The 123,396-nt window shown below is 40.8% G+C and overlaps 11 protein-coding genes and 6 long non-coding RNA genes across 23 annotated transcripts; 11 read left to right on the top strand and 6 right to left on the bottom strand.

Annotated features, from left to right (window-relative positions):
• Positions 1–1,709: 1,709 nt before the first annotated feature.
• LOC120905827 lies at positions 1,710–4,896 on the bottom strand. Its single transcript, XM_040317035.1, has 2 exons — positions 2,996–4,896; positions 1,710–2,578 (listed from the first exon to the last, which is right to left on the bottom strand). Exons 1-2 carry the CDS (start codon positions 4,695–4,697, stop codon positions 2,070–2,072), a joined length of 2,211 nt encoding a protein of 736 aa, XP_040172969.1. The 5' UTR covers positions 4,698–4,896; the 3' UTR covers positions 1,710–2,069.
• Positions 4,897–8,333: 3,437 nt separating this feature from the next.
• LOC120905910 (coiled-coil domain-containing protein 86) lies at positions 8,334–8,966 on the top strand. The gene is made up of 2 exons (XM_040317244.1): positions 8,334–8,571; positions 8,636–8,966. Exons 1-2 carry the CDS (start codon positions 8,423–8,425, stop codon positions 8,925–8,927), a joined length of 441 nt encoding a protein of 146 aa, XP_040173178.1. The 5' UTR covers positions 8,334–8,422; the 3' UTR covers positions 8,928–8,966.
• On the bottom strand, positions 8,952–13,094 carry LOC120905816 (DNA replication ATP-dependent helicase/nuclease DNA2). Of its 3 annotated transcripts, XM_040317002.1 has the most exons (9): positions 12,742–13,091; positions 12,534–12,670; positions 12,258–12,442; positions 11,321–12,185; positions 10,852–11,257; positions 10,373–10,790; positions 10,119–10,312; positions 9,380–10,025; positions 8,952–9,319 (listed from the first exon to the last, which is right to left on the bottom strand). In XM_040317002.1, the coding sequence occupies exons 2-9, from the start codon at positions 12,604–12,606 to the stop codon at positions 9,017–9,019; spliced, it is 3,090 nt and encodes a 1,029-aa protein (XP_040172936.1). In that variant the 5' UTR covers positions 12,607–12,670; positions 12,742–13,091; the 3' UTR covers positions 8,952–9,016. The 3 variants fall into 3 exon arrangements, with proteins under 3 accessions (XP_040172936.1, XP_040172946.1, XP_040172955.1); XM_040317012.1 differs by lacking the exons at positions 8,952–9,319; positions 9,380–10,025 and having other exon boundaries at positions 10,155–10,312; positions 10,393–10,790; positions 12,742–13,094; XM_040317021.1 differs by lacking the exons at positions 8,952–9,319; positions 9,380–10,025 and having other exon boundaries at positions 10,197–10,312; positions 10,369–10,790; positions 12,742–13,094.
• Positions 13,095–18,090: 4,996 nt separating this feature from the next.
• On the top strand, positions 18,091–19,731 carry LOC120905986. 3 transcript variants are annotated; one of them, XR_005739976.1, is made up of 3 exons: positions 18,112–18,207; positions 18,262–19,096; positions 19,622–19,731. It is a non-coding gene; the product is annotated as an uncharacterized LOC120905986 (long non-coding RNA). The 3 variants fall into 3 exon arrangements; XR_005739975.1 differs by lacking the exon at positions 19,622–19,731 and adding an exon at positions 19,170–19,364; XR_005739974.1 differs by lacking the exon at positions 19,622–19,731 and having other exon boundaries at positions 18,091–18,207; positions 18,262–18,720.
• LOC120906012 lies at positions 18,134–19,777 on the bottom strand. 2 transcript variants are annotated; one of them, XR_005739989.1, is made up of 3 exons: positions 19,661–19,777; positions 18,768–19,606; positions 18,134–18,246 (listed from the first exon to the last, which is right to left on the bottom strand). It is a non-coding gene; the product is annotated as an uncharacterized LOC120906012 (long non-coding RNA). The 2 variants fall into 2 exon arrangements; XR_005739985.1 differs by lacking the exon at positions 18,134–18,246 and adding an exon at positions 18,504–18,698.
• Positions 19,778–24,290: 4,513 nt separating this feature from the next.
• Positions 24,291–26,174, top strand: LOC120905896. Its single transcript, XM_040317205.1, has 2 exons — positions 24,291–24,996; positions 25,139–26,174. The coding sequence occupies exons 1-2, from the start codon at positions 24,388–24,390 to the stop codon at positions 25,142–25,144; spliced, it is 615 nt and encodes a 204-aa protein (XP_040173139.1). The 5' UTR covers positions 24,291–24,387; the 3' UTR covers positions 25,145–26,174.
• Positions 26,175–34,781: 8,607 nt separating this feature from the next.
• On the top strand, positions 34,782–36,017 carry LOC120908881. Its single transcript, XM_040320354.1, has one exon. The coding sequence runs from the start codon at positions 34,782–34,784 to the stop codon at positions 36,015–36,017; it is 1,236 nt and encodes a 411-aa protein (XP_040176288.1).
• A 1,107-nt stretch (positions 36,018–37,124) lies between these two features.
• Positions 37,125–42,048, top strand: LOC120908887. The gene is made up of 2 exons (XM_040320366.1): positions 37,125–37,172; positions 38,347–42,048. The coding sequence occupies exons 1-2, from the start codon at positions 37,125–37,127 to the stop codon at positions 40,921–40,923; spliced, it is 2,625 nt and encodes an 874-aa protein (XP_040176300.1). The 3' UTR covers positions 40,924–42,048.
• A 6,429-nt stretch (positions 42,049–48,477) lies between these two features.
• Positions 48,478–49,713, top strand: LOC120908890. Its single transcript, XM_040320381.1, has one exon. It carries the CDS (start codon positions 48,478–48,480, stop codon positions 49,711–49,713), a length of 1,236 nt encoding a protein of 411 aa, XP_040176315.1.
• LOC120908894 lies at positions 49,697–50,701 on the top strand. The gene is made up of 2 exons (XM_040320396.1): positions 49,697–50,553; positions 50,621–50,701. Exons 1-2 carry the CDS (start codon positions 49,717–49,719, stop codon positions 50,699–50,701), a joined length of 918 nt encoding a protein of 305 aa, XP_040176330.1. The 5' UTR covers positions 49,697–49,716.
• On the top strand, positions 50,464–51,826 carry LOC120908899. Its single transcript, XM_040294891.1, has 3 exons — positions 50,464–50,553; positions 50,696–51,682; positions 51,759–51,826. Exons 2-3 carry the CDS (start codon positions 50,899–50,901, stop codon positions 51,824–51,826), a joined length of 852 nt encoding a protein of 283 aa, XP_040150825.1. The 5' UTR covers positions 50,464–50,553; positions 50,696–50,898.
• A 766-nt stretch (positions 51,827–52,592) lies between these two features.
• On the bottom strand, positions 52,593–53,462 carry LOC120906079. Its single transcript, XR_005740018.1, has 2 exons — positions 52,986–53,462; positions 52,593–52,924 (listed from the first exon to the last, which is right to left on the bottom strand). It is a non-coding gene; the product is annotated as an uncharacterized LOC120906079 (long non-coding RNA).
• A 1,682-nt stretch (positions 53,463–55,144) lies between these two features.
• Positions 55,145–58,245, top strand: LOC120893181. Its single transcript, XM_040294906.1, has 3 exons — positions 55,145–55,497; positions 55,640–57,364; positions 57,701–58,245. Exons 2-3 carry the CDS (start codon positions 55,843–55,845, stop codon positions 58,243–58,245), a joined length of 2,067 nt encoding a protein of 688 aa, XP_040150840.1. The 5' UTR covers positions 55,145–55,497; positions 55,640–55,842.
• Positions 58,246–82,831: 24,586 nt separating this feature from the next.
• Positions 82,832–88,763, top strand: LOC120906062. Its single transcript, XR_005740009.1, has 2 exons — positions 82,832–83,054; positions 87,529–88,763. It is a non-coding gene; the product is annotated as an uncharacterized LOC120906062 (long non-coding RNA).
• Positions 88,764–99,277: 10,514 nt separating this feature from the next.
• Positions 99,278–100,805, top strand: LOC120906076. The gene is made up of 3 exons (XR_005740017.1): positions 99,278–99,387; positions 99,512–99,617; positions 99,767–100,805. It is a non-coding gene; the product is annotated as an uncharacterized LOC120906076 (long non-coding RNA).
• A 2,319-nt stretch (positions 100,806–103,124) lies between these two features.
• Positions 103,125–104,780, bottom strand: LOC120906071. Its single transcript, XR_005740015.1, has 3 exons — positions 104,547–104,780; positions 104,315–104,422; positions 103,125–104,163 (listed from the first exon to the last, which is right to left on the bottom strand). It is a non-coding gene; the product is annotated as an uncharacterized LOC120906071 (long non-coding RNA).
• Positions 104,781–104,929: 149 nt separating this feature from the next.
• On the bottom strand, positions 104,930–106,535 carry LOC120905924. Of its 2 annotated transcripts, XM_040317270.1 has the most exons (3): positions 106,269–106,535; positions 106,112–106,206; positions 104,930–106,030 (listed from the first exon to the last, which is right to left on the bottom strand). In XM_040317270.1, exons 2-3 carry the CDS (start codon positions 106,131–106,133, stop codon positions 105,657–105,659), a joined length of 396 nt encoding a protein of 131 aa, XP_040173204.1. In that variant the 5' UTR covers positions 106,134–106,206; positions 106,269–106,535; the 3' UTR covers positions 104,930–105,656. The 2 variants fall into 2 exon arrangements, with proteins under 2 accessions (XP_040173204.1, XP_040173211.1); XM_040317277.1 differs by lacking the exon at positions 106,269–106,535 and having other exon boundaries at positions 106,112–106,235.
• Positions 106,536–123,396: the final 16,861 nt, after the last annotated feature.

Below are 123,396 nucleotides of genomic sequence, written 5' to 3' on the forward strand. Positions count from 1 at the left end.
ATTTGGATATGATAAATGGATTGTTTTCGTTTGATAAACATTTATTTAGCACTAAAAAAATGTATTTTGCATCCACAATCCATAAATCGGCATTTTACACGTTATAATGCAGCTGCTGCCTATAAACAAATATCGACGGCTGTTGTCAAACTGAATCTCAAAATGGCAACATGCCAAACGCTAAGAAGACACCTCCTCTATATTCCACCTTGACCGGAGCCCCCGGAAGAGATGTGTCAAGTCGAGAAATGTCATTTTGCTCTGAACAACTTCACCTTGTCATTTATAACACCTTGATACACCGAGCCTGAAGGTGAGAGATGGCTGTGAGAAAATTGACAATCGGTTTCTCACGCCGGTGTGTGTAGAAGCTCTGAAAAGCGCTGACCCAAGCTCCCGACCACGCTGGTTTTCGCTGGTCTTTTCGGGGATAATTCGTTAACGAATTATCCCCGAAAAGACCAGCGAAATACAGATCATTTTCGGGGATAGTGAACACACGTGTAGGATGAACCCATGCAAAAAAGAGCTAAAAATAGAAATGAACATTCGGATTCATTCCCTTCCCTCATATTCCAATTCATGCTCATGCTTCATCCTTGATGCTACCAACCACATCGCTAATTCTACTTCGAATCACTTTGCCAGTTGCGCCACCATATTATTATTCATGATCGTGCTATTTGCTTGTTTTGTTGTATGAAGGGGTACTGATACTAAATGAATTAAAAGAAATAAATAAAACAATAAAAATAATAGATTGACTATTAAACACGCATTTCTAACAATTAGTAAAGGGGTCTGAAGTTACTGGAGCTGCATGTTTTAAAAAGAAATCAAAACTTTAAATCAACAATGAAAACAATAAAAATGGAATTGAACTCATGTCGACCATGGTGCAAACATTACACCATTACCATTTGACCATTACTAGTTCATGAACATGAATCGTTATCTATCAGTTTTAAACCCTTCAAATATAGCAATCAACAAAGAGATGTCTAAAAGTTCATCGATGCATGTGAGAGAGTAGAGCTGATGAATAGAAAGAGATGGCATGAGTTTATGTTCATTATCCCCGAAAAATTTTGCTTGGGGAGATGAGACTTTTAAAATGATGTTGATAAAACTCATTTTAATCGCTAAAATGAAGTAAAAATAGTTCCTTTTACTTTTTAATAATATTTCTACGATTATTAGACAGCAAAAATGCAAACTATAATTGATCGATCGCTATAAACTGCCAATTCAATTTTTTCTCAGCTCCATCGTTCTTTGCATGCCGAGGAGAATTCTCTCACCGAAAATGCTGTCAGTCGTTGTCAAAGCATACTGTCAGTTATTTTCTCAGCTGCATTCTCGGTGTATGTAGAAACGCTCTGAGATTTCAACTCTGATTATGGCTCCGTATGACGGAAAACATAGGAGAATATTATTCCATCAAACCTAATAAGAAGAAGAAGAAGAAGATTTCAGCTCTCGGAGCTGAAATCTTTTTGACGTAAAGTTTTCGCCTGGCCCCCCCTTTTGACCGAAAACTTTTTGAAATTTCGATTCATGTAGCAAGGCCTTGAAAGGTTAAAAACTATTATATTCAGTGAGAATCATATCAAATATTTAAATAAGTGGATAAAACCGCCCCCTACTTGCAAAATTATACGAAAATTAATGATAATTTGGCTGGAAATCACGAAATTCAATTCACGCGGTTTTTTGCGGCCGTTTAAGGTCCCCATCAACCATGTATCTCGGGGACCGCCTGTATACGCAATCTGATATTGCGCATCGTTTATTGATACGGTAAGAGATTAATAGAAGTTATTTGTTTATTACAATATCGTAATTATTTAAATGTAAATATATCAATGCATCAATTCTAATTTACAGTTGAAAATATGTTCTGTACCCTATTATTTTTTTCAATAAACGTCAATGATATGAACATATAAAAAGAAAGAATATTTACAGCACATAATACTTTATCGTCAACTAATACTATGTTGGGAAAAACTAGGTTTACTGGGCCAGCTAGTAATTTAATAAAAATGTATTACATGGAGTTTTAAAATTTACATTAGGTCAAAATCGGAAATAATTCTACAGCTGGGACGAGAAAGCTTGAAGCTGCGTACGCCCTGAGCAGTAACAGAAGTACCAGTTACATCTAAAAGTTTCAAATGTGGTGCAGCTGATTCGAGATGGTCCAACGATATGTCCGTCACAAGCTTATAATTTCGCACAGACAATCTTTCCAGTCCGGTAAAATTGTGATGTAATATTCCTCCTAAAAAACCTCCCGCAAGTTCATTGCGTGATATTCCGTACGCACATATTCCACGATCACTGATTAACGATACGTAATTTGGAGCAGGTTGCCCTGCACCTAAATTTACAAATACTTGATGCTGGTAGCCTCGGCCCGGCCCGTTAGCAATTGCAGGGAAGTTTTCTGGGAAATTTCCGGGCATAATAATTACGTGTGGCAAGACGCGTTGCGGTTGTGGATTATTTTCCTGACCATCGTGATGATTATTCTGCACTGGAGCATTATTGGCTGCATCATGGAATCGCAAGTGAACTGAAACAAAAATTATAAACAAGCAGAATAGAACACGTTAAGTTATTTTTTCTCATGATTATCATAATATTCCCGAGTTACGCGGTTTTGGCGACGAATCCGCGTAAGTCGAATTTCAAGTTTTTTGACTAAAATCCTATTGATTACTCGGAGTTTTTGATTTAATTTAGTACTTTTTTACACTTTATCATTTATTTGAAATTATTTGTGCAGTAAACTGTAATATTTTTTGCTTTTATGCGATTCCAATTTGTTAGCAAAAATGGAATTTTTACAGAACTTGAAGCAAATTGTACTGATTTGACATTTAATCTATCAAATTTAGAAAACCGCATAACTCTGGAACATACTGTACTTAGAACTCGATTCTAGGACATTAAAATAACTAGTGTTTAAGTGTATTATTTTGTTGCCTACCATTCAAAAAAGGTTGCTCGCGTTCTACTGGGCCGTTTTCATCATGAGCTTGAGCTGCAATTTCAGGTTGGAGTTCAAGCACAGGGGGCCGATGAGCATTATTTCCACGAGCATCAAAAATATGTTGATATGCAGCATTGATTTGATCACCAGCTCGACGTAAAAGTGGAGGATTTTCTAATTCGACATGCTCTCTACGTTGCAGTAGCAAATCTCTATTAATAATACGCACAATGTGTTGTCGATCCACATTGTTATGATTATTTTCGTCATTTCTTATGGGTTCTACCTGTTGATTTTGTTCGTCTGCGGGACTTACAGCACGTACTCTTCTCGCTTCTAAGTGTGGGGGCGGAGAACCTTGCACTTCGGGTCTGTCTGCTGCCGGGGCCGGTGGTTGAACTCGTTGATTATTGATCAAAACACCTGCTTGTCCCCGTACAATTCGAATTAAATTATCTTGATTTCCTTGTACCTGTCTTGGATAATCTCCGTGTACTACGCGTATCTCAAACACTCCATGTGCTGGTTGCGGATTATTGGGAGGAACACGTGCAGCTTCTATTTGTCCTTCAATCTGATGTGCAGGTGCATGATCGTTAACAACATTTTCATTTTGGCGTAGATCAGGAACGGCCAAACGATGCAATTGTTCGACACGTAAGCGTTCTGCTTCATTGTACTCATGAAGTCCATTTTCAGTTCGTAAATGATCAGGACATTCGAGCTTTAATTCCTTTAAAGAACGCACGATGTTGAAACAACTCACATCGGAATCGGATATTGGGGTATCACGTAAATCAAGAATTTCCAGGTTTTTAAAACCGAAACGAGTCGCCAAACTGGCATATGGAACACTGTCTTTAATATTTGCACATCCCTTCAAGCTTAAATATCTTAAATTTGGTAGCTTTGATAGAATCATAAAATCATGCGTGTCGAACCAAGCACAATATTCAATTGTAAGTTCCTCCAAGCGATCGAAATATTTATACATATTGGATAAAAATGAACGCATTTGTTGCGGGGGTACTATGAGATGGCTGTTAATATTTTGCACTGACAATGCGCACTTGCGAAACGCTAGCGAGCGTAAACAGTGGGGAAAAAAGATAATGCTGACATCGTTCATATCGATATATGCTTCGGTAAGCTCCAACCGTTCTAATAGACAGCATCGAGTTTCTATAGATTTTAGAATACCTGGTGTCAATGTCGGAACGTTCCATTGTTCAGCAGGATAAACACTAGTCATACCACGCAGTTTTAAACTTTTAGTTGTGCCAGGTTGTAGATATTTCACGCATCGATGTACTTCCATGGTAAGTAGCTTGACTGAAGTGAAATCAGCATCCATCCATAGAGTTTTGTCAGCAACTAACCTTTGTAGTCGGATACACACTTTAGATAATGGAATCAAACTAATACTGTCCAATTGCTTGAATACAAGAAGAAGTATTTCATCGCTAAGGTCTAGCAAATTAATGTAGGTAGACTTATGGGTACATGGTTCGATAATTTTGTTAAGAAGGCCAATTCGTTCAATGATTTGATGCTTCGCTTCTGGTTTCATTGTGCTATAATCCGGTTCGTCCGATAATTTTCTCTTCCGTCGATGCTCGAAACGTTGTTGAGGCAGCTTAGATGCAATACTAGATGATGGCATATCTTGAATATGTTCCTGCCTTCGTATCGGATCCATATTATATGGCTATCGAAGTTGATATCGTTAATTTGCCTATGCAGGTTTAACAACTAGACTTTGTATTAAAAATTATTCGAAAAAATAATATTATTCAGCAAAATGAGAAGACGTATATTAGTCCAAACTTGGCTGCTGATTCGATACTGCGTTCTTCAAAACATCCAATTAATTGGTTTTATTTGTCCTGTCTACAGACACAGAACCTATTTAAAGCTTTTAAATAAGGCGGCGCCTTGCCACCAATCAAACATGACATCCGACTCGAGCAAATCCACAAAATTATATTGAGGTGCACTGTCAGCCACTGTCGAACAAACTAAACTAACAACGCGACAACCCAGTCAGACAAACTTCTGATAATTTACCCATTCGAGCAGTTTTGTGTCTGTCATAACAGTAATTTAAGAGCAATTTAGCAGTACGAAGTGTTGTCGTTTGTTGTCAGTAAAAAGATATAAGATAGAACTAAAAGAGTATTGTTTTAATGTTCTTTTAGTGGAAGAAGAAGTCGGCGGTGTGTTTAAAACCGTAAAATGTAAAGCCGAGAAATTGCGTTTATTAGTGCTATTTGTGCAAAACCTTCTCCGGGTGAAGCGGCTGTTCAAGTCGAGTTTGCTAAAAAAATACATTGTAATCGTTTGTATAAGTTAAGGACAATGATTGAATATAACCATTCAAAGTGGGTATAGGGACTAGGTGGGCTTATAGGTTTGGCGGGAAGGCCATATTGGACGAACGAATAACAGGAGGGGATTCGATTGTGATACGTAGTTTTTCACCCATACTACGACAACCAAAACCAAAACAGCCATTGGAATTCACACGCATACATCAACAAATTATCGAATCCCCTCCTGTCATTTCGTTTTCATTTTTCTACAGCACGGCTGTCAAATTGTTCGGGATAAGCCCACATGTATAATAAACCCACTTTGATAACCATTAAACTGTAATATAATACATTTCGTGTTATTTATTAACAATTTGGCCGAAAAAATATAATAGAGGAAGCAATAGGATCTGTCAAAACTGCTCGAATGATTAAATAGACGACTGCTCTTAAATTACCGGTAATTTAACGGTAAGATAGGGGTAATTTCCCAAGTGACATTTTCGTGCAGATTGTTAGCGTTTTTCGAGTTGCTGGAAGCTTAAAGAGCAGGCTTAAACCTGGCTTAAAGAGCAAGCGATATTCCAGTGTTTAAGCTTATTATAACAGTTGAAAGTCAGAGTGAAGCGTTTTTTCTGGTGCCATTTTGAGAATTGTCATCACGTTGTGCACAAGCTACCGACCCAAAACAAAACATTCGTACTCTTCAATCCATATCATACAAAAAATTATTATAAAACACTTTTCACGTTGTTTTGTTGGTCCATGCGTTTCCCCGCTATTCTGATATTCCTAGATGGATCGTTTATTTCTACTTACTCTGTGTTTTGGTTGTTGAACAGCGAGGACAAAACTGCAAGCTTCTTGTTTGTCCGGCTTCTACCGAAGTTCTGACATAAACATCAACGCTTCAACACATCGTTGTTCACTCACAAATCCATGTATTCAAGCGTTTATATGAGGCAATGGGTTAATTCGAGCTGTTCACAAGGAGTTTAAGCTAAAAATGTAGAACAGTTGTCACCTGGGTTAAGTCCGATTTGTCTGACTGGGAAACATGTCACTTTAAGACTGCGCTCTGGCTCCAATGGAACACGCTCGAGCAGACCCAAGGATAATATATTTAGAAGGTTGATTTTTATCGATTTTGCTGGGTGACATTGTGGGGGACATCTGTCAATCTCTGCATACAAATTTCATTACCCCTCACCAGCCCTCCCCGATTTTTATACCGGAGCCCCCGGAAGAGAAATGTCAAGTCGAGAAATGTCATTTTGCTCTGAACAACTTAACCTTGTCATTTATAACACCTTGAGCAGACCTATATAGCGCGTGGCCAAAGAGGTGACAAAGTGTTGAAAAAAATTTCAACTTTGTCAAAATTCTTGTCAACTGCAAAAATGAGCTATTCTCGTGGCCGCACCAAAAACATACACAAGACGACAAAAAGCTCAAACAACCGAATATCATTGATATTACCGTATTAATACACGATGCGCAATCTCAGATTGCGCATATATATTTTTTTTATCAAAACATAAGTCATTTCGCGTAGTCAACCCTGAGTTATAAACGTCATTTCCATACATTTTCAGATTGCGCCAAGATTGTCAATCTCAGATTGTGCATATATTTATCTGCCAAACGGATCGGTTTGATATATTAATCTGTCAAAAAAAATTATATATCTCGGACATATAATCTTGAAAATTTATGCGCAATCTTGGCGCAATCTGAAATTGTATGGCAATGACGTTTATAGCTCAGGGTTGACTACGCGAAATGACATATGTTTTGATAAATGAATATATGCGCAATCTGAGATTGCACATCGTGTATTAATACGGTTAGAAACATGCATTTTAGCCAAGGTGGAATATAGAGGAGGTGTCTTCTTAGCGTTTGGCATGTTGCCATTTTGAGATTCAGTTTGACAATAGCCGTCGATATTTGTTTACAGGCAGCAGCTGCATTATAAGGCCGCAAATACACGACGCGCGTTTCCGCGGGCGCGTTCAAACGCGTATAACAGTTCCGCAGAGATATCCAGCTGAGCATCTCTGCGTTTCCGCGGTAGCGGGTTCGAATGACATTTCATTTCTATGGCTGGATTGTTATACGCGTTTCGCGGGCGCGGAAACGCGCGTCGTGTATTTGCGGCCTAACGTGTAAAATGTCGATTTATGGAGTGTGGATGCAAATACGAATTTTAAATGCTAAAAAAATGTTTATTAAACGAAAACAATTCATATATCATATCCAAATACCAGCAACATTCGTCGCATTTGACAACTGCTGTCGATCCTGGTTTTGTGCTTTTTTCTAAAGCCTCGATGCCCAATTGTTCTACATGAACACACCTCCTTTCTACCCACTTTGTTCTGACCAGCTTTCACCGTCCAAATTAAGGATAATGTATTTAGAAGGTTGATTTTTACCGCTTTTGCTGGGCGACATTGTGGGGGACATCTATCACTCTCTGCATACAAATTTCAATACCCCGCACCAGCCCTCCCCGATTTTTATACCGGAGCCCCCGGAAGAGATTTGTCAAGTCGAGAAATGTCATTTTGCTCTGAACAACTTCACCTTGTCATTTATAACACCTTGGTCCAAATAGACATACAGCGACAACGTCACGCGCGACGACGTCGCGCGCGACAAACAGTAGCTTAATTTTGCAAACAGAGCTACTCGTCGCGCGCGACAAACAGTAGCTTAATTTTGCAAACAGAGCTACTCGTCGCGCGCGACAATTTTGCTTCATCCGAAATAATCGAATTATCTAGTTTTTTTACAAGCCAGATTAATGTCAAACGCAAAAAAATAGATTTGAACACATTTTAACCTATTTTTGTGTGTTTTCAAATAAAAAACAAGTTTCTTGACTGAGTCAAATAAGCTACTTTGATCTACAGCGAGTGAAATTTTGAGCTATTTTTCGTCGCGCGCGACGTTTTCGCTCTATGTCTATTTGGACGGTCAGAAGGACTATGCAATAACCTAGCTTCTTTTATGTTCCTTGGTTGACATGTCGCATATGCCATTGCCCGGAATACGTTCCATGCTAATGATCAATTTATAATTATTCTTGTTGATACGAAACTTTAGTATGGATAAAATTGCATTTGATCATACGGATGAAGGGTCATCATTGAATTGTAATGAAGATAAAACTGAGAATGGATCGGATAGCGCATGTCCTTCCTCGGTTAGAGGGAAACCTAAATCGGGTAGGATATGGAAATCTCAAAAGTTACGGTAGGTTATAAACATGGATGTTCTACTAAGAAAGATAATACGCATACATCTGCATATCCTTTAGATTTGCTTCTATTAAGAAAAGTGTACAATGTAAGAAGTCATCACAGCAACAGGCATTTCGAGAAGAAATCAAGCATATCAAGGAACTATCACGATCTATAAAGGAAACAAGGCGACGTGAAAATGATATCAAACGTTTGAGACGCGAAGAAAACAAACGCAGAAGGATTGAAAATGAACGTAAGTCGGAAATCGTACAAGTTATCAAAAATCCTGCAAAACTCAAAAGAATGAGAAAGAAACAGCTGCGAATGATTGAAAGACGGGACATCAGTAAATTAAATGTCGTCTAATGAATTACCCAAGACAATAAACAATTGGACCGTCATGTAGCTACCGTGTCGTTTTATTAAATTACTATCCGGAAACATCGAACCTGCTTCTAGTCTGATAAGGAAATAAGAAATTCAAGAAGAGCATTCCACTCAAATCCATCCTTATTTTCACGAAGGCTGATGTTACTGATTTTGCTCGCCACATTAAACAACTTTTTGAACGGAGCATACGAATCCAGGGTCAATCGATCGCCTATAATGATAAGTTTCTCCTTGGCTCTTGTAATTGCAACAGTTAATCGGCTTTTATCGCTTAATATTTCGTAACCGTGAGAGCTCCGTTCTTTTCCTTTGTTGATCCAGATATTATCGGATAAATTTGATGATTTTGTGCACGAAAATAGTATTATCTGCGAAAAAATAAAACATTTAGACACAAGTCATGAAAAAGTGTTCTTCGTATACTGTACCTTTTTATCCTTTCCTTGAAATTGATCTATAGTGTTGACTTCAATATTGCAAGTATGATTCAATTGCTCAACATTTTCCTTCGTATATATTACGTTATGATTTGAACTTGAAGAGTGACGAGTGTATTTTTGTTTTTCAAATAATTTCTTCAAGAGTTTTCGTATTAATTCCACCTGTGCTCGAAATGGTGCAATAATACCTATTGATTCAGGTTCAACGCCAGCTTGAAGGAAAGCCCAACTAACGTATACTACAATGGCTATTTCCGAAACGTTTGTGCAGTTCATTGCGTTTTTACTTTGATCATCTGTAATGCTAGTCGATATTTCATTCAATTTTCTATAGTTTAGGTTCATTTGATATGTGTTACCAGTGTCCACTAAGACTACTGATAAGTCAATTTGATTGGATATCATTTTCAGTAGCCACCTTTCTACTTCATATATCCTACGTATATTTTCCAGATTCGGAAGGTTAATGGTGTTATTTTCCACAATATCATTTCCACAAATTAATTTACCGTTGTAAGCAAACTCGTTAGCCAATTTTGTCAAGACACGATTCATTCGATACTGTGTTGGAAGTATGTAAAAGGAACCTTCTTGGTCCAATCTGTGAAACATACTTTCACATGCGCCGAGGGAGCTGAAACAGATATAAATGCATTTTAAAATACTGTTTGTTGAACACGATGGAACATATTACAATTTTTAAAATAAAAATATTTTAAAGCATTACCGTGCTTCAGCAGATTTGATCACAGGAGGCAGTTGTTCTGGATCGCCTACTAATAGAAATCGTTTGCTACGTAACAATGGTCGAATGAGGCTAGGTTGAAAAACTTGAGTCGCTTCATCCACAATACAAAAATCAAAGAGGCGTTTATTAATCAGGGGATGGCCGGTTCCCTGGCACGTTACTCCAACAATTTTCTGTAAAAATAAACAACATTTAATTACAAAGCTAACGGGGTTTGCGTATTTCTTACATACGTATTGTTCATATACTTCACTCAGTTTTTCCGGAGAATCACAATGCTCAGTTACAATAGCTTCTGCAGATGATGCTACAGCTGGATCGATACGATCTATTGATCCTAGTCGAATAAACTTTAGATCTTGAAAAGGCAATAGGCGCTTCAGTACATTATCAACAGCAGAATGTGTGTTACTAGTCAGTAGTATAGATTGACCTAAGAGCGATAACAATCTGATCAATCCTACAATTGTTTGAGTTTTCCCAGTTCCAGGTAAACCCTTTAATAAGCAGTAGGATTTTGTAGCAGCGGCCTTAAGGGCTGCATTTTTCTGGTGACGGTTCAACTTTTTCAGGATTTCCTTGGCCTTAGGAATCATAGATTTTGAGAGAAATCCATCTGAGAATGTTGGCTTTTCACGATCAATAATAATCCTAGAATGAAATTTTAATGAAATTCATCGTAACATACGCCAAATTAGTGATAATTCTTTACCTGCGATACTGCGAGCAACGGTCATCGTTAAAGAGAAGCAATGCTAAGTTGGATAAATTAAATGTGGATTTATAGAGAGTATTTTGATCTAATACAAAGGTTTCAGCTCCATAATTAGTTGACAAGTCCCGTTCAAAAGAGACAACAATTTCGTTACTAGCATGACTAATTATGTATCCAGAAGCTACGGCAATCCGTTTAGAAGTACTACAAATAATATATTCACCAACTTGAAAAGTATCCAAAGCTTTAGGTAATGTGCTACTTGCTGCTTCTAATTTGAAAGTATGAAAATATAAGTCATCCACGATACGCACAGGAGAGACTAAAATCAGCCCACAAATGCATCTTCCCGTTTCTGCCCGTTCCTTTGGGGATGAATTCCACATGTTTTGTACGTTGCGCGCTGAGAACGGTGGAATATGGTTAATTTAATTGTCTGGTGCTGGCGCTTAAGCTCTCTACTTACATTGTACTGTCTCGTCATGAGTTTCCAAGTATATAAGACCGGACCATTGAATGAAGTAATCAACGTCTTTAGTTCTTAGATGACCACATGCTTCTTCTGCAAGTATTGACAATCCATAATTTGTACAGGTGCCTTCACGTTCGCTTTTCGATAATGTTATGCAAACTGTGTTATATGGACATTTGGTACAAGCTCGTTCGTTATTGATAGGGTCTGGTAAAGTGGGCTTCATCGCCAACGATCCCTTTTGAGTTATATTATCTTTTACCATCCATTTGCTTAGGGACCGTGCAACTTCATTTCGCAGAATGATCAAATCACGCTTCATGTTACGATTTGCAGTTACACGACTACATTTTCCCTCTTTCAAGTACAGGAGTAATCCAGCGTTTACCTCATGTCCAACAAGATTCATCATCATTTGATACAACGCCAGCTGGCCAAGATGTTCAAATGAATAACTAGCTCGACCTGTTTTCAGTTCTAAAGGCATAATTTCAAACGTTTTCTTTGTCGCATCACTTGATACGGAAACTGTTGCATCGATTCTGCCTTTAACTCCCAAATGATGGCACCAAATATTTTCCTCGATATCATTAACCTCACAGATGGCAATTGTTTCAGTATCAGTTTGTATAGACCTGTGATTAAAGTGTTTGTTTAAGAACGTCTCGATTTCTTTAAGATATGGACCCAGTAAACTGAACGCTTCCTTCGTGCTTAAGTTAACTTCATAAAGAGATGAGATAACCTTTTTAGTCTTCATAACTTTTTTTGCAATAGTTTCTACATGAGTTAGTAATTTGCAAGACTTGTCCAAAAGGCACCGTTGGAAAATATAATGCACCACGGTTCCAATAACCATCTAACGTGGAATACAGATATAAAGAAAACTACATTAAAATATGTAATTAATGATGAGTAATTTCGTACAAACCTGTGTATTCTCTGATTCCGACATACGAAACAGCTCCTGTAAGACTCCGCGCCGATGACAGAACAATGATCCCACTACAGTAGTACCTGAAACGAGTCTATCAGGATCCGTGACAAAAAATCCGAAATCTGCGTTGACTACAAAATGGCTTGATGATGGACTAACTTTCATGGCCAACACTGATACTATCAAGCCGTGAGAAATGCATTGAATCATATTCCTGTAATATAGGAGACCTTGCTGAATTCAGTTGATTATTCCATTGTGTGTAATTACCAAGGAGGAAAAAGCTGACAAATAGCTTTTTCTTCGGAATGAGAATCTTGCAATGATACTTTAATGGTTCCATTCTCAAGTTGGTCGATTGTCAAGACACTGCATCTTTTCCATGTAGATAGGTCTAAAGTGAAGTGCTATGAAAGAATATTCATACGGTAAAAAAATGGTGAAGGTTTAATATTATTTAAACAAACAAAATCGTTACCTGATGTACAGTGTTACAGTGCATATCGTGCCATTCTTCATCCCAATTTATAAGAGAATAGACATTATTATCGTTATCAGAACATTCTTTCGATGCCGTTTCGACACCGGTAACGACATTAGAAACTTTTGTTTTCCAATACTTCGCCTCTAATCCCGCATCAATTTTGGGAGATTCGTTGTTTGAGGTACATCTCCTTTTCATCCTTTCAGTGAGTTATCAGTTGATGAGATAAACAAAATGAACAATTAGAAGAATAGTATCACAATAACATAACCCGCCTTTGAACATAATAAATTGTCCGCCAAAATTAATGCGCCTGAGCCAGGGACTGTGTAGGAACCAAGGTGAATTAAAGAGATCGGGTGGTGAAATCTACCCAGTCAGACATATCGGACTTAATTTAGGGCGGTGGCAACGCTCATCGGATGCGCTTTTATCGGACAAGATTTGCCGCATGCGGCAAGAAAAGAGTTTTCTCAATTTTCTAGCTTTTCAAGGTATTATAATGATATTTTGTTGTTTCTTTATTAAGATAATCATTCATTGATATGATCTTAGGCATTTGACATCTGAAATAAAATCGCATGCGGCGATGCGGCAAAATCAAATGATTTTGATTTTGTCGCCTCGCCGCATGCGGCGGATTCGCAAGTGCTGTCATTACCGTCAAATCCCATACAAAAGCTTGCGGCAAAATCGCATGCGGCGAAGTTCTGACCGCTGCCTAAGAGAGCGGTACTTGTTCCGACGCAATGCGTTGCGATTTTGCCAAAATGTATGGGATTTGACAGACGCATGCGTTAACGACGCACGACGCAGCGTCAAAGTAGAAAATTTTCTATTTCGACGCACGTCGTGATGCGTCTGTCAAAATGGTTTAACCATATCGGGTGAAAATCGATATTTTTCCACGTTAAATTGTTTCGAGCGCAGTTTTGTGTGTAATTGGACAACTAAATAATTTTATTAACAAAACAAAATAAATGTAGAGAAAGGAATTTCGTAATTGCTGCAAAACAGGTGTGTGTGGGTCAGTATGCAATATGCAATAAAAAGCGAAAACATGCTTTGCACTGTTTTGAGCAGAACTGGAAATGATTTTACAGTTGTGATTTAACATTATAATCACATCAGAACCTATAAATAAGAAGCATTATTGCTGTTTGTTGATGTTTTTCTTAGTAAAATGTGTTGACATATCCATGCAGAACGCAGTGAACAGATACCAGCGTGCGTCACGCAATGCGTTGCGATACGCTGCGTCGAAACAAGTACCAAGCCCTAACGTCCGACGTGCGATTTCGTCGTCCGACGTTATCTGTCAAATCTCATATAAAAATTTGACAGGCCGTCCGATAAAATCGCATGCGAAAAAGCGTTGCCACCACCGTTAGGCCCGTGTCTGTGCTCCATCGGATGCGATTTTATCGGAAGGCCTGTCAAAATTTTATATGGGATTTGACAGATAACGTCGGACGTGCGATTTCGTCGTACGACGGAATCAAAAATTTTTGATTTCGTCGGACGCCGCATCCGATTTTATCTGTCAAACTAAATGTGTGGTGTTTTGTAGGAACAATCTCAACTTAATTTTTCATGATCGTTATATTATTCAAATCATCCAATTAATCGCAATATTATATGAAAAAGCGTTTGACAGCACGTGCGATAAAATCGCATGCGATGGAGCACGGACAAGGGCCTTAATACGGTAAAAGCAAGGTGGAATGTACAGGTGTCCCCCCAGATACGACTGTATTTGGGACCGAAAAAATGTCCCAAAGCAAGGCGTAAGTCGAAAAAGTCGTATGTCGAATATCTATGAACATAAAATTTATAACCGAAGTTGAAGAGTTGGATTTTATGATATCGTGTATTTTATTTAAAATAATGTTCGATAATGTAATAATTATATTTTAAAAACCGTACACAATATAGGGTCAAGATTCAAGATAGGGTAGTTGTGGAATCTTTGGAAATGTATGTATAACGGTTATCAGCCCAGAAATTAAAAAAAAAAAAACATCAATTTCTTGTCAATGACAACTTTTAACTGTCAAAATCAAAATCGTCGTATCTGCGAATCGTCGTAACTCGAGGGGGTCGTAACTCGGGGGACGCCTGTATAATGAGGTGTAGTCATAGCGGCTTTGGCGATCCCCCCCCTCCCCACCATGGGCTCCGATTTTGACAGATGGTTTTCCGCTTGTATATGTATTGATGGATTGTTTAAGTTTTGCATGGTCAATATTTGGTGGAGATCAATTTGGGTGAATATTTTAATTTATTAGAACACTGCCCGTGATTTAAAATGGAAATTTTCCTTGGAGAACTTGAAGCGTTCGCCAAACGCGGAAAACTAACTGTCAGTTTTCTTCGTCGATTCTTCTTCCACCTAGCTGTCAAAACGGGCTTATAACTGACCTGATATCTTTACGATCCGTGGGTAAAAGACTTTGAAAAAAAAAAAAACGTGGGAAAGTTTTGACAGCTGGATGAAAAGCCTCAATAATTTCATCCAAGGTGGAATATAGAGGAGGTGTCTTCTTTGCGTTTGGCATGTAGCCATTTTGAGATTCAGTTTGACAACAGCCATCGATATTTGTTTACAGGCAGCAGCTGCATTATTATGTGTAAAATGCAGATTTATAGAGTGTGGATGAAAATACAAATTTTTAGTGCTAAACAAATGTTTATTAAACGAAAACAATTCATTTATCATATCCAAATACCAGCAACATTCGTCGCATTTGACAACTGCTGTCGATCCTGGTTTTGTGCTTTTTTCTAAAGCCTCGATGCCCAATTGTTCTACATGACGACACCTCCTTTCTACCCACTTTGGTGCGCAACAACATCACCATAGCAATAGACGATGCGCAATCTCAGATTGCGCATATATTTATCTGTCAAACGGGTCGGTTTGATATATTTATCTGTCAAAAAATATATATATATATATCTCGGACATATAATCTTGAAAATTTATGCGCAATCTTGGCGCAATCTGAAAATGTATGGAAATGACGTTTATAGCTCAGGGTTGGCTACGCGAAATGACTTATGTTTTGATAAAACGAATATATGCGTGTTGATGGCGGAACTCGGGCCAGGCCACTCGAAGGAAAGGCCTTCAGTGTCCTGAGATCCAACCGAAAACAAATTTATATAAAGATGGGTTTCTGCCCGAAAGGAGTTACCGAAATAAATTGTACATTAAACCTTCGGCTAGTGTTCGCGGTTCGTGGTAACCTATGCTTCGAAAGTGGCACAATTCATTCAATAACTTTTCGGATGGGGGCAGAGGGACCCGGATGAGACCTAAAGAAAAACCTAGGAAAGGCCAAGACGTTCAAAGAAAATCGAGACGTTTTCCGTCCGTTTCTAAATTAGATCTGACGTTTATTTGACAAAATTGGTTCTTATATGCTAACATTTTTGATGGTGTTGAACGTGTCCGTACACGTTGTTTAAAATTATTGGTGCCAGTGTGTGAAAGTACCGTGGCCCTTTTTGGCAATGCATGCAACAATTTGTTTATAATCTTTATGTTTTCGTATGGTGTTTTGTTTATACTTCAAGTCCACGCCTTTTAGATTGATCCTACAAACACTTGACCGTGGCCCTTATTTTGCAATGCATGCAACAATTTGTTTTTAATCTTTATGTTTTCGTATGGTGTTTTGTTTATACTTCAAGTCCACGCCTTCTAGATTGACCCAACAAACACTTGACCGTGGCCCTTTTTTTGCAATGCATGCAACAATTTGTTTTTAATCTTTATGTTTTCGTATGGTGTTTTGTTTATACTCCAATTCCACGCATTCTAGATTGATTCTACAAACACTTGAGATTTTATTTACGTCTTCGTTTGGGTCGATAACTGAAAGAATTCGTTACATGCACATATGCATGTTTTCGTCCTTCATGCATTTTTCTCCTAATTTCTGTCTGCCTACCGGATGCACCAGCTCTAAAATATTTTTTATTGCCCTACACGTTGTTCGAGTGGCTTATGCTTATCGATGAACTCAAGAAACGGGCCGTTCCCAAATTGTATGTTTATTTAGGCCAGCGATCTCGTTCTCATACGATAAGTTACAATAGCTTCGAATTTCTATCCAAACTTAGCCGTTGCAAATGAAATATTTGTTAAACTTTTGAATCGTACCAACCTACCCGTTGCTGTCGCAACAATGCGCAATCTGAGATTGCGCATCGTGTATTAATCAAGGTGTTATAAATGACAAGGTGAAGTTGTTCAGAGCAAAATGACATTTCTCGACTTGACATTTGTCTTCCGGGGGCTCCGGTCAAGGATAATGTATTTAGAAGCAAGGTGGAATGTATAATGAGGTGTAGTTATAGCGCTTTTGGCGATCCCCCCCCTGGGCTCCTATTTTGACAGATGGTTTTCCGCTTGTATATGTATTGATGGATTATTTACGTTTTGCATGGTCAATATTTGGTGGAGATCAATTTGGGTGAATATTTTAGTTTATTAGAACACAGTCCGTGATTTAAAATGGAAATTTTTCTTCGAGAACTTGAAGCGTTCGCCAAAAGCGGAAAACTAACTGTCAGTTTTCTTCGTCGATTCTTCTTCCACCTAGCTGTCAAAACGGGCTTATAACTTGACCTGATATCTTTACGGTCCTTGATTTAGAAGGTTGATTTTTATCGCTTTTGCTGGGCGACATTGTGGGGGACATCTGTCACTCTCTGCATACAAATTTCATTACCCCGCAACAGCCCTCCCCGATTTTTATACCGGAGCCCTGGGAAGAGAAATGTCAAGTCGAGAAATGTCATTTTGCTCTGAACAACTTCACCTTGTCATTTATAAACCTTGGGAATACAGATAAACCGGTATTCCTGGTCACTCTGATTTTAATACCGGAGCCACCAGTATTGTTAAGTCACCGTATTAAGGCCCGTGTCTGTGCTCCATCGGATGCGATTTTATCGGAAGGCCTGTCAAAATTTTATATGGAATTTGACAGATAACGTCGGACGTGCGATTTCGTCGTACGACGGAATCAAAAAATTTTGATTTCGTTGGACGCCGCATCCGATTTTATCTGTCAAACTAAATGTGTGGTGTTTTGTAGGAACAATCTCAAATTAATTTTTCATAATCATTATATTATTAAAATCATCCAAATAATCGCAATATTATACGAAAAAGCGTTTGACAGCACGTGCGATAAAATCGCATGCGATGGAGCACAGACTCGGGCCTAAATAACTAAATAATACCTGCAACAGTAGGGTTACCAAGTAATAATCTTTATTAGCTTTCTAGACTCCATGACGGTTTTATGTGTTTGCAGAAAGTGAAGTAATAGAAAATGTTATTTTTTAAAGTATTGAAACATCCTTTAGCGCGCGGGATGGTTACGTATTCCGTCTTATGGCCCTCAGCCAATTTAGTGCAGCAAAGTTTGGATGGACGAAGCTATGGTAAGCCAGCACAAATGACATGGATCCGTAGGAATTAACCTGTGATTTTTACAGATGCTTTAGACTTTGTTCAGAGTTTGAAGTATGGATTATACGGTACATTTTACGTTGCCCCAACGATCTATGGATGGGTAAAGATAACCAGCATCATGTGGCCAAAAATTAATTTACGTACTGCCATGATCAAAGCTATTATCGAGCAAGCTACATATGGGCCATTTGCTGGCATTAGTTTTTTATATATTATGTCATTGACCGAAGGAAAGACAGCTGTAGAAGCAGTAAAAGAAGTAAAATTGAAATTCCCCACTACATATACAGTAGGTCTTGCATTTTGGCCTTTTATTCAAACAATCAATTTTGCTTGTATACCCGAACGGAATCGTGTGCTATTTGTTGCAACCTGCAGTTTCGTATGGACAGTTTTTCTAGCTTCTATTAAAAATAACTGTATTTCGAATCAAAACTAACATCTGACGAAATAAACAAAACTGCAACGTAGCAAACAGAAAACTTGTGAAATATAAATTAAATGTTATAGTTAGGCTGATCATACGTACCGTATTCCGGGACAGTCCCAATTTCAAAATGGAAATTAAATGTCCAGTCGTAAAAAAAACCCGGGTCCGTGGCAACACTTCCGTTCCGTAGAACAGTACTCGCCACCCTACTAGCAAAGAGAATGAAAAAGTGTGCGACTTTCTGGCGAGGAGCATGTTGAAGCAGGGAGAGACGATTGGAATTACGCGGAATTACGCGGAGGCGCGAGCGTGTTTTGGTTTCTACACAGTTTTCGCACTCACACAATGAAATATATATTGTGACCCGGGTTTTTTTTACGACTGGACATTAAATTTCCATTTTGAAATTGGGACTGTCCCGGAATACGGTACGTACGTATGATCAGCCTAACTATAACATTTAATTAATATTTCACAAGTTTTCTGTTTGCTACGTTGCAGTTTTCTTTATTTCGTCAGATGTTAGTTTTGATTCGAAATACAGTTATTTTTAATAGAAGCTAGAAAAACTGTCCATACGAAACTGCAGGTTGCAACAAATAGCACACGATTCCGTTCGGGTATACAAGCAAAATTGATTGTTTGAATAAAAGGCCAAAATGCAAGACCTACTGTATATGTAGTGGGGAATTTCAATTTTACTTCTTTTACTGCTTCTACAGCTGTCTTTCCTTCGGTCAATGACATAATATATAAAAAACTAATGCCAGCAAATGGCCCATATGTAGCTTGCTCGATAATAGCTTTGATCATGGCAGTACGTAAATTAATTTTTGGCCACATGATGCTGGTTATCTTTACCCATCCATAGATCGTTGGGGCAACGTAAAATGTACCGTATAATCCATACTTCAAACTCTGAACAAAGTCTAAAGCATCTGTAAAAATCACAGGTTAATTCCTACGGATCCATGTCATTTGTGCTGGCTTACCATAGCTTCGTCCATCCAAACTTTGCTGCACTAAATTGGCTGAGGGCCATAAGACGGAATACGTAACCATCCCGCGCGCTAAAGGATGTTTCAATACTTTAAAAAATAACATTTTCTATTACTTCACTTTCTGCAAACACATAAAACCGTCATGGAGTCTAGAAAGCTAATAAAGATTATTACTTGGTAACCCTACTGTTGCAGGTATTATTTAGTTATTTAGGCCCAAGTCTGTGCTTCATCGCATGCGATTTTATCGCACGTGCTGTCAAACGCTTTTTCGTATAATATTGCGATTATTTGGATGATTTTAATAATATAATGATTATGAAAAATTAAGTTGAGATTGTTCCTACAAAACACCACACATTTAGTTTGACAGATAAAATCGGATGCGGCGTCCGACGAAATCAAATTTTTGATTCCGTCGTACGACGAAATCGCACGTCCGACGTTATCTGTCAAATTCCATATAAAATTTTGACAGGCCTTCCGATAAAATCGCATCCGATGGAGTACAGACACGGGCCTTAAAATCAAACATTTAAAAGTAATTAAAAGTCAAGTCGGTAAATTCACATAGCGCGTGGCCACGGAGCTGAAAAAATGTTGAAAATTTTTTCAACTTTGTCAAAATTGCTTGTCAACTGCAAAAAAGAGCTTTTCTCGTGGCCGCACCCAACGTGGATTAAAAATATCAGGTGGTGGATTAGGGCCTTGGAGGGTCGCCATAGTTGAGGGACTTTACGTCATTTTAAAACCGTTAACCATTGATTTCCGCACACAAAGTTTTGCAAATAGAACAGATTTCTTTGTTATTACGTGTATTTTTGTGTGTTTATTGATTTTATCGAAAAAATGATATATATTAACAAAAGATCTGATGATTTGTTTATGAACAAAATTTAAAACCATTTGAGTAAGAGTTCTAATCTCACGTAAATTGTCCATGCGGCTCGTAGATAATGAGGAATTATTATAAAAATTGAAAAAAATAATTATTTCTTAGTTTTTATTATCAAAAATGTCGAAAATCCAATGAATTATAGAATAAATTCACGGAATAACACAAAGTAACACACTATAATCTATGTTTTAATATTGAATAAGAACTCGCAAAGTCCAAAATATATTTTTAAAGAATATTTAATCGAAAAAATCGGGTAGATAAATTATATGAACAAATTTAATAAATGTAAACAAAGTTTGAATCCTGGGGACCTTACGTCAAGTGACGAATTGTCAAAATGAACTAGAGTCCACCACCTGATATTTTTAATTTTTATCCCAAGGTGGATGGGCCGCACCAAAAACATACACAAGAGCGTCAAAAGGCTCCAACATCTGAATATCATCGATATTTTGTTTAAGAAGCACTAACTAGGTACATAAATCAATTAGAATAATGCATTTCAGCATTATTATCATAACAATGGATCACAACTGCGCCAAATAGCTGTTTGTTTACGCTTTTTCACGAACGTCAAATTTTGACAAAAGCTCAAAAAAGTGACAAAAGCTCACATTTTGAAAAATTTGTCAGCATTTTGTCACTCCCGTGGCCTTTCGCTTACATATTATCGTGAAATTATGATAGCTTGAAAAATAATGCCAAAGTCTATATAAAACAAAGGTCGATGCATAGCTCGAATTGGTCCACCATTTTGAAAACTTGGTTTTGACAGTTAAGCAGCGGTCTAACCGTATTAATACCAAGGATAATGTATTTAGAAGGTTGATTTTTATCGCTTTTGCTGGGCGACATTGTGGGGGACATCTGTCACTCTCTGCATACAAATTTCATTACCCCGCACCAGCCCTCCCCGATTTTTATACCGGAGCCCAAGGTGTTATAAATGACAAGGTGAAGTTGTTCAGAGCAAAATGACATTTCTCGACTTGACATTTCTCTTCCGGGGGCTCCGGTATAAAAATCGGGGAGGGCTGTTGCGGGGTAATGAAATTTGTATGCAGAGAGTGACAGATGTCCCCCACAATGTCGCCCAGCAAAAGCGATAAAAATCAACCTTCTAAATACATTATCCTTGACCGGAGCCCCCGGAAGAGAAATGTCAAGTCGAGAAATGTCATTTTGCTCTGAACAACTTCACCTTGTCATTTATAACACCTTGATTAATACACGATGCGCAATCTCAGATTGCGCATTGTTGCGACAGCAACGGGTAGGTTGGTACGATTCAAAAGTTTAACAAATATTTCATTTGCAACGGCTAAGTTTGGATAGAAATTCGAAGCTATTGTAACTTATCGTGTGAGAACGAGATCGCTGGCCTAAATAAACATACAATTTGGGAACGGCCCGTTTCTTAAGTTCATCGATAAGCATAAGCCACTCGAACAACGTGTAGGTGAATAAAAAATATTTTAGAGCTGGTGCATCCGGTAGGCAGACAGAAATTAGGAGAAAAATGCATGAAGGACGAAAACATGCATATGTGCATGTAACGAATTCTTTCAGTTATCGACCCAAACGAAGACGTAAATAAAATCTCAAGTGTTTGTAGAATCAATCTAGAATGCGTGGAATTGAAGTATAAACAAAACTCCATACGAAAACATAAAGATTAAAAACAAATTGTTGCATGCATTGCAAAAAAGGGCCACAGTCAAGTGTTTGTTGGATCAATCTAGAAGGCGTGGACTTGAAGTATAAACAAAACACCATACGAAAACATAAAGATTATAAACAAATTGTTGCATGCATTGCCAAATACTTTCACACACTGGCACCAATAATTTTAAACAACGTGTACGGACACGTTCAACACCATCAAAAATGTTAGCATATAAGAACCAATTTTGTCAAATAAACGTCAGATCTAATTTAGAAACGGACGGAAAACGTCTCGATTTTCTTTGAACGTCTTGGCCTTTCCTAGGTTTTTCTTTAGGTCTCATCCGGGTCCCTCTGCCCCCATCCGAAAAGTTATTGAATGAATTGTGCCACTTTCGAAGCATAGGTTCCCACGAACCGCGAACACTAGCCGAAGGTTTAATGTACAATTTATTTCGGTAACTCCTTTCGGGCAGAAACCCATCTTTATATAAATTTGTTTTCGGTTGGATCTCAGGACACTGAAGGCCTTTCCTTCGAGTGGCCTGGCCCGAGTTCCGCCATCAACACGCATATATTCGTTTTATCAAAACATAAGTCATTTCGCGTAGCCAACCCTGAGTTATAAACGTCATTTCCATACATTTTCAGATTGCGCCAAGATTGCGCATAAATTTTCAAGATTATATGTCCGAGATATATATTTTTTTTGACAGATAAATATATCAAACCGACCCGTTTGACAGATAAATATATGCGCAATCTGAGATTGCGCATCGTTTATTGCTATGGTAATGTTGTTGCGCACCAAAGTGGGTAGAAAGGAGGTGTCGTCATGTAGAACAATTGGGCATCGAGGCTTTAGAAAAGAGCACAAAACCAGGATCGACAGCAGTTGTCAAATGCGACGAATGTTGCTGGTATTTGGATATGATAAATGAATTGTTTTCGTTTAATAACATTTGTTTAGCACTAAAAATTTGTATTTTCATCCACACTCTATAAATCGACATTTTACACGTTATAATGCAGCTGCTGCCTGTAAACAAATATCGATGGCTGCTGTCAAACTGAATCTCAAAATGGCAACATGCCAAACGCTAAGAAGACACCTCCTCTATATTCCACCTTGCTTCGATCGGTTCTTTGCACGTTTCTGCTCGCTTTCTCGATCTCAGCGGAAAGCGAGCTAGAAACCGAGCTCAATAACTGCTCGATTTTGTTGTGCGGGAGCCAGCGCGCTCAGTTTGATCTGCTCGCCGCGGCATGCGGGCATGGTTGTCTCGTTTGCACTAGTGCAGCGTGTAGTGAGTGTTCCTCTGTGCGCTTTCTTTATTGCCTACACACAAAATCGTCAGTTCAGCTCGCCGTGAAAGGTTGCGCGCATATTAGCCTAACCGTATTAATACACGATGCGTAATCTCAGATTGCGCATATATTCGTTTTATCAAAATATATGTCATTTCGCGTAGCCAACCCTGAGCTATAAACGTCATTTCCATACAATTTCAGATTGCGCCAAGATTGCGCATAAATTTTCAAGATTATATGTCTGTTGGAAATTGGATAATTCTTTTCGAACATAAATTTGAGTTGCTTAAAACAAAGCGTTAGGAAACTAAGATTAGGTTATAAACTACTCGACGTTAGAAACTGCTCGATCTGCATGAACTATGAACTGCATGAATTATTATATACAAAAAAGGACAAACGAATATACAGTTGCAAACCGACCAGCGATAAAGGTGTACACTTTCCCATTCAAATTTCCTCCAAATATCACAGCCAGCCCCTTTTCGTGAATATATTTCACATTTTTGGTCCTTCGAACCGGATTGTGATACACGGAGAAGAAACCCAAATAGCCAGAATTGCTTAAGCAGCTCATTTTGGCACGCTAAAGATCGCTGCTCTAATTCGCCTTTTGCAGTAGATAAACAGCATCAAAGTTCCAGGTGGTCCTTCTAAATAGCGCCTAAGCAGCTTCCTTAAGCTCCGGTGCCGGGGATTATTTTTTTTGTGTTTTATTTTCAAGCAAGCGTCATCGATGAAATAAACAACAGGATTTGATTTGTTTGTGTACATGTGTATATTTTTAAATCTTTAATCCGCAAACATCCCTACATCATTAACGGACGTCTCTTCATGGAAAATGCCGGACGTGGCATTGGCGGACAGCACCTTTAACAGTCCGGGGCAAATCGACATCGTCATCGGAGGCGATACGTTCTGGGAGCTCCACACCGGTCGCAAGCGCTCTATCGGTAGAGGCAAACCGTGGCTGGTCGAAACCCATTTTGGTTGGGTTGTCACCGGCAACACTCATCATTCGTCCATCGGTCCGCGGCTGTGCCATCTATCTGCATACGACACTCCACTGGAGGAGACCATGCAGCGGTTCTGGGAGAGTGAAACCATAGCCGAGGATCCTGTGCTATCGGTTGAGGAGAATACTTGCGAGAAGCATTTCGTAGCAACAACTGTTCGCAACTCAAGTGGAAGGTATGTCGTTAGTTTGCCATTTAACTCCAACCCTAATATCGTTTTAGGAGAGTCGAAGGAAATAGCCGATCGCAGACTGCGTTGTATCGAACGGCGGTTGAACACCAATGCTAAAATGAAAGAAGAATATGTGGAATTTATGAAAGAATATGAGCATTTGGGGCATATGAAGCGACTTACCAGTGCTGCAAACGATTCGGTAGAGCATTACTACCTCCCACATCACGCTGTCATTAAGGAATCAAGCACAACCACGAAGGTGCGTGTCGTGTTCGATGCATCCTGTAAGACTTCGAGTGGTTACTCATTGAACGACAAACTCTTAGTGGGACCAGTCGTTCAAGAAGATCTTTTATCGATTATCCTTCAGTTTCGTTCTCGTGCCATTGCTCTCACTGCAGACGTAGAGAAGATGTATCGTCAAATTTTACATAGCCCTCATGACCGTAACTATCTGCGCATCCGGTACAGAGAACATCCTGCAGATCCTATATCGACATTTGAGCTACAGACGGTTACGTACGGCACAGCCTCTGCTCCATTTTTAGCAACCAGGACCCTAAAACAGATTGCTCTTGATCACAAGGAAGAGTATCCTTTGGCAATGAATGCGGACATGAACGATTTTTACGTAGATGATTTGCTAACGGGTACCGATGATTTGTCCGAAGCAATCGTTATACAAAGGCAAATCTCAGACATGCTAAATTCAGCTGGCTTCACGCTGAAGAAATGGGCGTCGAACCGCACCGAAGCATTGAAGAACGTTCCTTCTGAGGATGTGGCGGTACAACTCACGCACGACTGGAAGAGCTCGAAACAAGTATCCACGTTAGGCATCGTTTGGGAACCGGCAACTGATACACTACGGTTTCGTATTGAGATACCACCTACAACACCCAGCATGACGAAAAGGTTAATTTTGTCATATATCGCCAAGATATTTGATCCCCTCGGGTTACTGGGCCCAACGATCATCATCGCAAAGATGTTCATGCAGCAATTATGGGCTCTCAAGATTAATGGAAAGGCATATGACTGGGACAGCGAGCTACCATCGCACTTACAGCATGAATGGTCGAAATTTCACTCTACACTATCTTCACTACGCAATTTGACAGTCCCACGGTACATATCGCAATGCACGGCAACAAGTCTGCAAATTCATATCTTTGCCGACGCATCACAACTAGCATATGGTGCTTGTTGCTACATTCGGGCTGAAAGCATGGAAGGAGTAACCGTGCAGCTGCTAACAGCCAAGTCAAAGGTCGTTGCGTTATCCAATTCACATTCCATAGCTCGATTGGAATTATGTGCAGCACGACTAGCCACACTCCTAAACGAGAAAGTCCAGCAATCACTGAAAATTTCTGCTACCACCATCTGTTGGACCGATTCCATGACTGTTCTTCACTGGCTGAATCCAGCACCAAATCGATGGGGAGCCCTTTGTTGCAAACAGGGTTGCAAAAATTCAGCAAACGGCTGGAATACGGTGTGAGCGCTGGTGGCACGGGCCACATTGGTTAGCACGCAACTCGGAAGAATGGCCACAGAACACACCATCACCAAGCGAAGATGAGAGCGCAGAAGAAGAAAACCTATCGTCACGGGTTGCAAGCACAGCATTAATCTGCGAATTTCGAAACAGTTTGTTCTCACGATTTTCGATCTACCACAAACTGCAAAGAGTTGTTTCACATTGTTTGCGCTTTATACAAAACGCAAAGCGCCGCGTAGGAAACAAGGTCCATGCTAAGGACATCCTACCACTCACTGTAGACGAACTCAAGGCGGCAGAACTCAAGTTGTGTTATCTTTCGCAACAAGACACCTTTTCCGAGGAGATACAACACCTGCAGAAGGGCAAAGAGATTCCGAAGAACTCCAAATTAAAATGGATTTCCCCTTTCATAGATACGCAAGGTATTCTGCGCATTGGTGGCCGGCTCAGTAACGCACATCTGTCGGGACGTCGTCTTCGTGACCGACCCCCGCTCCTTATTCCTTCCCGCCAAACTCGTCATGGCCAGAATGACCCTTTCTTGCGCGCTCTTTCTGCCTTCAACGATTCATATCTCCTATTCGACTTCAACGTCCCAGTTTCCCAATTCCGCTCCCGTCTTCGTGAATCCTCATCCCTTATGTTTCCCTAGATTATAAGAACACATTTGTAAAACCCTAGAGGCCAACAAATTTAAATAAATAAATAATAATAATAATAATAATCAGAAAAACACCCGGTAATATTATCATCGAAACATCCACTGTCCGCACTACTAGCTGTTTCGATACACTTGAGTAAGCTGCATGCTGCACCACAACTGCTTTTAACAACACTACGCCAAAGCTTTTGGATAATTGGCGGTCGTAATTTGTGCAAGTCTGTGTACCACAGTTGCCACGCATGTTTTAAGGCCAAACCCACACTTGTTAAGCAAAGTATCGCCGATTTGCCAACATCATGAGTCACACCAACAAGACCATTCTCAGTATGCGGAGTAGACTATTGCGGACCAATCTATATAAAACAAACCATACGCAACAGAAGTCCGATTAAAGCATACATCGCCATATTTGTATGTTTTTCAACAAGAGCGGTACATATCGAACTGGTTGGCGATTTAACATCAACAGCATTTATCAATGCACTTCGTCGTTTGATTGCACGTCGTGGTCAAATCAGTGAACTGCATTCCGACAATGCAACCACCTTTAAGGGAGCGGCACATGAGCTGAATCGCGTATACAAGATGCTAAAGTGCAACGAACATGATCGAGCTGCTATATTTGATTGGTGCGCGATGAATCAGATGAAGTGGAAGTTTATCCCCCCCAAGAGCACCACATTTTGGAGGTTTATGGGAGCCAGCGGTGAAGGCAGCTAAAAAGCATATAGTCAGAACAATAGGAACAACAAGCATCACACAGGAGAGCATGCTTACCCTACTTGCCCAGGTAGAGCAATGTTTGAATTCGCGACCAATTACACCTCTATCCGATGAGCCGTCGGACTTGGAACCATTGACACCGGGACACTTCCTCGTCGGTGGCAATCTGCAAGCGGTACCAATCATCGATTACACCGAGACACCGAGCAACTACTTGAGGGAATACAAGCTCGAGCCAATATTGCAACGGGAAATCAGCGGTTCTGAAAGAAAATACACTGGTGATTATTAAGGAAGACAATGTACATCCTACTGTTATGGCATTATGACCAATATTGCCATGACCTGAAACCGTTGTGCACGGTTTAAGCGATAGCGATCCGTCTTGAAATACTGTCAGTTTCGAATAAAAAAAGGAATGCGCAGCTCGCGCTGCGCATGATTTAGCGTCCAAGCTCCAACTAAACACATCGTGTTTATTTAATATTTTGAAAGAACATAACATGGCGATCATGCCAGGAGCAACAGAAACATATTGGGAAAACGCTAAATATGGCATACGTATAACATTGCCATACGTGCAGAAGTGATATTTCTTGCATTGTGACATCAAAAGAGCAGCAGTAGCAAAGTGCGGTGTAATGTGTCCATATAAAAATGCGTCACATGATTGAACCAGAGCAATAGTGTTTGGCGTAAAAAAAAAAAAAAAAAAAAATAAAAAAAAACAAAATCGAAATAACTGTTACTGTCATCGCCTCACTGAGTTCATCGCCTACTGAGCGTAAAAAAAAAGAAGAGAAAAAAAAAAGTTAACGTGTGAAGAGCAACAACCGTTCCGGCCCTCTTGTGACACCAGTTCGCTGTATTAGTGTGCATGTAAAAAAAAAAAAAAAAAGAAGTTTTGGTGACAAAACAAACAACGCCCCTCATCGTGAATCATCGTGTTCGTTGTCTAGTGTGTGTGTGTCAGGCAGAAATTTTGGAAAACAATACGAGCAACACCCTCACCGTGGATCATCGAGTTCGTCGCTTTTGTGTGCATCAAGAAAAAAAAATTGGTGACAATCGCGTTCGTTGTCTATTGTGTGTGTCAGGCAGAGGTTTTGGGTAACAATACAAGTTACACCCTTACCGAGGATCATCGAGTTCGTCGCTTTTGTGTGCATCAGGCTAGAGTTGTGGTGACAAAACAAACAACGCCCCTCATCGTGGATCATCGTGTTCGTTGTCTATTGTGTGTGTGTGTCAGGCAGAAATTTTGGACGACAATACGAGCAACACCCTCACCGTCGGATCATCGAGTTCGTCGCTTTTGTGTGCAACAGGCAAAAATTTTGGTGACAATCGTGTCTTTGTTTATTGTACGTGCCAGGCAGAAATTTTGGGCGACAATACAAGCAACACCGTGGATCATCGAGTTCATCGCTTTTGTGTGCAGCAGGCTAAAACTTTGGTGACAAGACAAGCAACTCCCGCAACGTCGATCATCAAATCATCACTTTAGTGTGTGTACAGTTACGTGAAAATTCCTAAGCGAGCAGCCTATCTCGCCTTTGTCTACCGACAACCTAATGAAGAAAGCAACCCGCAGCGCTGTGGATGAGCGGAAAAGTGCGATCAGAAACAAAACAACAAAACCGAAGGTGAGTACAGAATTGGTGGCGGCTGTGGGTTTGGTAGTGTTCAGACAAAACACTTGCAACAAGCAGACAAACAAAAACGCGACAATGACGACAAAACTTGACTTGAATTTAGGATTAAAACTAATTAAACCATATGATGGTAATTCAAAAGACCTTGCGAATTATATAGAAAGTGTTGAGTTGTTTCGAGAATATTCAGAAGGTGTAGATGAGCATCACTTTTTAAAATTTTTGAGAACCACACTGACAGGCGTAGCGCATGGAGTTATCACTCCTGCTAATACAATTGAGGAGGCGCTTAAACTCCTAAAAGAAAAATTCGCTGTAAAAATGACACCTTTGGCGGTGGAACACGAGATGGGAACCAAGAGGCAAGGAAAGCGTGACATTTCCGAGTATGGGTCAGAAATTGAAGCTTTGTCTGCAAAACTAGCAGCGGCCCATGTTTCAGCTGGAAATTTTGTTCCGGAAGGTTCTGCGAAAAATATAGTGGAAACAACAGCTATACGTGCGTTTATAGGGGGACTATCCAATCCAACAACAAAATTTTTTCTGAAAGCAAGAAATCCTCCCACACTAAGCAAGGCGATTTCTGATGCTTTGGAATGTTCCTCTGAATTTGAAAACAATGATGGAAACCATGATGCATTGTGGAACCATCGACAAAACTGGTACAATCGACCACCCATGCGAGCCCGAGGTGGTTGTCGCCGACCATCTGGTTTTCGATACTTAAGAGGAAATCAAAGGGGAAACAATAATGCATTTCGTGGAAGTTCATCATTTTTGCCAAATAGGTCAAATCCAAACAACACACATCAACACGAAAACTTTTCAGCCAATGATGCACCAACGCAGGAAGAGGAAGACGTAAATTTGTTGGATTTATTTCGTTGATTTTGATATAATCAAAACCGTTAAAATTTTTGGTCACCTTTTTTCAAAAAAAATCCAATTTATTATCGATAGCGGAGCATCTTGTTGCATTATTGCACAACGATGTATTCCCAACCATGTATATATTAATCCTCATAATAAGTTTATGGTCAGAGGCCTTAATGGCAATACTCAAACTATGGGATATATCGACACGACAATAACTATTGATAATAATAAATATCCTATTCGTTTTCATGTACTAAATAATTTACCGTCAGATATTAATGGGTTAATTGGTACCAATTTCTTAAAACAATTTAATGCTATTTTTGATTTTTCTAAAATGAAAATTTCTTTTACCCCACCTAAATATTATAATAATTTTCATATACCTGCAAGAACTGAATTACTTACATATGTTGATACAGATACAACTGAAATGTCTGTAATAATGAGTGAACAATTATCGCCACATGTTTTTGTTGCCAACAGTTTAGCAACACCAATAAATGGGAAACTTCCTGTTAAGTTAGTTAATTTTTCAAACAAACCAACTTCCATTAAAAATTTCAAACCAATAATTCAACCTGCTGAAGCTTATAATATAATTGAATTTAAAAGAAACGATGAAAATACTGACAGGGCCAAACAACTTCTTAAAGAATTAAATTTAGCACATTTAACAGATGATGAAAGAAAAATGATTTCAAAATTGTGTTTAAAATTTAACGATATTTTTGTCTCAATAATGACGTTCTTAAACCTTCAAGCTGTCTTCAAGCTAATATTAAAGCAAAAACTAATGTAACACCAAGCTATTCAAAGCAATATCGGTTGCCATATTTTCAGAAAAGTGAAACAGAAAAACAGATTAATAAAATGCTGAATGAGAACATAATTGAACCCGCTCAATCCGACTGGAATAGCCCTATTTTATTGGTACCTAAAAAATCATCAAATGATACGAAAAAATGGCGGCTAGTAGTAGATTATCGGAAAGTAAATTCAGTTATACAAGATGATAAATTTCCACTTCCTAATATAGAGGAAGTAATTGATTCATTGGCTGGTGCCAAATATTTCTCGCACCTTGATTTGTCACAAGGATACTACCAAGTTCAACTTAATAAAGAGGACCGGCCAATTAAAGCATTTACCACAGCAACGGGCCAATATCAGATGACAAGATTACCTATGGGTCTTAAAATCAGCCCATCAACTTTTTCGAGGCTTATGACAATTGCTTTGTCAGGACTAAATCAAGAAAAATGTTTGGTTTATCTTGATGACATTATTGTTTTCGGGAAAAACTTACAGGAGCATAATACAAATCTTATTGCTACCTTTACTAGATTACAAAAAGTCAATTTAAAATTAAATCCTGAAAAATGTCATTTTCTAAAAAAAGAATTGGTTTATCTTGGACATTACATTTCTAATGAAGGGATAAAACCTGATCCAGCAAAAATTGAATGTATTAAGAATTGGCCTGTACCAACCAGCGCAGATCAAGTTAAACGATTCATTGCGTTTGCCAATTACTATAGGAAGCACATATAAAATTTTGCTAGCATTTGTATGCCGCTTAATATGCTCACAAGAAAAAATGTTCCTTTCAAATGGACTCCAGAATGTAATCAATCATTTGAAACACTTAAACAAAAATTTATAAATCCACCACTTTTAGACTTTCCGGATTTCAGCGAAAATAATAAATTCATATTACATACGGATGCATCGGGAACAGCCATCGGTGCAGTCTTACAAAATAAAAATGGGAAACCCATAGCTTATGCAAGCAGAGCTTTGAACAAAGCCGAATTAAACTATGGTACAATAGAAAAGGAATTGCTAGCAGTAGTGTGGGCTACATAACATTTTCGTCCCTATTTGTTTGGAAAAACATTCGAAATTTTCACTGATCATAGACCGCTGGTCTACTTATTTACAATGACTGACCCATCAAGCAGACTCACTAAATTCCGCCTTGCATTAGAGGAGTTCGATTTCGTGATCCAGTATACAAAAGGAACTGATAATGTGGTGGCAGATGCACTTTCTCGAATGTCGAGTGACGATCTCAAAACACTCAATCATGACGTAGTACTAACAACAACAAGGTCTATGATTTCTAAACAAAATGACGCTTCTTCAGACAAGAACATTCCGAACAATCCACAGCCTTCATCAAAAACTGTATTCGTAGAGCTCGTAGTTTGCCCTGAGATAAAAAATGTTGTAGCAACAAACGAAAAAATCAAAATTCCCGATACACAAAGCATAATTCATCTACGGAGAATATTGCTCGATATTTTGAAAATAAAAAAAGAAATAGGGAAAGAGGTGATACTGGTAATAAGGAAATATGATGAGAAGATCAAAAAACTTCTTGAAAACATCAAAATGATAAATATAAAAAACCTTCCAAAAATAGTAGTAATGCAAAGGGATATAAATATAATCAAAGATTGTGAAAAAGAATTAAAATTGCTCATTATGAACGATCATCATATTCTGCCTACAGCAGGACATGCAGGAGTAAATAGTATGTTGAAAACCATTAAACAACGATATACATGGAAGGGCATAGATACAGATGTACGGAACATGGTTAAAAAATGTAAAGAGTGTCAGGTGAACAAAAGATAAGTGAACCAAAAATACCATTAACAATAACGTCTACTGCTAGCGAGCCCATGGAAAAAATATATTTAGATTTGGTAGGACCACTTGTGAAAGTAGAAGGTTGTGAATATATTTTGACAACACAATGCGATCTTACTAAATTCATCACAGCAACACCTATTACAGACAAAAGAACGGAAACGGTAGCAAAGGCATTCGTAGAAAAAGTAATTCTCAAATATGGAATACCAAAAATCATTTGCACGGATAGAGGAGCAGAGTTTATGTCAAAACTATTCATCGAACTTTGCAAACAACTTAATATTGAAAAACTAAATTCCACGGCATATCACCATGAAAGCATAGGAGCCTTGGAAAATTCACATAAAATGTTAGGGAATTTCCTAAGAATCCATTGCAAAGACAACCCACTAGCTTGGAAGGATTGGATTCAATTCTATGAGTTTTCGTACAACAACATTGTACATACAGTAACAGGTTATTCCCCTTTCTTTTTATTATATGGCCGACTGCCTAATATTCCTTCGAATTGCTTAGAAAACCCTAAAAAGGAAATGCATTACGATTTAGACAACTATATAAAAACCTTACAAGCTAAATTGGTAATTTCACATCGAGAAGTCAGAGAAAAGCTCATAAATAACAAACATAAGGTAAAATTAAAGTATGACCAAACAAGTAAAATCAAGATTTTTGAGCCAGGAGATCAATGTTTGTTGAGAAATGAAACGGCTAGTAAGTTAGAGCAACCATTTTTAGGACCTTATACTATTATTAAAGAAACCGGTCCAAATGTTGAACTAAAGATAGGTGATAGAACAGAAATCGTCCATAAAAATAGGATTAAGAAATATTGTATGTAAAAAAAAAAAAAAAATTTTTTTGGTTGGGCGTGTTATGGCATTATGACCAATATTGCCATGACCTGAAACCGTTGTGCACGGTTTAAGCGATAGCGATCCGTCTTGAAATACTGTCAGTTTCGAATAAAAAGGAATGCGCAGCTCGCGCTGCGCATGATTTAGCGTCCAAGCTCCAACTAAACACATCGTGTTTATTTAATATTTTGAAAGAACATAACACTACCTCGTGGCCGATGGGGCGCATCGTTGCAGTACACCCTGGAAAGGACGATGTAGTTCGCGTCGTTACACTGCGCACTGCTTCAGGGAAGCAAATCGTCCGCGCAGCTAATCGTCTGGCGGTTTTGCCTAATCCGGACGTAATTAGCAACTTAGAGCAGAAGGAAACCACTGGCACTGAGTAACGCGCAGCTGCAAGCCACGCGACATTGTTTACATTTCGCACTCATGGCAGAACAAGATACACGCAACACACATTCACACATCTACACACACGAGCAGTATGATAGGAGATAAGCGTCAGGTTCAAGAGTCGAACTTTTTTTTGAATTCTTTTTTGAACTCATTTTTGGATTTATATTTTGCATGAAATTTAAAGAAGTTCATCTTTGGTGGCCGGAAATGTTGGAATTTGGATAATTCTTTTCGAACATAAATTTGAATTGCATAAAACAAAGCGTTAGGAAACTAAGATTAGGTTATAAACTACTCGACGTTAGAAACTGCTCGATCTGCATGAACTATGAACTGCATGAATTATTATATACAAAAAAGGACAAACGAATATACAGTTGCAAACCGACCAGCGATAAAGGTGTACACTTTCCCATTCAAATTTCCTCCAAATATCACAGCCAGCCCCTTTTCGTGAATATATTTCACATTTTTGGTCCTTCGAACCGGATTGTGATATACGGAGAAGAAATAAGTTTCATTCTGCATCAAGAGTGGAATTCGGTATTCGTCGTCAAGTGTGCAAGTCATTCCGTGACAATTCCCGCCATCGCATATCGCCCCGCATCAAGGGCAACGGTCGGTTACACGCCATCATTTTGAAATTCGCGCCATCGCTTTGTTCGTTATTTTCGTGTTATATCGCAGTATTTTCTTTGTGCAATGGATAAGAAAATTAAAGCAGTGCAACTGAAAAAGAGGATCGCCCTGGAGAACATAAAATCGCTGGAACGGTTCCAGGCGAAATATTCGAGTGATGATGCCAAGCAGATTCCAGAGGCGTTAGAAGATCTGGCGAAACATAAGGAAGAGTTTTTCACCGCAGTTTCGAAACTGGAAGAGCTTGAAGATAAAGACGAAGCGGTCGAAGCCAGCATAATGGAACGGATCGACATTGAAGAACGCTGTCGCAAGCTAAAATCATTTCTACGGGAAAGACAGCCAAAGGAAGAAGGTTCGCTCAACGATACAACGGGCTTGGCTTCCTCAACGCTTGCATTCGGTCGACCCCACGCGCCAAATTTACGTTTGCCCAAAATCGAACTTCCAACATTTGACGGAGATCACACAAAATGGCTTTCTTTCCGAGATCGCTTCATCGCAATGATCGACGCTTCAGCCGAGCTTCCATCTATCGCGAAGCTACAATACTTACTGTCATCGTTGAAGAGGGACGCGGCGGTACCCTTCGAGCATACACCTTTAACGGCGGACAACTATTCGGTTACCTGGGCGGCGCTTCTTAAACGGTACGACAATTCTCGTCTTTTGATTCGCGAATACTATCGCAAATTGCACTACCTTCCGGGAGTGCAATTGGTGTGCGTTGATAAGCTCACACACCTGGTGGATGAATTCACCCGCTTCGTCAACGGGTTGAAAAAGCTGAATGAACCGATTGACTCGTGGGATACACCCCTCTCAAACATGCTGCTGATGAAGTTGGATCGAGAGACATTGTTGGCTTGGGAGAAACATTCCGTGCACTTCACGACGGACAAATATAAGGATGTGATCGACTTCGTGCAAGATCGTATCCAAATCTTGAAATCGACCAACAACTTCGTGAAGGATCAAGCAGCTAGTGGTATCAAGGTGGCCGGTCTCATTCGTCAACCAGGGCAACGGAGATTCATCGCGAATGCAGCTACATCTCGCTCGGCTCCTGCTGCATCGACTGCGCACACCCAACAGTCAAAGTGTCCATTGGAGTGTTCCGAAGACCACACACTGCGCAATTGTCCAGTGTTCATCGCCAAGGAGGTGCAACAGCGACGGGACGTCGTCGCATCGAAGCGGCAGTCGAATGAAGACAATGTGTTTCTGGCGACGGCAAACATCCAGATCAAGGATGACTACGGGAACACCCATGAAGCAAGGGCTTTGTTGGATTCGTGATCCATGTCTAATTTCATCGCTGAGGAGTTCGCACGGAAACTGCTGACGAGTCGCAAAAGGGTCAACGTCGCTGTATCGGGCATCGGCAATGCAGTACAGCAGATCAAGAGTTCCATCGTCGCTACCGTTCAGTCCAAGACACAACCCTTCTCAACGGAGATGACTTTCTTGGTTCTGGACACGCCATCCGCAAACATCCCTACATCATTAACGGACGTCTCTTCATGGAAAATGCCGGACGTGGCATTGGCGGACAGCACCTTTAACAGTCCGGGGCAAATCGACATCGTCATCGGAGGCGATACGTTCTGGGAGCTCCACACCGGTCGCAAGCGCTCTATCTGTTGTGGGCAGCCGTGCCGACCCCTGGACTTGCCGTGGTAGTTGTGCTACCACTGGTCAATGTCCAGGGGACGACAGTGTGTCACGCACACTGTCGTACGCACACTAAGCGCGGGCCGCTTAGTGTGTGTTGTGCGCTCGGACAAGCAAGTGTTGCGAGCAGCCGGTCGAGCAGGGCTCCCGGCAGGGCACGGTACGGCTGGCGCGCGGCCGAGTATTTTAGTGTGTATTGTGCTTGTTATTATTTATGATGTGTACTGTTATATTAGTGTTTTAATAAAGTACGTGATGCAAGCCAAAGACACAACAGTGGCGACGAGGATGGGATCCTCTTGCGTAAGGAGGATCCCTAGAAGAACCCGCGGTCACCATCGCGATCGAGCGCGTCGGTTGGAGCCGGCGCCATCGCGATGGCACGGGTCCCCGCGACAGTGGGACGCCGTTCGACAAGGACCGCTGCCGCCGCCGCCGTTAAGACCGTGGCCCTGGCTGTCGTCCCGCGATGGGGACAGAAGGGACAGCCGCACACACACACTCGGCGATGTTTGATTCGCCGGGCTGCAGGCCCAGGGAGCGCCGGCAATGGAAAGGTCGAAGCCTGATTGCCGGGCCATCTGCGGCGACGCTAGGTGTCGTCGGGCTGCAGCCCAAGGAGCGCCGGCAGTGTAAGAGGCGAATTGTCTTTCTGCCTAGCTGCCGGGCCATCATTGGTGACGCGAGAGGTCACTGAGTTGCTGCCGCTGTGTTCGACGGAGAGGGGGCGAGATGCCATGCCCCGCTGCAGCCGTCGTGTTGGACGGAGAGGAGGGCGAGGTTCCATGCCGCCCCGCTGCAGCCGTCGTAGAACAGTGAGAGGGGGCGATGTCGCATGCCGCCCCGCTGCAGCAGTAGTGTCAACGGAGAGGGGGGCGATGTCCCATGCCGCCCCGCGGCTGCCGTTGTGTTTGACGGAGAGGAGGGCGATGTTTCATTCCGCCCCGACGCTGCCGTAGTGTCAACGGAGAGGGGGTGAGGTCCCATGCCGCCCCGCTGCTGCCGTTGTGTCAACGGAGAGGGGGCGAGGTCCCATGCCGCCCCGCTGCAGTAACAGTGTCAACGGAGAGGGGCGAGGTTTCATGTCGCCCCGCTGCAGCCGTCGTGTTTGACGGAGAGGAGGGCGAGGTCCAATGCCGCCCCGATGCAGCAATAGTGTCAACGGAGAGGGGGCGAGGTCCCATGCCGCCCCGCTGCTGCCGTTTTTATTCGTCGGAGAGAGGGGGAGGCCGCATTCCGTCCCCAGTTGCAGCACCGACGTGTTGTTCCCGACGTGAAGGGCGATATGTGTGCCGTCCTTGCTGCAGCAATTGTACCACCGCTACAGGATGCCATAACGGGCTGCTGGGATATGCTCTTCAGCCGGATGAGGCTTGCGGAATAAACCGGTCGCCGCCGGAGAGATCGCCAGCAGCAGCGTAGCAGCGTGCGGAACTAGTTGCTGGGTAATGCTCTCCTGCCGGATGAGGCTAGCGGGACATTACGGTCGCCGCCGGGGAGATATCCTGCAACGTCGTAGCAGCGTTGCGGTAGCCGGGTAGCGGGGTCGCAGCTTAGGAGCAGCATTTGCGCAAAAATGCCCCAGGACAAGGGTCTATGGCCGGAGGGTGTCACCACACCGATATTCCCTCAATGGAATATGCGCGTGTCGGTTCGACCCCCTCCGGATAAGTAAAAGGGGGAGATGTTGTGGGCAGCCGTGCCGACCCCTGGACTTGCCGTGGTAGTTGTGCTACCACTGGTCAATGTCCAGGGGACGACAGTGTGTCACGCACACTGTCGTACGCACACTAAGCGCGGGCCGCTTAGTGTGTGTTGTGCGCTCGGACAAGCAAGTGTTGCGAGCAGCCGGTCGAGCAGGGCTCCCGGCAGGGCACGGTACGGCTGGCGCGCGGCCGAGTATTTTAGTGTGTATTGTGCTTGTTATTATTTATGATGTGTACTGTTATATTAGTGTTTTAATAAAGTACGTGATGCAAGCCAAAGACACAACACTATCGGTAGAGGCAAACCGTGGCTGGTCGAAACCCATTTTGGTTGGGTTGTCACCGGCAACACTCATCATTCGTCCATCGGTCCGCGGCTGTGCCATCTATCTGCATACGACACTCCACTGGAGGAGACCATGCAGCGGTTCTGGGAGAGTGAAACCATAGCCGAGGATCCTGTGCTATCGGTTGAGGAGAATACTTGCGAGAAGCATTTCGTAGCAACAACTGTTCGCAACTCAAGTGGAAGGTATGTCGTTAGTTTGCCATTTAACTCCAACCCTAATATCGTTTTAGGAGAGTCGAAGGAAATAGCCGATCGCAGACTGCGTTGTATCGAACGGCGGTTGAACACCAATGCTAAAATGAAAGAAGAGTATGTGGAATTTATGAAAGAATATGAGCATTTGGGGCATATGAAGCGACTTACCAGTGCTGCAAACGATTCGGTAGAGCATTACTACCTCCCACATCACGCTGTCATTAAGGAATCAAGCACAACCACGAAGGTGCGTGTCGTGTTCGATGCATCCTGTAAGACTTCGAGTGGTTACTCATTGAACGACAAACTCTTAGTGGGACCAGTCGTTCAAGAAGATCTTTTATCGATTATCCTTCAGTTTCGTTCTCGTGCCATTGCTCTCACTGCAGACGTAGAGAAGATGTATCGTCAAATTTTACATAGCCCTCATGACCGTAACTATCTGCGCATCCGGTACAGAGAACATCCTGCAGATCCTATATCGACATTTGAGCTACAGACGGTTACGTACGGCACAGCCTCTGCTCCATTTTTAGCAACCAGGACCCTAAAACAGATTGCTCTTGATCACAAGGAAGAGTATCCTTTGGCAATGAATGCGGACATGAACGATTTTTACGTAGATGATTTGCTAACGGGTACCGATGATTTGTCCGAAGCAATCGTTATACAAAGGCAAATCTCAGACATGCTAAATTCAGCTGGCTTCACGCTGAAGAAATGGGCGTCGAACCGCACCGAAGCATTGAAGAACGTTCCTTCTGAAGATGTGGCGGTACAACTCACGCACGACTGGAAGAGCTCGAAACAAGTATCCACGTTAGGCATCGTTTGGGAACCGGCAACTGATACACTACGGTTTCGTATTGAGATACCACCTACAACACCCAGCATGACGAAAAGGTTAATTTTGTCATATATCGCCAAGATATTTGATCCCCTCGGGTTACTGGGCCCAACGATCATCATCGCAAAGATGTTCATGCAGCAACTATGGGCTCTCAAGATTAATGGAAAGGCATATGACTGGGACAGCGAGCTACCATCGCACTTACAGCATGAATGGTCGAAATTTCACTCTACACTATCTTCACTACGCAATTTGACAGCCCCACGGTACATATCGCAATGCACGGCAACAAGTCTGCAAATTCATATCTTTGCCGACGCATCACAACTAGCATATGGTGCTTGTTGCTACATTCGGGCTGAAAGCATGGAAGGAGTAACCGTGCAGCTGCTAACAGCCAAGTCAAAGGTCGTTGCGTTATCCAATTCACATTCCATAGCTCGATTGGAATTATGTGCAGCACGACTAGCCACACTCCTAAACGAGAAAGTCCAGCAATCACTGAAAATTTCTGCTACCACCATCTGTTGGACCGATTCCATGACTGTTCTTCACTGGCTGAATTCAGCACCAAATCGATGGAAGCCCTTCGTTGCAAACAGGGTTGCAAAAATTCAGCAAACGGCTGGAATACAATGCTGGATGCATGTTCCAGGCTCGGACAATCCAGCAGACGACATTTCGCGAGGTTTAACTCCGGAAAAATTGCTAGTGTGTGAGCGCTGGTGGCACGGGCCACATTGGTTAGCACGCAACTCGGAAGAATGGCCACAGAACACACCATCACCAAGCGAAGATGAGAGCGCAGAAGAAGAAAACCTATCGTCACGGGTTGCAAGCACAGCATTAATCTGCGAATTTCAAAACAGTTTGTTCTCACGATTTTCGATCTACCACAAACTGCAAAGAGTTGTTTCACATTGTTTGCGCTTTATACAAAACGCAAAGCGCCGCGTAGGAAACAAGGTCCATGCTAAGGACATCCTACCACTCACTGTAGACGAACTCAAGGCGGCAGAACTCAAGTTGTGTTATCTTTCGCAACAAGACACCTTTTCCGAGGAGATACAACACCTGCAGAAGGGCAAAGAGATTCCGAAGAACTCCAAATTAAAATGGATTTCCCCTTTCATAGATACGCAAGGTATTCTGCGCATTGGTGGCCGGCTCAGTAACGCACATCTGTCGGAATCAGAAAAACACCCGGTAATATTATCATCGAAACATCCACTGTCCGCACTACTAGCTGTTTCGATACACTTGAGTAAGCTGCATGCTGCACCACAACTGCTTTTAACAACACTACGCCAAAGCTTTTGGATAATTGGCGGTCGTAATTTGTGCAAGTCTGTGTACCACAGTTGCCACGCATGTTTTAAGGCCAAACCCACACTTGTTAAGCAAAGTATCGCCGATTTGCCAACATCATGAGTCACACCAACAAGACCATTCTCAGTATGCGGAGTAGACTATTGCGGACCAATCTATATAAAACAAACCATACGCAACAGAAGTCCGATTAAAGCATACATCGCCATATTTGTATGTTTTTCAACAAGAGCGGTACATATCGAACTGGTTGGCGATTTAACATCAACAGCATTTATCAATGCACTTCGTCGTTTGATTGCACGTCGTGGTCAAATCAGTGAACTGCATTCCGACAATGCAACCACCTTTAAGGGAGCGGCACATGAGCTGAATCGCGTATACAAGATGCTAAAGTGCAACGAACATGATCGAGCTGCTATATTTGATTGGTGCGCGATGAATCAGATGAAGTGGAAGTTTATCCCCCCAAGAGCACCACATTTTGGAGGTTTATGGGAGCCAGCGGTGAAGGCAGCTAAAAAGCATATAGTCAGAACAATAGGAACAACAAGCATCACACAGGAGAGCATGCTTACCCTACTTGCCCAGGTAGAGCAATGTTTGAATTCGCGACCAATTACACCTCTATCCGATGAGCCGTCGGACTTGGAACCATTGACACCGGGACACTTCCTCGTCGGTGGCAATCTGCAAGCGGTACCAATCATCGATTACACCGAGACACCGAGCAACTACTTGAGGGAATACAAGCTCGAGCCAATATTGCAACGGGAAATCAGCGGTTCTGAAAGAAAATACACTGGTGATTATTAAGGAAGACAATGTACATCCTACTGTTATGGCATTATGACCAATATTGCCATGACCTGAAACCGTTGTGCACGGTTTAAGCGATAGCGATCCGTCTTGAAATACTGTCAGTTTCGAATAAAAAGGAATGCGCAGCTCGCGCTGCGCATGATTTAGCGTCCAAGCTCCAACTAAACACATCGTGTTTATTTAATATTTTGAAAGAACATAACATGGCGATCATGCCAGGAGCAACAGAAACATATTGGGAAAACGCTAAATATGGCATACGTATAACATTGCCATACGTGCAGAAGTGATATTTCTTGCATTGTGACATCAAAAGAGCAGCAGTAGCAAAGTGCGGTGTAATGTGTCCATATAAAAATGCGTCACATGATTGAACCAGAGCAATAGTGTTTGGCGTAAAAAAAATAAAAAAAAAACAAAATCGAAATAACTGTTACTGTCATCGCCTCACTGAGTTCATCGCCTACTGAGCGTAAAAAAAAAGAAGAGAAAAAAAAAGTTAACGTGTGAAGAGCAACAACCGTTCCGGCCCTCTTGTGACACCAGTTCGCTGTATTAGTGTGCATGTAAAAAAAAAAAAAAAAAGAAGTTTTGGTGACAAAACAAACAACGCCCCTCATCGTGAATCATCGTGTTCGTTGTCTAGTGTGTGTGTGTCAGGCAGAAATTTTGGAAAACAATACGAGCAACACCCTCACCGTGGATCATCGAGTTCGTCGCTTTTGTGTGCATCAAGAAAAAAAAATTGGTGACAATCGCGTTCGTTGTCTATTGTGTGTGTCAGGCAGAGGTTTTGGGTAACAATACAAGTTACACCCTTACCGAGGATCATCGAGTTCGTCGCTTTTGTGTGCATCAGGCTAGAGTTGTGGTGACAAAACAAACAACGCCCCTCATCGTGGATCATCGTGTTCGTTGTCTATTGTGTGTGTGTGTCAGGCAGAAATTTTGGACGACAATACGAGCAACACCCTCACCGTCGGATCATCGAGTTCGTCGCTTTTGTGTGCAACAGGCAAAAATTTTGGTGACAATCGTGTCTTTGTTTATTGTACGTGCCAGGCAGAAATTTTGGGCGACAATACAAGCAACACCGTGGATCATCGAGTTCATCGCTTTTGTGTGCAGCAGGCTAAAACTTTGGTGACAAGACAAGCAACTCCCGCAACGTCGATCATCAAATCATCACTTTAGTGTGTGTACAGTTACGTGAAAATTCCTAAGCGAGCAGCCTATCTCGCCTTTGTCTACCGACAACCTAATGAAGAAAGCAACCCGCAGCGCTGTGGATGAGCGGAAAAGTGCGATCAGAAACAAAACAACAAAACCGAAGGTGAGTACAGAATTGGTGGCGGCTGTGGGTTTGGTAGTGTTCAGACAAAACACTTGCAACAAGCAGACAAACAAAAACGCGACAATGACGACAAAACTTGACTTGAATTTAGGATTAAAACTAATTAAACCATATGATGGTAATTCAAAAGACCTTGCGAATTATATAGAAAGTGTTGAGTTGTTTCGAGAATATTCAGAAGGTGTAGATGAGCATCACTTTTTAAAATTTTTGAGAACCACACTGACAGGCGTAGCGCATGGAGTTATCACTCCTGCTAATACAATTGAGGAGGCGCTTAAACTCCTAAAAGAAAAATTCGCTGTAAAAATGACACCTTTGGCGGTGGAACACGAGATGGGAACCAAGAGGCAAGGAAAGCGTGACATTTCCGAGTATGGGTCAGAAATTGAAGCTTTGTCTGCAAAACTAGCAGCGGCCCATGTTTCAGCTGGAAATTTTGTTCCGGAAGGTTCTGCGAAAAATATAGTGGAAACAACAGCTATACGTGCGTTTATAGGGGGACTATCCAATCCAACAACAAAATTTTTTCTGAAAGCAAGAAATCCTCCCACACTAAGCAAGGCGATTTCTGATGCTTTGGAATGTTCCTCTGAATTTGAAAACAATGATGGAAACCATGATGCATTGTGGAACCATCGACAAAACTGGTACAATCGACCACCCATGCGAGCCCGAGGTGGTTATCGCCGACCATCTGGTTTTCGATACTTAAGAGGAAATCAAAGGGGAAACAATAATGCATTTCGTGGAAGTTCATCATTTTTGCCAAATAGGTCAAATCCAAACAACACACATCAACACGAAAACTTTTCAGCCAATGATGCACCAACGCAGGAAGAGGAAGACGTAAATTTGTTGGATTTATTTCGTTGATTTTGATATAATCAAAACCGTTAAAATTTTTGGTCACCTTTTTTCAAAAAAAATCCAATTTATTATCGATAGCGGAGCATCTTGTTGCATTATTGCACAACGATGTATTCCCAACCATGTATATATTAATCCTCATAATAAGTTTATGGTCAGAGGCCTTAATGGCAATACTCAAACTATGGGATATATCGACACGACAATAACTATTGATAATAATAAATATCCTATTCGTTTTCATGTACTAAATAATTTACCGTCAGATATTAATGGGTTAATTGGTACCAATTTCTTAAAACAATTTAATGCTATTTTTGATTTTTCTAAAATGAAAATTTCTTTTACCCCACCTAAATATTATAATAATTTTCATATACCTGCAAGAACTGAATTACTTACATATGTTGATACAGATACAACTGAAATGTCTGTAATAATGAGTGAACAATTATCGCCACATGTTTTTGTTGCCAACAGTTTAGCAACACCAATAAATGGGAAACTTCCTGTTAAGTTAGTTAATTTTTCAAACAAACCAACTTCCATTAAAAATTTCAAACCAATAATTCAACCTGCTGAAGCTTATAATATAATTGAATTTAAAAGAAACGATGAAAATACTGACAGGGCCAAACAACTTCTTAAAGAATTAAATTTAGCACATTTAACAGATGATGAAAGAAAAATGATTTCAAAATTGTGTTTAAAATTTAACGATATTTTTTGTCTCAATAATGACGTTCTTAAACCTTCAAGCTGTCTTCAAGCTAATATTAAAGCAAAAACTAATGTAACACCAAGCTATTCAAAGCAATATCGGTTGCCATATTTTCAGAAAAGTGAAACAGAAAAACAGATTAATAAAATGCTGAATGAGAACATAATTGAACCCGCTCAATCCGACTGGAATAGCCCTATTTTATTGGTACCTTAAAAATCATCAAATGATACGAAAAAATGGCGGCTAGTAGTAGATTATCGGAAAGTAAATTCAGTTATACAAGATGATAAATTTCCACTTCCTAATATAGAGGAAGTAATTGATTCATTGGCTGGTGCCAAATATTTCTCGCACCTTGATTTGTCACAAGGATACTACCAAGTTCAACTTAATAAAGAGGACCGGCCAATAACAGCATTTACCACAGCAACGGGCCAATATCAGATGACAAGATTACCTATGGGTCTTAAAATCAGCCCATCAACTTTTTCGAGGCTTATGACAATTGCTTTGTCAGGACTAAATCAAGAAAAATGTTTGGTTTATCTTGATGACATTATTGTTTTCGGGAAAAACTTACAGGAGCATAATACAAATCTTATTGCTACCTTTACTAGATTACAAAAAGTCAATTTAAAATTAAATCCTGAAAAATGTCATTTTCTAAAAAAAGAATTGGTTTATCTTGGACATTACATTTCTAATGAAGGGATAAAACCTGATCCAGCAAAAATTGAATGTATTAAGAATTGGCCTGTACCAACCAGCGCAGATCAAGTTAAACGATTCATTGCGTTTGCCAATTACTATAGGAAGCACATACAAAATTTTGCTAGCATTTGTATGCCGCTTAATATGCTCACAAGAAAAATGTTCCTTTCAAATGGACTCCAGAATGTAATCAATCATTTGAAACACTTAAACAAAAATTTATAAATCCACCACTTTTAGACTTTCCGGATTTCAGCGAAAATAATAAATTCATATTACATACGGATGCATCGGGAACAGCCATCGGTGCAGTCTTACAAAATAAAAATGGGAAACCCATAGCTTATGCAAGTAGAGCTTTGAACAAAGCCGAATTAAACTATGGTACAATAGAAAAGGAATTGCTAGCAGTAGTGTGGGCTACATAACATTTTCGTCCCTATTTGTTTGGAAAAACATTCGAAATTTTCACTGATCATAGACCGCTGGTCTACTTATTTACAATGACTGACCCATCAAGCAGACTCACTAAATTCCGCCTTGCATTAGAGGAGTTCGATTTCGTGATCCAGTATACAAAAGGAACTGATAATGTGGTGGCAGATGCACTTTCTCGAATGTCGAGTGACGATCTCAAAACACTCAATCATGACGTAGTACTAACAACAACAAGGTCTATGATTTCTAAACAAAATGACGCTTCTTCAGACAAGAACATTCCGAACAATCCACAGCCTTCATCAAAAACTGTATTCGTAGAGCTCGTAGTTTGCCCTGAGATAAAAAATGTTGTAGCAACAAACGAAAAAATCAAAATTCCCGATACACAAAGCATAATTCATCTACGGAGAATATTGCTCGATATTTTGAAAATAAAAAAAGAAATAGGGAAAGAGGTGATACTGGTAATAAGGAAATATGATGAGAAGATCAAAAAACTTCTTGAAAACATCAAAATGATAAATATAAAAACCTTCCAAAAATAGTAGTAATGCAAAGGGATATAAATATAATCAAAGATTGTGAAAAAGAATTAAAATTGCTCATTATGAACGATCATCATATTCTGCCTACAGCAGGACATGCAGGAGTAAATAGAATGTTGAAAACCATTAAACAACGATATACATGGAAGGGCATAGATACAGATGTACGGAACATGGTTAAAAAATGTAAAGAGTGTCAGGTGAACAAAAGATAAGTGAACCAAAAATACCATTAACAATAACGTCTACTGCTAGCGAGCCCATGGAAAAAATATATTTAGATTTGGTAGGACCACTTGTGAAAGTAGAAGGTTGTGAATATATTTTGACAACACAATGCGATCTTACTAAATTCATCACAGCAACACCTATTACAGACAAAAGAACGGAAACGGTAGCAAAGGCATTCGTAGAAAAAGTAATTCTCAAATATGGGATACCAAAAATCATTTGCACGGATAGAGGAGCAGAGTTTATGTCAAAACTATTCATCGAACTTTGCAAACAACTTAATATTGAAAAACTAAATTCCACGGCATATCACCATGAAAGCATAGGAGCCTTGGAAAATTCACATAAAATGTTAGGGAATTTCCTAAGAATCCATTGCAAAGACAACCCACTAGCTTGGAAGGATTGGATTCAATTCTATGAGTTTTCGTACAACAACATTGTACATACAGTAACAGGTTATTCCCCTTTCTTTTTTATTATATGGCCGACTGCCTAATATTCCTTCGAATTGCTTAGAAAACCCTAAAAAGGAAATGCATTACGATTTAGACAACTATATAAAAACCTTACAAGCTAAATTGGTAATTTCACATCGAGAAGTCAGAGAAAAGCTCATAAATAACAAACATAAGGTAAAATTAAAGTATGACCAAACAAGTAAAATCAAGATTTTTGAGCCAGGAGATCAATGTTTGTTGAGAAATGAAACGGCTAGTAAGTTAGAGCAACCATTTTTAGGACCTTATACTATTATTAAAGAAACCGGTCCAAATGTTGAACTAAAGATAGGTGATAGAACAGAAATCGTCCATAAAAATAGGATTAAGAAATATTGTATGTAAAAAAAAAAAAAATTTTTTTTGGTTGGGCGTGTTATGGCATTATGACCAATATTGCCATGACCTGAAACCGTTGTGCACGGTTTAAGCGATAGCGATCCGTCTTGAAATACTGTCAGTTTCGAATAAAAAGGAATGCGCAGCTCGCGCTGCGCATGATTTAGCGTCCAAGCTCCAACTAAACACATCGTGTTTATTTAATATTTTGAAAGAACATAACACTACCTCGTGGCCGATGGGGCGCATCGTTGCAGTACACCCTGGAAAGGACGATGTAGTTCGCGTCGTTACACTGCGCACTGCTTCAGGGAAGCAAATCGTCCGCGCAGCTAATCGTCTGGCGGTTTTGCCTAATCCGGACGTAATTAGCAACTTAGAGCAGAAGGAAACCACTGGCACTGAGTAACGCGCAGCTGCAAGCCACGCGACATTGTTTACATTTCGCACTCATGGCAGAACAAGATACACGCAACACACATTCACACATCTACACACACGAGCAGTATGATAGGAGATAAGCGTCAGGTTCAAGAGTCGAACTTTTTTTTGAATTCTTTTTGAACTCATTTTTGGATTTATATTTTGCATGAAATTTAAAGAAGTTCTTCTTTGGTGGCCGGGAATGTTGGAATTTGGATAATTCTTTTCGAACATAAATTTGAATTGCATAAAACAAAGCGTTAGGAAACTAAGATTAGGTTATAAACTACTCGACGTTAGAAACTGCTCGATCTGCATGAACTATGAACTGCATGAATTATTATATACAAAAAGGACAAACGAATATACAGTTGCAAACCGACCAGCGATAAAGGTGTACACTTTCCCATTCAAATTTCCTCCAAATATCACAGCCAGCCCCTTTTCGTGAATATATTTCACATTTTTGGTCCTTCGAACCGGATTGTGATATACGGAGAAGAAATAAGTTTCATTCTGCATCAAGAGTGGAATTCGGTATTCGTCGTCAAGTGTGCAAGTCATTCCGTGACAATTCCCGCCATCGCATATCGCCCCGCATCAAGGGCAACGGTCGGTTACACGCCATCATTTTGAAATTCGCGCCATCGCTTTGTTCGTTATTTTCGTGTGATATCGCAGTATTTTCTTTGTGCAATGGATAAGAAAATTAAAGCAGTGCAACTGAAAAAGAGGATCGCCCTGGAGAACATAAAATCGCTGGAACGGTTCCAGGCGAAATATTCGAGTGATGATGCCAAGCAGATTCCAGAGGCGTTAGAAGATCTGGCGAAACATAAGGAAGAGTTTTTCACCGCAGTTTCGAAACTGGAAGAGCTTGAAGATAAAGACGAAGCGGTCGAAGCCAGCATAATGGAACGGATCGACATTGAAGAACGCTGTCGCAAGCTAAAATCATTTCTACGGGAAAGACAGCCAAAGGAAGAAGGTTCGCTCAACGATACAACGGGCTTGGCTTCCTCAACGCTTGCATTCGGTCGACCCCACGCGCCAAATTTACGTTTGCCCAAAATCGAACTTCCAACATTTGACGGAGATCACACAAAATGGCTTTCTTTCCGAGATCGCTTCATCGCAATGATCGACGCTTCAGCCGAGCTTCCATCTATCGCGAAGCTACAATACTTACTGTCATCGTTGAAGGGGGACGCGGCGGTACCCTTCGAGCATACACCTTTAACGGCGGACAACTATTCGGTTACCTGGGCGGCGCTTCTTAAACGGTACGACAATTCTCGTCTTTTGATTCGCGAATACTATCGCAAATTGCACTACCTTCCGGGAGTGCAATTGGTGTGCGTTGATAAGCTCACACACCTGGTGGATGAATTCACCCGCTTCGTCAACGGGTTGAAAAAGCTGAATGAACCGATTGACTCGCGGGATACACCCCTCTCAAACATGCTGCTGATGAAGTTGGATCGAGAGACATTGTTGGCTTGGGAGAAACATTCCGTGCACTTCACGACGGACAAATATAAGGATGTGATCGACTTCGTGCAAGATCGTATCCAAATCTTGAAATCGACCAACAACTTCGTGAAGGATCAAGCAGCTAGTGGTATCAAGGTGGCCGGTCTCATTCGTCAACCAGGGCAACGGAGATTCATCGCGAATGCAGCTACATCTCGCTCGGCTCCTGCTGCATCGACTGCGCACACCCAACAGCCAAAGTGTCCATTGGAGTGTTCCGAAGACCACACACTGCGCAATTGTCCAGTGTTCATCGCCAAGGAGGTGCAACAGCGACGGGACGTCGTCGCATCGAAGCGGCAGTCGAATGAAGACAATGTGTTTCTGGCGACGGCAAACATCCAGATCAAGGATGACTACGGGAACACCCATGAAGCAAGGGCTTTGTTGGATTCGTGATCCATGTCTAATTTCATCGCTGAGGAGTTCGCACGGAAACTGCTGACGAGTCGCAAAAGGGTCAACGTCGCTGTATCGGGCATCGGCAATGCAGTACAGCAGATCAAGAGTTCCATCGTCGCTACCGTTCAGTCCAAGACACAACCCTTCTCAACGGAGATGACTTTCTTGGTTCTGGACACGCCATCCGCAAACATCCCTACATCATTAACGGACGTCTCTTCATGGAAAATGCCGGACGTGGCATTGGCGGACAGCACCTTTAACAGTCCGGGGCAAATCGACATCGTCATCGGAGGCGATACGTTCTGGGAGCTCCACACCGGTCGCAAGCGCTCTATCGGTAGAGGCAAACCGTGGCTGGTCGAAACCCATTTTGGTTGGGTTGTCACCGGCAACACTCATCATTCGTCCATCGGTCCGCGGCTGTGCCATCTATCTGCATACGACACTCCACTGGAGGAGACCATGCAGCGGTTCTGGGAGAGTGAAACCATAGCCGAGGATCCTGTGCTATCGGTTGAGGAGAATACTTGCGAGAAGCATTTCGTAGCAACAACTGTTCGCAACTCAAGTGGAAGGTATGTCGTTAGTTTGCCATTTAACTCCAACCCTAATATCGTTTTAGGAGAGTCGAAGGAAATAGCCGATCGCAGACTGCGTTGTATCGAACGGCGGTTGAACACCAATGCTAAAATGAAAGAAGAGTATGTGAAATTTATGAAAGAATATGAGCATTTGGGGCAAATGAAGCGACTTACCAGTGCTGCAAACGATTCGGTAGAGCATTACTACCTCCCACATCACGCTGTCATTAAGGAATCAAGCACAACCACGAAGGTGCGTGTCGTGTTCGATGCATCCTGTAAGACTTCGAGTGGTTACTCATTGAACGACAAACTCTTAGTGGGACCAGTCGTTCAAGAAGATCTTTTATCGATTATCCTTCGGTTTCGTTCTCGTGCCATTGCTCTCACTGCAGACGTAGAGAAGATGTATCGTCAAATTTTACATAGCCCTCATGACCGTAACTATCTGCGCATCCGGTACAGAGAACATCCTGCAGATCCTATATCGACATTTGAGCTACAGACGGTTACGTACGGCACAGCCTCTGCTCCATTTTTAGCAACCAGGACCCTAAAATAGATTGCTCTTGATCACAAGGAAGAGTATCCTTTGGCAATGAATGCGGACATGAACGATTTTTACGTAGATGATTTGCTAACGGGTACCGATGATTTGTCCGAAGCAATCGTTATACAAAGGCAAATCTCAGACATGCTAAATTCAGCTGGCTTCACGCTGAAGAAATGGGCGTCGAACCGCACCGAAGCATTGAAGAACGTTCCTTCTGAAGATGTGGCGGTACAACTCACGCACGACTGGAAGAGCTCGAAACAAGTATCCACGTTAGGCATCGTTTGGGAACCGGCAACTGATACAGTACGGTTTCGTATTGAGATACCACCTACAACACCCAGCATGACGAAAAGGTTAATTTTGTCATATATCGCCAAGATATTTGATCCCCTCGGGTTACTGGGCCCAACGATCATCATCGCAAAGATGTTCATGCAGCAACTATGGGCTCTCAAGATTAATGGAAAGGCATATGACTGGGACAGCGAGCTACCATCGCACTTACAGCATGAATGGTCGAAATTTCACTCTACACTATCTTCACTACGCAATTTGACAGTCCCACGGTACATATCGCAATGCACGGCAACAAGTCTGCAAATTCATATCTTTGCCGACGCATCACAACTAGCATATGGTGCTTGTTGCTACATTCGGGCTGAAAGCATGGAAGGAGTAACCGTGCAGCTGCTAACAGCCAAGTCAAAGGTCGTTGCGTTATCCAATTCACATTCCATAGCTCGATTGGAATTATGTGCAGCACGACTAGTCACACTCCTAAACGAGAAAGTCCAGCAATCACTGAAAATTTCTGCTACCACCATCTGTTGGACCGATTCCATGACTGTTCTTCACTGGCTGAATCCAGCACCAAATCGATGGGAGCCCTTTGTTGCAAACAGGGTTGCAAAAATTCAGCAAACGGCTGGAATACGGTGTGAGCGCTGGTGGCACGGGCCACATTGGTTAGCACGCAACTCGGAAGAATGGCCACAGAACACACCATCACCAAGCGAAGATGAGAGCGCAGAAGAAGAAAACCTATCGTCACGGGTTGCAAGCACAGCATTAATCTGCGAATTTCGAAACAGTTTGTTCTCACGATTTTCGATCTACCACAAACTGCAAAGAGTTGTTTCACATTGTTTGCGCTTTATACAAAACGCAAAGCGCCGCGTAGGAAACAAGGTCCATGCTAAGGACATCCTACCACTCACTGTAGACGAACTCAAGGCGGCAGAACTCAAGTTGTGTTATCTTTCGCAACAAGACACCTTTTCCGAGGAGATACAACACCTGCAGAAGGGCAAAGAGATTCCGAAGAACTCCAAATTAAAATGGATTTCCCCTTTCATAGATAAACAAGGTATTCTGCGCATTGGTGGCCGGCTCAGTAACGCACATCTGTCGGAATCAGAAAAACACCCGGTAATATTATCATCGAAACATCCACTGTCCGCACTACTAGCTGTTTCGATACACTTGAGTAAGCTGCATGCTGCACCACAACTGCTTTTAACAACACTACGCCAAAGCTTTTGGATAATTGGCGGTCGTAATTTGTGCAAGTCTGTGTACCACAGTTGCCACGCATGTTTTAAGGCCAAACCCACACTTGTTAAGCAAAGTATCGCCGATTTGCCAACATCATGAGTCACACCAACAAGACCATTCTCAGTATGCGGAGTAGACTATTGCGGACCAATCTATATAAAACAAACCATACGCAACAGAAGTCCGATTAAAGCATACATCGCCATATTTGTATGTTTTTCAACAAGAGCGGTACATATCGAACTGGTTGGCGATTTAACATCAACAGCATTTATCAATGCACTTCGTCGTTTGATTGCACGTCGTGGTCAAATCAGTGAACTGCATTCCGACAATGCAACCACCTTTAAGGGAGCGGCACATGAGCTGAATCGCGTATACAAGATGCTAAAGTGCAACGAACATGATCGAGCTGCTATATTTGATTGGTGCGCGATGAATCAGATGAAGTGGAAGTTTATCCCACCAAGAGCACCACATTTTGGAGGTTTATGGGAGGCAGCGGTGAAGGCAGCTAAAAAGCATATAGTCAGAACAATAGAAACAACAAGCATCACACAGGAGCGCATGCTTACCCTACTTGCCCAGGTAGAGCAATGTTTGAATTCGCGACCAATTACACCTCTATCCGATGAGCCGTCGGACTTGGAACCATTGACACCGGGACACTTCCTCGTCGGTGGCAATCTGCAAGCGGTACCAATCATCGATTACACCGAGACACCGAGCAACTACTTGAGGGAATACAAGCTCAAGCCAATATTGCAACGGGAAATCAGCGGTTCTGAAAGAAAATACACTGGTGATTATTAAGGAAGACAATGTACATCCTACCTCGTGGCCGATGGGGCGCATCGTTGCAGTACACCCTGGAAAGGACGATGTAGTTCGCGTCGTTACACTGCGCACTGCTTCAGGGAAGCAAATCGTCCGCGCAGCTAATCGTCTGGCGGTTTTGCCTAATCCGGACGTAATTAGCAACTTAGAGCAGAAGGAAACCACTGGCACTGAGTAACGCGCAGCTGCAAGCCACGCGACATTGTTTACATTTCGCACTCATGGCAGAACAAGATACACGCAACACACATCCACACATCTACACACACGAGCAGTATGATAGGAGATAAGCGTCAGGTTCAAGAGTCGAACTTTTTTTTGAATTCTTTTTTGAACTCATTTTTGGATTTATATTTTGCATGAAATTTAAAGAAGTTCTTCTTTGGTGGCCGGGAATGTTGGAATTTGGATAATTCTTTTCGAACATAAATTTGAATTGCATAAAACAAAGCGTTAGGAAACTAAGATTAGGTTATAAACTACTCGACGTTAGAAACTGCTCGATCTGCATGAACTATGAACTGCATGAATTATTATATACAAAAAAGGACAAACGAATATACAGTTGCAAACCGACCAGCGATAAAGGTGTACACTTTCCCATTCAAATTTCCTCCAAATATCACAGCCAGCCCCTTTTCGTGAATATATTTCACATTTTTGGTCCTTCGAACCGGATTGTGATATACGGAGAAGAAATAAGTTTCATTCTGCATCAAGAGTGGAATTCGGTATTCGTCGTCAAGTGTGCAAGTCATTCCGTGACAATTCCCGCCATCGCATATCGCCCCGCATCAAGGGCAACGGTCGGTTACACGCCATCATTTTGAAATTCGCGCCATCGCTTTGTTCGTTATTTTCGTGTGATATCGCAGTATTTTCTTTGTGCAATGGATAAGAAAATTAAAGCAGTGCAACTGAAAAAGAGGATCGCCCTGGAGAACATAAAATCGCTGGAACGGTTCCAGGCGAAATATTCGAGTGATGATGCCAAGCAGATTCCAGAGGCGTTAGAAGATCTGGCGAAACATAAGGAAGAGTTTTTCACCGCAGTTTCGAAACTGGAAGAGCTTGAAGATAAAGACGAAGCGGTCGAAGCCAGCATAATGGAACGGATCGACATTGAAGAACGCTGTCGCAAGCTAAAATCATTTCTACGGGAAAGACAGCCAAAGGAAGAAGGTTCGCTCAACGATACAACGGGCTTGGCTTCCTCAACGCTTGCATTCGGTCGACCCCACGCGCCAAATTTACGTTTGCCCAAAATCGAACTTCCAACATTTGACGGAGATCACACAAAATGGCTTTTCTTTCCGAGATCGCTTCATCGCAATGATCGACGCTTCAGCCGAGCTTCCATCTATCGCGAAGCTACAATACTTACTGTCATCGTTGAAGGGGGACGCGGCGGTACCCTTCGAGCATACACCTTTAACGGTGGACAACTATTCGGTTACCTGGGCGGCGCTTCTTAAACGGTACGACAATTCTCGTCTTTTGATTCGCGAATACTATCGCAAATTGCACTACCTTCCGGGAGTGCAAATGGTGTGCGTTGATAAGCTCACACACCTGGTGGATGAATTCACCCGCTTCGTCAACGGGTTGAAAAAGCTGAATGAACCGATTGACTCGTGGGATACACCCCTCTCAAACATGCTGCTGATGAAGTTGGATCGAGAGACATTGTTGGCTTGGGAGAAACATTCCGTGCACTTCACGACGGACAAATATAAGGATGTGATCGACTTCGTGCAAGATCGTATCCAAATCTTGAAATCGACCAACAACTTCGTGAAGGATCAAGCAGCTAGTGGTATCAAGGTGGCCGGTCTCATTCGTCAACCAGGGCAACGGCAACGGCAATTTTACATAGCCCTCCAGCGGTTCTGGGAGAGTGAAACCATAGCCGAGGATCCTGTGCTATCGGTTGAGGAGAATACTTGCGAGAAGCATTTCGTAGCAACAACTGTTCGCAACTCAAGTGGAAGGTATGTCGTTAGTTTGCCATTTAACTCCAACCCTAATATCGTTTTAGGAGAGTCGAAGGAAATAGCCGATCGCAGACTGCGTTGTATCGAACGGCGGTTGAACACCAATGCTAAAATGAAAGAAGAGTATGTGAAATTTATGAAAGAATATGAGCATTTGGGGCATATGAAGCGACTTACCAGTGCTGCAAACGATTCGGTAGAGCATTACTACCTCCCACATCACGCTGTCATTAAGGAATCAAGCACAACCACGAAGGTGCGTGTCGTGTTCGATGCATCCTGTAAGACTTCGAGTGGTTACTCATTGAACGACAAACTCTTAGTGGGACCAGTCGTTCAAGAAGATCTTTTATCGATTATCCTTCGGTTTCGTTCTCGTGCCATTGCTCTCACTGCAGACGTAGAGAAGATGTATCGTCAAATTTTACATAGCCCTCATGACCGTAACTATCTGCGCATCCGGTACAGAGAACATCCTGCAGATCCTATATCGACATTTGAGCTACAGACGGTTACGTACGGCACAGCCTCTGCTCCATTTTTAGCAACCAGGACCCTAAAATAGATTGCTCTTGATCACAAGGAAGAGTATCCTTTGGCAATGAATGCGGACATGAACGATTTTTACGTAGATGATTTGCTAACGGGTACCGATGATTTGTCCGAAGCAATCGTTATACAAAGGCAAATCTCAGACATGCTAAATTCAGCTGGCTTCACGCTGAAGAAATGGGCGTCGAACCGCACCGAAGCATTGAAGAACGTTCCTTCTGAAGATGTGGCGGTACAACTCACGCACGACTGGAAGAGCTCGAAACAAGTATCCACGTTAGGCATCGTTTGGGAACCGGCAACTGATACAGTACGGTTTCGTATTGAGATACCACCTACAACACCCAGCATGACGAAAAGGTTAATTTTGTCATATATCGCCAAGATATTTGATCCCCTCGGGTTACTGGGCCCAACGATCATCATCGCAAAGATGTTCATGCAGCAACTATGGGCTCTCAAGATTAATGGAAAGGCATATGACTGGGACAGCGAGCTACCATCGCACTTACAGCATGAATGGTCGAAATTTCACTCTACACTATCTTCACTACGCAATTTGACAGTCCCACGGTACATATCGCAATGCACGGCAACAAGTCTGCAAATTCATATCTTTGCCGACGCATCACAACTAGCATATGGTGCTTGTTGCTACATTCGGGCTGAAAGCATGGAAGGAGTAACCGTGCAGCTGCTAACAGCCAAGTCAAAGGTCGTTGCGTTATCCAATTCACATTCCATAGCTCGATTGGAATTATGTGCAGCACGACTAGCCACACTCCTAAACGAGAAAGTCCAGCAATCACTGAAAATTTCTGCTACCACCATCTGTTGGACCGATTCCATGACTGTTCTTCACTGGCTGAATTCAGCACCAAATCGATGGAAGCCCTTCGTTGCAAACAGGGTTGCAAAAATTCAGCAAACGGCTGGAATACAATGCTGGAAGCATGTTCCAGGCTCGGACAATCCAGCAGACGACATTTCGCGAGTTTTAACTCCGGAAAAGTTGCTAGTGTGTGAGCGCTGGTGGCACGGGCCACATTGGTTAGCACGCAACTCGGAAGAATGGCCACAGAACACACCATCACCAAGCGAAGATGAGAGCGCAGAAGAAGAAAACCTATCGTCACGGGTTGCAAGCACAGCATTAATCTGCGAATTTCGAAACAGTTTGTTCTCACGATTTTCGATCTACCACAAACTGCAAAGAGTTGTTTCACATTGTTTGCGCTTTATACAAAACGCAAAGCGCCGCGTAGGAAACAAGGTCCATGCTAAGGACATCCTACCACTCACTGTAGACGAACTCAAGGCGGCAGAACTCAAGTTGTGTTATCTTTCGCAACAAGACACCTTTTCCGAGGAGATACAACACCTGCAGAAGGGCAAAGAGATTCCGAAGAACTCCAAATTAAAATGGATTTCCCCTTTCATAGATACGCAAGGTATTCTGCGCATTGGTGGCCGGCTCAGTAACGCACATCTGTCGGAATCAGAAAAACACCCGGTAATATTATCATCGAAACATCCACTGTCCGCACTACTAGCTGTTTCGATACACTTGAGTAAGATGCATGCTGCACCACAACTGCTTTTAACAACACTACGCCAAAGCTTTTGGATAATTGGCGGTCGTAATTTGTGCAAGTCTGTGTACCACAGTTGCCACGCATGTTTTAAGGCCAAACCCACACTTGTTAAGCAAAGTATCGCCGATTTGCCAACATCATGAGTCACACCAACAAGACCATTCTCAGTATGCGGAGTAGACTATTGCGGACCAATCTATATAAAACAAACCATACGCAACAGAAGTCCGATTAAAGCATACATCGCCATATTTGTATGTTTTTCAACAAGAGCGGTACATATCGAACTGGTTGGCGATTTAACATCAACAGCATTTATCAATGCACTTCGTCGTTTGATTGCACGTCGTGGTCAAATCAGTGAACTGCATTCCGACAATGCAACCACCTTTAAGGGAGCGGCACATGAGCTGAATCGCGTATACAAGATGCTAAAGTGCAACGAACATGATCGAGCTGCTATATTTGATTGGTGCGCGATGAATCAGATGAAGTGGAAGTTTATCCCACCAAGAGCACCACATTTTGGAGGTTTATGGGAGGCAGCGGTGAAGGCAGCTAAAAAGCATATAGTCAGAACAATAGGAACAACAAGCATCACACAGGAGAGCATGCTTACCCTACTTGCCCAGGTAGAGCAATGTTTGAATTCGCGACCAATTACACCTCTATCCGATGAGCCGTCGGACTTGGAACCATTGACACCGGGACACTTCCTCGTCGGTGGCAATCTGCAAGCGGTACCAATCATCGATTACACCGAGACACCGAGCAACTACTTGAGGGAATACAAGCTCGAGCCAATATTGCAACGGGAAATCAGCGGTTCTGAAAGAAAATACACTGGTGATTATTAAGGAAGACAATGTACATCCTACCTCGTGGCCGATGGGGCGCATCGTTGCAGTACACCCTGGAAAGGACGATGTAGTTCGCGTCGTTACACTGCGCACTGCTTCAGGGAAGCAAATCGTCCGCGCAGCTAATCGTCTGGCGGTTTTGCCGAATCCGGACGTAATTAGCAACTTAGAGCAGAAGGAAACCACTGGCACTGAGTAACGCGCAGCTGCAAGCCACGCGACATTGTTTACATTTCGCACTCATGGCAGAACAAGATACACGCAACACACATTCACACATCTACACACACGAGCAGTATGATAGGAGATAAGCGTCAGGTTCAAGAGTCGAACTTTTTTTTGAATTCTTTTTTGAACTCATTTTTGGATTTATATTTTGCATGAAATTTAAAGAAGTTCTTCTTTGGTGGCTGGGAATGTTGGAATTTGGATAATTCTTTTCGAACATAAATTTGAATTGCATAAAACAAAGCGTTAGGCCGCAAATACACGACGCGCGTTTCCGCGGGCGCGTTCAAACGCGTATAACAGTTCCGCAGAGATATCCAGCATGAGCATCTCTGCGTTTCCGCGGTAGCGCGTTCGAATGACATTTCATTTATATGGCTGGATTGTTATACGCGTTTCCGCGGGCGCGGAAACGCGCGTCGTGTATTTGCGGCCTTAGGAAACTAAGATTAGGTTATAAACTACTCGACGTTAGAAACTGCTCGATCTGCATGAACTATGAACTGCATGAATTATTATATACAAAAAAGGACAAACGAATATACAGTTGCAAACCGACCAGCGATAAAGGTGTACACTTTCCCATTCAAATTTCCTCCAAATATCACAGCAAGCCCCTTTTCGTGAATATATTCCACAATGTCCGAGATATATAAACATTTTTGACAGATAAATATATCTTTTATTAACTGCTCTTTGCACTTATTATTTTATTTATACATATTAAAACTTTACATAATAAATAATAATAGAACGTACAACACTTTAAAACGTACAATTGCGGTGGCCGCGCACCAGCCGCACCGAGCGCCCCTGCCGAGAGCTCCTGCTCGATCGGCTCGCTAACACACTCTGCCTGTATGGCGCTCGGCACACACTAAGCCTTGCGGTGCTTAGTGTGTGCGACAGTGTGCGTGTACACTGTCGTCCTCCTGGACGTTGACCGGTGGCAGCGCAACTGCCACGGCAAGTCCAGGGGTCGGCACGGCTGCCCACAACAATATCAAACCGATCCGTTTTACAGATAAATATATGCGCAATCTGAGATTGCGCATCGTCTATTGCAGGGGCCTCCAAACTTTTCAGTTCGCGGGCCGCAATCCTTCTAAAATAACAATGTTGAGGGCCATTTGACGCTACCTTTAACTGATGATTGAACGTTTAAATCTCGTTTTTATAACAAAATACTAACGTTACTTGTACAGCTTCGTGTTGATAAAGCTTGATTTTTGTCTAAGAAAAGTAAAAAATACAATTTTATTTGAAAAAGTAATAATAACGTAATATTTATATTAACTCTGGCAAAGTCATCGTATGCCGCATTATAAGCTTGTGGCGACCACGTTATAGCCTCACCACAGTCCGGAGCTGACGTCAACCGTCAATTCAAAATATCGGGCACTCTAATTCGAACACCCTAATTCGAGCAACCTTATTCGAGCACCCTAATTCGAGCAATAGTTACCAACTTAGCCAGACTAAACTATTTCCCGTTAAAAGATTATAAAAAGCCGTCGTTCCCACCACGCGTTCTCTTCTCTTTTCGTTCTCATCCGCTAGTGGACGTGCTCCCGTAACTGCGTAACGCGTGATAAAGACATTGTAAAAAATTGTATTTTGTGACATCTTGGGAATCCAAATAAAAAAGTGGTCTACCCACGAGGTAGCCAAAAGCTCTTGAGGGCCGCATGCGGCCCGCGGGCCGTAGTTTGGAGACCCCTGGTCTATTGCTACGGTAAGTCTCGGGTGCTCGAAGTTTTGCTAAGTGTTGAAGTGCACATTTAAATGAAGCTGCGCTTATCTTTCATCCCTTATCTTAAATGTGTGATTTACGCTGCTTTATTTCAATTTTTTTGCTGTATTGAACATCAACAACGGGATCCACGCAGTTAGGCCCGTGTCTGTGCTCCATCGGATGCGATTTTATCGGAAGGCCTGTCAAAATTTTATATGAGTGTTGTGTCCGCACAAAACAAACATGAGAACGGTGGTGTACGGCACAAACAGAATATGTGATTTATTCTACTCTTTGGTATGGATAATACAATAACACGTATATAAATAGAAACGCACACACACACGCAATGCGGGGAGAGGACGACTGGTCCTTCTCGCGCCGCGATCCTCACTGAGGACGTCACAGGATGACAGCCGTGCTGTCAACAGTGAGCCCTCAGGATGAGCCAGCGGTCTGTCCACAACAATGAGAATTGACATATAACGTCGGACGTGCGATTTCGTCGTACGACGGAATCAAAATTTTTTGATTTCATCGTACGACGGAATCAATTTTTTTTTATTTCTTCGGACGCCGCATCCGATTTTATCTGTCAAACGAAATGTGTGGTGTTTTGTAGGAACAATCTCAACTTAATTTTTCATAATCGTTATATTATTAAAATCATCCAAATAATCGCAATATCATACGAAAAGGCGTTTGACAGCACGTGCGATAAAATCGCATGCGATGGAGCACAGGCACGGGCCTTAGGCGGCTATTTAAAATACGACCATTTTTGATATAAAGAATATATGTGGTTTGCGTTGTGATATGTGATCAAATGAAGTGCCACCGAGAACAGCTAGCATGCGACTACACAGTTTTATTGAAATCAGAGTGTATATATACAAAGTTCATGAGGCCGCGTTTACACATAGTTGTTGTGTTTACGTATGGATAGTTCGATACTTGAATTGATACCTTAACACCCCCACACAATTCTAGGATCCTAACTATCCTAACCAAAGACCAAAATATAATTCAAACAATCTTATTGATATACTTCCTATCCAATCCTAACTTAATACAGAAACCTTTGAAGAGGTTTGGCGATAGACCCTTTGTCATGATATCTGCTTGTTGCATTGATGATGGCATGTATATGATTTCAATCCGTTTTTGTTGTACAAATTCCCTAACAAAATGATATTTTGTATCTACATGCTTGAGCCGCTTTATGTCTTTAGAATCTTCCGCCACTTTCATAGTCGATTGATTGTCCTCACAAAGGGGTACCGGATCTGTTATGGACAACCATAAATCTTCTAATACGCGCAACACCGAAATGGTGTGACATGCTCCAGTGCACAAGGCGTTCAACTCTGCTTCCGTTGATGATAATGAAACACTTTGCTGTTTTCTTGTCAACCAACCTACAGTATTTCCGAAAAGTTTCACAATGTACCCAGAAATTGAACGACGATCGGATACGTTGTTTGCCCAATCCGCATCACAATAAATTTGCAAAATCGGTTCATTCCTGTCAGCCCTATATACCATCTGTTGAGACGTTTTCAACAGCACTCTTTCTTTCGCCCGCAGTAAATTATTATTAATAAAAACAAGCGTTTTTAAGCTATCTTATAGTCAGAATTTTATTGAGAGACGCTAAAAAATCCGTCACTTGTCTCGGGCTAAGGCGAAAGAGTGAACTTTCATCTTTCCCGTAGCCCCGATCGTGAGCCTTCGGGAGTACTCGGCCCGACCAGTGTTGGACGTTGTCCACACTAATCATTTACCGCGTCGCCCTCTGTCGGCAATTACAGGGAACAACACCTTCTGTACTAATCGGTTGTTAATAATTATTAACACTCTCCGCCAGTGTTTGCAAGCCATGCAAACACTCTGATTCTTCCGATTCGGTATTGTCTCTCGGTGCCTCCTTTTCATGTCAGAACGCAATTCTAGCCTCAGTAAATGACCTGACTCGTGTTTCGTTTGGCCAGCACTATAAAAAACTTCATTCCTCATTTTAATTATCTGGTTGATCTGCCCTGCTTGGTTGTTCACCCCTGCCTGATTGCTATCTTTTGTCAAAAGAAATGGCGGATCACATTTTTCTAAGCAAATAGCGGCAAATAACTTTTTCAGTTTTTGAAATGCGTATACATAAGCTAAGCACGAAATTATATCACCTTGTTTCACCATGGTTATGACATTTAAACAATTACTAATAGGACAACTGAAAGCGTGTTTGTCTTGTGCGTCTTCTCCTAAACTATTTCAGTTCTGCACTGACCTGTTCCGAATTTCCTGAGAAACTTTTACGTAGTTAGCATGCATGAATTGGACACGGAAATAACACATGCCCTTCCAGCGTACTTTCACCTACACTACTACAGTTTAGCGCTGCTTTGTTCCGACTTGCCTCAGGAAGAGTTTTTATCAACAGCGGGTGTGTTTCGCAGGGTACAGTATCGGACAGAAAGATAGAACCATGGTGTTTTCAACGCACCAACGCCGGTGTAAAAAGCTACGAATTGATACCGATGATGTTTTTTTTTAAACATCGTTTGGAGTTGTTTTCGTGTGGAATTCTGCTGTACGCATGATAAACTAAATAAATCCTGCTGCGGAGTCATAATTAAACATGATAAGTTAGTAAGATTGACGAAAATATTTTAAGGTATTTACAGCGGCACCCACAGTCTGATGACAGCTCCACAGTACCCTTGCAACATTCCCCTAATCGATTGCAAAACTCCCCTAAGTGATTGCAAACATCCACAGCTTGCTTGCAACATTCCCCTACCGATTTGCAACATTCCCCTAAGTGGTTGAACTATTCCCTTATATGATTCGAAACCCTGTAACACCCGTGCGTTTTTATGCGCAGGTGTTAAATTGGGCACTTTGCGTGGCACTCGCGCGAGTAGCCCGGCACTGACCAATCTTCGCTGAACTGTTCTCGGCGTCACCGCCAATTTCAGTCTGCCTCGGATCTCTGGTGCCGAGCTAAACGGATGTTTCTTCGATATGTTAACAATCTTACGGTCTTCCTCCGCCGTGGTCTTCCGAGGACGTCCGGGTGACTTGCGCGTTTCGGTTGTCCGAAGCGCGTTTGCCACAAAGGTGCGCGATCGTTCCATCACGAACTCGATCGTTCTGCGCTTAATGCCAGCAGCCGCCATTCGCTTAATGATATGGCGCTGATAATCGGTACAATGTTTACCTCGACCCATTGTAATACAAATTGCTTGCTAAGACCGTCAAGAACACACTGGTTAAAAACTTTGACACGACTGATGCCGTGCTCTGCCTGCATTCTGCTTTTATACGCGATGAATCACATCGTTGTAGAGCAGCAAAAAAAGCGTATGGATAAAAACAATCAATGAGTAAGCGAGCGAGCATCTACCCATTCAAAACCAGAACAGGTTACTGCCGCGCTCATGAAACAAAACACCCATTGAAAAGAACACCTGCGCGCTTGCTCAATGCACACACAAAGTTTTCCATACGCACACAACGTTCAACGCAGAGATGCACGCAGGCCTTTCAATGGCGTGCACTGGCGAAACACCTGTGAGGGAATGCCGAGTTCATTGCTATTGTGCGCGTTTCCATTTCGCACCGGTGTCGCATTCACATTCATGAAACAGCACACCTGCGTTCTCGTCCGAGGAACAAGCGCTGCTGTCGATGCAAACTTTAGCTTTTATCCAAGTGTGAACGCACGCTGTTTCACATGATAACACACATTATCACAATACTTTCAACGCAATATGACATCATGGCAAGCTATGTTTTTCAGACACAAACCCGCGCACTTGCAAATACACATTAAAAAGCACACTCTCTTTCTACTACTACACACACACACATGCACACACACAGACATACACACACACACACACACACACACACACACACACACACACACACACACACACACACACACACACACACACACACACACACACACACAAACACAAGTAACGTGGCAAAACAAGTGCACGGTGCGTTGAAAAAAAAGGGTCCTATCTTTCTGTCCGATACTGTATACTAACTTTCAACAATGGCGAGCAGAAGATCATATTTTCTTGAAAATGAGCAAGGTGCTTGTCGCTTGTGCACCGAGCCAGATGACATTGACGATATGGTATGCTGCGATGAATGCGACCGTTGGTTTCACGCTTCATGCGTAAAGGTGATACGATTGCCCGATGAAGATGAAGAATTTGTTTGCGTGAAATGCAAAAACGATAGGGCGGAGTATATGGGTATTTCACAATCCACAAATCAGGATACAACCCTAAAGGCACTAATTGAAGCGTTGAAAATGAGTGGTTTGACCTCATCAACTCATATCAAGCGCATGACCCTCAATAGTTTGCCAAATTTTAATGGCACTTCCAAAGATTGGCCAAAGTTCAAACGTGCCTTTGAAGAAACCACCGAGGAAGGAAGTTTCAGCAATGTAGAAAACTTAAATCGTTTACAACATGCATTGAAAGGAGAAGCAGAAAGATGTGTTCGTCGATTGTTTCTCGAACCAGACAACGTTCCAATCATTATGAAGAAATTAGAAGAACAGTTCGGAAGACCGGAACAAGTGTATCAAGATTTACTTGGAGAAGTATTGAAGGTTAGAGTCGAGAACCAGATGAAGATACCGGATCTGTCAGATGCTTTGGAAGACATGATCATCAACCTCAAAGCCATTAAAAAAGAGGGATACCTTCAAGACCATCGTTTAGTGGATGAATTAATTTTTAAATTTTCGACCGATAAGCAATTAAAATGGATCGAATTTAAATCTAGCCTTGAGAAAGAGAACAAAATACCAACACTTGAACATTTTAGTGAATGGCTTTATCCGATAGCAGAAAATATCAGAAAATTGCCGAAAAGGAATGAAAGATTTCGACAACCTTTGAACTTTCATCGTCCTCAATTTTCGCCAAATCAACAACGTCCAGCGGAAATAAACAACAATCGTCCGATGAATCGTCCACCACAACCTCATAATTCTCACCCGATGAACACACAAACCAGATCATTCAATACACGTGTGCGGAACGTTCAACGATTTTTCCAGCCATGTCCATGTTGTCAGGGTTCTCACGCACTATATCGATGTGAACGTTTTAAGAATATTCCGGTACATGAAAGGCTAGAAATAGTGGTAAACAGCCAGCAGTGTCAAGCATGTTTGACATCGAATAATCATAGCCAGAAAAATTGCAATGCGGTTAGAGAATGCGGTATTCAAGGGTGCAGAGAAACCCATCATCAGTTACTGCACACTGGAGACACAGTTCGGATGAATTACCATCAAACAATTCAAATGTCTACTACCAGATTGTTCCAGTGGTGTTGCGAAACAATAATCACACGTTAGAAACGTACGCATTTTTAGATGCCGGGTCATCTTTAACACTCATCGAAGAGAATACGGCAAATAAATTGCACTTAAACGGTGTAACCGATCCATTGACCCTAACATGGACACAAAACCTATCGGTGCAGGAAAACTGTAGCAGAAGAGTGAGCTGCATGATCAAAGGAATGAACGAGAAAAAAGAACATTAACTTAATGGTATACGGACTGTGAAAAATCTACAACTGCCAAGTCAAACGCTATCTGGCAGCATATTAGCAGCACGTTATCCGCATCTTAAAGGCATCAAACTATCCGACTACCAGAAAGCTCGTCCAACTGTGCTGATTGGATTAAACCACAGTCTTCTTTTAATCCCGCTTGGTCGAAAGATGGGACGACCGGAAGAACCAATGGCGATTAAAACCAAACTTGGATGGTTGATTTTTGGCATCGACAAAATATGTCTATCAGAAACAAATCACTTAATGATTCACAAGAGCGAGGATTTGATGACTGAAATGATGCGACGATATTTTTCCACCGAAGAGTTTGGCGTTAAACCGGTGAAAACAGTAAAATCTCAAGCATTAGAGAGAGCGGAGACCATCATCGAGAAAACACTGAAGAAAACGGATGGTAGATACGAAGTAGGCTTGCTATGGAGAGATGATGACGTCATATTGCCGAACAGCTATAGCAACGCGCTCCGGCGCCTAGCAACGCAAGAGAAACAGCTAGCAAAGGACCCTGGTTTGAAAAATTGGCTGTGCAAAACATTTGAAGAGTACCAGCAGAAAGGATACATACGCAAGCTAACGAAAGAAGACCTTAAACGGCAATCACCAAAAATATTTTACATTCCTCACTTTGTGGTAGTAAACAAAAATAAGCCGATACCAAAGCCGAGGTTAGTATTTGACGCAGCAGCCAAAATCAACGGCGTTTCATTAAATTCACTATTATTAACCGGTCCAGACGAGATGGCATCTTTATTTGGAGTGCTCCTTCGATTCCGTGAAGGACCCATCTGTGTGTGTGGTGACATTAAGGAGATGTTTCACCAAGTGAAAATTCAGAAGGAAGATCAAGATGCGCAGCGAATTTTATGGCGTGACGGCGATAGTACCAGAACACCAGATACTTACGTCATACAGGTTATGGCGTTCGGAGCAACTTGCTCACTGGCATGTGCGCAGGTAGTGAAAAATCGCAATGCGGAAGCGAATAGTGAAATGTACCCGTTAGCACTTGAACCAATTCGAAACCACGTAATGCGGATGATTACCTCGATAGTTTCTTTTCCATGGAAAAGGCGATCAAAACGGTGACTGAGGTGATTCAGGCTCACGAAAATGGTGGATTCCATATAAGAAACTTCATCTCGAATAAGCGAGAGCTAATGGAAGCTATTCCTCAAGAACGACATCAGGTGAAGGCTATCGTCGATATAAAGGAAAAAGATTCGTGTGTCGAGAAGATCCTGGGTGTCCAGTGGAACACACAATTAGATTGCTTCGGGTACAAGGTAGATCTTGGACGGATAAATCTGGAAAAGAAGCCAACCAAAAGAGAAGCTTTGAGCTTTGTAATGAGTGCATATGATCCACTTGGCCTCATTAGTCACATAACCATCCAGGGACGTATTCTAATGCAATCTATCAACGCCGCAACAAATGATTGGGATACGCAGATTCCTGATAGTTTGCATGGAAAATGGATCGAATGGCTCAAAATGATCACCAGCGTTAAAGATTTAGCCATCCCAAGGCCAATTGTTGCTTCAATTATGAATCCAGTTGAAATCCACACATTTGTAGACGCTTCACAGGAAGCATTTGCTGCAGCCGTATATGCAAGAAGCAATTTCAATGGGTGCTTTGTCGTACGACTAGTTGCAGCAAAATCTAGAGTGGCTCCAACGAAGGCTTTGTCAATACCAAAACTCGAGCTACAAGCAGCAGTTTTAGGAGCCAGATTGACTGCTAGTGTAAAAAGAGCTTCGATTAAAGATTAGTCGTACAATATACTGGAGTGATTCGAAAACTGTTCTTGCGTGGATTAACAGCGAACATAGAAAGTATGAAGTTTTCGTATCGCATCGTGTAAGTGAAATATTGGACACAACCAGTGCCAACCAATGGAGATGGGTATCCACAAAGGATAATCCAGCCGATATTGCCACGAAAATCACCAGCAATTCGTGGACATGGTACAATGGCCCACAGTTTTTACAAGAGCATGAACGCGACTGGCCTGGAGTACATGAAGTAGCTGTGGAACAGCACCTCGTTACCGTGCACAAAGAAACAATTGCTCCAGAATACTATTTTTCATCGTGGGACAAATTGCTGAAGCACCAAACAGTTATGAAAAATACGTCGATTTCTTGAAGAACCGGAGCAATTTTTCTCGAACCATATCGTACAGGGACATGGAAACGGCTAAACTCTCATTACTGCGAAAAGCTCAGTGGGAAGGTTTTTCTAAAGAGATGGAAGCTCTCGAAAAAAGAAAGGAGATTTCGAACAAAAGCAGCATTCGAACACTAGTACCGTTTCTAGATGAAAAAGGAATATTAAGATCAAGAGGCCGTCTAGAAAATGCATCATGCTTGCTATACAGCGCGCGTTTACCAATTATTTTACCCCAAAAGTCACGTGTTGTGAAACTTCTTGTTCGAGACTACCACGAGAAGTATATGCACCAGGCAGATAATGTTGTAATAGGAGTTTCAAGACAAAATTATTGGATTATCAATCTACGAACAATCTTAAAAAATGTGAAAAGTTGCTGCCAAAGATGTATTTTGAACACCGCTGCTCCTAAAGCACCCCTCATGGCACCGCTACCAACATATAGAACGCATCCATACAATCCTCCATTTTTACATACAGGAGTAGATTACTTTGGTCCCCTAGATGTGACCGTTAAGCGCTCTACTGAGAAACGGTGGGGAGCGATATTTACTTGTATGAGCACAAGAGCTGTACACCTGGAATTAGCAGAGAAACTGGACACCGATAGTTTCATGGTGTGTTTGAATAACTTCCTTCATCGCCGCGGAAAGATAACACATCTGTACAGTGACAACGGAACAAATTTTGTTGGCGCAGAAAAAGAATTGAAGAAAATTGTCCAAGATATCCATCTAAGAATGGGACGTGAGGCTGCACTAAAATATAAAATAGAATGGAAGTTCAACCCGCCTGCAGCACCGCACTTCGGAGGTTCCTGGGAACGTCTGATTCAAAACATAAAGAAAGCATTGCGACATATGGTTACAGAATGGAAGACGCGGCACCCAACACCAGAAACATTAAGAGCGACTTTAATTCAGATCGAATCCATTTTAAATTTGCGACCTTTAACACATTTGCCGCTAACGTCAGAAGAAGAAGAAGTTCTTACACCATTCCATTTCTTAATTGGTAGAGGTGTAGATTCCTTACCAGCACCTACTGAAACATCGCAACAATTTAGATTGGCACAGCAAAATGCCAAAACATTTTTAGATCGATGGAAAAAGGAATACCTGCCCACTTTGATCAAACGAAGTAAGTGGACGTGCAAGGTAGAACCCATCAAGGTTAATGATAAAGTGATCATCACGAATGATAACGCTCCACCTGGACAATGGCTTAAAGGAAGGGTAGTAGAGACTGCAACAGCACCAGATGGACAAGTTAGATCAGTGTCGGTCAAAACAGTCCAAGGTGTAATAAAACGACCAGCAGTAAAAGTTGCAGTCATAGACGTGAAGCAGAAGGAGCATTTGCTGGTTGTGAAGAAGCCTCCGCATTCACCAACAAAAAGAAAAGTGCTATCTGAAGAAAATTTGCAGAAAGTCCCGCCAAAGAAACGTATGATAACTCCATGCCATTGGGCTCCGAAACTTGTACAACAGTTGAAAAAAGATGATGATGTATGAATCGCGGCCAATATAGCATAATCCATTGGGATGAATTATGGTGGGGAGAATGTTACGCACGCGATTCTAATTTTCTTTTTTTACCAATCTGATCATAGTAACCATTATTTATCCTTCCACGTGAAAATAAGATGCTTCTGGAAACACGAATTATCCCGTCCGAACGGATATTCGGGTAAACTTGTGAGGATAAATTTAGTATAAAAGTAGGCCATATTTTAAATAAAGCAGGATTCAAACGCAGAAGCTCTTGGAGTAAAGAGGTTTAATTCTAAATATCCGAAATAGGACAGAGCCCCTGGATTTCCGAGCCAAACACCCCCTTCCGTCTGCATAGGCTTCCCAACCTTGGATCAGAAGCAACTAGCGGGAAGGACTGGTTAGTAGGCGAAGTATCAAATACTCTGTCCACTCTGCTGCTGTTTGTTTCTCCTCCGTTACAACCCTGCAACTCTTGCTGAGGGCCAAACCTTCGCGTGGCCTGCCGGAGAAGCTCGGTTCGTAACACCTATGCTTGTTAAGAAATTATGAAATTTTTCATTCCACGCACGAGAAGCCTGTTTCAATCCATAGATTGAACGATTCAATCGACAAACCAATCCTTTATCCTTCTCAAAGCCTTCAGGCTGCATCATGTAAATTTCCTCAGATAAATCACCATTTAAAAAAGCAGTTTTAACATCCATCTGATGGATATGCATTCGTTTTTCGTTTGCTAATGCCAGAACCATACGTAATGTATCTAACTTGGCAACAGGTGAATAGGTTTCAGTATAATCTATACCTCCCGACAGACAAAGAGAGCGAAATTTACAGGCGAGGGGCATGTAGAAACAGGGGGAAGGGGTTCGGTCGATTTTGTATTGGCCGCCATAGTCGAGCGGAAGCGATTTTTATCCGAATTGAGAGTGAGCGCGCGCAGCGCTCTCTCTCGCTTGCCTTCAAATTACACGGGGCGCTCTCGCGATACAAAACAGCTGATCAGCTGATACCCCCTCCCTCCCGTTTTTTTCCTCTCGCGCTGCGCTGGATGCGCGGATCAGCTGTTCTTGCTCTCTCGCGTTTCTTTCGGTTTGCGTTGCACTGTTGCCGCACTTGCGCGCTGCGCTGAACACCCCCTCCCCCTCGTTTCTTTCGTTGCGCGTTGTGCGCTATGCGCTTTCGTTCACTTTGATTTGCTGCGTAATAAAATCGCATGCATCGAAAAAAATTAAATTACATCAAACTCGTTTGATATTTATACACTTTATTGAAACTTAAGGCACAGTTCCACACATCGCTAACCACAATCTTGCCACAAAACCACACATATTTTTTATTATAAATATTTAAAAAAAATCGTCACTTCAAGCACCCGCCTTACTGCCTGTATGTTGTGTATGTTGAATACTGTAAAAAAAGCATTGAAATAAAGCAGCATAATTTACATATTCATGTTGAATTATGAAAGATTAACGCTGCTTTATTTCAATGTGCACAACACTTCAACACTTGAAAATACGACCGAGGCCGTAATAATGTGAATTGAAATAAACAACACTTCAACACTTCACTTCAAATTACATCGAGCGCCCGGGACTTAGGCTAAAACGCGCGCGGCCTCACACTGCGAAGGCTTGAACTGTACTGACGATTTTGTGTGGTGGCAAGAAGGGGAGCGCACAGAGGAACACTCGCTGCACTAGTGCGAGCGAGACACCGATACCCGCATGCCGCTGCGAGAAAACCAAACTGAGCGCGCTGGCTGAAAGTGAACGCACACATTCACACATGTGTGATTGTGTGAGTGCAAAAACTGTGTAGAAAGCAAAACACGCTCTCGCCGCCGCGTAATTCCGCGTATTTCTAACCGTCTCCCCCTGCTTCTACATGCCCCTCGCCTGAAAGACGCACACTTTTACATTCTCATTGCTAGTAGGGCTTATGGGTGAAACCCCCAGCAACCAATCTTGCTTTATAAATGATTTCATTATTATTCCTGCGTTTCATTTTAAATACCCATTTGCAAGATATAATTTTCCTACCTTTGGGTGGCTTTACCAGTGTCCAGCTGTCGTTTTTCTGCATCGCTTGCATCTCGCTGTCCATGGCAGATTGCCATTGTCCCCAGTCATCTCTTTTCTTCAGCTCGGAAATTGAGCTTGGGATGTCGTCAACGAAGCTCAGCGCATTGAAAGCATAACCAGCATAACTCATATCGAAATCTGCATGCCACTTGGGAGGTTTTATTTCACGACGAGAAACCTCTTCTTCATCAAAAGATTCTTGATTGTTGTTCACTAATGTCACATCAGCACTGTTGAAACTAGTTTCAAGAGAATCTGCTTCTAACTCTTCTTCTTGTTCATCATCTTGCACAACAACGGGTTTAACTTCTTTTGGAATAACCACTTCACTTTCGTCAGGATAGTGCCCACTAGAATTCTCCACAAAGATCACATCACGCGAGCAAGTAATACAGTTTTTCTGAGGATTCCAAATACGATAACCATTTGCGGAATATCCAACAAATATTCCCTTCCATGACTTTGCATCAAACTTTCCACGAAATTGTTTCGGTATATGCACAAAAGCGTCCGATCCAAAAACCTTTAGGTTCGTAACGTTGGGTTTCTGCTTATTCCACAACTCATAAGGAGTTTTTCCAATAGCAGCAGCTGTTTTAAGAGGCGCACTTATTGGTCTGCTGCTCACGGCGTGGCAATGGGAGCTGAGAGTGACGCGTTCGTGTCTTCTTCTACCTTAAACATGTGCTCTTTGTGACAATACGTATTTGTGACATTTTGACAGTTGTGCGATGTTTTGCAGCCAAGGTGAGTACATTTGAAGGAATTGGTACATGTCAATATCCTTACACGCTTTCTTCTCAAAGAAATTACTGCCTATATCGTATAGGCGTATTGATAGAGCGACCCTACCCTCAAGCTATGTTCTGGTTGGATGCTTATTGATTGTTCTGTTGGTGGATTAGGATTTTTTGTTTCGTTATTTTGCCCTATATCTTCAAGCTGGATGTTTTCTGTGGTATTAGAATGGTTGTCTAATCCGCTTGTTTGTGGTCTCAAAGATTCAGTCATGTCATTAGAATTTGTAATATGTTCCAGAGGCATCTCTGCGCTGATGAAGTGTTCTTGCTCTTCATCTTGTGTTTGTTGTTCAACATTTACATCCTCATTTCTTACGGCCTTTTTCTCTTTTTCCCTATTTTCTACATCCTCTATCTCTATATCTTCCTCTACAGTTGTATTTACACCAGGAGAACCATTCATATTTACAGTTTTAGAGATGAATTTCCGATTTCGTCTAAAGTGACTTCCCTGATAGTCTCTTATAATATATGATCGTTTGTTAACGTCTTTAACAATAACTCCATATTGCCATTCCTTTGTGTTTTTTTGAATATTACTTCATCTCCAATAAGAAGTACGGGTAATTGTTTCGCCTGTCTATCATAATAATTTTTCTGAATTTCACGCTTTTTGAAAATCCTTATTTGAATGTCTCGTTTGTCTAACATATTTCTTTTTAACAGGTGTTGGTTGATTGGCATACGCGTTTTAACAAGCCTAAAAAAAATAACTGGCTTGGTGATAATTGCATACTCGCTAGTGGTGTTGTGTTATATTCAAGAATACGGTACTGGAATTGATCAACCTCTCTCATTTCATAGCATCTTTTCAAGATATTTTTAGCGATTGCTACTCTTTTTCCTGCAAGACCGTTACTTTGAGGGTATCGCGGACTAGAAAACTGAAATTCGATATTATTTTTGTTTGCATAACGTTCGCATTCTTTCGAGTTAAATGGTACATTGTCACACCGAATTATTGTTCGGTAACCAAAACATTCAAAGTAACGATCAAAGAGTTTACAAACACTGCGTAACGTCTTGTCTTCTAGCCGGTCCGAGCAAATAAATCCCGAATAGGAGTCAATTAAAACCTACCAGTAGTATCCTCCATACTCATATATGTCAGTTGAAATTTTTTGAAAAGGATATTCAGGAGGTTCATCTTGGACAAGAGGCTCTTTTTGATTATTCCTATGGAATTTTTCACATATTATGCATTTACTGACAAAATCCTTTATATCATAAGGCATGCCTGGCCAGAAAAATTGTGCACGTGCCCGAGATAATGTTTTTTCAATACCTAAGTGAGGTGCATGCAGCCATTTACAAATGGTTAGCTGAAGTTTTTTTGGTATCACCAGTCGATGGTCTTTGAATAAAAGACCGTTCTCATAATGAAGCTGTTTTCGATATATGAGGGCCACTTGTCTTCTACGTACTTTACTATCCGCATGTAGTTTTCATCATTTTTTAAGGCTTTAACATAGGAATCGTAATTATCTTTTGACATGCATACTTTGTTAACAAGGGCATGTACAACTTGTTCTAAATCTTCTACAAGTTCGCCTGTTTCAGGTAATGCCGCCCTAGAAAGACTATAAGCCACAAGCATCTCTTTTCCTGGAGTATATTGTAATGATAGCCCCGGATACTTAAGTAGTATCAAAAACATGCGTTGCAATCTAGGTGTTACATCGCCAATGTGCCTTTTAATGAGTGTTTCTAATGGTTTATAATCAGATTGAACTAAAAATTCGCGCCCATAGACAAAATAGTGAAACTTTTGACACGCAAAAACTATTGCCAGTAGTTCCTTTTCAATTTGAGCCCATCTTTGCTCACTCTTCGTAAGAGTTCTTGACGCATAAGCAACAGGACCATGTTCTTGAAGCAACACACAGCCTAATCCATCTTTCGAACTATCTGTTTGGATTGTTAAAGGTTTACTCGGGTCAAATATGGCTAACCCAGGTACATTAGAAATCGTATCCAGTAAACACTTCATTTCCATTTCATGCACCTCTTTCCACTCCCATTGTACATTATTATGTGTTAATTCTCGTAAATTGGCTGTGCGTTTCGATAAATTTGGAATAAACTTAGCAAGATATTTACATAATCCGAGAAATCTAGCAACGTCTTGCACATTTTCCGGTTTTTTTCATTTCTGTTATGGCTCGAATATCTTTTTCTAACGGATGCACTTCTCCATTAGAAATAATGTTCCCCATAAATTTGATGCGATTTGTACGAAATTGTAGCTTGTCCATATTAAATTTTACATTATTTTCTTTAGCGCGTTTCATAACCTGTGATAAAATAATATCATGTTCGTCTTCATTTTCTCCTGCAATAGCTATATCATCGAAATATATTTCTACACCCATAATGTCGCCAAATATTTGCACCAAATATCTTCCGTTGAAACATTTCGGGAGCATTATTCAGTCCAAACGGGACACGATTCCAGCGAAAACGTCCAAATGGCGTCATAAAAGTAGTTAAATCAGAGCTTTGTTGATCTAATTTCATTTGCCAAAATCCACGACTCAAATCCAATACTGTGAAGACACGCTTTCCGGACAATCTTCCGAATAAATCTTGTTGCGGAGGTATTAAGTAGTGTTCACGCTTGATGCATTGGTTCAAAGCTTTTGGATCTAAGCAAATACGTAAGGTGCCGTTGGCTTTTTCAACTACCTGCATGTTACTAACCCAGTCAGTTGGATAGTCTACATATGTTATTATGTTTGCACTTTTCATGCGCTTAAGTTCTTCCTTCATTCGATCATGCAAAGCTAATGGAATACGTTTTCTATAGAGGAGGGTTGGCATTGAGTTTTCCTATAATACATTTGAGCATTTTCCTGGAAATCTTCCTAACCCTTTAAAAGTGTCTTGATATTTTTATATAAAATCTGTCTTATTGGTGGGTATTTCATTTACTGCTTTTACTCTGTTTAAACGAGTTATGAGACCAAACTCAACACAAGATTTCAGACCTAACAATGGCTCAAAGGTTGAGTCCACTACTATAAAATCTGCATTATATTTTTGATTCATTTCTGGGTCCACACAGTTAAAATTTACTTTTCCGTGAATTTTAATTTTATTTGAGCTGTAATCCATAATTTTTGTATTTTTCACTTCTTCAATTGGTGCTCCAATTGATTTTACCACATCCACCGGAATGCAATTTACTTCAGCTCCTGTATCTAGCTTAAACCATATTTTGAACTTTCCTACGCTGTAAATTTTCCGCCATGCATCCGCATTGTCAAGTTCTTTTCTGGTCGCATTTATTCTATACAAAGCACATTTTTCATTAGAATTATTCTCATACGTATTGTCACCCTGACTCTCACTTAATTTCTTACCTGCGTCACTCCAGTTAACCGTTGACACCATTTTCGGTTTCTGCGTAAACTTCTGTTTCTCCTGTTGCCGCTGGTTGCTGAAGCTATTTCCATTCCCGACAGACAAAGAGAGCGAAATTTACAGGCGAGGGGCATGTAGAAACAGGGGGAAGGGGTTCGGTCGAAGTTCTATTGTCCGCCATAGTCGAGCGGAAGCGATTTTTTTCCGAATTGAGAGTAAGCGCGCGCAGCGCTCTCTCGTTTGCCTTAAAATTACATGGGGCGCTCTCGCGATACAAAACAGCTGATCAGCTGATACCCCCTCCCTCCCGTTTTTTCTTCTCGCGCTGCGCTGGATGCGCGGATCAGCTGTTCTTGCTCTCTCGCGTTTCTTTCGGTTTGCGATGCGCTGTTGCCGCACTTGCGCGCTGCGCTGAACACCCCCTCCCCCTCGTTTCTTTCGTTGCGCGTTGTGCGCTGTGCGCTTTCGTTCACTTAGATTTGCTGCGTAATAAAATCGCATGCATCGAAATAAAACTTAAACACATCAAACTCGTTTGATATTTTAACACTTTATTGAAACTTAAGGCACAGTTCCACACATCGCTAACCACAATCTTGCCACAAAACCACACATATTTTTTATTATAAATAATTTAAAAAAATCATCACTTCAAGCACCTGTCTTACTGCCTGTATGTTGTGTATGTTGAATACTGTAAAAAAACATTGAAATAAAGCAGCATAATTTACATATTCTTGTAGAATTATGAAAGATTAACGCTGCTTTATTTCAATGCGCACAACACTTTAACACTTGAAAATACGACCGAGGCCGTAATAATGTGAATTGAAATAAACAACACTTCAACACTTCACTTCAAATTACATCGAGCGCCCGGGACTTAGACTAAAACGCGCGTAGCCTCACACTGCGAAGGCTTGAACTGTACTGACGATTTTGTGTGGTAGCAAGAAAGGGAACGCACGAGGAACACTCGCTGCACTAGTGCGAGCGAGACACCGACACCAGCAAGCCGCTGCGAGAAAACCAAACTGAGCGCGCTGGCTGAAAGTGAACGCACACATTCACACATGTGTGATTGTGTGAGTGCGAAAACTGTGTAGAAAGCAAAACACGCTCTCGCCGCCGCGTAATTCCGCGTATTTCCAACCGTCTCCCCCTGCTTCTACATGCCCCTCGCCTGAAAGACGCACACTTTTACATTCTCATTGCTAGTAGGGGTGACAACACATGGAGAGAGTGTAGCTGAGAGTGTGGGGATAAGAGAAGAGCCACACATACGAAGAGCAAGAATATTCGCGCTTGCTATAGCTTCCTCAATTTTCATACATGCTGCTCTTATTAAAAAGCCGGTAGGTCTTCGCTGATGATCATTTGAATCAATCAAAAAACTTTTTGCGCAACGGTACCGTTTGTATTTACGGCCGTTTGTACGTAAAATCGGAAAGTTTGAATGACTACCTTTGCCCATCAACGCATTCGCCTGGAACCGTCCGAAGCCATCCGCAGCCGTCACGAACTGTTTGGAATCGGCTTCGGATGGATCCAACGAATACGACGGCTCAAGTTACCGACTAACGCAACCAGCCAGTCCTGGTCGGCTACAACAGATGACACCAAACATTACCAAGATTGCATCTACCTTTCACAACTTGCGATTATTGTGGAGTAATTCGGCAGCGATTCCGGTGTTTTTTTTGTCAAATTTATCCATCGCTAGTAGCTTGGCCCTAAATGGCCACATTCATGATTCTCAGATGGAGAAGTAAACAAAGACAAATTGACATGCGTGCGAGCTAGGGTTTTTCTTCTCGAGACCTTCTAGCGAACTCAAAGAATCCTTTCGATCTCCAAGACTTGCTCGGCCACTTATTTTGCGTATAGGTTGATGGCAAGAAACAAGAACGCATTGAATAGTATTTTGTTCACTCATAGCGTAGGCACAGGCTCACTGCACTTCAACTTCAGCAATATTATAAGTCTACAAACTATTACATTACACATGAATGTTTTACAACAAACCAACTTAAACACACACGTTTAATTGCTTCCTTTGCACAATTAAATAAAATTTTAACACAGGTGAAACATGTTGAGCAAATAAATTGCCCGAGCATAAAAAACTGATTTCAACAACATTGAAGTGGCTGCTTCTGTGGTCATGTGGCTTAACCCACCAAACTGATAGTTTTTTAGTTTTGTTTGATGGAACTGGATTTTTAGTACAAGAAATTGGTGGCGTTTTCGGTATCTTGGTTATATGGGATATGTATTAAACTGTCATTTTTCAACAGCACGGATAAACGGACAATCGGATAAAAGGTACCCGGATAAACGGCGCTCCACTGTATTTGTAAGCCAGTTCGCACCGTACGCTGTAACCATCTATCTGCCAATTTACTTCAATGGCTGCTCTGTTTAAACGTCTCATCAAAATGGCTGTCAAAACGGGCCAAAATAAGCAACATAAAATTAATAATTAAACTGCTTTTTAACACCAATCTTAGGAAAGTAAGAATGTTAAATTGCTTAAAACATTTTCTTGTGCATACTTACATTGATAAAAATATTTTCTGACCCGTATTCGCGCTGCCGAAAATAGGAACACAACCTGCCGAAAATAGGAACAAACTGCCGAAAAAAGGAGCAACATCAATGTTTGCATTTTTACGAATATTTATGAAAAAGGGATTTAAACCGGCAAACAAAAAATATTGTAGCATTCTATAATAGTTTATCAACCAGAATAACATCACTTTCATGAAAAATAATGAAAAAATGTTTATGTGTGAGCAGTTTTTGTGAAACTGCTGCACTAGCGTGTCGAAAGCAGTAACAGTAACAGTACAGTAACCCTAGTGGCACACAATTTGATCGGGTAAAAGTAAGCCAGCGGTCTAATGTTGTTGAGCGCAACATTGTTGCTCGGAAACATATCACTGAGGTGGTCTATGAATGTTGCTGGCAACATTTCACTTTGACATTGTTTAGCGTCAAAAATTAACCAATCAACAGCTCAGAGTTTATTTTTTATCATTCACTTGTTGACTAAAGTGTTGAAAAAATAAAATATACATCCAAAATTGTATTATAAATGCAAAAATTCCAAATTAAGCGGATGTCAACAAAACACACACTGCTGCTGTGTCTTTTCATACACCCGATTACCATGACCAAGGTAAATACAAAATGTTGCCAGACAAAAATCAAATTGGTTTGAATTTGGCCGGCAACAAAGTTGCGCTATCTGTCTAAATCCATACATTTTCCCAGCAACAATGTTGCGCGCAACAAGATTAGACCACCCCGGTACCATTATCCATGCGATTTTGGTCTCACCGGGCTCTATCTGGGTGCCCATTAAAATAATCCCTTAGAAGCTCCTATCGGGCTGAAGGCGAGAAACGTCGTGGCGGCGCGATACATGTTGCATGCATGGGTACTACATTTTATGACCCCCCTCGTTTTCTTTCGGATTGCAATTAGTTCAGACACACTTACGAATTCGTTGTTCAAATTTTTTTTATTTCTTACTTTCTTGTTATGCACCCTCGGGAGAGTGCTGCTCCTCCCCATGGTGTTTTTCGCAATCTGATCGAAGAACCCCTCGTGTTTTCGCAAGGTGATTCCGTAGGAGATCGCGATAAGATTACTCAACTCTTTTTCGTATGTGTTCTCATTCTCCGACAAGGCTGATGTGTGCACGTTTGTACGTATACACCGTTCGTTGTAAGCTGGAGGATGAGTTCAGCGCTTTGAAGAAATGAAAGTTAAGAATAAGATTACTCACTGCTTTGTGTGTTATCATAACTTACCTTATTGCAAACAAAATTCGGAATGAAGCTCCTCGTTTAGAATATTCCGCATTCGATCACATCCTCGGCGATGCTCGACGCCATCAGTGGATGAAAGCAGGAAAAGAAATAAAGAAAAGCATCAGTCACCATCAGCATCATCTTACTCTCAAACTTTTACATCGGTTGATGATTCTTACCTTTTCAAATTCACCAAAACAAACAGCGATGGAACCAAATCCAGAACACCAAAATCACACACGATTTCTGGAGCAAACCGACACATCCTCCCCCTCCAATTGTTTGCCACAGACTGACGTGTGTGTGAGCAGCAATGTTCTTGATGCGGTGAGCAACGGTAAAGCACACACAAGAAGAAGCGAGACGGCTATACGAGTAGCGAATTACGCCGCCGCACAGACAGCGCGCGTCATAATTTTATGCGCGAAAATCTTAAAATTTAAGTTATTCATGACAAATTGTATCGACGTTTTTATACTCTGGCGAACTTTTACGAAAGATATGTAAAAACTTAATGTAGTGCAATTAAATTTAGTGCAATATCATTAGCAGAACATAACATTTTGATATTTGTTTGTAAGTTCAGATCTTTGGAGCTACTACTTTTTTGAACAATAAGTGTCAACAACAACAAATTTTGTCTGAGTCCAGAACAGCAACAGGGAAGATGTCGTACCCTGAGTGTAGAGATATGTGTGTGTGTGTGTATGTGTGTGTGTGTGTGTGTGTGTGTGTGTGTGTGTGTGTGTGTGTGTGTGTGTGTGTGTGTGTGTGTGTGTGTGTGTGTGTGTGTGTGTGTGTGTGTGTGTGTGTGTGTGTGTGTGTGTGTGTGTGTGTGTGTGTGTGTGTGTGTGTGTGTGTGTGTGTGTGTGTGTGTGTGTGTGTGTGTGTGTGTGTGTGTGTGTGTGTGTGTGTGTGTGTGTGTGTGTGTGTGTGTGTGTGTGTGTGTGTGTGTGTGTGTGTGTGTGTGTGTGTGTGTGTGTGTGTGTGTGTGTGTGTGTGTGTGTGTGTGTGTGTGTGTGTGTGTGTGTGTGTGTGTGTGTGTGTGTGTGTGTGTGTGTGTGTGTGTGTGTGTGTGTGTGTGTGTGTGTGTGTGTGTGTGTGTGTGGTGAACGTGGCCGCCACAAGCGTCAATGCGTGTAGGAGGGGGTAAAATCGCTTGGCTCATTTAAAATACAGGCAAAGTTGACGCGAAGAAAACGCAAGACTGCGGATTGTATGGAAAATGTTGCGCGTTCAATCCCATTGCCATGCGATTGTCCTGGGGGTTGCCACGCCGTGAGCAGCAGACCAATAAAGTGCGCGTCTTGAAACATGGTGTCAGAAGTTAATCATAACTAAAAGGGAACCTGATATAAATACATATAAAGTGCTCATCGTAAAAATATGGCGTCCGATCCAAGATTACCGCAGCGGCTTGATTGTGCAAACTTAGCAAAAGAATGGCCTCGGTGGAAACAATCGTTCGCTATTTACTTGCGTGCTAGTTGCAAAATAACAGAAAAGGAAGAGAACAAAGTTGCCACATTTCTATGGACAATTGGACCACGAGGTGTGGAAATTTTCAACACTCTGTACCCCGACGCTGCAAATGCTGCAAATCTCTTCGGCGAAAATGAAAATGAGGTCGAGGACGAAGGTGTTGCCGACGCGGCTGAAGAAGAGGGAGAAGCGATGTCTCTTAAAAACGTATTTGAAGCATTTGAAGAATACTGCTTGCCAAAAAGAAATGCTACAATGGAAGCGTTCAAGTTCCATAAAATTGCACAAAAAGAAAAGCAAACGTTCGCGGAATTTGAAACTAAACTACGAACGCAAGCCCAGTTTTGTGAATTTCAGTGTTTGAAATGCAACACTCCATACACTGATCGTATGCTGCGCGACAGAATAATTATTGGCATCAACGATAAATCTCTCCAGCACAAATTACTGGATCGACACGACGCCACGCTTAACAAAGTCATAGAAACATGCAAACTATTTGAGGTGACTTCGGATAACAAGCAAGTGTTGGAGGAAAAGTTGAGCCTGCATGAGGTTAAAAAGGAAGAACGACAATCTGAGGAGGAGCGGCAAGTAGCAGCAGTTAATCAGAATTCGTGCTACAAATGTGGGGGAAAATTCAGCGAGAAACATCGAGGAAGCTGCCCAGCAGTGAATGCGACGTGCTACAGATGTGGTGGTGTCGGCCATTTTAGCAAGTGCTGCCGTCGCAAGAACAACCCTACTAGCAATGAGAATGAAAAAGTGTGCGACTTTCAGGCGAGGGGCATGTAGAAGCATGGGGAGACGGTTGGAAATTCGCGGAATTGCTCGGAGGCGCGAGCGTGTTTTGGTTTCTACACAGTTTTTGCACTCACACAATTACACATGTGTGAATGTGTGCGTTCACTTTCAGCCTGCACGCTCAGTTTGGTTTTCTCGCAGCGGCATGCGGGTATCGGTGTCTCGCTCGCACTAGTGCAGCGAGTGTTCCTCTGTGCGCTCCCCTTCTTGCCACCACACGAAATCGTCAGTTCAGCTCAAGCGTTCGCCGTGAAAGGCTGCGCGCGTGTTAGCCTAAGTCCCGGGCGATCGAAGTTTCGCTAAGTGTTGAAGTGTTGTGCACATTGAAATGAAGCTGCGCTTATTTTTTATCATCTATCCTAAGTGTGTGATTTGCGTTGCTTCATTTTAATATTTGTTTGCTGTATTGAACATCAACAACGGTATCCATGCAGTTAGGCGACTATTTTAAATACGACGATTTTTTTATATAAATAATGTGTGTGATTTTGTGGCAAGATTGTGTGAAGCTATGTGTGAAAATGCCCCTTTATTTGCAATAAAAGTGATAAAATATAAACCAAGTTTGATGTGTTCAAGTTTTTGTTTTGATTCGGGTGCACCAAGTCCGAATGAAGGGAAGCGCACAGCGCGCTACGAAAGAAACGAGCGGGAGGGGGTGTCAGTCCAGCGCAGCGCAATTCGCTCGAATCAAGTGGGAGGGGGTACCAGTTCAGCGCAGCGCAAGCCGAAAGAAACGGCGAGGAAGGGGTATGAGGAAAATACGATGAAACAGCGCGAGCGAGCGTTCTTTACAGCGAGAGCGCCTCGTGTATTTTAAAGGCAAGCAAGAGAGCGCATTCTCTCCGTGGTAGCGCTCCATCCGCCATTTTTAATTTCGAGCCCAAAACAACGGACTTTGGATCCGATCTTGGGCCGGGCCCCCACCGCGTGTTTCTACCTACCCCTCGCCTGAAAATTTCGTTCTCTTTGTCTGTCGGGAGTGAACTCCGAGAGTGAATCGAGAGAGAGAGTGTGAGAGAGGGACAGATCGTGAGATCAGGGAGAGAAGACAAGTCAGGCGACAGGGAGAAATAAAGGAGCCTTGGGTCAGTCTTGTGGTTGATCGCAAAGAGATCGGTTGAGCGTGATACAATAAAAAAAAGAAATTGAATAAAAAAAGCCGAATAAATAATTAAAATGTGTGACGATTACGACAATGGCGCATGTCGGTAAGTTTGGTGGTTTGATTAGTTCGAGATATCCGATTTCATATATAAAAAGGCAAAATAAGGTACTCGGTGTTTGTTTCGCGTGTTTTGCGTGCGTGGTGTGCGTGAACAATGTAAGGACAGAATTGACGCTTTAGCACTACCATTGTTCTCTTAACAAAAGACCGTGCATAAAAAAAAGTGTGGATAAAATTGGCGCTCATACACCAGCCTTGTTCTTTTGACGTGATGATGTGTGTGTGTGTGAATAATGTGTGGTCGGAATAATAAAAAAAGGGGAGAGCCTCTAGCGGTTCGGTTTGTATCATGATACGAATAACCAATTTTGATACAAAAAAAGCGAGAACCTCGAGCGGTTTACGCATGTGTATGATAAAATGAGAGCCTCGAGCGGTTCAGTTTATATTGTAATACTAAAAAACCAATTGCGTGTATATTAAAAAAAAAGCGAGAACCTCGAGCGGTTCGCACGTATATAAACATATTATAAAAAAAAAGAACGAGAACCTCGAGCGGTTTGAACGTGTGTATGAAATAAAAAGGAGAGCCTCGAGCGGCTCAGTTTATATTGAAATACAAATAACCAATAGCGAGTATAAATATATAAAAAAGCGAGAACCTCGAGCGGTTCGCACGTGTATATATATATATTAAAAAAAGGGGAACCTTGAGCGGTCCAAACGAATTTAACATAGTAACATAAAAAAAAACTAGCTGGTACGCAAAAAAAAAAAAAAGTGATTCGAGTGGGGGGGGGGGGCGACTCAATACGTATTCGAGGAAACCTTACCGCACGCGTGCGATCGTGCTACACACACAGTGAACGCTATTAAAACAAAAAGGGGTACAGGAAACTGACATGAACTATTCTATTGTTGTCTTTTCGTTAGCGACAGCGAAATAACAAAAGCGAACGTTGACGCTTTGATTCGGGCTTTGGAGAAAGAAAAGCAGAAGAACTCCTTTTTAGAATCACTGTTAAAGGATGGTTGCGTGAGTTCAACGAAACGACGAAATGACTGGATAGAGGAACCTTCTGACAACCAATTGTTCGAAGCTACTCCTCGTGGATGTTCTACATTTCTTGATTCTGGAACACAATCCACCAACGAGGCTTCCATGTCGGCGTCCATGTCTTTCGCCACATTGCAAATAGCCGTTTGCCAACCGAAAGACGGAAAAGAAGAAGTGGACAAGACGACATTCGATAGATGGAGAGAGTTATTTGAAGCGGCAATGGAGTTTGCGGGAATTACCAGTGAAACTCTAAAAATGAATGCCTTTAAAATGAAGGCAGGTCCTTCACTGTTGGGCATTCTAGAAAGTACGTCGACAAATGATTCAGCCAAGGATCCGAAACTATTTCCATACACTAACACAATGGATCGATTAGATCACTATTTTAATTCCCATTATTACGTGTTTCGTCAGCGTCAAAAATTACGCACGATGAACCAAATCAAAGGTGAATCGGACTACCAATTCGTAAAACGAGTGATCGAATCTGGGAAATTATGTAATTACAAGGAGGAACAATTAATCGAAACAATTGTCGACGTGATACAGGTGCATGCTATTAACCCCAAAGTACGTATGGCAGGATGGAAAATTCTCAAAAAACGCGGAACAATAACAGACCTACTGGAAAAAGTTCGAACATGCGAAATAGAGAAATTTAACGAAAACGCTTTCGCTAGAGACCAAAGACAAAATGAAACTACATTAGAGGTTTCCGCTGTGTCGCATAACACCAACGCAAAAATGTCACGTACAAGGGAGTTTCAACGTGATTATCCCTCATACAAACAAAAACATTGGGGTATGCAGGAGAATAGAGGCTTTAGCAAAGGCGAATTTTCAAAATTCTCCACAAATCGTTCATTCGGTATTCGTCGCATCCTGTGTTGGAGATGTAGCAGCAATACACACCAGCCAGAAAACTGCTACGCAATAGATAAAAGATGCCGCCGCTGCAATGTCATAGGGCATATAGAACGTGCGTGCCATCCTGATCTCTTAAACAATAGCAAGCGCTATCCGACAGATGTTGGCGAACCTGCTGTACCTAATAAAATTCGGAAAATTGCTGCTATCACGGAAAGCGGTATTCCTGGAAAGTCGGATCACGAGCAAACAGCCGATGTATCGCAACAAGTGCTTCAAATTAATCCCATCGAGATCAATAATTTCGTGATGGAAAACAAATCTTTGCATAGCATTTGCCAAGAAAAAATCGATCTCGTGTTCATTACAGGTTACGTAGCGGGCTTCGCTATTAAATTTATGATTGATTCGGGTGCGGATGTTAACACTATAGGGAAAGATAGTTTCGATTGTCTATCAAAGAAAGACCCTAAGTTGTCTCATATTTTCAATTTAAAGAAAGGGTCTGATCACCATTTGAAAGCATACGGAATGGAAGAAGACATTCCGGTAATAGCTCCCTTCGTAGCTGAATTATTTATATCTAACGACCGCCCTCGAACGATGGAAAAATTCTACGTCGTACCAAATGAAAAAGCATTATTAAGTAGAAACACAGCATTGCGATACAGCGTTTTACAGCTGGGCTTGAACGTTCCAGTTAAATCATATTCGGGATATAACACAATCCGATTATTACCCGGAGAGATTTTCGTATTGACAAATTTGACCGAATTCCCTAAATTTAATGTTGCTCCTGTAATGTTATCATACGATAAAGAAATGCCACCATCCCGAAACGTGTTCACCAGTATTCCACCAGCGTTTAAAAACGAAACGTTGAAAAGATTGGACGATCTTCTAACTACGGGCATCATAGAACGCGTTACGGACGAAATGGAAAATTCATTCTGCTCATCTTTGTTGTTCCAAAAGGTAAAAACGACATCCGTTTGGTCGTAGACCTAAGAGGTTCTAATAAAAGAATCATCAGAACACCATTTCGAATGCCAACATTGGAGGCGATTTTATCAGAATTAAATGGTGCCTCATGGTTTTCCACGATCGACCTGTCGAGTGCTTTTTTCCACGTGGAATTACACCAAGACTGTAGAACCTGACGAATTTTTTCGCTGGAAATGGTACATTCAGATTCAAGAGACTGCCATTCGGTCTGTGCAACGCCCCCGACATTTTTCAAGAAATTCTACAAACGAAAATATTAACAGGATGTCCAGGTGTCGTGAATTATTTAGACGATATTTTAGTTTTTGGTAGCTCGAAGGAAGAGCACGATAGTAATTTAAAAATTACCCTCCATAGACTGCGAGAGCATAACGTCCGGTTAAACTCCACCAAATGCGTGTTCGGATCGCAATCGGTAAATTTTTAGGGTTTAATTTATCTGGAGACGGATGGCGAGTTGAAGACGATAAAAGGAAAGCAGTGGAAAATTTTCGAAGACCGGAGTCGTTGTCCGAGGTAAAAAGTTTTTTGGGCTTGGTTAACTTCACCGAGCGCTTTATTCACAAACGTGCTGAAAAGACTGCAAACCTTAGAGCACTCGCAAAGTCAGACACCTTCTACTGGACAACGCAAGAGGAACAAGAATTCGAATACTTAAAGACAAGAGCATTAAACTCTATTGTCAGGCTCGGATATTTTGACCATAAAGATCGTACGGAACTATACGTCGATGCGTCTCCGACCGGGTTAGGTGCAGTTCTTGTACAATACAACGAAGAAGGCAGTCCGCGTGTAATATCGTGTGCGTCTAAGTCCCTTACCCAATCGGAACAAAAGTATCCTCAAACACAAAAAGAAGCACTAGCGATCGTTTGGAGTGTTGAGCGATTTTCATATTACCTGATAAATAAATATTTCAAAGTAAGGACTGATTCAGAAGCCAACGAATTTATTTTTGGCGGGTCTCATCGCACTGGTAGACGAGCTATGACAAGGGCAGAAGCATGGGCTTTACGTTTACTACCGTATCACTTCGGCATCGAAAGAGTTCCTAGTAATATGAATGTCGCCGATGTTTTATCCCGTCTAATTTGCAAGTCACAGGTTGACGATGCTTTCGACGAGGACAACGAAAAGCACATATTGTATTCCTTGGATGCGGGAGACATGTCTATTTCGTGGACGGAAATACAGACAGCCTCGGAGACAGACGAAGAACTGGAAGCAGTAAGGTTAGGTGTTCAAACCGGAAAATGGTCCAATGCTCTTAAACGTTATGAATCCGAATCAAAACATCTAAGAACGCTAGGTCACATTGTTTATAAAGACGATCTAATAATTATAATAATCTGTTCGTATCTAATTGCGAAATATGCCTGGTTATATCTAAAAGGAATCCTCCTATACCTCTTTCCAGTAGACAACTTCCAGATGGACCATGGGAAATTTTACAAATTGACTTTTTGTCCTTACATGGCCATGGATCCGGTTAATTTCTCTTAACCGTAGACACCTACTCCCGTTACTTACATGTTTCTGAAATGAAACAAACTGATGCCAGAAGTACTAATGCTGCCCTTTGTAGAGTATTTTCAGTTTGGGGGCTACCTCTCATCATACAGAGCGACAACGGACCTCCTTTCCAGGGATCAGAATTCATCGAATATTGGGAAAGTAAAGGAGTGAAAGTGCGGAAATCGATCCCTTTAAGCGCGCAATCCAACGGAGCCATCGAAAGGCAAAACCAAGGAGTTATTAAAGCCTTGGCAGCGGCAAAACAAGAAGGTAGGCCCTGGAGAATGGCGTTAGACGAGTACATCCACGCTCACAACACACGGAAGCACCATTCATGATTAGGAGTGACGCCGTTCGAGCTGTTAGTCGGTTGGCGATATAGAGGAACATTTCCGTGTTTATGGAACTGGAAAAACAAATTAGACAGAAATACGGTCCGAGAAAATGATGCGTTTTCAAAACTGGTTAGCAAGCAGTTTGCTGATAATCGTCGAGGAGCGAAGGAAAGTAACATAATGGTAGGCGATATCGTATTGACTACTGTTTTACAAAGATCTAAGACAGTTCCTACTTTTTCGAAGGAGAGGTTCACAGTGTTAGCAAGGGAGGGAGCAAAAATCGTTTTAATTAATGGGAAAGGTGAGAAGTTAACTAGAAACATACAAGATGTAAAAAGGGTCCCCAATGGGGCAACAGAACAATCAATTGAGGAGGAATTAGTAGATCCAATTGAAACTACAGAAATCGATTATAGCGAGAGTGATCATTTAAAAAGACCCAAAAGAATCATACAAGTCCCTAACAAATACAAAGACTCAATTATGTATCATATTTGCTACCAAGAGTAGGGGTGATGGAAGATGTAGGGATCAAGAGTGAGAGAGAGAGAGAAGTTTAGTGAAATCAGAGAGAGCGAAAAATTGAAACATGCAAAAATGAGGATGAGAGAGGAGAGATTGGACGATAGACGAGAGATAGAGATGGAGAAGGCGCGCGGAAAAGGAGACGGACGTCTACCGGTAGCTAGCGGTAGCTGGGATCAAGAGAGAGTGAACTCCGAGAGTGAATCGAGAGAGAGAGTGTGAGAGAGGGACAGATCGTGAGATCAGGGAGAGAAGACAAGTCAGGCGACAGGGAGAAATAAAGGAGCCTTGGGTCAGTCTTGTGGTTGATCGCAAAGAGATCGGTTGAGCGTGATACAATAAAAAAAAAAAGAAATTGAATAAAAAAAGCCGAATAAATAATTAAAATGTGTGACGATTACGACACTCACCATGAACTTCCTGGCTTGAAGTCGATATAGAAGCTGTTGCTAAATTGTTTTCTGCTTCCCATTCCTGTTCCAAACGCGTCCATATTGCTTTGCCGGTTGCATATTTTTTCCGAATGGTATGTACTTGTTGGGCCTTATCCATGATGATAATAACCTAAAAATAAACAAATAAAACAAAATTGTGCCGCAAAATCACAAATTGTGCTTGCAACGCAATGAAAATTGGTTTGTATTTCTTTATTGGTCAAATAAAGAAGGGTTTTCAATGCGTTTTTGGCAGTAATGCGTGCTGATGCGTTAAGAGTGATTATAAAAATCGGTTTGTTTTGGCGCTTTTCTATTTTGTTTACTTTTTCTCACGTCACATACGAATTTGGCAACCATTCTTCCACCCCGCATCCAGGCGCTTCATACGTCTCGGCCTGTTGTCTGCCAAAATGACATTCGAAGCAGGCTCATGTGCTATCTTTTTCCCTCATTTCCTTCAGAAGTCGCTCAGCTCTGCGGCTCGGGAAGCTAACAATCCTTGTTTAAAACATCGAAATGATTTTATCCCACTTTGTAAGTGACGATAGCAGCAGTGAAGAAGAAACAACGGTAGGTCTGGCAAACAGCGCCGACTGCTACGAAGTGTTTTCGACCCGTTACAGCTTTATAACCAAGCGTGAGTTCAGCATACGGATCATTTGTGCAAACCGTGTTATACATGTTTCATTTCGTGGTTGTTAATTTCAGATTTAAGAAAAAATTCGTGTGTCGAAGAAAATTTTCCTTGACATTCTGGCGGAGATCGAGCCCTCCGAGTATTTGTTATTCCTAAAAGTGTATGCAGTATTAGATGTGATAATTACCGATAATTTCCGCACTAACGGCTCCGGAGCCGGCTCCGCACCAACGGCTCCGGAGCCGGCTCCGCACCAACGGCTCCGGAGCCGGCTCCGCACCAACGGCTCCGGTGCCGGCTACGCACCAACGGCTCCGGAGCCGGCTCCGCACCAACGGCTCCGGAGCCGGCTCCGCACCAACGGCTCCGGAGCCGGCTCCGGACTAACGGCTCTGCATTCACGGCTCCGTTCCAACGGCTGTGGAGCCGGCTTCAGGCCCACCGTTCCGGGGCCGGCGACGAATCAACGGCTCCAGACCAACGGCTCCGAACTAACGGTTCAATAGAGACATCATTGTATGATAGCGTAATAAAAAAACGAATATATCTCCTCGCACGGGTGGAAACCAATACACGATGTGATTGCAGTATTGACATGCATGACGTTGTGTAGCATTCGTTGGTCTCGCCTTTCTTAACAATATTCAAAAGTCATCGATGTTTTTTTTTTGATAAATTCTTTTAATCATGACCTACTCCGCTATTTACGGATTTTCTCGATTGAAACTTCATTGAAAAAGTTATTTTGGTCCTTTGTGTTAAAACCGGCTCCGGAGCCGTTGGTGCGGAGCCGGCTCCGGAGCCGTCGGAGCGGAGCCGTGGGTGCGGAGCCGGCTCCGAAATTGTCTGGAGCCGGTCGGAGCCGGCTCCGGCTTCGGAGCCGTATTGCTCATCACTAGTCACTCACTGAAGAAGTTGCTGGAATCCTTTGCTGTTGAACGCAAACCGGGTGCGTGAGCCCTTCATCTTTCGACTACCATCGAACAACAGAAGAAGGAAATAACAGCAGCTTCTTAACCCAAAACAGCAGCTTCTTAACCCAAAACAGCAGCACGTTACCAGTATCTCCAGCTTATCGCCATTTGTATGGATATGGTAGTACAGGCGTCCCCCGAGTTACGACCCCCTCGAGTTACGACGATTCGCAGATACGACGATTTTGATTTTGACAGTTAAAAGTTGTCATTGACAAGAAATTGAGTGGTTGAAGGATCATCTCTTTTTCTCACAGTGAGTTTGATACGAAGTGACACAAATATACACGAACATTTAAACACTACACAAATTACACACAGTTCCAATATTTCGAAAATATTAAATATACAGAAAATAAGGTGGTAAGAAAGAACAACTAAGTGACGCAGATGGGGGAGGATCCCCCCGGGGGGAGTAGGATTTTCGGATTTTTTTTTCCTTGGTGAGAAAAATAACAGAGGTGAGCGAATTATTATAAACGATTCATATGAACCGGAAGAAATCTTCTTAATCGTGGAAAGTGTAACAAAAGGCAAAAGTTTAGCCACATACAACCATTTTCTTTTTGAAAAGGCGACAGAAAACGCCATTGGAAATGCGCCATTGCAAACTACATTACTTAGAGATGGGAAGATTCTCATTAAGGTGAAAAACAGAAAAGATGCAGAAAAATTAAAAAATATAAAGCTTAGTTGGGGAAACACGGAAATACAAGTAAAAGTAGAAGAACAAAAAACCCTTAATTCTTGCAAAGGTATAGTATAGGATGTGATGCCTTCAAATTTATGACAGAAAATGAATTGAAAGAAGGTGTAGCATATCTGCTATACAAAACTTATTATAATACACACTATCAGCTATAGACACATTGTAACACATTCATTATAACACATTCAATAAATCAGATCATACCATAGCACCGCAACCGGCAGAGTTCAGGCCGTCCATTCAAACAAATAACAGATGTGACACACTTATCAAAAACAACCGAAACGCACAACATAAGCAGGAACGGTATGTAACCCAAAGCAGGAACAGTATATGCATTAAACCCAAAACAGGAACTTAATGACAAGAACCATCGTTCTTGTCAACAAAAGACAAACGTAACTAGCTGAGTGAAAACAATAACTTTCCAACATAAAACCCGGAACCAAATGTGCGAAACCCTTAACTTCATTTGAGTATAAATAAAACCAATTCCAACCGTGGCAAGTCAGATTCGTTCGGACTGTCAAGATAGGACATTACGCTGCCCAAAAATCTTCGCCTTCCAACTTATTTCAAGAGTTTAGTTATGTCCCCCTTCCCAAGGTAAGGCTTCTAAAACTCCAACGTTTCCAGTAAGGGAAACCTCCTAAAGGTTTCTATAATCGCCTGGACGATCAAGTGTCGAAAAGTCCGCTCGAACGAAGTTTTATTCCACCTCGGCTCATGTCAGCGAAATACTGACCTACCGCGACGGTACTCGAAGTACAGTTGTACGATCATCGCATTACATGGCGACCGTGACCTTAATCTGCAATCGACAGCCAGAAGTGTAAGCAAATTATTTCAAGTAAAATGTGATACGTACAACGGTAACGTAAAGCTAAAGTGTCGTGTGACGAACCAAAAGTATTGTGACCATAACCGGCATTCGGCGGAAAGTGAAAAAAAGTGTCAAATGTGCAATTTTTTTTACGGAACATTCATCAACGCAGCTGGCGCAAGTAAACCATATGTAAACAAAAGCAATAACGATGAAAGAACAGCTACAAGCAAGTTTCGTACAGTGCAGAATGAAAAATAAAAACATTTAGTGCAGTGTAAGTGCGAAATGAATGTTTAATTGACGAACAAACATTAACCGTACACAGTGTTGTGAGAACCTACCTAAATGTGTAAAAACGTATTAACGCTTATGCGATCGGTTTACCTAGTAGAGAAACCTTGAAATGGGAAACTATAGAAAAAAATGCTAACTTTTAACAACAACCCCAGTTCAGCACAGTACAGTGTAGCAATCTATACGATTCTTGGAGCAAGTGATATGGAATAATAAAGTGCAGTGCAAAACAAGTTGTGATCAGCGTGATTGAATGGAACAACCGTTCCCAACGTGGAAGACGAAAAGACAAGGCGAGCCCACTGCCCAATCTGGATTGGCAGACGAGAATGAACAAGTGTCCCAACCCCGACAAGACATCGAGCGACAACTGATGACATCGTGGAAATTCACACCAAGCACCGATTAAACTGCAAGCACCAGTATAAATACAGCGTAGAATCAGCAGCAACAAAATGCACGTCTCATATTCCATTAAGGTACTGTAACTTTAAAATATGGTCAAATGGGTTTTCAAAGCTAGGAAATAGGAAATAGGAAGTAATTGAAAACAATATGAAAAAGGAATGATTACTATAAGCGATAAAATCGAAATTTTGAAATATATATTTAAAAAAATACAGTATCCTAATCAAAAAACTTGTACAAGAACACAACTAAGAATTAAAGCTGAAGAAACATTTAAAGAAATTCAAAATGACATCGAAAAAAATAGATACAAATATACTTTTAACAAACTATTAGAATTTAGCAAAATTTCTAATGCATTAATACAAAATATCATTGCTATGAGCACATCAAAAACCAACGACGATTCACGTAACAAGTCATCTGATTTTTCTACAAATAGCTCAGAGGATAAAAATATCAATTTAACACTGTTAACAACCAGTAGATTATCATTTAAACTCTTAGCTCAGATCATATTTGTCTTACTAAAGCTGCATGAAAAAATTAAAATGGCTAATTTTAATATTAAAACAGCCACAGGTCTTGTACCCACATATGACGGGTCACCCGATACCTTTAATGCATTTGAGGACGCTTCCACGCTATTGTTCGAGTTAAATCCAAACCATGAAGAAATGCTCGTAAAATTCATAAGAACCAGACTGACTGGTAAGGCTAGAATAGGGTTACCTAGCAATATAACGACTTTTAATGAATTAATCAGTGATATAAAGAGAAGATGTGAAGATAAAACAACACCTGATAAAGTAATAGCCAAACTAAAATCCATAAAAACAAGGGATGCACAATCAATTTGCAATGAGGTCGAACTACTTTCAGAGAAACTGAAAGTAATTTATCTTAAACAAGGAATTCCAGAAAAAATAGCTAACGATATGGCAATAAAAACAGGTATCGACACACTTAAAGAAAAGGTAGCAAACTCTGAAACTAAAATACTGTTGAAGGCAGGTACTTTTGCGACAATAACCGATGCAACACAGAAAGTAATGGAGAATGAAAGTGAAGAAACAAACAGAACTACTAATGTCCTTAACATAAATACACAACGCTACAATAGATACTATCCTAGAAACCAAGGTAACCAGAATAGGAACAATCAAAACAACTATGGTCCAAATACAAACCAACCATACCGAAACTACTATAATAACAGAAATAATAACAACTTCAACAATCGCAATAATAACAATAGCAGCTACAACAACAATCTGCGAAACAATATTCGCTATAACAACAGATTTATTCAGGGATACAATAATGAAAGATACAACTCCAACTTCAATGGTAATCAGAACAGACCAAACAAAAACCTTAGGCCAATAACAAATGGAGAAACAGGGCAACAACAACGAAACATATACCATACTACAGCTCAGATACAGGAAGTGGAGGAAAACAATTTTTTAGACCAACAGGAGTCAACTCAAACCTTAGATCAATTTACTCATTAGAGCTAAATGGAGTTGATTATATAAAGATTAGATTGAGCATTGCAAATAATGAAACATCAATATTACTAGTTGATACAGGAGCATCAATTTCTTTATTTAAAGCAAGCAAGTTAAAGAAAAATCATGGCCCAATACGTTCAGACTCAATATCATTAACAGGGATATCTAACACACCAATTTATTCAAAAGGAAGTACAACATGCACTATATATTTCAACAATCTAGAATTGGAACACGATTTTGTATTAGTTCCAGATGAATTTAACATAGGAGCAGATGGTATATTAGGCAGAGACTTTTACAAATTATACAGATGTTCAATTAATTATCATTTGGAAATGCTTACATTCACGTGTCAGGGAGAAGAAATTCAGCATAACATTGAAGAAGATGATGGAAAAGGATTTATTTTGCCAATCAGAAGTGAAGTGGTACGTAAAATATATCTTCCAAACATTACAGAGGATACTATAGTCTTCGCACAAGAAATTCAACCAGGAGTATTCTGTGGCAGCACTATTATTTCAAAGGATAATCAGTTAATTAAATTCATCAATACAAGGCAGAGAAATATTTACATAACAAACGCAGAATTTAAACCCATTACAGAACCATTAGCAAATTATGAAGTGAAACAAGTGAATAACAAAGTAGGAGAAATTAATAATGATAGATTGCAAAAACTATTACAAAAAAATTAAAGTGGATAAAATCCCCACTACAGAAATTTATAATTTGAAGAAAATCGTAACTGAATATAACGATATATTTTGCGTAGAGGATGATCCCATTACTACAAATAACTTTTACCCTCAGAAAATTGAATTAAAGGATAATATTCCTACGTATATACCGAATTATAAACAAATATACTCACAGGCTGATGAAATACAAAATCAGGTAGACAAAATGCTTAAGAATGACATAATTGAACACTCAGTCTCCCCATATAACTCACCTATATTATTGGTTCCAAAGAAATCAACGGATGATAATAAAAATGGAGACTTGTAGTAGATTTCAGGCAGCTAAACAAAAGGTTATACCAGATAAATTTCCATTACCAAGAATAGATACAATATTAGATCAGCTAGGGAGAGCAAAATATTTTAGCACCCTTGATCTCATGTCAGGATTCCATCAAATACCTTTAGAAAATGATTCAAGAAAATTTACAGCTTTTTCAACCGGTCAGGGCATTATAAATTTAAACGTATGCCGTTCGGTTTAAACATTAGCCCCAACAGCTTTCAACGCATGATGGCTATCGCTATGGCAGGATTAACTCCTGAGCTAGCATTTGTATATATAGACGATATAATCGTTACTGGCTGCAGTGCACGGCAGCACATCGGTAACATAGTTAAGGTTTTTGATAGGTTAAGGTCTTACAATTTAAAATTAAATCCAGAAAAATGTTCATTTTTCAAAACAGAAGTTACTTATTTAGGTCATAAAATAACAGATAAGGGTATATACCCAGACGATTCTAAGTTTGAAACAATTAGAAACTTCCCTTTACCTAAAAATGCAGATGAAGTACGAAGATTTGTTGCATTTTGTAATTATTATCGTAAATTTGTACAGAATTTTGCAAAAATTGCTAAACCTTTAAATAACTTAATTAAGAAAAATGTCAAGTTTATTTGGACAGATGAATGCCAAAAAGCATTTAATAGTTTAAAAGAAAGCCTTTTGTCTCCAGCAGTCTTGAAGTATCCGGATTTTACTAAAGAATTCATACTAACAACTGATGCTTCAGATGTAGCATGTGGAGCAGTTCTTTCTCAAATCACAGATGGAAAAGATCGCCCAATCGCGTATGCAAGCAAAAGCTTCACGCAAGGAGAAAAGAATAAGCCTATCATAGAAAAGGAACTTACAGCAATTCACTGGGCAATCAATTATTTCAAACCATACCTATACGGCAGAAAATTCACCGTAAAAACAGATCATAGACAATTAGTATACCTGTTTGGTATGAAAAACCCAACATCTAAACTAACAAGAATGAGACTAGATTTAGAAGAATTTGATTTTAAAATAGAATTTTTAGCAGGTAAAACTAACGTAGTAGCAGATGCTTTATCCAGAATTCTAACTGATTCTGATGAGCTTAAAGCATCAATTCTTAAAAATAAATCAGATATATCAAATCCTATCTTAATGGTAAATACTAGAGCTATGGTAAAGAAAAACAACGTTGTAGAAAACAAAGAAAACAAAAAGAAAAAGGAAGAAATAATAGAAGAATATAATCCAACAAACATGTATGAAACAGACAGGCCATCTGATACAACTAAAATGTTGAAAATGAAATCAAACATTAACGAAAAATATGAATTTATTGAGCTCGTGATATACAATCACAATTACTACAAAACGTTGGGAAAATTTAAAATACCCATAACTTCTGCGAAGCAAAGTCAAACACTAGAGTTTGTACTGCATGAATCATGCCTAATCGCTAGAAAGTATCACAAGAATTTAGCAATTGCATCGAATGACAGATTATTCGAATTTTACTCAATGTCGACCATAAAAGAAATAATTAACAAAATGATAACAGACGTTCACATCGTCGTATTTACACCACCTAGACTGGTAGAAGATACAGAAGAACAGATCAAAATAATGTCCAATTTCCACACAACACCATCAGGAGGTCATATAGGACAATTCAAGCTGTATAGTAAGATAAAGGATAAATTCAAATGGACAAATATGAAAGCGGATATCATCAAGTATGTAAAAAGTTGTAAAGCATGCGCAACTAATAAGATCTTAAAACATACTAAAGAGGAAACTGTTGTGACGACAACACCCTCTAAACCTTTTAACATCATAACGATTGATACCGTAGGCCCTTTACCAAAAACAGCAAATAATAATCGATACGCAGTTACGATCCAATGCGAATTATCGAAATATATCGTAATCATCCCGATTCAAAACAAAGAAGCAAATACAACAGCAAAAGCATTAGTAGAAAATTTTATTCTTACATTTGGATTTTTTTTAGAAATGAGATCAGATCAAGGACTTGAAAATAACAATGAAATTTTGGCACAAATATCAAAAATATTAGAAATCAAACAAACATTTGCAGCAGCATATCATCCACAAACAATAGGATCTTTAGAGCGAAACCATAGAAGTTTAAATGAATATTTACGAAGTTACACCAATGAGCATCATGATGACTGGGATCAATGGACTAAATTTTATGAATTCGTTTATAACACATCAGTACATAGCACGGTAAAAGATTTTTTAAGGCCCCCCTTATGGCAATCGAAGCAGCCCTGACAAGAAAAACGAGATAGTGTGCGGTTGATCGGTCATGCAATCTGTCAAATATTCAAAAAATAAAGTTTGTTTACATTTTGAACCGAACGATAGCTCTCACGATGTACAACGGCGAATGATTAAAAAAAGGCTACATCGGTGATGAAAATGTTGTGTGTAATGTGTAAAATAAACAGCCAAAAAATTATAAATGGTGGTAGAATCGACTTCGCACGCCTGAAAGCCGTTTAGGGTAAGTAAAGCATAGCTAATATTTGTAATATTAAATCAATTAAAGCGGTATTTTCTATGCAGCTGTTGTGCAACCGTGTTGAGCCGGCGATAGTTAGAAAGAGGGAAGAAAGAATGCCCGCAATCAAACTAAACGATGTTTGATCATGGAAAACAAGGTAAGTTGGTAATGAATGTAATCCGCACGGTATCAAAAACTCCTCGCGTTTATTTTTTTCACCACTGGTTTTTTTTCTATAGTTAAAAAGCATACAAATCTCGCTCGCCGTTGGACGCTTGGACAATTACATTTACAATCATTCGGTGATCAGTTTGCGAAACGTCTTGCCGCACGCCTGGTACAGGCCCTTGTTGTCCGCGTCGGTATCGATCGTGGACTGATCGTTCGGCAGCGTCAGCATCATCACCTTCATCTGCGGGTAGTTGTGGTACGGCACAGTTCCGGCCGCCATCTCGATCGCGGTAATGCCGAACGACTAGAAGCCGTATCCGTGGTCCCGCTCCATCTCCTCCGGCGCCATCCAGCACGACGCGAGCCGATAAACGTGTGGTACACCTTCTGCCGCGACATGTCTCCATCGGTGGCGAGCCACGCGCTCATCCGCTATATTTAAGGAGCCGTCGTCACCGGGCAGTATGATGGCCACCTTGATGTCCACGCAATGGGCAATGCGAAATGTGCACTCAATTGGCAAGCGCACAGCAAGATCCAGCAAACGTTACCGACAGTCTTTGTCGCCGTGAAAATGCTTCTAATGCACGGGTGAGTTGGATTATAACTACAAGCATACGTTTTTTTTTCTTTCTTTAGTTTCAGCTAATGCCAGACGAACGATCGAATGACTGTTGCTTCGGAAGGGAGGTCTCATTGCGGATACTGACTTGGATGTGATGCCACCGAGTCGATTGGTCGCAGTTGGCCCTGGTGCTTTGAATGAGGCGACATCGGAGAAGCTGAACGCTTCGTGGACGTGTTGTGTTTAGATTAGGAGCGGGCGTGTTGTGTGCAGATCTCGATCGGCGAAGTGCTGTAGTGATTTTGTGTAGTGATTGTGTCTATATGTATGTTTTAAGTGTGATTGCATTAGTTTTATGCAACTAAATCATGAGCATCGGTTTCTGTATTGAATACTTCGAAAGTATTTATACAAGTGTACAAAATACAGTGTAAATGGGATGAACTAGTTTCGTTTAAAGGTGTCGAACTTTGTACGTTATCGTAGGTCCTTTGTTTTTGTGTGGTGTGTAAACATTAAGTAAGATTGATATCAGTGCTGGAGTGAATTCTTTACTGAATAAAATAGTGTACAAATATTGTTTTAAAAAACTGTGTGTTTTGTGTATTTTTCGGTAGCAAAAAAATATCACTAAAGTGCAAAAAGGTAAGAAATCAGTGATTGCGTTGAATCACTTTTTCACACATCATTTTTTGGCCCGATGTATTCGCTTCCGCATTCTTCATAATGTGCATATAAATGATTGTTCCTAGGTTCCGCTAACAATGTGTTTTAGACGATGCAGTTGCATAATGTGAACAAAACGATAATGTGTAAATATGATGATGTAATTTCCTGCCTGGTTGTCTGGCTGGCTGATTGGATGGCAGAATGGCTCACTGGCTGGTTAGTGCTGACTAAAATCGGATGCGCTTGGCCCCTCGCCGGAGTGCCGGGTGCATCATACATTGGTGTTCCGTTGCTAGTGCTCGGCTGAGCAGATATTTTGTAATATTTTATAATCGAAAACCCTCACCGCTCATTTCTTTCCTTTTTATGCATTTTATATTTTTCATCAGTAGGAGTATCTCGTTTAATTTTTTTTTATTTATTTATTTATTTATTTTTTTAGAAATTGAAGTACATAAATCGGTCTATCCGTTTATATCGGTTTCAAGCCTCTTCAATCGTTCAATGGTCAATCAATCATGGTCAACACTCTTACACTTCTGACGAACGTAAGTATGAACTGAATGAAAAATATGCTCAGTAATGAATTGTGATATGTTCAAACCCAATTCATAGACAGACCAATTGCATTTGAGTGCAAAAAAAAAACTGCTTATACATTGTTTTATTTTGGTTTTCTCCATCTCTCTCTTGATAGGAATGCCTGGTCGCTAGCTGCAGCTTCCCATCGATGTAGGCACTCGATCTTCGAGGTTTTACTTCACCTGATCTAGCCATCGAACTCGCTGTGCTTCCTTGCTGCTAGTACCGAACTGAGTGCCGCTTTCGAACACCTTGCTGTTGGGGCACGAGTCTGGCATCTTTACAACATGTCCCAGCCAGCGCAAACAGCCATGTCCGACGCGCCATACGGCTTCAGTAAGCTCGTGGTTGATCATTCGCATCCACACCCCATGCTCGAATGCACCGCTTAAGATGATCCGGAGGATGCGTCGGCCGTCGTGTTTCGCCGCTGTCCTTTGCATGCTATAAAGTAACACACCTATTCATCGCAGCACGAGCGCAACGTGATACATCGTGACATCATCCGGAAAACTTGCAGCTGGGGCACGGTGGTGATCTGAAGATTGCCGATTTCGGTTGGTCCGTGTACGAGCCGACCTTGTTCCGGTACGACGCTGTGCGTTTCGCTCGACTATTTATCGCCGGAGATGGTGCAAGGTCAGCCGCACATAAAAACTGTCGATCTATCGAATTTGGGCGTGCTGGCGTACAAGCTGCTGTGCGGTAAGGTCCCGGTTTTGGCGACCACGTACGATGAAGCTGCAGTTTAAGATGCCGCCAGATATGACGAAGCCGGCGGCCCATCTGATCTCGCGACTGTTCGTTAAGGATCTGGCCAGCCATATGCCGCTGAAACATGTTGCGTCCATCCCTGGATTCTGCTGCACGTGCACAAAAAGTAAATAGGAATTGCTGCTACCATGTACCATATATCGTTATGTTCTCACTAAGTATGTTTATAAGATACCTGTACCTTTTAGTTTTTTAAACCCTATCTCTTATAAGAAGTAGTGGTATTTGAATTTAATATGAACAAGGCAAGTGTAATGATAAGTAATGATAATTGTTATTTGTGTGTTCACTCAAATGTTATTATACTTTCTTCATGTTCAACATCTGTTATTATTTCAATTATTAACAATAAAATATGGCAAAATATTTTTTAAGCTATAGATCGTCTTTGTATTGAATGAGTGCAATTGATGGGTTTTGCATTATGATGAGCAAGACCGTGACCAGCCTCTCGGGGTGCCTTTGGTGTCTCAGTTCTGTATAAAGGAGAGCGTAGAAGGGTATGGCTATATTCTTTTCGGCGCTGCCATGCACCTTTCGGTGCAACGATAAGATAGAGTTAATGTTTTTTTGCACCACTGAAGCACACACCAACCAGTGATTGACTATCCGGTTAGGTGATACGAATAAGTCTTGTAAGCATTTATACATAACGTCAGCATGACCACGTTTGTCGGCTGTAGCGGAAATAAAGCATAACAATTATTTATTTGTTACGATATAAATAAGAAGAAAGTGCAACGCTGTGCGGTCCCGTGATACAGTCATCAATTCGTACGACCTAATAACATGCCTGTCATGGGTTCAAAACTCATACGGTCCGTCCCCCCGTAGCAAGGATCAACTATCCTCAACTAAACTAAACTAAACTAAACTATCCGGCTGCGTGGTACCAAATCAGTTTCGAAAGCCTGTACAGGTCGACATGTTCGCGTCGTTAAGCCAAAAAGAAAGAAAGTGCTGCGTTGTCGTGATGGATACGGTAAAAGTGCTTCCGTCTTAACAGAAGGTGTTCTATCATCTACCAAAATTGTTGTGTGAGAAATGGAACTAGCTTGCAAAAAGGTTTGGTCAGTCTGATTCATGAAAAAAAAAATCAAAATAGTTAGGTGTTTTTACTTCTCTTTTTCCGTTTTGGACATAACTGTTTTCACTAATGGTATGCCTGTACCACTAATCGATTTATCAATGTAATTAAGCTATTGATTACCCACATCAGGATAGTCAGTCCTATGTATGAGGGGGGCGGTCCATACGGGACTTGAGCCCATGACGAGCATGTTGTTTGGAAAACTAGTTTAGTGCATAACAATCAACTTATTTTCCTTCATTGAAGAACAGAGAAGCTGTTGTGGTCCGATCTAACTTAGCCATTCTGTTCATCTGGGTGTGCCACTCAGCGATAGCAGTCGACGGCTTCCGCATGATGTGTGCGTGGAAGGATGTGGGTGAGTTACAGGTCGCTGACCAGACGATTGAGAGAGAGATAGTGCAAAATAGAGGGAGATCTAACCTACAGCGCACATGTAGTGAATAGGACATGTATTCAAATAGGACTAACGGGCCCGTTCTATTCATTTATAATTAGGGAATAAAGGATTTTATATGTTTGTGTCAATGCAAAGTAATCGTTTTCATCATTGTAGTAACGTCCATGCATCCGACATCAAAGAAGCCAAAGCAATCAGAAACCAATTGAAGATTTTAAAGCTCGCAGGCCACAGCGGGCATTAAGCACTGTTGTGGAAGGTCAGTGTTTTACGAACAAGAGCCCAACTGAATAGGAAAGGACTGTTCGAAGGGTAGTGGTTAGTACCAACATGCGATCGTCCTGATGATAGTTTTAAGAGTGTGTTCCTTTAGTCAAATAATTATTGTTTAAAATACGGTCGAGTAAAATACGTATGTTTGTCAATGATAATAAAAGGTCAAGGCTAAGTATGTAGAGAAAAAAAAATAAATATATAAAAATAAAACATAGTCCCCCGATCCTGTTAGTATACGATCGTCAACAATTGATGTCGCATTCCAGCTAGCACCACGAGGAGGTAGGATTCGGAGTTCCAAGATAGCGGTTGCATAATAATACATCCGCTTCCTGGCATTAGCTAGCCTGCTGGAAAGAGCTCGATGAATTTAAAGTGTTTAAAAATACGAAGAACAATATGTTAATACTTACTCAAACTCCTGAACTGATTGGATGGCACGCAAGATGGTAATGAAATTGTTGGGCTGAGATCGCTTAAGCTGGTACTCCCGTATATATTCTATTAATGCTCCCCGGTTTGTGCCTTTAGATATTAAAAAGGGCTTGGACCAGCGCCATAAATTCTCGATGGTCTGTGTGTGTACTAATGGATCGCTTTTGTCGACAAAATTTTCGGAATGGTTTATCATCTCGTGCTCATACCCTTTTCCGTCTAATCCGATGTAGGCACGCCAACCATCCGTCACAATTGTCGTTCCGGGGGCCGCATTGTTCATTATAATGCCCTGCAAGTTGCCAGCGTCGCGTTTCTGAACCAGCTCCAGAAAAATCTCTTTTGTCTCCCGACAAATACCACCGACCAGCCAAACCTGGTTCTACGCTCTCCTTTATACAGAACTGAGACACCAAAGGCACCCCGAGAGGCTGGTCACGGTCTTGATCATCATAATGCAAAACCCATCAATTGCACTCATTCAATACAAAGACGATCTATAGCTTAAAAAATATTTTGCCATATTTTATTGTTAATAATTGAAATAATAACAGATGTTGAACATGAAGAAAGTATAATAACATTTGAGTGAACACACAAATAACAATTATCATTACTTATCATTACACTTGCCTTGTTCATATTAAATTCAAATACCACTACTTCTTATAAGAGATAGGGTTTAAAAAACTAAAAGGTACAGGTATCTTATAAACATACTTAGTGAGAACATAACGATATATGGTACATGGTAGCAGCAATTCCTATTTACTTTTTGTGCACGTGCAGCAGAATCCAGGGATGGACGCAACATGTTTCAGCGGCATATGGCTGGCCAGATCCTTAACGAACAGTCGCGAGATCAGATGGGCCGCCGGCTTCGTCATATCTGGCGGCATCTTAAACTGCAGCTTCATCGTACGTGGTCGCCAAAACCGGGACCTTACCGCACAGCAGCTTGTACGCCAGCACGCCCAAATTCGATAGATCGACAGTTTTTATGTGCGGCTGACCTTGCACCATCTCCGGCGATAAATAGTCGAGCGAAACGCACAGCGTCGTACCGGAACAAGGTCGGCTCGTACACGGACCAACCGAAATCGGCAATCTTCAGATCACCACCGTGCCCCAGCTGCAAGTTTTCCGGATGATGTCACGATGTATCACGTTGCGCTCGTGCTGCGATGAATAGGTGTGTTACTTTATAGCATGCAAAGGACAGCGGCGAAACACGACGGCCGACGCATCCTCCGGATCATCTTAAGCGGTGCATTCGAGCATGGGGTGTGGATGCGAATGATCAACCACGAGCTTACTGAAGCCGTATGGCGCGTCGGACATGGCTGTTTGCGCTGGCTGGGACATGTTGTAAAGATGCCAGACTCGTGCCCCAACAGCAAGGTGTTCGAAAGCGGCACTCAGTTCGGTACTAGCAGCAAGGAAGCACAGCGAGTTCGATGGCTAGATCAGGTGAAGTAAAACCTCGAAGATCGAGTGCCTACATCGATGGGAAGCTGCAGCTAGCGACCAGGCATTCCTATCAAGAGAGAGATGGAGAAAACCAAAATGAAACAATGTATAAGCAGTTTTTTTTTTTGCACTCAAATGCAATTGGTCTGTCTATGAATTGAGTTTGAACATATCACAATTCATTACTGAGCATATTTTTTCATTCAGTTCATACTTACGTTCGTCAGAAGTGTAAGAGTGTTGACCATGATTGATTGACCATTGAACGATTGAAGAGGCTTATGAAACCGATATAAACGGATAGACCGATTTATGTACTTCAATTTCTAAAAAAATAAATAAATAAATAAATAAAAAAAAATTAAACGAGATACTCCTACTGATGAAAAATATAAAATGCATAAAAAGGAAAGAAATGAGCGGTGAGGGTTTTCGATTATAAAATATTACAAAATATCTGCTCAGCCGAGCACTAGCAACGGAACACCAATGTATGATGCACCCGGCACTCCGGCGAGGGGCCAAGCGCATCCGATTTTAGTCAGCACTAACCAGCCAGTGAGCCATTCTGCCATCCAATCAGCCAGCCAGACAACCAGGCAGGGAAATTACATCATCATATTTACACATTATCGTTTTGTTCACATTATGCAACTGCATCGTCTAAAACACATTGTTAGCGGAACCTAGGAACAATCATTTATATGCACATTATGAAGAATGCGGAAGCGAATACATCGGGCCAAAAAAATGATGTGTGAAAAAGTGATTCAACGCAATCACTGATTTCTTACCTTTTTGCACTTTAGTGATATTTTTTTTGCTACCGAAAAATACACAAAACACACAGTTTTTTAAAACAATATTTGTACACTATTTTATTCAGTAAAGAATTCACTCCAGCACTGATATCAATCTTACTTAATGTTTACACACCACACAAAAACAAAGGACCTACGATAACGTACAAAGTTCGACACCTTTAAACGAAACTAGTTCATCCCATTTACACTGTATTTTGTACACTTGTATAAATACTTTCGAAGTATTCAATACAGAAACCGATGCTCATGATTTAGTTGCATAAAACTAATGCAATCACACTTAAAACATACATATAGACACAATCACTACACAAAATCACTACAGCACTTCGCCGATCGAGATCTGCACACAACACGCCCGCTCCTAATCTAAACACAACACGTCCACGAAGCGTTCAGCTTCTCCGATGTCGCCTCATTCAAAGCACCAGGGCCAACTGCGACCAATCGACTCGGTGGCATCACATCCAAGTCAGTATCCGCAATGAGACCTCCCTTCCGAGGCAACAGTCATTCGATCGTTCGTCTGGCATTAGCTGAAACTGAAGAAAGAAAAAACGTATGCTTGTAGTTATAATCCAACTCACCCGTGCATTAGAAGCATTTTCACGGCGACAAAGACTGTCGGTAACGTTTGCTGGATCTTGCTGTGCGCTTGCCAATTGAGTGCACATTTCGCATTGCCCATTACGTGGACATCAAGGTGGCCATCATACTGCCCGGTGACGACGGCTCCTTAAATATAGCGGATGAGCGCGTGGCTCGCCACCGATGGAGACATGTCGCGGCAGAAGGTGTACCACACGTTTATCGGCCCGCGTCGTGCTGGATGGCGCCGGAGGAGATGGAGCGGGACCACGGATACGGCTTCTAGTCGTTCGGCATTACCGCGATCGAGATGGCGACCGGAACTGTGCCGTACCACAACTACCCGCAGATGAAGGTGATGATGCTGACGCTGCCGAACGATCAGTCCACGATCGATACCGACGCGGACAACAAGGGCCTGTACCAGGCGTGCGGCAAGACGTTTCGCAAACTGATCACCGAATGATTGTAAATGTAATTGTCCAAGCGTCCAACGGCGAGCGAGATTTGTATGCTTTTTAACTATAGAAAAAAACCAGTGGTTAAAAAAATAAACGCGAGGAGTTTTTGATACCGTGCGGATTACATTCATTATCAACTTACCTTGTTTTCCATGATCAAACATCGTTTAGTTTGATTGCGGGCATTCTTTCTTCCCTCTTTCTAACTATCGCCGGCTCAACACGGTTGCACAACAGCTGCATAGAAAATACCGCTTTAATTGATTTAATATTACAAATATTAGCTATGCTTTACTTACCCTAAACGGCTTTCAGGCGTGCGGAGTCGATTCTACCACCATTTATAATTTTTAGGCTGTTTATTTTACACATTACACACAACATTTTCATCACCGATGTAGCCTTTTTTTAATCATTCGCCGTTGTACATCGTGAGAGCTATCGTTCGGTTCAAAATGTAAACAAACTTTATTTTTTGAATATTTGACAGATTGCATGACCGATCAACCGCACACTATCTCGTTTTTCTTGTCAGGGCTGCTTCGATTGCCATAAGGGGGGCCTTAAAAAATCTTTTACCGACATCATAAACAAAACCCGAGAACCGTTAGCGAACACAAGAGCACGGAGGGTACCGACAACTATATAAACAAACCAACGGCAAAACGTCAAAAAGCCAAATCAGCAAAAGGCTACGCCAACGTAGTGACCATTCGGTGGTTACACAGCAAGGTCGACGACAACGAAATAAAAACAACGAGTAACCACAAACAGCTTAAGTTTCAATGGAAATAGCTGATTAAAAACATCGAATTAAACAACAACGAGTAGGCTTACTCGGTTTGGAACGGACAGCAAGCAGTGACTCATCGTCAGGTCCGACAAACAAAACGAACCATACCATTAAAAAGGAATTGAGACTGAATATAGATGAAGAATTCTATTGGACAGATTCAAAGACAGTACTAGGATGGATCAATTCAGAAGCTCGCAATTACAAACAATTTGTGGCATGTCGAATAGGAGAAATTATCCATCGAACATCAAGAATTCAGTGGCACTGGGTAGCTTCAAAACCGTCTACCGGCGTCTCCAAGCACTAAGCAGCAAGCAGCGACTCATCGCCAGGGCCGGCGAACAAAACAAACAGCGAGCGGATAACGGTCAGTGGACCAGCGACTTCAGGCAGCAGACAGCGATCGCAGACGTTCCAAGCAGCAGAGCGGGTCCGGCAATAACGTGACTGAAGAAAGCATCCAACCTACTAGAGACGACTATACAGCAGTAGCCGGACCAGAGAAGAACCCACCAGATCGACTAGCATCATCAGCAAGCGGACATCCGTGATACGGCATACGAAAGCATCTCAAACGCTGAGTGAGTAACAATGGAATTTATTACTAATCCAAACGGTCATTGTAAACTTTGTACTAACAAAGATGAGTGGGGGAAACAGGTTAGTTGCACGGAATGCGACAGGTGGTTTCACCTGAGTTGTTTGGGGGTAAAGAGTACCCCAAAGAATTTCGTATGTTCAAAATGTAAGAAATCTGAAGAAGAAAGGAAGGAGATAAAAGTGCTCTAGAAGAATACAAAGACTTTGCGAATTATTAAAGGAAAAAAGAGAGAAAGAATTACAACAAAGTAATAACAATAAAAAGGATTTGGAGCGGTTACAAGAGGAATTAAACGAAGCCGCAAACGACGGGAAAGAAATGCGAGAAGCATTAATTCAAACAGAGAAATTATTGCAGGAAAAGATAGATAATGAAAAACTAAACAAAGTATCACAAAAGCAGCAAGAAGAAGAAATAGAAAGATTGCAGAAGACTCTTGAAGATCAAATCATAATAGAACCAAAAAAGCACGAAACGAAACAATTGCTAAGCGATAAGGCTCTGAAACCCGAAACAAGCGAGGAAAATATTTCGCTTACTGAAAATATTAACAGACTTGTAAGCGCACTAACTGCTAGTTCTTCTGCTGGCAAAAGTACGCTTATGGAACTTCCTGAATTTGATGGTAGTTATAAACTATGGCCTCGATTTAAAACGGCCTTTGATGAAACAAATAAGAAAGGAAATTTTTCAAAGCTGGAGAATCTGAATAGACTACAGCGATACTTAAAAGGGAATGCATTAAAATCAGTCAGTGGTCTCATGTTAAGTCCTGGTAATCTTGAGAAAATTATCGACCGATTAGAAAAACTTTATGGTAACCCCGAAAGCGTCTACAAGTCTTTGCTTAACGATCTCACAGCTTGCAGACACATTTCAATAGAAAATCCAACATCAATAATAGACTTTTCCAACGCGTTGAATAATATGGTAGATAATATGAATTTACTGGGGAGAACACAATATTTAAATGATCAGAGGCTCCTAAGCGACCTCATAGCACGGCTATCAACAGATCTTAGAAATAAATGGATTGCAAAAACATTAAATGAAAAAGAGATTCACACATTAAGTGATCTGGCACTATGGATAAAACCAAACGAGGACCTAGCGGCAGTTTTGGTAGCAAATGAAAATGGTCAGAAATTTCGAGGGCACCGTTTAAATACCCACTTACAGACAAAGATGTATTCTAAAGACAATCATTGTCTGGTATGTGGAAGGGCTCATGAAACAACTCAATGCCAAGAGCTCATAGATAAGCCAGTATGGCAGAGATGGAAACTGTTAACCCAAAAGGGCATTTGTACTAATTGCTGCAAATACAAAAACCATAAGGCAATTAGCTGCCGCCTTCCTGCTCAATGCAGACTGGAACGTTGCTCACAAAAACACCATACGTTGCTCCATAGGAAAGAGGAACAATCCCCATCATACATTCCTCCACAAAGATTAAACTTCCACAAAGAGGACAGAAAGCTTTACTATCAAATCATACCGATCACATTATATCACGAATGTGCGGAAATAAAAACATTTGCCTTGTTGGATCCAGCGTCAGCAACAAGTCTTATTGTTGATGATGTAAGAAAACAGCTGCAACTAACAGGGCCCAATATGCCTCTTAAATTATCGTGGACGAATGGAAACATACAAGACGAACCACATAGTCAAATTGTATCCTTGAGGGTTCGTGGGCCAAATAATAAAATGCTCAACATCAAGAATCTACGCTCGGTGAAGGAACTCGACCTTCCCAGACAAACGGTAGATGCTAAGAAATTAAGCAAAATGTACAAACACTTCAAAAATATCGATTTAGAAAGTTACTATGATGCCATTCCCACAGTTTTATTAGGTCTCCCACATGCTTATTATACTCAAAGCATTGGATATCGCTCCGGAAAACCTAACCAGCCGGTAGCTCAAGAGACTCCTCTAGGATGGACAATATTCGGAGGAGGAAAACATTATTGGCAAAATGATATAAACAAGTGTAGTCCTCTATTTACAATCAAAGATCAAAAAGAAGAAGATGAAAAATTAATGTCATCACTTATGCAGAAATTTTTCTCAACTGAAGAATTTGGAGTTAAATCAAACGAAGCGCCAATGCCAAAATTAGAACAGCAGGCGTTGGAAATTATGAAGGATACCTTGGCATATAAGGAAAACCGATACGAGATAGGATTACTTTGGAAGGAAGACAAACCACAGTTACCAAATAGCTATCCCCAAGCCCTGACAAAATTAAAATCACAAGAAAGAAAATTAGAAAAGGATGTCGAATTAAAAGAATGGTATCACCGAACTATTGCGGAATACCTAAGCAAAGGATATGCTCGAAAGGCTACCCCTGGGGAGCTGCTCGAACATAACCGGAAGATAAACTACATTCCTCACTTTGCTATAGTAAACAAGAACAAGTTTCCACCTAAGCCTCGTCTAGTATTTGATGCAGCCGCAAAAAATGAAGGAAGGTCACTGAACTCATTTCTCCTATCCGGTCCTGATGCTACCACCTCTTTATTTGGTGTACTCATCAGATTCCGCGAACACGAAATTGCTTGCTCTGGTGATATAAAGGAAATGTTCCACCAGGTAAAGGTTAAGCAAGAAGATCAGTGTGCCCAACGTTTTTTGTACAGAGAATCTCCTAACAAAGACCCTCAGGTCTATATTATGCAGGTAATGACATTTGGAGCGACATGCTCTCCAGCATGCGCACAATTTGTAAAGAATCAAAACGCTCTAAAATTCGAAAAACAAAACCCAAAGGCGGTGAAGGCAATTACCGATAATCATTACGTAGATGATTATCTGGATAGTTTCGCCAGTATTGAAGATGCTGCCAAAACAGTAAACGAAATCATGACAATTCATGATAAGGCTAATTTTGTTATACGAAACTTTGTGTCAAATTCTCATGAATTGATAAGCTCTCTTCCTGAGAACAGGAGAGCGAATAAAGAGATGCATTTTATCGAAAACAAGGATGATACTTACGAGAAAATTCTTGGCATGCACTGGGACACGAGAAACGATACTTTCAGATATAAACTAAAAATTCCACCACTAGAGGATAAGAAATTGACCAAAAGGAATATACTTTCAAATATAATGAGAATCTACGACCCATTGGGCCTGGTCATCAATCTCACTACGGAATCAAAGGTCCTCATGCAAGAACTATGGAAGGAGAAAGTTGACTGGGATGATGTATTGCCAATTAACCTCCAAAGAAAATGGCAGGAATGGCTCGACGCTATAAAAACTGTTGAAGATATTAAGATCGTCAGATCCTATTCAAACATTAAGGGAAACTGTCGCAGAGAGCTGCATACATTTGTAGATGCCTCAGAAAGGGCTTTCGTAGCCGTGGTATATCTAAAAACAATACAGGGAGACACAGTAAATGTCAATATTTTGGCAGCTAAGTCAAGAGTAGCTCCCACAAAACCACTTACAATACCAAAGTTAGAACTTCAAGGGGCAATACTTGGTGTCAGACTTGCCGATACCATTAAAAAGGAATTGAGACTGAATATAGATGAAGAATTCTATTGGACAGATTCAAAGACAGTACTAGGATGGATCAATTCAGAAGCTCGCAATTACAAACAATTTGTGGCATGTCGAATAGGAGAAATTATCCATCGAACATCAAGAATTCAGTGGCACTGGGTAGCTTCAAAAGACAATCCAGCAGACGAAGCCACGAAACCTAAACAGGGGCACTCGATATGGCTGGAGGGTCCAGATTTCTTGAAACAAAAAAACATTAGCAACCCCCAAATCAGAACAATTTGCTACAAACATAGAAATCCGACCGGTACACATGATTAGAGAAAAAACGGAGCAAATTAAGGATAGGAAAACGCGTTCAATCGACTGGTGCTCTAGTTGGACACGCTCCAAAAAGAGCAATCGCACTAGGCTTAAAGTTCATAGAAAAATCAGAAAAAGTAGTAAAGCAAGAGTACTCCTCAACAATAGATAAAACAATCCTACACCAAATACAACGCTCGCGCTCATACCATTAACTATATTTGCGATTTTCACGATTAAAAGATGTAATAGAAGACGTCAACGTCCTCCGCCGTTTAAGGCACCAACAGAAGCGTAACCTCTCACGAGAAGTTACGGGGGCCGGGATGTTGCGTACGACCTCATTATGAAGTAAAAGCATATATGCGGATGTAGCGAAGTAAAACACTTCAAGATAAAACACCTCAAGTTAAAACAAAGTTCAAGCAAAACACGCCTCAAGCAATAGCGCGCGCTTCAGAAACGCAACAAACATAAACAGGTATTCAACCGTTCTCACGGTTCAAACGAGGAAGTAACTTTACGCAATTCATAAACCATAAACATGTCACATGTCGCATTAAATATAAATAAAACTTGTTATCAAATAGTCATAGTTACAGTTAGCTGACCTATATGCGGTCAGCAACTAAATAGCATATAAGAGATGGAAATCTAAATAAAGGAAGCGCATTCGAACACAAACCTCAGAATCGCTCGTTTCTTAATAGTCGGAGGCACTCTCCGGTCGACGAAGGAAAAATATACCCGACTCGGTGTAAAGCACCGGCGTTGGGCGCTGCGACGGAGCAACACATCCGCCAGTAGCATTAATGATATTTAACAATAAAAACCAAAATTTCAACCTCAACATACGAAACACACCAACAGAAACAACCAACACATACAAATACCTCGGCACCATAATAGACAATAAGCTTAAATTTCATAAACACATAGAATACCTCAGAAATAAAGCCATAGATAGACTAAACATTTTAAAAATACTATGCGCAAAAAATAACAATCTAGACCCATAAAAAGCTCTAATAGTATACAGGTCAACTATGCGAAGCATATTCGAAACGGGCTCATTATACTTAAACAATAGCAACAAAAGCAATAGGAAAAAAATAAATACAACAATTAACCAAGCGATACGCAAAGCTACAGGATGCACAAAAGCGACACCCATCAACACGCTATTGCAGCCGAGATCCCATTCCAATTCAGATCTAAATTCATTGCACGTAAAGAACTAGCAAAAATAATAGTATATTCACACATATTAAGAAAACAAATAAATAAGATAAAAGATAATAACAACAATAATAACTCAAAATCATACCAAGAGAAAATATATGAAGAAGACTACAACATTCTAAAACATCTATCCATTAGCCAAATGAACAATATTGCAACAAAAATAAACATAGACACAACACTTAATAAAGAAATAGGTACCAAAGCAAACAAAAATAAAGAGACGATTAAATCAATAACCTTAGAAAAGATGAAAAACTACAACAATAATGGACCAACAATTTTTACGGATGGTAGCTTAAAAGATAATCAGGCGGGAATAGGAATTTACATAAGGCAGGAAATAGACGAACCGAGATCATCGCGGTACCGCGAAAATCGCGTATGACTTGGGCTGTCAATTCTGTTATAACATCTGACAGATAGGCCAGATAATCGCGGTTCGTGTATGGAACCATCCGAGGTCTGGTGACGATTGAATGTGCCAAGAAGAAATATTTTTCTATCAATTTGCGAATCAAATTATTTATTTCACATCGTGTATGCAAAATAAAATACAAAACTCATTTCTCGACACGAGTTTTCACACAAATCCGCCAGAAAAAGTAAAAATAATCGGTTCGCGCTACCGCGAAAATCTCTGCAATACCGAAGTTGGGTATCTCTGCGAAACAGCAGGCGCGATTGGAGGCGCGGAAGATTTGACAGCTCTACTGTTCTACAACTGTTATAAACAAGGCGCGAATTTCGCGGTACCGCGACGATCTCGGTTCGTCTATTTCCAGCCTAAAAGATAGAAAACATAACATATACAAAGAATATAAAATTAAAAACATAGCATCAATAGCAACAATAGAACTGATAGCCATCGAAAAAGCTCTGGAGATAGCTAAAAAATATAAGATGAAAAACATAACCATATATACTGATAGCCTGACCTCATGCAACATCCTAAAAAAAGCACAAAAAGAACCACAAATAGAAGGAATTATATATAACATCTTACAAAGATGCACCAGCACTAACACACAAATTGTTTGGATACCGTCGCACGTAGGTATAAACGGAAACGAAGTCGCAGACAAATTAGCGAATAAAGGATGCCTAAGGGCTTGGTACTTGTTTCGACGCAGCGTATCGCAACGCATTGCGTGACGCAGGCTGGTATCTGTTCGCTGCGTTCTGCATGGATATGTCAACACATTTTACAAAGAAAAACATCAACAAACAGCAATAATGCCTCTTATTTATAGGTTCTGATGTGATTATAATGTTAAATTACAACTGTAAAATCATTTCCAGTTCTGCTCAAAACAGTGCAAAGCATGTTTTCGCTTTTTTATTGCATATTGCATACTGACCCGCACACACCTGTTTTGCAGCAATTACGAAATTCCTTTCTCTACATTTATTTTGTTTTGTTAATAAAATTATTTAGTAGTCCAATTACACACAAAACTGCGCTCGAAACAATTTAACGTGGAAAAATATCGATGTTCACCCGATATGGTTAAACCATTTTGACAGACGCATCACGACGTGCGTCGAAATAGAAATTTTTCTACTTTGACGCTGCGTCGTGCGTCGTTAACGCATGCGTCTGTCAAATCCCATACATTTTGGCAAAATCGCAACGCATTGCGTCGCAACAAGTACCGCTCTCTAACAAGTGTAGAATTAGAAAATAAAATAAGGTTTACTGATGCCAAAGATTTGTACCGTAAGGAAATGGAAAAACAGGCTACAGAATGGTACACAAATGAGTCCATTACTTAAGGACAGAAATTCGTAAATTTCCAAACTGAATTCAAAACTGAAATTTGGCACAAAAACATAAAAATTAGCGGGAAACAAATAAAAATAATGAACAGAATATTATCCGGGCATGATTATTCAGATTACTGGCTAGCCAAAATGAAAATAACCCAAAAAGGCGAATGTGAAAATTGCAGAAAATCAAATACAGGATGGCACATGATTTTTGATTGTCCCAAATACAATAATAATTGTAGAATGCAATAGCAGTGATAGAGAGGGACAGCATGTACAAGTAGGGAGAATAGGTTGACAGTTGTTATTCAACCACCGCCGAAGACGGGCGAATAAATATTACTCCGAACCAGAACTCTACAATTGGCGCAGCCGGTACGATTTTTTGTTGGTGGTGTGTAAAACGTGCAGATAAGAGATGATGTAAAGAGTGAGTCTGGAAAAAAAGTTGTAGCGCGTAGCGTTTTTACGAAAGAAAGGCAAAAAGGTAAGTCCGGCAAAATCCCGAAGCATTGTCCCAAACGTGGAAAAGGCGCGAGTGTAAATGACAGCCATGTTGCGTACCCAATCAACAAAACTGACGCTTACTAACAGAACCCAACAAACATTTTAATATGTTAGAGCGAGAAAGCATGTTTAACTTTGCTGTCCAGGAAAAGAGAATGGGAGTTTGGTTTGAAATCTACAGCGCAGTTTTGGCAAACTAAAAAAAAAAAAATAAGAAAGAACATGAAAAATCGAGAAGAATGCAAGTCCGGTTGAAGACCGTAGTACATACCCAAAATAATACTATTGATTAAAAAAAAAGAGAATGCGTGTCCGGTTGAAACTCCGCAGCGCAAAGTAGTGTTTGTAATAAAAAGCGACTTTGAATAAATATAATTTTAAAAGAATATGCGAGTCCGGTTGAAGACCGTAGTGCATATCGAAATATTTATAATGATTATAAAAAAGAATGCGAATCCGGCTGAAAACCCCAAGCGCACAGTGTTTGTAAACAGAAAGATGTTGAAAAATTTCAATTTTAAAAAAAGATGCGAGTCCGGTTAAAAATCCGTAGCGCACTGGTTTTGATGAAAGCTGAAACATTAAGAAGCATGCAAGTCTGGTTAAAGACCGCAGTGCAAATAAAAATAGTTTATAAAAACAAACAGTCGTAAAAGGAGATGCGAGTCCGGTCGAAGACCGTAGCGAACAGCAATCCGAAACAAATAAAATGCGAGTCTGTTTACAAATCCATAGCGCAGTTTTTCCATAGTAAACAGGCAAGTCCGAAAGATTCGAAGTGCCGTAATAAAGTTAATGTGAGTCCGGTGTGATTCCGTAGCACAATAAGGGCAAGTCCGGAGAAATCCGTAGTGCCATATTATAATGAGAATGTGAGCCCGGTATGATTCCGTAGCACAAAAGGCAAGTCCGAAAAAAATTCGAAGTGCCGTATTAAAATGAATGTGAGTCCGGTGTGATTCCGTAGCACAAAAGGGCAAGTCCGAAGAAATTTGTAGTGCCATATTATAATGAGAATGTGAGCCCGGTATGATTCCGTAGCACTAAAGGAAAGTCCGAAAAATTCGAAGTGCCGTGTTAAAGTTAATGTTAGGCTGGTATGATTCCGTAGCACAAAAGGCAAACCCGGAGAAATCCGAGGTGCTATATTGTAATAAGAATGTAAGTCCGGTATGATTCCGTAGCGCAATAGGCAAGACCGATAAATGTCGTAGTGCCGTATTGAAACTAATGTGAGTCCGGTATGATTCCGTAGCACAAAAGGCAAGTCCAGAGAAATCTGTAGTGCCATATTGTAATGAGAATGTGAGTCCAGTATGATCTAGTATGAATATCCAGTATGTAGCACCAAAGGCAAGACCGAGGAATTTCGAAGTGCCGCATTAAAACTAATGTTAGACCGGTATGGTTCCATAACATAGAAATCAAGTCAGAAGAATTGCCATATTAAAATAGGAAAATTGATATTATGCAGTATACGCTGACGACAAAAGTAGATGAAAAGAAATGGAAAGGAAAGTATAGTGGTGGAAAAAGAGATTAATCTGGCAAGCCAAGTTGTCACATAAAAGACAACTTAGATTAATATAAAAAACAAGCTAAAGAGTGGCTGGAAGCGCGAGAAGCTCAATGTGCGTGACATCTTGAATGTGATTATGTGCGGTAAGAAGAATGCGATTCCGGCTGTTATGTGCAGTGCACAGTTGCACATAAAAAAACGATAGAGAGAGACGTAGAAAGCGAGAGAGATAGAGATAGATAGAGAAAGAAAAAAAAAATAAAAAAAACAAAAAAAACAAGGTATTCAAAAATAACTTCTATCAAAGAAAAGATCAAAAACGAAAAGAATGTAGAGATAGTTTGTATTATGTGATAACATTTAATAGAATAAATCAAAATTAGATGTGGTGCTGACTGACATAAGGCTCTTTTGATACATAAAAAAAAATACTATAGGCAAATTTTGTTAGAGTCTCGTTAATTAGAAATCTTGTTGATAACTTAAAAGAAAGTAATGTAATGCGAACGAAAATCGGGGAATAATTCCTACTGTTAAAATTAATTACATAAAATCGTTTGTCATGGATTTATATAAACAAACGGGATTTGTTTGCAAACCAAATGCTAATACATCACGACAGAATTGTGATTCAACCGAAATGCACATGATGATAGATAGATTAGAAGACTTGATTATAAACTATGGATCTAGCTATTGGAGATTGAAAAATAATCAATTTGTAGATTTCATTTATCGTTATTGTGTTTATCCAACAAGATGTAGTATTTTAAGAATGCAGTTGCTTTGGAGGTTTGTGGTAATGATAGAGTATTTCAAAAATATTAGAGGGAATCATTGCTCTTCCTATGATCATAAACACAATACCAAAATTTATAACAGGATACAAGTTCAAAAAACATTGGCTCGAAGGGTTTACTCGCTATAATCGCAATCCAGATAGATTGTCCAGATCTCCAGATCCAGATCGACCAATTCCAAATTCAACCCATTCCAGATGGAGCTAGGCTAATTGCTATGATAGCTGCTAGGATGAAAGGACGTCCAATTTGACAGCTAACTGACCGATTTTGGTACCTGATTTAGAGAAAATTAGCGGTAAGTTCGGTTAAGGTCTTGAAGTAGGGTCGAATAAGGTCAACGCAAACAGCTGATAAAAATTAGGCTCCATCGAGGATAGTAGCCAAAGCAATTAGAAGAAGACAGGCATATGATTGGACAAATGGGCAAAATTATCTACGCGAGCGAAGGTTAAAGTAATCGAAATGAAGTCACTAACAGATTGATACACACGGACAACACAGAGTAACAGGCTGATTATGAAGGTTATTAAAATGGGATGGGAAATTAATTTTTAAATGCTTAACAATTAAAAAAAAAGAGATCATAATGACTACTTAAGGTAGTTGCAATCTTACATCGCAAAAAAGTGAAATGACAATTCATTACGGACAAAATAAAACATATGGTTAAAAAAAAGAAAGAAGAAAATTTAAGAGCATATACAATAACATGTTTGATATTTTTGCCACACCTTCCAGTACGTGTAGATAGCAAAAGTTGGTGCAGGAAAAATCATTCGTTCATGGAATAAAGAGTAACTGACAAACATTTTGGACGAGTCCCAGGTCAGTAGATTATAAGTGAGATAAAAAAAAAAGAATTCAAGTTTGTAAAACCAGCCCGTAAGACCAGCTAAGATGATATCTGAAAGAGAATGTCCATAATAATGTAATGAAAGATTATGTAATGTCTTTTGATCATGGTTGTGAGACTGACAAAAGCTAATATGCATCGGAATGAGTTAGGAAAATAGGGAAGAGCAAAGTTAACAAGAAGTATAGATACAAAAGATAGTTCGAAGAAGCGATGTATTGTAGGAATTGTGATAAATAGAACAAGTAAATAAGACAAGAATCGAACATTACTGTAAATATGTAGAATATATGTTATTTATGTCAAATAGGCTTTGAAATGTTGAAATAAGTAAGCGTTGGAGTAGGAATCTACTTTGCAAAAAAAAAAAGTCTGACATGAGTTATCGATGAGGAGAGTTATAAATGTAGACGTGTTTGAAGTGTTAAGAATGAAGTCAAGCAAAGAAAGCGAGAAGGAAGATGATACAGAATTTATAGGAGCAATGCAGAAGTGACACCGAGTAGAATTGAACCAACGAAGGATGTTGAAGCGGTTGAGCGCAGATCTCAAAGAAAAAATCAGCTGTAGTTACAGTTACATGTATCGGATAAGTATTGAGTTTGGGAATGTTAAATGAAAAAATGAAATTATTTTGAAAAAATAATGGTTTTTTTACAGCTTATCTTAAGCGTAATGCACAGGACTGTACCCTGAATCATGATGCAGAGAAGTCCTTCGAGGTGGCCGAGACACGGAAATGTACTACACGCAATAGGATTTCTGAACACGTGGAGAGATGGAGCACATCTATGATACAACCATCAAGTTACTAATGCTATGAAGGAAGTGGAAGAATAGAAGATCGAGATATAGATGTACAAAAAAAAAATCATTTGCTACAAACCACGACAGAGTAGTTAGAATCATGAAGTATTATGACAATTAAAAAGTTAGACCATGCAAATTTTCCATGGTTTTGGTTAGGATTGAAGGATTAGACGTAGATGTATATACAATCGATATTGTTAACCGTGAATTGTTTGCTTTAAGTTGAAAAACCATAGAAAATCTGTATAACAGAATATAAGAGAGGCTTTTTTTTCACTGTTTTTCTTGGAGGAGGAAAGGGATTGTAGAATGCAATAGCAGTGACAGAGAGGGACAGCATGTACAAGTAGGGAGAATAGGTTGAAAGTTGTTATTGAACCACCGCCGAAGACGGGCGAATAAATATTACTCCGAACCAGAACTCTACAATAATAACAATAACAATAACAATAGAACAAAATTTGAAGACTTCCGAAAAACATGGAGAGAACCCTCTGGAAAAACAATAAGGCAAATTATAAATTTCATAAAACAAAATCACATGGAAATATGAAAAAATGAAAGGAAAAGGAGAAACATCTTTTATCTCTTCCTGCAATGGAAGATCATTTAAAGAAAAAAAAATCTCCCTAAAACCTCAAAAAAAAAAACAAACAAACAAACAAACAAGAGAAAAAAACAATAGCATAGATAACTATAATTAACTAGGGAAATAAATGGAACAACACTAACAGATGGAAACTAACTGAATTTTGTTTTCAAAACCCAGTATAGTTACCCACACACACATACACACCAAATTCAAAAAAACGGACACAAAAATAACACACAACAGGCAACACAAAACAAGCTGAGTATCAAACCCCGTGAAATAAACGATGTGACAACCAAAGACTGAAAGAAGAGAAAAGAAAAACAAATCTACACAAACCGTTGCACAGAGCAGATCAATCCTATCAAAAGTTAAAAAAAAACCTTTTTCAAACAGAACCGATAAATACCCAATTTTGGAGTGGCGAAAATAAAAACAGTTTAAAACAAAGTGTTGTGTTGTTCCTCTTTTCAAAGTATCCTTACAAAAAAAATAGATACATACATACAGAGTGGAAAAAAAATCAAGCAAAGTGGTAGAGAGGGGAGAGGAAGATGGGGGTCATAGACCCGGGAGGAAATAAGACTTTCGGGTCTTATTTCAGCATCTTGGGGGAAACATCAAACAAAAACACCAAAAAAAGAAGAAAAATAAGAGGTGAGCGTATCAATTTAAATTTCAGTGAAACAGTGAAGAATGAAGAGGTGTTTATGGTGTTGGAGAGTAAAACTCCCGGCAAAAGTGTGGCATGCTACAACCCATTTTTGTTCGCAAAGGCAACTGAAATGGCGATTGGATGTAGGCCATTACAAACGTCCATACTTAGAGACGGCAAAATACTGATGCGTGTTAAAAATGAAACCGAAGCAAAAAAACTAAAAAATATTAATTTAAAACACGGTGATTGTGCCATCGAAGTGGATGTTTACGAACACAAAACCTTAAATCAAAGCAAGGGAATAATCAGATGTGATGCGTGCAGGTTTTTGAGTGAAAGAGGGGTTCTAGAAGGTCTTCAACCTCAAAATGTATCAGAGGTATACATAATGAAGAGAAAAAGTCAAGATGGTGTTCTCAGAAACACAAGAACCGCCATCATAACTTTCAAATCTACAGTGCTTCCCAGAAACATAGAAATAGGTTACTTCACCGAAAAAGTAGAATTATTTATCCCAAACCCAATGCGGTGCATGAAATGCATGCTTTTTGGGCATACAAAAAATAATTGCAATCGACAAAAAATTTGCGCCAAATGTGGAGAAAACTTTCATGAGAATTGCACAAACCCTCTAAAATGCACACAATGCGGTGAAAACCACTCATATTTAGACAAAGATTGTCCAGTATGGAAAGACGAGGTGGAAATAAAAAGAATTCAAACAGAAAAAAGAATAACAATAAGAGAAGCAAGAAAAATTCGAAGGGAAACAGTGTCAGCTATTCCTAGAATATATATAAGAGAAAAAATTTCATCAATAGTGAGAGGCAATCAAACGCCTATAACGAACAAAAAACGAAAAATAGACGAAACAAGCGAAGATGATAAAAACACACCAAAATCAATTGAAAATACACCAACAAAAATTAACAGCACAACAAATAATAAGTACCTAGATAATAACACAGAACCCAAAAAAAATACGATTTTAACAACAATTACCAATGATTCAGAAAACCACACAGAAAAAGACACAAATCGAAAACACAGAAACACAAACGAATCCAAACGCAACAGATGAAAGTGCCACCAATATCACTTACTATAGTGATACTGAAATGTATCTCAATGAGATAGACATTCAAGGAACAATCGAAATAGACAACAAAGAAACATCACAGTAAAAATTTAAAAAAATTAAAATAAAAACCCTATTATATAGCCAATTACACAAACAATCTTAATAATACTTAACCTATTCTCTATAAATAATTAAACATGGAATAACTAAATATACAGTGGAGCGCCGATTATCCGGGCTCTTCGGGGCTCGACCTCGCACGGATAGTCGAATAACACGGATAATGAGTCAAAGTATTTATTTTATCACAAAATCCTGGTTTGTTTTGAGAAATTAATAGTATGTTTCAGTAAAACCTAGCCAGTTTTATAAGCTTCATGTTTTTTAATGAGAATATTTGAAATGTGCCATGAATTATAGCTTATTTTGTTATGAGAAAATGCTCTGGTAACCGTTATTTCAAAAATCTTCCTCAGCACGCAATGTCATATATGTATTGAACTGTCATTTTTCAACAGCACGGATAAACGGACAACCGGATGAAAGGTACCCGGATAAACGGCGCTCCACTGTACTACAAACTAACATACAAAGCATACGGAAAAATAGGGACGAACTAACACACATACTACATGAACAAAAATACCATGTAGCTTGCTTGCAGGAAACATGGCAAAAAAATGAAAATAAAATAACAATTAAAGGTTTTAACATAATACGAACAGACAGGGAAGATGGATTTGGAGGAAGCTGCATTCTAATTAAAAGAGAAATTAAATACAAACCAATTAAATTAATAGATGAAGTGATGAAATTCAAATAACAACAATACTGATACACTCTGGAAATTAAATTATAATATCAATATATATAGCTCCAAATACCACCAAGCAGACAATAAAAGACTGTTCAATCTTACGATTTCGGATAATGTTCTTTCGCGTTTCAGTGTAACTTTTTCTAGCGTTTTATAATTACCGGGTGTTGTTCCTTGTATTGCACAATTAGAAGAGAGTTTATTTAACGCAATTCACTTATACTTATAAACTAATCGATCGTGCCCGAACGCTCCGAACTCAACGAATGATCTTTGTGTTTCGTTAAACACGAATCAACTGGCAGGGCTTCCGTGCCTAAGCCTGAACATCCTCCCCCCTTGACGCAAGTCAATAATCAAAACAATAACAAATAAAGATAACGGAAGTTAAAAGTATGTGCCTTCGCGTTCAGATGCAGGTAAGATACAAATTCTTATGAGGGGGCATGTTACGATACCTTTCGTTATTTTTAGCTTTACTACCCGTGCCAGCTTATCGTCTTCGGTTTGCGCATGCCGTGTGGTGTGTTGCAAAGGAGCAAACCGATCTTCGGGATAATCTTTCTGCCAGGTAAGCTAAACTGTTGTTGTTCATCATCGCCATAGAATAAACGCGTTGTACTTCTTGTAGGCAAGCCGTCGACAAATGCTGAACCTATGTGCCGACTAGGAAATACGCTGGGGTAAGTGACGAGTAATCGATAGGTCATCAGGCATCGATAAAAGAGGACGAAAACGCATCGCTGCCTCGATTAAGTTTAGACCGGTAGTGCAGGTGAAAGCTGCAGTGTAGGTGGTTATCGCTTGACGATCTTCGCTGCTGCCTTCCACAATCCGCAAGAGGGTGGTGGTGTGGGTAGAGGAAAGTGCCAAGTGCAAATTCGGTTGCAATCTGTAACGAATAAGTATAGTTGTTCGCCGCGGAACAGATTAAGTAGCTCATGAAGCTCGCTTGCAGCACTCGCGTTGTGTGCTGGTAAACCGCGTCGCGCAGTCAATCGTGGTAGTGATAAAAGTTGTTAATGCTTAAGTGTTGGTAGCTTGCGTATACATCGAGGGGAATCTTTCACAACAAAACCACACAGAATTTGCCTTCCATCTAACGGCCAATGCTCATCCCGTACCGTCGTGAGCAATGATCTTCCTTCTCGCTGATGCTCCGTGTAACGGCACTTGTCGATCATGTGCGTAAACGGCTGTATTTTAGGATGCAGGACAGGATGCTTTGCATGGTAGGGCAGCTGAGTATGCCGTAATATTTCTCCTACTCGAATGATTCCTAGAGGGTCTAGGAGTGAAGATAGTGTTCGCCAGGGTGTTTGTTTCGTCACAACGTTGCCTTTTTCGGGCTGCCCGAGATCCATTGAAAATGCATCCAGCTGCGCTGTATGGTGTAGCACAGTGTTTGCAGTATTCATGCGCTCGGTAGTGATGATTAAAGGTGCGTGGTGGTGTGCTGCTGTTCGTTGAGTGCGTGACCTTTCCTTAGTGTTACGTGCGCGGTGAATGCAGTATGCAACGATACGCAACAATCGCTTGTAGCTGTAACA

The sequence above is a fragment of the Anopheles arabiensis genome, chromosome 2, assembly GCF_016920715.1.
Source record: "Anopheles arabiensis isolate DONGOLA chromosome 2, AaraD3, whole genome shotgun sequence".
Lineage (NCBI taxonomy): Eukaryota > Metazoa > Arthropoda > Insecta > Diptera > Culicidae > Anopheles > Anopheles arabiensis.

Bases quoted from the DNA above. Each gene is read 5' to 3' on its own strand.
- LOC120905896 (XM_040317205.1), top strand. From the start codon at position 24,388: ATGCCGGACGTGGCATTGGCGGACAGCACCTTTAACAGTCCGGGGCAA.
- LOC120905924 (XM_040317270.1), bottom strand. From the start codon at position 106,133: ATGTTTGATCATGGAAAACAAG. The intron at 106,031-106,111 runs GTAAGTTGATAA...TTTTTTCTATAG, and splicing joins GTTTGATCATGGAAAACAAG to TTAAAAAGCATACAAATCTC.
- LOC120908890 (XM_040320381.1), top strand. From the start codon at position 48,478: ATGGATAAGAAAATTAAAGCAGTGCAACTGAAAAAGAGGATCGCCCTG.
- LOC120908887 (XM_040320366.1), top strand. From the start codon at position 37,125: ATGCCATGCCCCGCTGCAGCCGTCGTGTTGGACGGAGAGGAGGGCGAG. The intron at 37,173-38,346 runs GTTCCATGCCGC...CTGTTATATTAG, and splicing joins TGGACGGAGAGGAGGGCGAG to TGTTTTAATAAAGTACGTGA.
- LOC120905816 (XM_040317002.1), bottom strand. From the start codon at position 12,606: ATGGAACCATTAAAGTATCATTGCAAGATTCTCATTCCGAAGAAAAAG. The intron at 11,258-11,320 runs GTAAGTAGAGAG...CACCGTTCTCAG, and splicing joins TCATGACGAGACAGTACAAT to CGCGCAACGTACAAAACATG. The intron at 9,320-9,379 runs GTACAGTATACG...ATTTTTTCGCAG, and splicing joins TTCAAGGAAAGGATAAAAAG to ATAATACTATTTTCGTGCAC.
- LOC120908894 (XM_040320396.1), top strand. From the start codon at position 49,717: ATGTCTAATTTCATCGCTGAGGAGTTCGCACGGAAACTGCTGACGAGT. The intron at 50,554-50,620 runs GTGCGTGTCGTG...ACAAACTCTTAG, and splicing joins AATCAAGCACAACCACGAAG to TGGGACCAGTCGTTCAAGAA.
- LOC120893181 (XM_040294906.1), top strand. From the start codon at position 55,843: ATGAATGCGGACATGAACGATTTTTACGTAGATGATTTGCTAACGGGT. The intron at 57,365-57,700 runs GTAAGATGCATG...TAACATCAACAG, and splicing joins AGCTGTTTCGATACACTTGA to CATTTATCAATGCACTTCGT.
- LOC120908881 (XM_040320354.1), top strand. From the start codon at position 34,782: ATGGATAAGAAAATTAAAGCAGTGCAACTGAAAAAGAGGATCGCCCTG.
- LOC120905910 (XM_040317244.1), top strand. From the start codon at position 8,423: ATGGATAAAATTGCATTTGATCATACGGATGAAGGGTCATCATTGAAT. The intron at 8,572-8,635 runs GTAGGTTATAAA...CATATCCTTTAG, and splicing joins TGGAAATCTCAAAAGTTACG to ATTTGCTTCTATTAAGAAAA.
- LOC120905827 (XM_040317035.1), bottom strand. From the start codon at position 4,697: ATGGATCCGATACGAAGGCAGGAACATATTCAAGATATGCCATCATCT. The intron at 2,579-2,995 runs GTAGGCAACAAA...TTTTTGTTTCAG, and splicing joins CGAGCAACCTTTTTTGAATG to TTCACTTGCGATTCCATGAT.
- LOC120908899 (XM_040294891.1), top strand. From the start codon at position 50,899: ATGAATGCGGACATGAACGATTTTTACGTAGATGATTTGCTAACGGGT. The intron at 51,683-51,758 runs GTTGGACCGATT...TGTTGCAAACAG, and splicing joins AATTTCTGCTACCACCATCT to GGTTGCAAAAATTCAGCAAA.